This window comes from Drosophila innubila (genome assembly GCF_004354385.1).
Source record: "Drosophila innubila isolate TH190305 chromosome 2R unlocalized genomic scaffold, UK_Dinn_1.0 1_C_2R, whole genome shotgun sequence".
NCBI classification, from domain to species: Eukaryota; Metazoa; Arthropoda; class Insecta; order Diptera; family Drosophilidae; genus Drosophila; species Drosophila innubila.
Window position 1 is genome coordinate 15,706,624 of NW_022995374.1, and position 144,179 is coordinate 15,850,802.

The window sequence follows — 144,179 nt, forward strand, 5'->3', positions numbered from 1 at the left end:
GGGCCAAGGGGAGATCTGAAGAGATCTGGAGACTGGAGTCCAAGTGGCACTCGAGTAAAGTGAAGAAGCAGCGGCATGCAAAAAACTAAAAACGAAATGCGAAAAGCAATTAAGCTCGAGATTAATTTACGCGCGCTTGAAACATTTAACAAAAATATTAAGAAACACAAATAAACGGCAAGCGAAAATGGCCAGAAAGGAAGATGTGGCCCAGACAGATCCTAAACTAGCGCCCTCAAAAGCCAAAACAGTTCTTTTTTTTTTTGCTTCTCGTTTTTTATTTTTTTTATATTTTTTACTTTAGCTGCCAAGTCCACGTTGATTGAAAAAGATGAAAAGTGCATGAAATGCCATGCACTATTGGCAGCTGGACAGAGAGAGAGAGAGAGGGAGAGGGGAGAGATGGAGGGGGAGAGGGAGTGACTGAGGAACAGACGGACTCGAGGTAGGCAATATTTAAACTAAAATGAACAAAAGATGCAAAGCGAAGCCGACACAATCCCCCGAGTTCTCGAACTGTGTGTACTTTGCCTGTCGATGTTGATGACGAAGATGTTGTTGTACCTGTTGTTGTTGTTGGTGTAGTTGTTGTTATTGTTGTTGTGAGCACACTGACGCCAAGACATGAGTATGCGAATGCAACTGCAACTGCAACTGCAACTGAGAAATGGATGCCAGGTTTTTAGGAAGGCGTCGTACCGTAGCATGTTTACTTAACGAATGCGCGTCCAAGTTTCCCTCCACTCCACTTCCCTACACACCACTCCACTCCGCTCCTCTCCCATTTCTCTCTCTCTGTTCCATCAACTCGTTGGGAGACCCACATAAAAGCCACTTGAACGTTGGCCAAGCAACTGACCAGTGGCTGCTGCGCCTGCCAACTTCTGAGGTCAAGTGTAGGTTTTTAATTTTGTTTTATTTGCTGTTTTTTATTATTTTTTCTTTTTGTTTCAATATATGCAATCTACTAGATTGTTGTGTCCACATATTGAATTATGTGAGGAAGTTGTTCGAGTTGCCCTTGTTGTTGTTGCTGTTGTTGTCATTGCCTGAGGGGGTGATGTTGCTGATCCTAACTGCTTGAGATACTTAAGATTAGTTCAGATTGAGTTGAAGGACATAGTAAGCTTCTATTCTTAAAAGTAGTTCTTAAGGTATAAAATTGGAACCGTGAGAAACATTTAGTTTTCTAATCGTTTGTTTATTATTTCAAAAATTATAAAACAGATTTCGCGTAAGATTTGAAAAAATTATAAAAGTTTGAAGTTTTCGAAAAGCTACAAGGGAAAGAGAAGAGAGAAAAACAGATATCGATGTTAAAAAATTGAATTTTTCAATTTTGATGCAGAATCAAAATAGAGTCCAAATAATGATGAAATTGACTTTCCGCAAAGAAATCGCTTAAAATTTGACAAATTTATGGCAGCTTAAAGTTTTTGAAATAGAGAAATGGGAAATATATGGAAAAAATGGACAGTGAATGGAAAAAATTAAAATTTTATACAGAATCAATTTAGAGTTAAGTTGTCGATAAGTTGTCGATCTCTTATAAAAATCTAATAAATTAACTTAATTGATCATCTAAAAAGTTATCGAGTTAAAGTAGTTGAAAATCGTTTTCACAAAAGTCCAGTTTTCGATGTATTTTATCTATGGTCCTGAGGCTATGGGTTAGCCTTTAGTTTTAGCTATGATTTTGCCAGTCTAACAAAAACAATTTGGGGAGAATGCGTTACTCAAACTGTAGAATAAATCAAGTGTCGAGAAAAGCGCCGCTGTCAGTCTAAGGCAGACGGTATGGTCAACTGGTCAGCCAGTTTTGGCCTCCCCATTCCGTCTCAAGTCGAAGTTTGAGACGTGCATAAAAATCGCTTTCTCATAAAATAACAAAATTTCCGTCATGAAATATTGTGTTGTGGCAAAAGGTTCTAGACCTAAAAACGACACCTAACACACATCGAGACTCGCGTTAAAGTTGTTAAATAATTAAAATGCCTTAAAAAGTGTATATATACTTGTATATATACTCGTATTCTGCGTACTGAACATGAGCCTCAGCTCAGGGCTGGATTTCTAGGCTCCAACTCTGACTGCGACTCCGACTGCGACTCAGACTTAGACTCAGACACAGGTAAGAGAACAGGCAGCGACTCCCCAAAAGTCATGTTTGGAGGAGGCGAGTCCACAAGTCGCCGTCGCCGTCGCCGTCATCGTCAGGCGGCAATGCCAATAAACTGTTGTTTATTTTCGTTGGCGTCGCTGTTGACGTCGGCGTCGTCGTCGGCGTCAGCGTCGCTGCTTCGCACAAATGCATCCATCAGTTGGCCCCTGGAAATGCTGCAGTGCGTCAACTGCAATATTACAACTGCTGTAACAGCAAAAGCGTCGGCAATTTATCTTTGAAATCAGCGTCTGTCTCGTTTTTTTGTAATTAGATACGCGCTTCGAACCAAAGCAACCCACACAGCCCACAACAACTGCAACAACAATCACAACAACAATAAGAGTTCTACAGTTGAGTCAACTCGACTTTGTGATACCTGGCACACACTTCACAGCATTTACACAAGAACTACCAATATACTTTTATAACGTCATTCAGGTAATACTCTTGTAATTAAATTTTGATTATATGATCTTCGGTAAAAATTATTTTTTTAGACAAAATTCATTATTTAAGACCCTTCGCCTAAAATATATCTTCAAAAACAAGATTTAAAAAAAAAACATTTTTAATGCAAGACACTGATTTTTTCTTTTCTTGTATTCTTATTTGTATTTTCCTCTCAAATTTATCTTATATTCAAAATAAAATATTTGAGACAAATATTCTTGATTTTAGAAACCAATCTTTCTTATCAGTGTTTGGCTTAAAGATTTACAAATCCATATTTAAAGTCTTTAAGTTTGTATACTCTCTGAGAAAGACAGTTTATTCCGCTCATTACATAGTTTACCACAAAGCTAGAACACCCTTATTGACTTATGTACCGGGTATAACAAGCTGACATCGACTACAGGTGGAAACTCAGTGAAGCCTGGCAATCTCGTTTGTTTTGCTTCTTCTTGGTGGTGGGCGTGGCTGTGAGAGGCGCACAGAATTAAGTTATACACAAAACGCCAAGAATGCAACAACAACAAAATCGAGAACAACAGCAACAGCAACAACAACAACGAGAAGAGTCGGTGCCCACTTTCATTTTGGTTGCCGACTTCAGCTTCAACTGCGTTTGTGACTTTGCATGCGCAATCAGCACAATGCGCTTGTTGATGCCACACCCGACACCACCACCCCCTCCCCACACACACCCCACAGCTTCCCCCCACCCCTTGGAGTAGCCCGTTTGCCGAGGTGCTAAAATGCATATGCAAATAGTTGAACTCAGCATTGGGTACAACTGCAACATGTGGCAAGCTCTGCTTTTGCACTTGCTATTAGCTGGTCAAACCGTTTGACTTTACTGTGCACCTTGTTACACTGAAAAAATATGTATAACAACTCCATTTGAAAATAAATTTAAGTAAAACTAATAATTTTTTAAAGAATTAAAATATAATTGTATATTAAATTTATTTGTTTTTAAACAAATTTACCAATTTAGCTGCCAAATTTTTCTCTCAGTGTAATCTTTAATTATCAGGCTCTAAGAAACTTTGAAATACATTATTTCACCCAAATTTCCAACGAATTAAAGCGCTAATAAATATCTGAGATCATCTGCAGTAAGTCTTGAATTCGTTTGCATTTAGTCAATCAAGCAATATTTATTGAAAGTAAAAACTTGGACCCTTCAAAGTGCATTCCAGATAGGTCAAGAAAACCGTGCAAATAAAAACACAGTGATAAAAAATGAAATAAAAACAAACTGCAATGCAAATGATGATGAGACGAGTCAAAATATTTGATCAATTACCAATCAGAAAATATTTGCATGCTCATTGTTGACAGCTAGCTAAGCGCTATGAAACTCCGCAGCAGTAGACAGATGTTAAAAATGACAGACAACTATGGAAATACAACAACAATGCGAAAAAATCAAGTGTTAGAAAACAAAAGAAGGAAAAACTCATTAAATTATTTTTATTTTTTTTCACTAGAAAGATGCAACAGTAGTTGGCTAAAAGTTACCTCTATAGTTATCGCTGGTTATCGCACGGCTATCGGGGGGTTATCGAGGGGAGTGCTGTCAATTGAACGTGTAATGATAATGAAAATGTGACACAGGGTGGGGAACTTAGGGAAGGGGCGCTGTAATATCTATCTGAGGTCCGAAGGCCTCGTGCTTGGGTAGACTCGGGTGTCTGGTTTCGAGTCTCTCGGGCCATCTGCCAACTCGGATCTCGTCTCACAGTGACTGTCATGCGGCGCGTTGTTTACGCGGCATAATGAGTTATTAGAAAACGTTTAATAATTTGCATAAATCAACAGGCAATGCGATAAACTTGTACACAAAATACTATGAAAATCAACGAGCAGAAGAAATAAATATGCGCGGAATTTAACATGATATTGGCCGAGTATTCGGTATTTGTTGGTATTCTGTATTCGATATGTGGTATTCGGTATTTATTATGAACATCTTACCAGATCTCCAAGCGAAATGAATCTGTAGTGCTCCATGACATTTTCGTTACGCTCAATTGCAAAAATAAATTATTAATTTTAATGCGCGAATTTAATTTCATTTTATTTTTGGCTGACGCTTTGGGAATTTCTTGTGCAAATAAATAAAAGTAGAAATAATATTTTGAGGTGATGCAAAGTCATTGAATGCAAAGAATGTGAAATAAATGCAAATAAGTAAATATATTTGCGAAGATTAAAATGTATTCAGGTCTCGCATATTTGGAATACATTGAGTACTCAAATTACTCAGTTCATGCTGGAAATTCCACACTTCCACACTTTGAACTGTAGAGAAATAATTTTTAAAAAAATGTTCACATTTTATTTTCAAGAAAAAATACCTGTTTTTATTATTTTTTACTTTGTTATTTCTTATTTTAATTGAGTTTCTTATAGTTTTAAGAAGAAGTTAAGAAAGATAAACTGAGCTCCATTGGGTGGGTTTTTATTATACGATTAGAAAACAAATATGTTAGTTTAATTCTTCGCAAAAACAATTACTTGACATACTGATAATATAGATATGTTTTAAAATATATAAATATTTTGGCTAATAATTTAATTAAATACGAAATATTTATTTTTCTTATAAATTAAATGTATTCATTTTCTGCAATAAATTGCTTAAATATGTTTAATTAAGCTATAGAGTTATAACTACTTGTTAAATTGACGTTAAGGATTTTGTGGAATGTCAATCGTATTACATATATCTTACTGTCTCTCTCTCTCTCTCTCTCAGTCTCTCTTTCACTCTCTCTCTCTCTCTCGCTCTTTCTTGTCGTACACATCTTATAGGCAATGTGATTTTAACAAGGTGCGATAAACAACAAATTAATGTTCTGGCACGACGACAGCACCACAGCTGCGATAACCGCTGACTGTGTGTATCTCTGAGATACTCTGGTGATGCTGTGGTGTTGCTGTGGCTCATAGCGCACCAGCGGGCGCCGCTGGAGCCAAAGGGCTCTGGCCTGGGATCTCACATCCCTCTGCTTTGCTTGGCGAACAATTCATAATTGTCATTTATTTATTGCGCAGATATTGCGTGGTTCATTTTACGGGCGCTTATTAAAATGAATTTTTCAACACACAAGCAGCGGTGTCTCCCCTCTACCTTCCCCCCCCCCCCCTCTCTCTTCTGCTGCCCTTGCCCCTATTTAGGACCAGCTTCGGGCAATCTGATAGGCTATTTGATCGAAAGCTTCGATATGTGTTTGTCCGTCTGTCTGTCTGTCTGTCTGTCTGTTTGGCTGACTGTCTCTCTGTCTCTCTTTTATTACAAGGCAGCACCACCCGCTGCGCATGCGTGTAACTTTTTTTACGATGCGACTCTGACTCTGATGCATGCCGCATGTTGCATGCCGACGTCCCTTGTCCTTCGGCGGGTTCGATTCTTTTGTTTGGCGCGGGTGGTGCTTGAGCAGCTGTTGTTGTTGCTGCTGTTGCTGTTGTGGTTGTTGTTGTTTCGCAATTTGTTACTGCGTTCGTGTTCACACCATTAAGAGGCGCAACTTTTGTTTTGTGGCGTTCAAATTAATTGGATATGTTTCTAAAGGATCTATGATTAATGAATCTCAACTATCGCAGACTTAATGCTGTCAATATATCACAAAACAACACCTCAATAACTGATTACAGTTGCAATTGGCAGCGCCACAAAACCTTGCAACATTGCCACATTGTGCGTGTGCGGCCATCGCGTGTTTAATCAACATTCGAGCTGCCGTCGTTGTTGTTGTTGCTGTTGTCGTTGCTGTCGTTGTTGTTGATGATGATGATCCTGTCCTGACCAATGCCAATGCCAACTGACTAATGTTATTCAATAAGCTGCAACATGTTGCTCTGTCCATGCAACAGTCACACTCAAACTCAAACTCAAACTCAAACCTGTTGTTGCATGCAACCTTGCCATATAATGCACTTATCGCATGCGAGAGCGAGACACGAACTTAAATATTCAAGGGGTAAACAACAACCCTCACACAGAGAGTGAGAAAGAGAGGAATGTGAGAGAGAGGGAAAGCAAGTCATACAATTAGGGTGACCATAACCGTAGTTGGTATTGTAACGGATAAAGCTTTCAAATTTGACAGTGTTCACTGCCTATATAACACAGATCTATTTTTTTTTAATTAGTTGCCTGCTCTTCAGCTTTTAAAAATAACAGTAGTCACTGCCTACAATATACTATTAAAATTATGAGTTAAAAATGCCAATATATTCTATAGCTATAACCCTGCTTTAATTAAAAGTTCTGAATTATAGAATTTTCCATTACAACAAACAGTTTATATTTTCTCACCCTTAACATATTTTGTATTATTATGTCAATGACGGGTGAACTTAATGTGGTTTCACTGTAGCTCTGCTCATTCGCCCTAAGCATGGTCACCCCATTGGGCATTGCGACATGCGACTGTAAAAAGCAACCCCTATAAATTAATACGCTCCCCTCTTTAGCCCAATTCAACTGAACTCTTTGTGGTTGAACATCAAGAGAATTTCAATTTATCGCATGCAATATTATGTAAGACCGCATTGACCGTTAGGCAGTCATACTCTTCAGCACTGTCTTCTTCACTCTCCTACTCTCTCGTTTTTTCTATTTCGCGCTCTCTCTTTCTGTGTCTTGTCAGTCAACTTCCGCAAAATGTTAAAGAGACCTAATTTCGCTTGCTCTTCAAACTAATTGCGCTCTCTCGATTTCTCACTCTTTCTTCATCACACACTCACTCTCTCTCTCTCTCTGTGTCTGTCTCTCTCTCAGTGTGTGGCGCTACATCTGGTTGCAACTTCGCTCAGTTGATAGCGGCAATATGCGAAGCTTTCTCAACTTGAGCTCCTGGCACAAGTTCGGTTGCAATCAACTCGCTTGCTCTTGTTGTTCTTGTTGCTGTCGTTGTTGTTATTAGCCTCAAGTGGCGTGCACACACACACACACACATACTCACACACAGAGACAACGTCGTTGCTCCAGTAGACGCCCCAACCCCTCTCAGCACCCCGCCAGACCACATACAACCCGCTATATCCACTCACGCGACGCAACGCGACGCAGCTGACGCTGCCCGGTCTCCCCGCTTCCCCCCCTCCCCCTTTCTCAAGTCTGTGTGTGTGTGTGTGCGCCTCTGTCTCTGTTCCAATAAGAAACCATCGTCATTGCCCGGCTCTGCCTTGGTCGGCCAGTTTCGCATCGCATTTAGTTGGGTTCACAACAAAAACCGCAGCCGCGAGTCAAAGACGAGAGTCGGGAATCGAGAAGCGAGAAGCGAGAATCGAATGAGAATTGCGAATTGCGAATCAAACTCTCCCCCGTCGCGTCTTCGTATCGTTTAACACTCTAACAACAAATGTACTTATATCGTGGTCGAGTTTAATTAATTAACAACAATACGATTATAATAAGTGTTTAATTCGATTAAAGACAATGCAAATGCAGTTAATAATAAAACAATAACTATTACTCATTTGTGTATGTATTGTTGTGTGAGTGTGTGTGTGTGTATGTGTGTGTGTAGGCTTAACACCTGGCTGACCAGACATTTACTACTTATAAACAGTTTGTCTTATTTTACTTTACTTTCCGTTAAACACCAAACTACGCCCCTTGTTGTGCAGTGTGGAAGAAAAACGTTCGTTATTCACATCCAACTTGAGTTCACTTGAGCCTTTTAAGCCGTTTAGTCTTTTTAAAGGGGGTCCGTCAAAGGACTAGACGAAGCCGAACCCTTTTTTTTTTAGGATTTTCAGTGATTTTTCAGCATGGCAATGGCAAAAAGTTATGAGTGCTACAGTAAAATCTAGCTAAAAATAACAGCAAGGCAATATGAAATCGAATATCTAAAGAAAGCACATGTGTAACTCTATATATATATTAAATAAATATATATGTATATGAAATCGAGCTTGTCTGAGTATAATAATTTGCTGAAGAACTCACATAAATAAATAGTGTAAAACATATATGAATAGCAACGTTTTACAAAGCTCATGTGCAATTGACAAAGTTTTTTATAATATTTCTAAACGACACTCATTGCTCGTTATATTTATATTTAACGTCGCCAGTTGTAACATAAATATTTTTTATTTTTAATTTCTGTAAAGATTTATAATTTATACGTACATTCAATATGAAAGCACACACGTATTTCCAATTGGAAGGAATCATATAAGAAGGTAAAAAGCTTTCTAGCTGTAGTTAAGATCGGCTAAGCCACATCCCAAAAACTAGCTGATAGCTTTGAGTCTAAGCAAAAGCCTGTCGAGCTTTAAAGCTCTCTCCCGCTCACTCTCGCTAGCCTCGCTGCTCTTTCGCAGGACACACGTGCTTGGCGTAAGGAAAGAGACGCAATTGACGCGCAGCAGCACTGCTTACGCTCTCTCTGTCACACTCTCTCTCTTTCGCTGACGCTCTCTCGCTATGCACGTGTAGCAGCTGCTCTCTGCTCTCCGGCAGCGCTCTCTCAAGCGCAGCGCAGTGTTTCCATACGAATTTTGACACTTGTGACATTTTTGACACACAAATCAATTGTTACGTGAATTTTCAACGCGTCGTGCAGCAGCAGCAGCAGCAGCAACAGCAGCAGCAGCGACGGGTAAACGCTCAGTCTAAATTCAAATATTTTGCATTATTTTTTGTCAGTTAATTAAATTTATTTAAATTCATAATATGAGCAATTGCTGCAGTGTCGCTGAATTCGCATTTCATTAAAACATTTTACGGTCTAAAATTTAATTCGTTGCCTACTTTCGTGCGCTTCGCGTGTGACATAATTTCGGCGTGTGAATTTCGAACTTTTCGAAGCGCTTTCAACGAATCGAAGCAACTCACAAATATTGTTTATAACAATTAAATACGGGAGTTTTCTTCTTGCTGCAGTGCTTGCCTCTTCCTGTGTCTTTTTTTCTGCTGTTTGCTCATTGCACACCAACACACACACACACACAAACACATGCTCATTTCCACGCTTGGTGCAAATCGATTTCTGTTTCCGGCATTTTTCACGTGGTTGCTGCCCCCAACCCCTTTAGATGTCCGTCGTTTTGGGCCGTCCGTCTGTTTAGTTTTCCCCAACTCCTCCTCCTCTTTAGCTTTTACTATTCCGTCTTCTCTTTGCGTTCGTGCACTTTTGGCATTTGTTGTTGTTGTTGTTTTTTGTTGTGCTACTAACGATTTTTCACCACAACAAGAAATCAGGTGAGGGAAATAGATTAGGAAAACCCGTGGAATAGTTGAGAATTGGTTTCAGCAAAATGGCTGAAAGTAACAGTTAGCGAAACAGTTTAGCAGTCTATCGAAAATCAACGTTTGAACGTTTTTTGGCCTTTAGCCTTCTCGTATTTGCTTTGGTGTTTTTTGTGTGTCAGTTCAGTCAGAGTCCGACAGCGGCTGCTGGTGCCACGTGTCGTATGCGTAATATTTGGAAAATAAAACCATCTCAATCAATTTGCAGTTGCAACAATTGAAGCCTTTTACTTTTTAACAATTAATAAAGACTGTGCAAACAATATCAAAAGAGAATTAATGCAAAACACAAACAAATTCGATCGATAATTCAATTAAACATGTATTTAAAATAAATTTATAAATAAATAAATATATAGAAAAAGTGCTTGCTTAATTAACATAAAAATAAATATAAATGAAGTGCTTATAAAAGGTGTTCAAAATTCTAAAATCAATTAATATTACAAAAAATAAAGCTTATGACATTTAACTCACGCGATTAAATCAATTCAAAGCAATCATATCAAGAAACAGTATTTGTGAATCACTTAATCTTTTATAATTATGATATGAACAATTGTTATAAATAAACATCGCATCGAAAAGGAAATCCCATTAATTAATTAACACAACTCTTTTACGATTATCAAATGGTCGCTTGGATTGAATATAACAAAAAAGCGTAGCCGAAATACGAATGCAAATTAGATGCAAAATAAATGGGTAAAATGAGGTCAAGTAAATACGATGTAAGTATTCAAGAATTCTATACGCATACAAACTACTATTATTCATTGTCATATTCATGAATATGCCCATACTTGTTTAGTGCATAAATTTGAAGTTATATATTCTTTATATTTCATATTAACATTTATGTTAATTCTGGAATTTATAAATATTTATTTATGGATATTTTATATGGAATATAAGCAGCAGATTTATGTGTTAAAAAAATTATTATACATTTGAAAGTTACAAAGATAACTAAAAAAAAAACAAATTATAAAAGTATATAAATGTCATTAAATGAAGAGAGAAAATTCTTTTGATTGCTGTCAAGAAATTTAAAAAAATTTACTTAATTATTTCTCTTTCAAAAGTCTTTTTACCATATATTTTATTTAAATTACATTTCCTTTGCAATCTGTCTGTTGTCTTAAAGTTCTACTTTAAATTGCCAATCAATTTATGCCTTTCAAGTTGTTTACCAATATTTCTCTTTGTTCAATTGAAGGTTATACAATCTATCTAGAGCAAGAGTGAGAGGGAGGAAGTGAGAGCCAAATTTACATAATCACTTAACTCATGGCCCACATTTTAAGTGATTATCTGAGGCAAAAATGCAAAATGCCGTCAAGTGCACATAAATTACAACAAAGATTGAAAAGTAGAGGCCCAAAACCGTGGAACGTGGAACGTGTAGCGTGGACCGTGGAGTGTTCACTGTGCTTTGCCCTTAATCTTGAATTACAAATCGAGTGCAATTATCTGGCAACTGCAATGAGTTTCCTGTGTCCCTCCCCCTCCTTCAATCCTCCCGCTGCCTTCTACCATCTACAATTCGCAATTTGTTTTCACACTTTACGATTTGCATTGGGCAACGACGGAGCAATCAATGTTTTTCGATAAGCGCCGTCCGAGCAACATGCACAGGTCTAGGCCCTGGCCAGAACCAGGCTGAGTCTCCAATTGAGGCTAAGACTGAGGCCCAGAGGCTGCTTTGCGTGTTGCCGCTCGTTTATCTGTACTGGCAATGTACGAGGCTGTAGGTTGGCTTCACTTCATTCCGTATTGGCGCTACTGTGCGCCTTTAAATTTCACATTTAATTGATTTGTCAACACAAATGTCTGTCGCTGTTTCCTGGCTCTAAGCCGCTTACAAAGCCAGCAAGCGGACTCTGGACTTCAGTCTCCAGTCTACAGTCTCCAGACTCTCGACTCTCGTCTTGACTCTGGCAAGCGGCTTAGGCTTTGGGCCTACTTTGGCTAAACACACGAGTTATGCTGCATAAATTGTGGACTTTAGTTGGAAAACGAAAGTCGAGTGGGGGGCACAGTCAAAGGAAGTTTGTGCCACATCAAAGGCAACTGACAACAGCGAGTGCCACAATCATCAATCAAAGCGCCGCGTTGAAGTGGCAAAAACAAATTGAAAGGCTCCGCGCTTCTGACTGTCCCTCTTTTCACCTCCCTTTCCCTTTCCCTTCGCCAAGTCGACTCAATCGGCAGCGAAGCCACAAAGAAGAAGTTGCAAGCTCATTGGAACGCCTGGATTTCCATTGCCGTGGGCGAATCATATCAAGGCTCAAGTCCAGACTTAGATCCAGGCTCCCTAGTTCCCTAGTCCAAGCAATCCATCTCAGAACTATCCACGGTGTGTGGGCGCCTGCTTGGAATACGTGCACTGCTTTTCAGAATTCTCTTGCATTGTCCATTGTGCCCCAGAGCAGTTCGCACAGTGGTTGCAAGCTAATGGAAACTCGACACTTCTATGTCGATTATATGAAGTGGAAAATTTAGAATAATCTCTTCAATGATATTTTAGTAACTTTATGTAATAAATACATTTTCCTTACTTTCACAGAGCTTGCCAGTTGTTACAGCTAAACTTATAACAAATTAGCAAAATAAAAGTGCTTTTAAGGCCTATCTGCGGAAAATTCCTGCCAGGCATTTGATATTTATTTTTTGTGTGTGTGGAACATAACTAAAACAGTGTGACCATGTACCTAAAACGTGCATGGTCACTCTGATGATATTAAAGAATATATATAAATTATATTTCACTTTTGTAAAAACCCATTGATTTATAGAATTTGCCCCAATGTGCAAAAATGTCGCATAAATTTGATTGTCGAAAGTTAATAACTAACTTTCGTTATTGCCGACATATTTTCATACTGTCTAAAAAACTGGTTAGAATTTTGCATCTAATAAGTTAAAAATCTTAAGCAATAAATAAATAATTTATTTAGTTAAGTCTCATATTATCATTTAGTTTGCAACTTGTTAATTGATTCTTTCAAGCAAAAAACTTAACAATATATCATTAACTAGTATAATAAATAACTTTTGTGATTTCCTTATTTTCCCACTGTGTCGATTTGTAGAAATTCGCAACTAATTAGCTGATTAAATTTAGTTAGAAACCTTAGTTTAAATAGTAAACTATTTATTTAGTTAATTTTTAAGCTCTGTTTGACAATAGTAGAGACTTGCAACTATTAACTTGAATAAATTAAAGTTTGGAACTTATTTTGTAAATAATTAATAAAGGTAACTCTCACATTTTGATAGAGTTTGGCCCACTGTGACAGCCGCTGTTTGACAGTTTATTCACAGCGACATTTAGCTTCTTGGACTCTGTTTTTAGGTAGCTCCGGGGCCCGCCTGGAATTGGAATTATGTTGTCTCGTGTCTGTCGTGTCTCACTCTTGTCTCACTAGCTTTGTCTTTGCGAACACGCGCTGCCGCGCACGTGGGCTGTGGTTCGGTGGTGCGGTGCTGAGGTGGTTCGATAGTGCGGTGGTTCGCTGGTCGTGCAGGTCGTGTGGGCCTGACTTTATTAATTGTGTGCGAATGTTTGCACAATTTGTCAATATTATCGCGCAAACATGAACATTTGTAGGCCCATACCTGGAACCCAAGACCCAAATCCACGAATCCACAAATTCACATATTCACAAATTGAAACCGGCAGCCCGAGGTAGCCGAGGTACATTTACATCCATAACCACGTCCAGCACCACAATTCGAAAACTGTTTGCCTAAGTGATTTGTGATTTATGAATTCACTCGAATTTGCATGCACATTTTAATGCGATGTGGCGGGAATGGGAATGGGATTGGGAATGGGATTGAGGGAGCTCTGTAGCCAGCTCTCTCTATCTTTGTCTCTGTCTCTGCCTGGGGCTTGTCTATTTGCTAATTTTCTGGCATCACACGTCTCCTATGCTTTACGACTTTATAATGCCCTGTTAATTGGGTCAACCAACATGAATGAAGGTGATGGCGTTGGGGACGAAAGCGACGCATATTTCAAATGTTTGATAAACGCGTTGTGGCGTTGTCCACTGACACATCTCATACATATTAATGTCGGGTTGGGTTGTGGCTGCCACAGCCTGGCAGTCAATTGGGTGTTGCACTGTGCCTGGGCGAACTGTCTTGACGGGTTTTGGGTTACCGACCAACAGCAGCTGGCAGACATTGACAGTCAGTTAACATGATAAAGCGGGCCAAGATGATGCTCATGAGAACTTAATCATTAAATTAATTTACAGAAAATTAGAAGGGGTTTATAAGGATTATTAGGAGAAGTTATACGATTTTTGCAACATAAATATATCTAAGCTCTAATTAATTTATGACAGGACAAATAATTTTAAGTTACAGAAAGTTAGTAGAATAAAAAAGAAATGTTATAGTTGTCTTTTCAGTCTTTTATTAGCGTAATTAAGACAAGTAATGTTTTGTCCTACTCTCAAAAAATGGCAGCTAAAAATTTCCAAAAAATAAACCTCACTTTATTTGCAATAAAACTGCAGCGTAACAAATTGATTTTTTATAGCGCCCAAGCTAGTTAGGCTTAAAGTACTTTGTCCAAAGTTGAACTCGATTTTATACGCCATAAACGAAAAGGCATAAATCTGTATGGTAAAATCGACAAACATAAAAGAAAAACCTCCAACTATAACTTGAAGTGCTTGGTCCAAAGTCGAACTATCGCTGACATAAACCAATAGACAACTCCATCAGTGAAACCACAAGACAATAACTGCAAGCCCGATGATCGACCAAGTTAATAGAAAGCGAAAACCCGACAATTTTCACAACTTTGTTGGCTGCTAAGCCGCGAAAGTAAATAATCCAATTATCGCACACATGCGCCCATAGCATAAATAAAATCATATGATAAGACAAGAGAGTCCCACACACAAACACTAACACCAACAGCAACAACAACAGCAACACCAACCAGTCCAGTAGTCCAATCGTCCAGTTATTCAGTTGCTCAGTTGCCCAGTTGTTTAGCAAATTGCATAAACATGTTCCATAGAGAAGAGAAGAGAGAGAGAGAGGAGTGTAGAGGGAGTGGTTGGACCCACTGAGGAAGTCAGTCAGCCTGTGGGGCTGTGGGGACTCGAAGGCATTTGAAATATGCTGCATTAATATGCCGATAAATTTTTTTGTGCCAGCCGCTTCAGCCAACAACTCAATTAGGTGACAGGCCGCATCGAGTTGAAATTAAATGCTATAAAATATTTTCATGCCACAGACAGAGGCACAGAGACTCTGTCAACTTTGTTGCGACTCCTCTCAATTGTGTCTTCCTCAATCCTCACATTATGTCAATGTCAGCAAGTGCCTTTCTGTGACTCTGACTCTGACTCTGACGCTGACAGCGACTGCGTGCGTGTCAGCAATTTGACAGACATTCATCAACAAATTGCGAATGCTTCTTTTGCTTTTTCTACTTCTTTTTCTGCCTCTGCCTCTGCTTCTGCTTCTGCCGCCTGTCACAACTCGCCTGCCGCATACTCAATCATTATGGAGTTGCAGTTGGAGCTGGTGACGGTGTTGGAGTCAAAGTTGGAGTCGGAGTCGGCGTCCCATTCCAAGACAGAGTCGCACTCGCAGTTGCAGTTATCATTCATTGTTGATTGTATGCCTCGTGCGCATAATTGATTTTGCTATACCCGGTAATCAAAGGGTTGAAAGGGTGTGATAGCCTTAAAAAGTATATTTTAATGACAGAAGGAGGCATATTCTACACAGTAAATAAAATATTTGAAATATCTAGATCAGCATCAACTCTTTGATATTTTAATGACAGAAGGAGGCATATTCTACACAGTAAATAAAATATTTGAAATGTCTAGATCAGCATCAACTCTTTGATCACAGAGGCTAAGTTTACATTAAGATTATTTTGTCTTAGTCAATGAATTTTAATGCTCACTTTCATCAATTCGTACTTATGTCAAGTATTAATTTTAAAAATCGGAATAACCTAATTTTATATCATTCGAACCTTATTTGAACAATGGATTCTATGTCTATGAGTATATGTATATATATATTCTGCAAATTATCTTACATGCACAATTAGGCAGTATGTGTCCAATACCGGGTATCTCACAGTCGAGTACACCCGACTGTAACAATCGTATTTGTAATTTGTTCATGCTTGCAACTGCCGCTTGCCACAAAGAGTCAAACAGCTCCTTTGCTCAGCTCTTCTTTTGTTGTCATATTAATGTCAAAAGATTGCACTTGATCATGAATTGTGGAATTGTGGAATTGTGAAAATGTTCAACTGCATGTTTGCCACTTTACACATCGCACTTATCACTCACTCCTTTAAGCGCCTGTGGGCCGAGGCTCAAGAGTCGCCACAGTGTGGCACTACTGTGGGAAAGTTGCCACACTTGCCACACAGCCACTACAGCTGGGTGAAAGGATGGGGCATGAGTCGTCATCAACGTGTGGGTGTGCCCCAACAGTTGCCCAGTTCCTCTTCATTTGACGAACATGGGAAAATATTTCATATCTACGCTGCTTCTTCTGGCTCGACTGCAAATTCAAATGCAATGCCAACATCAACATCAACAACAACATCAACATCCCCATCAACGGAATATACCAAATGTGATTCTATGCAAATATTTTAATATCGGAACAACTTGTTGATTTACTCGTAATCAGTCAAAGCTATCGTCTGGCTTTTGGCTGTCTAAAAATAAAACGTGTGCCGAGAGTCCAAGGCACAAGTTTATCAGACACATAAAGGTATTACTGACCTAAGCTACTTTAATATTTATTGAGAACCAATAATACATTTAGAAATTCGCTTGAATTTAAATATAAATATTTGATAGTAGTATTGAAAACGATTCGCAGAATGCATACTATTTATAAGTTTGATTAATCGATTGTTATTTAGGAGAATTATAAAGCTCAGTTTGAAGAAAAGTTATAGATTTCATTCTCAACTCAGCTTTAATCAAATAAAATATATATAATTTAATGCGATCAGCTATAAATTGATTTTTCTTTGTTTTTGTATTTTTAGAAAAAAATCTTTAATGCATAATGAAGACTATTATTATTGCATGAATAATTTATAATTATTGTAACTTGAATTTAAACTGAAATTCAATAATAATAGCACAGATAAATGCACTTGTTTTTCTTTTTACCAAATCCCAACTTAAGTAATTTATCCATTACCAAGTCCTTAAAATCCAGTAAACAGTCAGATAAATTCTCATTTAATAAAGTGCTAAGAGCAGACTGTGGACTGTGGGGACTGAGACTCAGAATGAGACTCAGAATGAGACTGCGGATGGGACTGTTGATAGGGTATTCGGGGGAGGAAACTCAGCAAGTTTTACAGTTAGATGCGAGCTAATATTGATGCAATTCAATGTCAGGGCGACAATGGGCGGTAGGCGGGGGTGTTGGGTGTGTGTTGGGGTGTGTATTCAATGGCATTTCCTTGTGGCCGAGTTCATGACTTGGCTGGAAACTTGTTGGCATCGCACAATGATTGCATATAAATATCGAATAATTACAGGCGTCTAAATGTTGTTGCTGTAATTACATGCAACATGTGCGAGTTAAGCGCCCTTCAGCAAACTGTTGTTGTCGTTGTTGTTGTTGTTGTTGTTGCACAACTAAATGATGCAATTAAATGGCAATTTATTAGACAGTCGGTTGAACTTTGCGGGGTTAAGACATAAGAAGAGCTAAACTTGTAGACAGGCCAATTAAATTAAGATTGTGCAGAAAACTTAATTAAAGTTGGAAATTGTTATTGAATTAGAATAGCGACAGGAACTGTGATTAAAGACAGTGCATTCCATAAATTATTAAAGTCATTTATAATAACAACACCATAAATATTTCATTCATAGCATATTAAATTGTAAAGATAAGTCTCGGAAATACGGTATCTTAATAAGATGTAAATAATGTATTCGGAACATTTCTAAAGGAACACACAAAAAACACTGCGTGAGGTTCTATTCCTGTTCATTCTCAGTTAGCGCATAGAATATTCTTTTTTAATAACTCGTAATCTTATAAGGAATGTGTGATCTCAGATTTTAATCCTATTAGCAGATTCATTCTCAACTTAAAAACGATAGTAAACCACAGATATATAGTCTTAAGCTTACATTTTAAGACCAATAATTTGCAATCTTAAAGCTGAATTCAATTGAATACAAATTTGAGTCGAGAACCGGTTCGAATTTCCATATCTTAAGGCCTCAACCATACAACTGTCATGATGATGTACTATTTATATTCATTCTCGTTCGCAAACTTGTCATTATGTCAGTGGAGTTGAGCAATCTACTAAACTAAAGTAATGTTATAATTAGATAAGCAACAAATACAACAAAATGCAACATTATAATTACAATTACAATTACGTTTACACGGTTGTTGCCTCATAAAAATGGCAATCACATTTGCATTACATGATTTTCATACTCATTCACATGTACACGTACATTCACAATCTCAATCTCAATCACACTCACATTGACATTATCTCAACTAGTCACAGTCAATGCAAATTCAATAGAATAGTTCATTACATACTTACCTACTCAATATTACATACTGCGCATTTCCAATTCGAAGCGCGATCTCAGACGTCCAACACTTGTCGTAATTCCCTTTGATAGACTTCAGACCCTGCCTTGGGTGCGATCGGCCCTCGACCGTATCAACCAAGGGCCATCAAGCCGAAATGAATTATATTTTTAGGAAAATAACAAACAAACGTGCAGGCGTCATGATATATGCCTAAAACGCAGTTAACAAATGTCTGGCTAAAAATAACATACTCGAATTTATTCCAAATTGTCCGTGTTTTTATAATCAAAAGAAAACAAAATAATAGTAATAATAATAAAAATTAAAATAAGGTTCAAGCTAACTAACACTTGTCAATTACCCAATTGCTATTTTAATTTTTAGTATGGCCATTTCAAAGTTTTTTATGAAAATACTTTACATTTTTTAGATAAGAAAATAAATTGTAGTTCAGAAGTGCTCTAAACTTAGTTGGAAATATATTTTAGCTAATATCTTATAAGCAATCATTAGCTAGTCGAAAAGTCATTTTTAGGACAAGTAATTATTAAAAAGTTGTTCTAAAATCTAAATTCGCTTTATTCACTTAATTATTTTCAATCGTTTTTGCAACTCTGATTTATTAAATTCAATTTTATTTGCTATTTGAGCATTGATTTTTTCTCATATACTATTTTTTTTTACACTTGAGTGATTCTCAAAGAGAGAAGTATTTATTTTCTGTCGCAATGCGACAGTCGCATAAATTGCCAAAAGGAAGCACAAATATATTTCCGGTTTGCCGCAAAATTTGATTAATTTCCGAGTGGCTGTAACGTTTTATTGGCGGCCAAGGAAATTGAAAATAGATATATATCTACAAAGAAGTACTTATTTCTAGTGGGACTGCTCAAGAAAAGTTCAGGGGCTTACGTCACGATATACTTGGCTGATTTAAGTTACTTTAAGTAGCAACTGTCCAGTTGAGTTACCTTTTAAGTAGGCCAAATGATGAGGTAATGGGCAACAGCAAAAGTGAATCAGGTCAAAGTATGTTAGCAAAGGAAAATGTCTAAAATGAACTGGGTTAAAATGAAAACTAAGCCATTTCTTGTTTGTTATAAACTGGCGCGCCTTCTGGAAATTAATTAAAAGCCTTCAAGTCTTTGACATTTGCCGCTCAGCTGTTGTCCTGTTCATTGGTCAGACTCAGACTCAGACTCCGATTCAAACTCAGGCTTTAAGCAATTTATTGGCTACTGCCTGACATTGGCAATTAAGAAATTCCAGGCTGTAACTATCGACGCTTTATAATTTTTATCACATACATTTTTTATCGCAAATATCACAACTTCATCAGCAATCACAGCGTCAGCAGCAACAACAACAACAACAACAACAAGCAAGCGGACAATTAGCCATAAAATTAGCTGCACGTTGGCCAAAGGAATGTGCCGGCCAAGGCAAATTGAAAACAATTTTAGTTATTTGCATATAAATGCAACTTAAGACGCTGCAGAAACTGCAACAGCAACACAAACTGCAACAGCAGCAACATCTTAGAAGCAACAGCGGCAACTGCAACATATTGGCCATGTTAACGTGCTGCTGTTGCTGTTGGCCTCATAGAGCCTTCTCGGTGAGCCCAGTTGGTTAATTAGCAATGCACTTGGCCATATAAAACAAGAATATTCCTGTTGATAGTACGCGACTGGGGAATTACCCTGTATGTCACAGATCACGGATATTTATCAGAGTTAAATAAATATATGAAGACAATTGATTGCTTTTAAATAATAATTGTTCACCTATTATTTTCAGTATTCGATTGTATAGTCGATTCGTTGTATATATTAAAATGAGATGAACTACGAGTACTATGAACATTTTAGTATATATATTAAATGGCACAAAAATGAAAAAATCAAAATAATTTTCCAATCCAGAATATAGGTTTTGTATGGTTCCATTTGATATAAAAGAAACCTCTGATCATCCACACTCATTATGAACGCTTAAAGTTTCCCACTTTGAGGTTTTTAATGATTACAGGGTACAAAAATGGCGTGTTGCTACCGCCAATCGAGATAATGCTAACTGCATTGGCGTTTTATCAACCTAAGAATATCAATATTGATATCGCAGACGGCGCAAGAAACAAATAAACGCCCTGACAACAAACACACCCAGTGATATATCATTTATGATCTTAAAAACGAAGGCACGAAACAAAGCTAAAAGTCTTCAACAAAATGAATTTACATTTTTCACCTATAAAATGGCGCACGTGGCGCCAAGCAAAACACTTGCAAATATAACAAAAAAACAAAAAAAAAACGTGAAAAGTGAGAGAAATATTGGTTTTGTAGTTGTAAAAATATTTTAGCTAAAGTTCAAACTGCATTTCACGCCTAATTTCATTTGACAACAAACGAGAAAAAAAAACGGAAATTTTTTACACATTTCACATATTTTTCCCCTCTTTTTTAAGGCGGTTGCGGGCGCTGTTGTTAATTTCCGACATAATTGCAAAGCGACAAGGGGTTTGAGGGGCATCGAGAGGATGGGGGAACGGGACTGGTTATGACAGCAGCGGTAGGGGAAGCGGCAACAGCGGCACTGACAGCTGCAAAGTCGACGGCAACTGTGGAGCATTTGAATAATTTGCAATTAAACTGCAAAACTGCAAAACTGCAAAGCTAAAAAGAAAAAAAAATCACTCTGAATTCAGCTTGAATAAACTGTCGGGACATTTCTTTTAAAGTCGTACAGCGTGGCGTATGCGTAATATTGTATTTGATTATTTTGATCGAGTTTCGTATCGTTTCTTCTATTGCTCTTTTTTGTTTTGGCATTTTGAAACTGGTTTGCCAAAGTCGAGAATGAATCGAAATGTCCGCATCCATCAGCTGTCCACGCTTCAGGTTGTTGCCAGCTGATGAAGACAGCAGCTCGTGGCCAAAGATACCGGTCAAAACCAACACCCAACTGTGTTTCCAATTAAACGCCGCTTTGCCAAACAACGACAATGACAGCAACAAAAGCAACAACAGCAACAACAACAGTAAACTGAACATCAACGTCATTTGTATCTGTTAGATGCAACAACTTTCAGTTTGCTTTACGGTTAACTTGTCAGTCGCCGTGTCGTCGTGTCGTTTTGCCACTTGAGTCAAAGAGCCAAAGAAATTGAACTTGAATGTTTATGTGGCAGTCACTTTAAATCCACATGGGGGGTCCAACCAACCTGGTAATGTGTACTCCTTCTCCCTCTAACAGCCCCTGAATTGGCAGCTCATCAAATGCGAATTCAACTGTCAACATGTTGTCAATCAATTCGAGCTGTTGATCTGTTGATTAAAAGTGCTTGATTGATTGCTGGATTTACATTTTCGATCTAATGCTTAATTGTTTTCGCATAAAAGAAACAAGCTGCTCAAAATGTTAACATAGACTGTGAATCAGATTTAAAGATGTTACGAGTAGAGATAAAAACTTTAAATAGTTTATAGATATTCAAATATTTTTAATTGCTGTCTAGCTTAAATCACTACAGTGATTTGACAATGATTGTAAATGACTTAAAGTGATTTGTAGATTTCAAAGCTTTGTATTTCCAAATCCTACTCTATAATTATAAGATTTTTTTCAGCTGTCTAAGAATTTTAATGTGATCTCAAGTTGATCAACTAGTTGTTTTTGCAGTTCCATCCTACTTTCTAATTTTCAGCAGCTTATCTTAAATATATCCAGAGTTCTGAAGCTAAATCAAATTGGATTTTTAAGCTTAGTTTGATATAATATTCAATTTCGCATTGATTACTGTGTATAAATCACTTCTAAAAATAGCTAAAAAGAACATTACCAACTCAATCGTGCCAGACTAATGAGTTTGCTAGTAAACACAGTTCTGTCAATTTATGACATTCAAGTCACAAAGTCATGTTGCTACTCTTCGTTTACCTTGTTCTAAATCTGATACTTAATCAGGTGCAGACAGCTTCCAATCAGCCTTGTAAGTTCATATAAATATTTTAAAAGAATATACATATATATGCCACTTGAACACCTCTCACAGCATTACGTAGTAAATTTACAAAGATATCTGTTGATTCCGATGCCGATATCATCTCAAATCTCACGGGCTGGCTTTCTTCAGATGCAACTCTGTGTTTGGATGTATATGTGAAAAGGATAATAACGACAGCTCGTACAACCATAACCGTTAAATACAAGGTTGAGGACTCGGAGAATTACCTTACACTGTTAAACTATGATGTTGACACCTGTAAAACACTGAAAGATCTAATGCAAGTCGGTCTGACGAGCATTTGGTTTCGCAACGTGAGCAAATATGGAAATTTCAGCTCAAGTTGTCCGATTAAACCTGTATGTAGAACTGCCTTTGGTAATCTTTCAGTCCTAATCCACTTTCATTTTCTTAGGGTTACTATCACATGCGAAATTTTCAACTGGAGAGCAAAAGCATTCCGGTTTATCTAAGACCAGGCAACTATCGCATTAAGGTTTTCAACTATAATGGCAAACCGAATACCAATACCAAAGCCAATGCCAATACCACTTCGAGTAACAAGGCCAAGATGCGACGTCTGGTGACCTCTTTCACAGTGGACATGAAGTTGTCTTAAATTTTGATTCGAACAAAGCCTGGTTTATTCTGCTTGAACTTTTAGTCTGTTGGCCAAATGTGTCAGTGGTTTTTTCTTTGGGCATGGCTAACAAGTTTTTCAATTACATTTGCGAAAGTATTTTTCTTGGCTTTACAGATTTAGCGGAAAGTGAAAAGAAATGCTAAAAACAATTTATTTTACGACAAAATTGATACCTAATAAATTGTCTGTCTAGATTTTTAATGTATATAATTTGGCTAACTTTTCCGAGGTAGTACATGTTTACTTTCACTTTCCTGACCTTTTCCTTTAACAACTTTCCCTTGTTCTGTTGTGTTGCATAAGAATCTCAAGGCCTTTCCGTTACCCATTTGATAAGTCGACGTTTTGGCCAAACACAAGTTTTGCAAATTCTTCGTCGTCTTTCAGTTTGGCTTGGTTTCCGCTGACAGGAGCAGCTGGCGCTTGGCAATTAGTTAGGTTCCTTGTGCGCTGCTTGTTGGCGGTCAGTGTGAAATTTATGTACGCCTTTAACTAATTGCATAATAAATTCAAGCGAATTTATTGTTAAGAATTTATCTAAACGAATTGCAGTCCTTTGGCTGGCAAAACAAATGCGCCTATGCCACTTAATAAACGTCAAAGAGTCTGTCACAATAACTGACTTATAGTTTGGGGCGTGAAAAAGCGGAAAAAGTGAAAACCCGAAAACTCCAATGCTCACGTGTCTTGTGCTCTAATATATTGCCATAATTGTTGTAAGCTGTGGGTGTTTTTTTTTCACTCTTTTGAGCTATGCACATAAATTATGAGCTTCACTTACTCAGTAATCCAGCAAAATGCAATGGGGAAGTACCGACGAGATTTTAATATAGCTTAACTGAAAAGTAACGAAATAAATTAAATATTATTATGACCAGTTGTCTACTGGGAAACTTTTTACCCCCTATATCCATTAAAGTGATTTAAAAAGGTATATATAACATTAAGAAATACATTTAAGTGTATACTTGATCGAGAATAACGAACAACTCAATCACAGGAGAACATCCCCCAAGTTGACACAATCTAATAACATGTAAATTTTATTGAAAATCTCATTATATGATTGTATAATGAAAGCTTAGAGCTGGAACAGGGTAAAACTCAGTCAAGAACTCTAGTTTATAACCTTCTTAGTTACTTAGAAAATAGTTGACAGAATTGTTTATATGAGAATGGAGTATTAAGTTATTTAATCAATTTAAGGGGAACCCTCTTAAGAACTTTTTCAAGGATTTGAACTCAATTTATATTAATTAATGATTTACTTTTCAACTATTTACAGGTTACCACAGTTTACGGTCTATGCCAAGATTATTTACCTCCTGATGGTGAGTATTTATTAATGATTAAAAATACCAAAAATTAATAATAATAATAATAATACTAATGATATAATAATTATTTGTAAATATCAGTCAAGCGGAATACGAGTACTATCTAAATTACCTGCACAATTTGTACACTTGCTATTTGTTTGTGGCTGTTATTGAGGGCTTCATCAACTGTTTTTGTTTATAGATAAAAATCAAATAATATTTGAAGAATCCAACGTAATGTATACATTCCATAGTATCACATGTTACATCACGACAAGTTATATCATTGTAAACAAGCTTCTAAGGAGCAGTCAACCAAATATAACATCAATATTATGATGCCTAGCCCACTTCTCCATTGATAACCCATCAGAACTATGCCAAATATTTTATCTGCATTAATTGGCATTGCCCTACAAATCGATACAATAAATGTGAATATACGATATAGTCGGGCAATCGTCTACCGATAAATTGGCACTTGCACTGGCCCTGAACAAATATTTGCCAAATTTATCAGAAGACAAGCAAGAGTGAGACAGTGTTCGTAATGTTCGACTAGGAGCTACCCTATATCACAGAGCTGCGGCTAGATAAGAAACGAACGATAGCTTCGACATAATTAATCGATCATTAGTAGTTTCTCTGAAGGAACTAGGGAATAATCTGATAATGAATCAGATTATTTTCTAAAACAGACTTCAACTGGTACTAACTTAATATTGATTTTCATTTTTTTTTAATTGCTACAGGGTATAATTTGTGTAAGTTCAACAGAAATTTCAAGTAAATAATTATAAAATGCCAACAACTGTTCGCTAATTAAATTATACTGTTTTTGCCAAAGCTCTTTACATGTTCATTTTGTATTCGCATTTTTTTTATTATTATTTTTTCATTTTAATTTATTTTACAATCAATTTTAAGTGTGCCCCCGGGCGTGTACACACTGTAGATATTATATATTGGGTATTGGATGGGTTTGGGAGACTCTGGATGTCTCCGGTTGTTAATGTGCCGAAATAAATAACTGAAATGTCTGAAATTCCGCAAGCATGAAACAACTTGGCGACGTCTTTACAAGTTCCGTTTAACGTTATTTTTCACTCTTTGTGAATTTACACAATTTGCGAGTAATGTCCACAAACCAAACCAAGCGAGATAACTGTCTGACTCTTAACTCTTATTTATTTATTCTAAATGAACTTTTAACTTTTTTTTCTTGTTTTTCTTTTTGGCAAATTATTTTGGCATGTGCTGTTCAAAGGCTCTTCTCATTCGTTTCTCGAGCTGCTTGAATTGTTCAACACTTCAAGTGTTTTCTGTATATTTCAAGTATTTTCTGTATGGCCCCTCGAGGCATCTCTGAACGTGTGAGAAATGTTTGTGCCTCTTTTACTTGAACTTCTTCACATCGTCAGTTCAAATTGGTCAATTAAGCAGATGCCTTTCACCATTTTATTCAACGAGTATGGCTGTAATTACAGTTTTGGCAATAATAGATTTATTTTATATATTTAAGTAATTACATTTATTGAATCAATATCTGCTTATGGTAGTTTTGTTTAATTCTTTTAACTTTTAGATAAAAATTTAGTTGAAAAGAACACGGAAATTAGTTTATTTGATAAGGTAAAGCTCTGAATAATAAGATGCGTTTCATTCTATGCATTTAAAAGACTTTCGTAAATTCCGTATAACCTAAATTAGTTGAAAATCTAGAATTAATTGTTAAGTAGCAATTGGAAAATTCTTTTATATGGAAGTCTGACAGTAACTCAATTTATAATATTTTTTAAACTAGTTATCGTTATTGGTTTACTGCCCATGCCTGACAAATTTATTTGTTATTTAGATATTTTATGACTTACTTAATGCATATTTTATAGTTATGGCTTAAGAAGCGCAGAGCAATAAAATATAAATTATTTCATAAATTTCACTTTTATTGCACGCAGAATTTATTCAACAACTTGTAAGTCACAACTGAATATACTGGTCTATAAATTAAAACTCTGCAAGTGTTTTTCTCAGCTAATGATTGAAGAGACAGAGAAAGTCAGCGACTGGCAGAACTATCGATGGACTTAACTCTTATATTATCTATCCAGTAATACAGAAGTGCCACGGGCCACATTTAATAAAGCTAATGCAAAGGGGTTATTATTAATGCCAAGGGGCTAATATTGTGTGCTTGATGTACACAAAGACCCTGAACATTCGGTAATAAGCGTGAGCCGTGCAAATAACTGAACAATTAAGGGCCAAATTAGCGGCACTTTTTGTAGAGCTTAGCAGCATTTTGATAGCGTCAATGATTGGCGCCAGACACTTAACTCGATAATAGCCTGAGAGCAGTGAAAACCCCAACTCGGCGATGACTAAGTGCGAGCACAGCAAAACATTACTATCAACTGTTTTAATTAGATAGCGATAACAAACGTAGATCAAGACAATATGGAAATATTCTGAGAATTTTGAATTCTTCAATCATATGATAGACATCTGCGCTCTTGAATATGACTCAATCGACAGCATATTTTCTGAGAGAGTTGCTTCTTTCTATCCATAAACATATTATGATACTCGATTAATTTCACAATCTTGAAGGCGAATTTCATCATCCAACGAAATCAGAGCATTACAACTTGAATTATATGATTTGTTTATGTCATTTCTTAGATAAATAAATCGCTTGAACGTTTTCAATAACAGAAATTTCTATCCCATTTGTTGAAAACAATGTCACAAAGTTAATTCTTACAAAATTAACTGCAATTTTCTTGATGTTTCAGTGTTAACAGGTAAACAAGGAAAATAAAATATAGACATTTATTGCAGTATTATATTTAACATAATTTAAAATGTTTAACATAACAGTGTCACTTTAACAGAATTTACACAAATTTCATTTAGTTAATAAACAGAGGTGTTTTAAATATTATCTTATGACTTTATAAAAATGATAGTTGTGCTATTTAGAAACCTTTTAGCTCAGTTCTTTAAGAATTTATTAAAGCTCACCAACTTATCGCACTATTTGAAAGTAACTAACTTTCTCACAGCGAAACTGAAGTTTTTATAGCCCCTGATGATTGTAATGATATGATAAAAAGTGATTTACATAGGTAAATTGCATGGTGAGAAAGCTGCTGAAATTATGCAAATTGAGTTGAGGCAGTCCAACTGCTCACAAGCCATTCCAGACCAAAGGCTAACAGCACCAGGGCGTAACCCAAAATTGCAATTTGTGCACCCCAGATCAGGTCTCCAGATTGCATTGCATTTGGTCTCCACACTTTTACTGGGGAAATTCTAAGCCACTGCACTTGAGTGTAAATAATGCCCATTGTCGGGTATTTTGGACTATTGCAATTCTCGACTTCTGCTGCTCGACTTGTCTCACAGTTATCGGGGAACTGGGTGAGTGAGTGACCAGTCACAGTTGCACTCAGACAAGTTATTAGTAGTATAACTGTAATTGAGTTTAACATGGCGATTGGCATACAACACTCTTACTGAATCTCGCCTTGAATGTCCAGACATATTTATAGCCTTGCACATGTCGCACTAATTACAAATTACGCTCAATTAACATAATCCAAATTAATTAAAGGTACCCTGACCAAAATAAATATACGAATAGAATTTCCTGCTTACCGGGTTGCTTAATTTTAATTAGATGAATTGGCATAAAATACTGAAAAAGTAAATGTAATAAATCCGATAACTTTTTAATTGATATTAGAAACTCCCAAGCAGTCTTTTGATAGATTTTTCAACAAGTTTTCCTAATTACCAGAGGGCATTTACAGTGCGGTTTTTTCGGTTTTCAATTTGTTCGTTGTGCTCTTTATTAGCTTTTACAGGTTGTTATTAGGTGTTGTAGTTTCTTGCCGCTGTGGCATACCCGAAAAGGTACCCACAAACATCTTATCAACAAATTATTTCAAAACGTTAATTGAATTGTCAATAGATGGAGAACCGTTTTGGTGTCTGGGCATGTTGCCTTTGGCAACAAGCCAAATGATAGCCAACAACAACAGCAACAACAACGACAGCAATAATAACAATGGTAACAACAATCACAAATTTGTAGATATACCCATAAAATGTACATAGGTATATGTAGTACCTCTTCGTATTGCCACTATAAATTCCATGAGCTCTACTATATACTGATACTTTTGTATATGTATGTAAGTGTGCCGTGTATTTTACTCTTATTGCATTTGTCAGATAAGAACATTTTGAGCTCTTCGAGTTGCCAACCAGATCAGCTTTAGTTTTCGACTATTCATTCTGAGTCAAATGGTAATACTCATATGGTAATATCTATAGTTTCCGCAAAATCACAGCGAAGTTTCCAGTGTTTTGATCGGCACAAAACTGTTTTTTTTTTTTTTTATGTTGTTGTTTATTGGGGGCCTGTTTATAAACGTTGTTGCTTTCGATTATAAGCGGAAAGTTTTTGTTATTCATTTGTTGTCGCGTTTCAAAAACGTGCACGACGATAATACCAAAAAAAAAATATATAAAACGTGTTTTGTTTACGATCTTCATGACGGGCATTGATAAATGGTTGGTCAACGATACATTGATTATGGTTATAATTACCCCTCCAAGGGGGTAACATATAAGGGGGGTAATTCCGTAGTATCCTGCAATGTTTAAATGGGGCAGGCATTTGAGATTTCGAGGCGCCATGGCGACTTATCGACTGACCCACAGAACAACAACATGGCATATTTAGATACAGTTACAGTTGGACAGTCGCTGGGTCTTATCGTGATATGAGATATGATATGATCCCAGTGCTGTCACAATTACGGCGCTGGTCTGCCGGCTTCATTGGAATTTGAAATTGAAATCAACACAACACAAAAACAAAACCAAAACCAAACATAAACTTCGGAAAACTTAAGACCCAGCTGATGTCCAAGTATTTGATTTATGCGTCGCCACATTCGACTGTAGAATCACTACTTTTCGCCTTAAAAGGCTTTTGCTGTTGAATAGTTTTCCGGATTTCTTGCAATGGTTTCCGCTTACAACGAATTCCCTCCAACTATCATAGGCTCCCCTTTTCCCACCCCTTACCACCGCATCCTCAGACCCTGTGTGCTACTTCCAATATGCCGCTGTTGACTCTGCTAATGTCTGAGCATACATTGCACTTTTTTCCCCCTCTCTCTCTCTTTTCCACCCTCTCTTAATTTTCATTCTTTCTTTCCGACCGACAGGCAAACCGCCAACGCCGCACACTGGGGCAGGCGGCCGATATGCGTGGCAAAAATCATTTTTTTGACGAAAGCGTTTGTAAAAAGTAATAAAGGCATTCGATAGAGAAATCTCCAGAGATTACAAATCCAAAAGATTTTTGAAATCAGGTAAAAATTGTGGGCGTGACAGCCTCTCAAAGTTGACCCTTATTTCAGTGCGCGCACAAATGTGGATTTTTCCTAAAATGCAAACTTTAAAACTGATTTGATGACAAGTTATATGACCGATCTTTATGTTTTGGTTTCATCTGAAAAGTACATTCATTTTAATTAAATGCCGTAGAATTTTGTTTCTTCACTTGTTGACCTTTCATTCCAGCGATGTTTAAAAAAGCACTAAAATTAGGCTATTTTTTGACTTTGATGGAATAGAAAAAAATTGGACTCGAAGGACTCGATCCCACTACCACAGGAGTCTTCGTTAATCAATTCTCTAACGAAATAACCCCGGTCTTTCATGCGTCCAGCTGCGTCTGGGAGAGTTATAGGACGAAAACTGATGCAACCTCGCAAAAAAAATGGTGATAGAAGAGGAAGAGCGCAGTGCAATTTCATACGTTTTCGCTATGCCAGGCATCATACAAGATTTATCAAAAAACAAAATTTTTTTTTTTAAATAAGCGTAATAAAACTTTTTATATATTAAACAATGCTTTTTAAAGAATAAAATAGATTGAAATTTATATTTCGAACAAAAAATAAATAAATTTTTTTTTTAATTTTACATGTAAAATATGCACTGAAAATATTTTTCAACTTTGACGGAAAGCCCTGAATCAACCAGTGAGCCTATTACGCAGTTAAAGCACTGATTTTAAAGCTTATGAAGTTTTCTATCAAATGCTTTTTAAATTTTGAAAATATCTTCACTGGTTCAAAAGATATGATTTTTGCAACGCAAAATGAGGATCTGCCCCACTGTGCGCCGTCGCTTGATTGGTTACACAGGCAATCCGTCCGTCCGTGTTCTGAGGTTGATGGCTTGTCAGTGGTGCTGATAGTACAAACAACACTGCAGACACTATAATTGTTGCCATTATGTGCGAATATCATTGTCTTTCGCGCACTAATTCCATTAACTCTTGACGCTCATAGACAAAAACTTAATTTATTGCTTATCATTTTACTTAAAAAAAAATCAAAAATTTAATTTACAATTAATTAAAGCTTTTTTAACGTATTTAATATTTCACAAGAGCGATAGATGATTTCTTCACAAAAGATTTAACTATATTTCTAGAATAATGAATGCGCTAACTTTAAATATGCCAAAATGTCTACAATCAATATTCTTAAAATTAAACAATTACTCTAATTTATCTTTTTAATCACTACAAAAGTTAAAAAAATTAACATGAAATTTTCTAATACTTTAAAAATAAATATAATTTAACTCCTAATAATTTTTACCTATGTCAAAAATTCTTTAAACTTACTCAACTTGTATTCCCAATTCTCTATAAGTGTAAAATTTATCATATCTGTCTTGATTATCAAAATAATTATCATTTCCATTTATAGCTTTAACACACTTGCTGGCTTTCCTTCTTCTCTCGGTTCTCTCTTCTCTCCTACTCTCTATATGTCTCTTTCTCTTTAGTAAAATCAAGTAGAACATTGCCCATCCCATGCTATCATATCTGGAAGCTTATAAATGCCACAATAATTTGCCAATCATCAAGCTCATATAAATAAAATAAATTCCATTTCTTTTTTGTGAACGTGTAGACGACAATGGCTATTTGCGTGGCGTCTTATCGAGCAGATGTCTATTAATATAGTCGTATAGATAGATCTGATAAAAATAATAAAACTGAATTATATCTCTTACTTGTATCTGGGCCAGGAATTTTATCAAGGCAAAAAAAAAAAACAAAAAAACAATGAAAAGGTCGCTTGGATTTCGCATGCAAATGGAATTTTTGTGGAATGCTCTTGTCTGTCTGTCTGTCTTTCCAATGGGTCATTGCGATAAGAGTTACCTAAGGTCTGGGCCCTGTAAACATTATGGTAACTGCTACGGTAACTGCAAGTGTGTCGCCGCCTAACGGCTTTAGTCCGAAAGGTGTAAATTAAAAAAAAAATTGCGCATGTGTTCCAAAAGACATTTAGAGCGGCGACAACAATTACGATTTGCTTTAGTAAATATGTTCTATTATTATTTATATTTATTTGATACCCTGTACTTATTGTATAGACAAGTGAGAGTATGCACAAGCTAAGAAAATCTTAAAAGATATAAAATTAAAATACTTACTTTAAGAAAAAGATCAGACAATTTATTTATAATATTCAATTTTTTCTCCAAAAAGTTTTGATTGTAGAAAAAGAAACCTTGAATTTTCTTTAAATTTGGAAATGTTATTTACAGAAATGTTAACTTACAGGATATCTATATGTGAAATATGCTCATCTGCGGACATGCTCATTACTTTGAATAACAAATTGGGCTAACAAACGTTTTGGCCTGGTTTATGTAAATATTATGAACGTTGCAAATTGATGGTGGACACACAAATGAACTTCAGGTGTTAACTATTGGGGAATTTCAAGTTGAAATCGGCAATCTCAGTCTATTTTAGAGTGCAGAATGTTAAGCGATATTGATACTCGTATTTAATGCGAAATGCAGAGCGCAAATATGAATATTAATTATAATTAATACAATAATAAATGCTATGCAAACATTAGATTTATCAATTATTGCCAATGCGGTTGGAGCTGTCACTTTGGTATTTGCCGTTAACTGTTAACTGTTATCAGTCACCTCGATTGCCAAAAGCTGCCCAAATACTACTACGCCCAGATCTTTAGTAGTATAGTAAGTAGTAACAATTCCCCTCACCCGCACCTGAGCCCCTGCCCCTCTAAGGTATTAAGGCTTTGCAGATAGCAGACACGTTGTGAGTGTGTGTGTCTTGTAATCTTATCGAAAGCAACGCTGGTTGCTCTTATTGATTAATAATAAAAATAAAAAAAAAATAGAAAAGATACTGACACCCAATTGTGTGTATCTAAATGGGCGTAAACCCTGCAGACCCTGCAGTTGGACCCCCTTTACAGCACCTGTCAATTGAAGCTGGCGCCTGCCACTCACACACAATGCAAATAAAAAGAGAGGCAATTGTATTTATTTCATATTATTATTATGGATGTTGTTATTGTTATAATAGTGTGTAGCTATGCTTATAACTCACTGCTTTTCCAACAACGAGTATCTCTATCTGATACGTTCCCCATTCTTGATGTTGATAGAGTGGGTGGCATTGCATGACACCCACATCGAGTCGACTCGACATATCGACATATCGACAGGTCCAGCTGGCGACTCTTTACCACTGCACTGTGCGAAATTATGGACAATAGGTAAAATAAATACTAGATAGGGTATTCTACTCGTTTGTCAACTTTCTAGTCCACTTTTTTTGCTGCGCACTTTTGATAAGCGCCTTTTTGGTATGCCATCAATATCAAATGATAATAAAATTAAGGCTATATATGTACATATATAAACAGTATTTCTGGGGCTATCGAAATGTGCTCAGCCACGTGTTCTGAGCTTTGTTTTGATATAATGCAATTCAATTTGGGAGATCCATTTTAAAAAAGATGAAGGATTAACTAAATTTAATAACTTTTAAAAGAATGTTAAAACACAAAAAATATTTATATATAACATACCATATAATAAATTTGAATCTTTTTTTACGTTTTATTCGAAATAAATAAATTTCACAAGTAGAACCACTCAACCATAACTGAATAATGAAAAGTAACCACATACTCATATGTACATACAAATTCCATATAATACAAAAAAATGATGCAATGTCTAAATCATAACAAAAACTCCTTAACTTTCACTTTTGATGCACTAAGCAAAGAAACACACCCACCTGTCAGCGCAGAGCACCACTCACACCACACACACACCACAAACCACACAACACAAGCTTATGTCAGCTGCAGTGACCCACTTAAATCCCGACCCGGTCATAACTGTCAAAAGCACAACAGGATGGAGCTTTTGGCCCTGTTGCCTGATGTTTAAGCATGCTCCCATTTTATCAAAATTCAAACTTCCGCTCAGTGTATACACTGTGCACCACACACCCTACCCGGCACCACCTCAGCCTGGTGTGTGTGTGGTGTGTGTGGTGTGTGTGGTGTGTGTGTGGTGCGTCTGGAAAGCGCCAGGCGGCTTTCTTAGTTAGATTTTTGTTGACAAGTCAGAACCGGCTGTTTATAACGATGATTTCTGTTTCTGTCAGGCCATAAGATACATGTGTGTATCCGTAAGATACATTTGTATCTTTAGATGTTTTGAGTGTGGGTAGAAGCCGTTATAAACATCACCTTGCCAGTGGGCGATTATTGGAGCCGGCAACAATGCGAGTGCATAATTACTTATTGTTTATTTCCTGTAACATGCAACACAAATGCCGATGACGACGACGACGATGACGATGATGTTGACTTGTCTTAAACAAACAGAAAATGGGCCTAGAGTCTACCTCGCATTTTATATTACTTATGACTTACATATAAAATGTTCCGTTAACACACACAGTGACATATAGATACACAACATTGCAAAACGCATTTTGTGTTATCTCCGGGGGGGTTATGGGGTATGTGGATCGTTCTATCGTACCATGTGTGGTAACATTCGGCCGAAGAACATAATGAAAGGTTCACAAATCTATTGCGAAGTCTATTTTCCCCTACTTTAATGATTGCTTTTTATTTAAAGCAGATAATGTTTATTGTAAATTTGCTAGTTCAAAAACTGATCCAATTTTGACTTGTAAAAAGCCAAGTTTCTTTTATAATATCTTTTTGAAAACGATGCTGACATTTCTGAAATCACCACAGTGTAAATCAGCTGACTATTTATCGAGTCAATACATACTTATGTCTTCATATAGTAAACAGACTTTTTTTTGATAATAATATTTATATTTATTATGTAAATCCTACAAGAAAATGCGTGACTGGCAATTGTGTATTTACTGTATCATTTATCGGCTCATCAAAATAGCCGTGACTTAAATTATCGAACTACTTAAATGCTCCACTCACTATAAAAGTATTTCAGGAATTCGCATGGCAAGTATGCAAAAATGTTGCTTTTTTTAAATACCCTTGACAGGAGGGCATTTCAGCTACATCATGACTTTTGGTATCATATCAAAATTTAATAATCTGTTAATTTTTATAACTAAATTTATTGGTTTTGCAGCCCGATAATTTCTTGTGTCCTGGTTAATGGTAAAAAAAAAAAACTTCAAAGAACAGATTTTTTCTCGGTTTTAGAAAAGGTTATTTATATTAACTTATTTTCTAGTCAGGCTCTTTTACGTTAATCATTTTTTTTTTTAATCAAATAGCTGTACAACTTGTAGAAATTAATACGTAAAACATATAGGTGTAATATTTTCAACAAATAGAAATAACTACAATTAGTTTTTGTCGAAGTGTATAACAATTTTGTTGCATTTAAAAAGTATCTTCTAGTTTCCAATTTCGATTGAACAGTAAAATTTCACGAGAACGAAATCAATTAGCGTGCTTGTCAAATAATTTGTTTTATTTTGGATTAACAAACGTAACAATGTTTACGTTTTTGATAAAAAGCGCGCGAGTTGCTGGCAAAAAAAAATAAAATAAAATCATTCAACAATAATAAAAAAGAAATGAATAAAAAAAAACCCCCATGAACTCTAAGCACTGCCACACGCCATGCGATGTGAAACTATAATTATCTCGTCTAGTTTATGTAATTGAAACTGTTAATTTCCTGTCAGAGGCTTGTCACAACGCGTATCTGCCGCTTGATGGGCGCTTTGCGGATACAGATACAAATGCTTGCAGATACCGCCAGGTGGCGCCACAAAGAAGCGCCAATTTGAACGTTAACCGAAATTCCGTCCGAATTTGACCATTTCTATTTTAGCATACTCAGTCGATCAGTTCTATTTCGGTCCGTGTGGTATTAAAAACCCATTTGTTTAGCCTTAACATTTTCTACGAAAATCCACAAACTGTCAGCATGAATATTCATGTGTTACAGTAGAGGCTCTATGCAAAGTTCAGTTTGTCCACTCATTATCAGCTGCCTCTGATTCTGCCTCTGGCTTAGGTCAGTTAGAGTCTAAATTCGTGTTCTCTCACACGTCTCACTGGACTTACAATGTCGCAGGCTCAATTGTTGATGAAGATGTATGAGATAATATAGCGAACAAGTTTAAGTGATCAAATAAATACCTAATAAACTAGTTTAAAAAGCAATTTCCATTCCCTGTCAATTAAAAACGCATTTCATTTATCGATATATTGCTTCAAGGTTCAATAAACTGTATTAGTACAATCGAACACATGTTATAGATAATTTTTAAATCTATACATACGAGTTTAAAATTTTATTTCTTAATCTCTTGCTTTATTCATTTGTGTTTCTGTAATTAAAATCAACTGAAAATGTTATAACGCTTACTAATTACTGACGGCCACTTTGAACCCAAAGTGCCAATGAACCGAACCAGTTTATTGCATAAAGATTCCACCCTTTTGAGCATTTCCATTCCGATTATTTTTCATCTGATTCACAAATGCACGCCCAGGCGCCGCTCATATTTACACGACATGTTAACTCAATTAAAATTCCATTGGCGATAAATGAAGTGGCTGGTTGTAGGTACATTCCCGGTACCACAACAGAAAATACACATTGTGCGGCTTGTAAAAGCACTCAAAGATACTCCCCTCACACACACACACACTCACACATGGAAACACACACAATTTGCAGTGCCAAAAATGTTATCAATAGTTGGTTAGAACCACACACAATGCCAACGACCTTGTCTGTGTTGCAGCTGAAAGCAGTTCTTAGTACGAGTATCTTTAAATCTTATGCAACACCTTTGGTCAAATATTTTAGCCATGATGCGCTAACACTTGACTTGAACTAACCACAATCGATCATATTCTACGTCCCAAAATGTCCACAGAGCGGACTTAAATCCGAATGCTACTTGACGAAAGACCCTCGAATCAATTGTGAACTGATAAAATACCTTTCGGGGCATTCGAACTGTATTTATTATTATCATTTTGCCAATGCGATACATTTCATGACAATTTCTGCGCAATTACAATACTGAGAATTGTATGAAAAGTCTGTAAAAAATGTTAGAGCCCACAATATTGTTTGGACTTTGCCTTTTCAGTTGGCCACTTTGATATAGTCGGTTTTTGAAAAGCCTTACGGAACACAATTAATGAAAGCCCATGGAATTTCTTTGAAAAAAACTAAGACTGGTGTTTCATTATTATATTCTAGGGAATTTTTGCTTAATGGTTTATTAATCTGTGTACTGAGAATTTTGAGGGACTTTAAAGCTATAAAAGAACTATGAATCATAATATATTTCTATGCAATTTTTATAGTGAGAATTCTTAAAAACGACCTAATACAGGGGTGCCACTTAAAAACGAAACCAACCGACTTTCGGTTGGTTTCTCAACAAATTTTCCATTAAGAAAGTCTGATAGACGAAAGTTATCGAAACACTTACTAAATCTTAAAGAATAATTGATCATTCCTTTATGAATATTTGGTAATTAAATCCGAATTATGTGCTCAAGTGTTGAAAGATTAAAGTAAAGCGCAAAAAAGGGAAGAAATATATACAAAAAATGAAGAAAGATTTGACAGTCTTATTTGCAGTTGCAGCAGCGCCCTTATAAACAGGATTAAGCGATAATGAAACTGCACTTTTAAAATGCCGTCAAAAGCTGCGCTTAAGACTCATTAAAAATCCATTAAATTCGATAATAAAGAAACGCAGAGAGCATCAAGAGAAGCGCAGGAAAACAAAATGAAAACACAATTTCGTTAATAAGCTTTACACCAAAGTGCCCCGCCTGAGAATTGGAGCACTTGGCGACAGTTTGGTGGAACAACTTGCTGGAGAGGTCTCACCCCCCTTGAAGTTTGTGGAGGGGCAGTCGGAGAAGCAGCCAAACAAAAGCCAAAAAAAAATAAATGAAAAAAAAAATAAAATAAAATAAAAATGAAAATGAAATAACTCAGACAAGTCGAGTGCCGGCCACTTAAAAGTCGCCTCATTTTTTGGTGAGTCTGGTGAGTGCATTTCGATGTTGCATATGCAAATAAATCATTCGATTCCATACCAATCCCAAACAAAACGAAACGAATTCAGCCACATGTGATATGCAAAATGTTGAATGCAATTTTGTACTCAAGTTTGCAAAGCAAACAGAAATGAATACAACTCGTATGTGTGAATGAATGTGCATGTTACTCGTATTGTATGATAAGCTAATTATTGTAATAATGGAAAACTCTAGAAATGAGTGTTTGCTTATTGACTTGTCAAAGGATAAAAGCATTCATACTACATATGTATATGTGATTGAATCGAATGAATAAGAATTGTATGTTATTAAAAGTCTAATTAACTATTTAATATGAATAATATTATTTATGGATAATTATTATAATTAGTTAAAGTAAAGAAATAAATGTGGGATAAAATAATCTATAAAGTATTTATGAGTTCATACTATGCGTGATTAATTCCGATGAATATTATTTGTATACAACTTAAAATATTGTTATACACAATGTTCAATAATGTTTACATAAAAACTTTCGAAATGAGTGTTTAGTTTATCATTTATGAATAATATTATTTACCTTTAATTGTTATATTTAGTTTGTATGTGGTGTAATTTAATAAAATAATCCATATTTATAAAGAAAAAATTGTGAAATGGGTTAAAAATGAGTAAATAAAAATTCACTTTTCGAGTAATTAGTATGTGATTAAATTGAGTAAATGAATATTCACTATTCGAGTAATTAATATGTGTGTTTATATATTTTGCAATCTACATACATTTAATGTATATATAATTAAAGACAATAGTAATATGAGTACTCGAATATAGTTTACAAACTATTCATTTGTGACACATAATTTTGCCATTTTATCTGAACTGAATCGATTGATATCTTTGCACCTGCGCTGGCACTTTGTTATTTACCTTTTATTCATAATGCTTTGCCAGGCTGTGAGCAACTGAAGCATTTACTGCTTGTTCAAACAAAATGAATAGATGTCTGAGTGTTTTTTGAGTCTGTATGAGTGTTTGTCTCCCCGTGAGTGTGTGGACAAGCAAAGCTTAAACGGCTTGTACCGGGGCCGGTCATAAAACGTATTTACCAGATACAGATACTAACACACTCATACTCATACTCATACTCATACTCACTCGTATTCATACTGGCTGCTACTACTACTCAATTGCAATTGCCCGTTGTCGGGTTAATGACACGCTGAGTGTTCATGCGACAGGTGCGGTAGGTGGCAGCGAGGACGTACTGTAACTCAAATAAGCCACACACTGTGTCAAACATTTATCAGTCCATGCATCGATAACAGCAGCTACAAAGTTGCTACGTGCAACCCCCTGGGCATGGCCAAAGGGGCAACCGAGGGGGGGAGCAGACACCAAAAGCCGCAGCCACAGCCCCAATGAAGTTATCAAGCAGGTCGGCAAAGTGCTTCAACTTAAATACAAAACGTTTCAGTTTCACAACTTTGTTTAATGCAACGCATAAAATTCACTTTCCATTTATGAGCAGCGCCGCCTGCCGCGTATTTTATATGCCTCGGAATCTGTCCAAAGGATTCGTATGCCTGCCCCCCCCTGCCCTTCCTTGCAGAGAGGCTGTTCTTCTAGGCAGACCGCTAAATTTATGGTGCGCCATTAAGAAATGTCTATAAAAATGTGGGCTTAATTAAAATACTTCGTAACATGCGGTTCTTGTTGCATTTGTTGTGTTTGTTGTTATCACAGGCGGTCGACGGTCAGTGAGCTTTTCAATTTGGCTCAAATGCCGCCGCCAACAACAACAACAAAGGCATGCAAATTACTTGCATATAACCCATATTTATGGCCTAGGCAAAAAGGCATCGCCCATCGGCATCCTTTTTCCAGCCTTTAACTTAATGAGATTTTCCCCAAAACGCAACAATCATAATTTTCACGCGCAACGAAGCGCGCCAAATTGCCAGATATGGGGCGTGCCTCATGCCACAGTTCGGTCAAACTGTATTTATTTTTACTTTTTTCCTTTTTTTTTTATTTTTTTTATTTTACTTTTTTCGTTTTTTTGGAGCTGCTGCCAAGTCACACCCATCTTTCGGTCAGTGAGCGTAACTAGCACCCAGTTTGAGTTGCAGTTGCAGTTGCAAATTGCACGTTGTAACTTCCAGTTTAGCAACTAGTTGAGGCAATTGTGTGATAGATTAAATCAATAAATATATCAAGTCAAACGACTTAATCGAAGCTTTATTCTTAACGTTCTCACTCAACGATTGAAGTATAAAGGTCAATACATTAAATTCACAATTTTTTTAATTTTTAGGACTAATAATTGTAAGCTCCTTAATGAAAACTACTAGAAAAAGTTCCTCCAGAGATGTTAAGCTTGAATCCTTCTAAATATTAAATTTCTTTTAAGTTGTCTGCAAAAAATAAAAAATTTAATTGCCAATTCATACAAAAGCTGCTTAATCAGAAAAATCGAAATCAAAGCACCTTAACCTAGAAAATATCGCTCAACCTTTAGTTGACAGTTACATCGATGGTCGGTTAAACAATCATATTAAGCACAAAAGCTTCACAATGTCATTGATGAAATTGAAAAGCTTGCAGCGTTTTTATTTTTAACCAACAATTGACATGAAAATCTCTCACTCTCACTTTTCACATCAAAAGCTAAAAGTGACTGACAACATTGAGACACTGCTTAAAGCTGCCCACGACAATTTATGGGCGTTCAAACATCTTTTTCGACTTTAACAGAAAATATTGTGATAACCTTCTGAAAACGTGACGTCGCGTCATTGTGATATGGTAAAATCGCTAGCAGCTGCACAGAATTTTTGATAATGGTACAAAAATAATTTAAATTTATATTTGGTAATAAATTTGCTACAAATAAGTGATATGAGTATTTATAATAAGAACTTTAACCGACTTTTCCAGGGTTGAAATTATCATATACAGGGGTGCCACAGAAAGCAAAACCAACCGAAAATCTCTAAAAACTCAGAGTTTTTTAAATCTGAGAATTTTAAACCGTAGTACATGCTTATTACAAATTACAAAATCTACCTTTTGAAGCATACTTTTAGGAAAAATATGTAACTGACAGATATTTTAATTAGACTTCGGTTTTTACATTATTTTATTGTCTTATTATATTTATTTTAGACCTGTCAAGCAAAAATGTTTATTGAGGGATTAACCTCATCAATTTCAGCAGATTTCCTAGTCATCAGTAAGACATAGGCCAACTAATTGAAATGTCCTCCTCTCTCTCTTCCCCTTAACCACTCCTAACCCCCACTCTGATGTCCGCCCGATGCATCGGTCAATTTCAAGTGATTTTCCTTTGCCAATCGATTATAATGATTATAATGATAATTATGGTCATTTGTTTGGCGATAAATTTTGCTCAGCGCTTTGCTTCAAGTTGTGCAAATGTGCAGAGCATAAGGAAATATGAAAATATTAATAATACGCCACGTTGTGCCGCTTATGCAATGACCGGCAATAACATTATTTTTTTTGCCCTTTGCCCATTGAGTTGTGAGTAATGTGCGGCAATAAAAATCCATATTCGATACCTTGTATCGCTTGTTAAAATATTAAGTTTTCGCCACATTTAACAGGGGAAGGATTTGGCACCGACAGAGGCTTAAGGATATGACAGAACTGTAACACTCATCTGCATATCAATTTCAACCCCAGGCAACGTCTTGAGCCTCTTTTCACATAAGGCAAACATAATTCGCTTCCGTTTAGTGTGTGTGAGTGTGTGTGAGTGTGTGTGCTTTTTGGCAGGATAACAACAAAAATATGAAACGAAGTCGCAGGAGCAGCAGGAGCCAAGGGGTTGCCAGCCTTTTGACAGCTTCCTTTCTGCGGTCGTCCTTATGTCCTGTTGCCCATTTCTGTGTCACAGCGCTGCAAGTCAAAAGTCGCAAGTTGCGCGTCTTTCCGCTTCCGTTTGCAGGAGACAAAGTCAGAGACGGACTAGGAGGGCACGACACAGACGGAGACGAAATCCACCCGACGACCCCATAAATCCGCTGCCTGCTGTTTGTCTTGGATCATGTCGCCTCGCCTATGGCGCGTCCTCAACGTCGCCAGCACATTTATATAACGTACACATATTTATTTTCTTTTCAGAGTATGTGACTTTTTTTCTGTTTGATTTTATTGCATTTCTTGGTAGTTCAATGAACGCATTTGCCGGCGCCATTTACTCCCCTACCCCCCCCTTACCCCACCCACTGAGTGGTTACTTTTTTTTCCTTTCTTAAATATCAAATATTTTCAACTACACACACAATACACACACTCACATACGCTTCGCATACGGCACGCAAGCATTTTGGCGTACATTTCCGCTGGAAAATGGCAACTGAAAATGCCAAAAGGCCAAAAAAAAAAACAACAAAAAATAGATGAAGAAGGAAAGGAAAATTCTATGGGGAACCCTGCATCGTTAAGGTATGAGAAACATGCCACAGCACAACATGCAACTTGGGGGTGTGTGGCATGTCGAAATGGACACACGTTCCTCTGCGATTTTGGGGTACAGGTTGGAGGGCAGAGTTATGGCCAAAGGCACTACGAATAGCCACTGAAAAAATTGACTAAAATGCCAAATGTACAATGGGGCTAATGAGCTAAGCTGTGGATAAAACTGGAAATAAATGAAAATTTAATAATTTTCTTAACAAATATTAATTTATTAAAGTACATATTTTGTTCTTACAGTTCTTAAAATGTACAAACATAAATTAACTTTAAAGTATAATTTATTTTAGTGTCTGTAACAACTAGTAATTTTATTTTAAAATTTTTTTTTTTAAATAAAATATATATTTTTTAAAAAAAGTCAAGTTAAAGCTTACAAATTAAATAATAAATGTTAATTAAATAATTAAATATTTTCTTCATAATTAAAGCTCTGTTTGCCCACTGTATCGCTTAGCTAGAGTTGCACCCTCTTCAATTTTGAAGCATTATGTAATTACTTAAATAAGCAAATCAAAGCCCTTGACTTGCTTGGGTTTCCGTTCTATTGATTACTTTGTTACATTTGCATTTGCATTTTGCATGGCTCTACAAAATGTTGATTAACAAATGGAACTCCCCTCGCCTCGGACGACGTCGGTCTAAGCCAAGTGTAATTAACAAAATCGACGTGAAACAAGCGTTTAGATTTGCTTTAATCACTTTTATTACTTGTTAAACATGATTTGGCCGACGGCCACACGCCGAAATGCATACAGATACATTTGTGTGAATACAGACACAAAGATACTATGATACTAAGATACTAAGATACGAGACATGGCCCGAGGGGTATTTTGTTGACATTGCGGTTTTTGTGTTGACGCTCTGCGGCCAGACACAAATATTGTACTACCAATTTGCTTACATTTTTGTGGCTTGGCCGAAAAAAAAAGACAGCAAGGCAACAATAATAGATGTGGCCAAGAGGCGAACACGTGCCCAGGAAACCGCAGGATCCTGTCCGCAATGTATCATGGTTTGTTTTGTGTTGATCGAAATCGTATCGAACATAAATCAGCGACTCGTCAAGTGCTTTGGGCCGGCATTGTAGCATTTGAAATCAATTAATGCTCATTAGCTTGGCCATAGTCATGCCCCAAGGCCCGAAATAGCCAACTCAAGTGGGCCCATGAGCCGGCCCCTAATTCTTTGCCTGGCCAAAACGATAAGTGAGCTGTCCGGCGCTTTAGTAATATACGATGCCATATCAAAGTTCAATGCAAGTCGTTCTGGTTTTGGTTTTGGTTGAGGTTCTGGTTCTGGTTCTGGGTCTGGCTCTCTGGATGCCACATCAAACGTGGCCGATAGCTGGTATTGTCAAGTGCAAATGGCCAAATGGAATTTCGCCCAGTTTTTACAATAAATTCTAGTACTCCATATATTGTGGGTTCTTATAAGATTTCAGATTTATTTACGATTTGTTTTGATTTGTACGCCACAATCTTTACGATTTCAATTAGAGCACATTTCTGGCCATAAATCTCCAGAGAATTCGCACGTCACGGAATCAGTTAACAAAGTTACGATTATAAATTAGCATTTAGTCATTTCCATTTGATAAGGATGTGCAAACACCGACTTGGCTAGTTATGTTTCAATTAGACTTTGTATAGCATAAGATATCAATAAAAAGAAGTCAGCAAATCTTTTGACAACTAAAAATAATAAAAAGACAGTAAATAAAATAAATACCGTCTAGTCTATTATATGGGAGTGTAATATTATGTATTTATGATCCAATTTCCGGAGTGTCAGGCATTTTTACTGCAGCAAAATATACTTACCTCAAGAACTGCAAAGTTCAGCAATAAAAATATAAAGCACATAAATCTTAGATGGTTATCTGTTTACTCCAGTAAATACTTAAGATATAGTAAAATTTTAAAATAAAAATATTCTAAAAAAGAGAAAGAAAACAAAGTAGGATCCTGCCAACTTGTCCCCTTTTTGTCAAGTGTAGATCATTTGAAATACGCTTCAAAAATAATTTCGCTAATGCGTGTCAATTGGAAGGCCATCAACTAATCAATTTCACAATGATGACAATCATTTTTATGTTTTGTCCAATTATTAATCGACGTGGGGAGTCCAAAATCCAAGTTATGCGCCACACGCCACACGAAACAATGAGTAGCAACAATGCAATGATAGTAATCAGTCATTGATATTTTTCGACGCCACGGGTTAAGTGGGATTCAGTTCCGGAGATTAACGGTCATACGAGTACTTCCAGATCTAATCGATAGTCAGCTGTTGGAGCTACAAAGTTCAATTGATTAAATTCTTGTTTTTGCGCGGTGCTGCCAACTCGGTGTTCACAGGCCGAGATCAAACTGTCAACGATTTGTAATGTGGATAGGAATGTGGCTAAAGCGTAAACAATTTGGCCAGCGGAAAAGCCAAAATGGTCAAATTAAATTGTTAAGTTTATTAAACGACGTCGATAGCGCCAAGTCAAAAGGCCAATTGCTAAAAGCCGCCGTCAAAAAAGACTGCATATTTTTTTTCTCTCTTTTTTTCGGTTTTTGGGTTTGGCCAGCAGCTGTCGTTGTTAGTTGGAGAGGGAAGAGGTAAGGCAATTAGTCAGACAATAAGCTGCGTTTTTAATGTGCTATTTTTATTGTTGTTTATTGTAAGTCTCTGAAGCTGGCGGTTGGCAAATTAAGCAAACTAACCAAAACCATTGCAATGGCTCGTAAATCCGACCACCCACGTAACCAATTAGTTTAGTTGCAAGCCATTCGTTTCATTTGTTGGCTAATAACAGCACATTAAACAAATTTTTAGTCATATTGCTTTTTTGCAATTAAATTCACTTCTTTTTCGTTTACTTCTCTTAAGTACATATTACTCAGAAAGGAATTTAGTTTGCTCAATCACAATTTTGATACTTAGGGAAGATATCAAAAAAAAAAAAGTTATAATGAAATAAAGTAATTTAATAAGAAATATATCAATAAAAAAATATAATTAATTAAAATATGCATACATAATAATAACGAATTAAATTAATTTAAACTTAAGCGATAGATATATAACATAACATACAAACGTCTTTGGGAAAATGTTTTAAAATGTCAACTAGACATAGTTAGTGCCAAATTGCATTTATTTATACAAAGAGTACAAAGCCTTATTGCATTTCTTTTATTTTTTTTTTATAAAAATCAAAGTATTTCATATTTGACAAATCTGCTGCGGACTTTGATTCACAGTCCAAAGGTGTTGGCGAATTGCACTATAAGTCAGGGGAACTTTTAATAAGTTTACCTGGAAATATCTCTTATGCAAGGGGTGCACTCGAGAATGTGTGTCTAGTCATAGTATTTTGTAGGGTATAAATCTCTGAGAAGTCGTTTACTGGGTTAAATGGCACTTACCAGACAAAACAAGTATCTAATTGTATAAATCCCTAAGTACATATAGAATGTCTGAGAGGTCTGCGATAAGCAAGTGTAATTAAAAGGGCTGAGGACTAGACAAGATTCGATTTCAAGTATTTAGTTGACTGAACTTTGGAATACTTCGACTAAAATTAGCCAACAGAAGCGATAAGAACAAATCATGTGTCTATATAAACACATAAGAAGTGTATTTCTACCAGTTTCCTGACTTGTCACGAGGTTTCGCTTTTATATTGTTAACCCCCAGCACAGTCCAGAATCTCAAGCACTTGAGGGCGTGTGTTTTGGTCACGTCTATCTCTATCACCTAACATTTGGATGATTAATTTTGTTTTGTAAGTTTGTTTGGGATCACTTGAGTGCACATTCCAAAGGGACAGATATTTTTTGTTGTATTTCTATTTCGTATTTCGCCAATGAACAACACTCGACTGTCACTTGGCAACGTCGAAATCTGAAGAAGTCGAAAGCGATTCCAACATATATTCATATTGTTATATTTTGCAACAATCTAATCATTGAACGTACATTCTTGTGACGTCACTCCGATGATAAGGAAGGGGCAGGTGGAGGGATAAGGGGCGGGGCCATCATGACATTGGCAATAATGTTAAGGTTACGCACCTGGTAACAGTTTTAATGATTTGCAACTAACTGCTAAACGATATTATCAGAAGACGCCTGTAGATAGGCAATGTTAGGCATTCCTAGCATGACTCACAACTAATTGATGGATTACCGTTATCAGCTGGGTAGGTGACCCGCAATTCTAATTGGAGCTCGGACATGTGCCAATTGTGACAAAGACAAAATAGTGAAGCGTACGAAATCATGGAATAAATTGGGAAATTAATTATACGTTTATCTAGATTCAAGCATTACTCAGGCGAATATCTTTGGCGCCACTGTAGACACACTTATGGGGAGTACAACCTGTTAATATATGATGTAGCATTTGTAGCTGGAAGACAGTAGATTGAGACAAGTGCATTATTGATCGAATAATTTATTAAATTTTACATAATGTTGTCATTTATCGATAATTTGAGTAATTACGATAGCTGCGGTCAGTACAATAGATCGATTATATATGGGCACATCAATTAATATATCCAACGTATATACATGCATTGTGATATTTATGATAAATTGTAGTCAACAATATGAGTCCCTAGAAAAATAATTTTATAATTTTAGATGACTCTTTACTGTGAAATTGCCTCTTATTATAATATTAAATACAGGTTTTTAGCTATCGATCGATATCGAGCTATCGACTCTGGGTATGGAGTAAAATAGGTTTTTGGTTAGAATCACCATTATTCTGGACTTAACGGAGCATTTAGTCGCTTAACTAACTGATTGATCTCAGTGAATATAAAAGCTAGTATTATGAAAATTGGTATGTAGCTTCTTTTTGACATATATAGTATAGCTCATGTAAATATCAAAGCATCACTTACATTTTTCTTAAACGAATAGAAATTTAAAATGTTGGGCTTATTTTTAATCCAATATAGTGCCTGCAATCAGTCAATTTACAACGTCTTTAATACGCTCACAAGAGACTCTTTTTGCTTAATTGCTGCAGAAATGGGTAATCCAATACCAGAGTGCGTCACCAATCAACTAAGCAGGCAACCATCCGGACAAGAGTGAGAGCAAGTAGCTGTCATCGATGTTGTTGCTGTTGTCGTTGTTGTTATTGTTGTTGCTGTCGTTGTCGCTGTCAGTGCCGCCAGGCGTCAAGCATCAGTCGCGCTGACAATAGCCCATTATCGAGGATTACAAGGCCGAGGCGAGTAAAGAGATTGAGGAACACGGGAAACGGGGACGGAAGGAGCATAAATCGCCATTGTGCGATGAACAATGAAGATGGACGCATGTCCATGTCGATGAATTTAGTATCGATTGACAGTTGGCTGGCCACTCCCCCCCTCCTTCCCTTTCCACCACCTTCCCTTTTCCTCTGGCAATTGTCAATCAGTGTTCAATCAAACGCTTGCAGTTTTTCGGCAACTTCCGTGAGGGAGCCACCCACATGTCATGTCACAAAGTGGTTTGTGGCATTATCCAGACAAAACGGAAGTCTCTGCATGCGGGTCCTCTTTGAGCCCTTTAGCGTCCTCAGCGTCCTTTGCGTCCTTTGGGTCCGTTGTTGTGACCCTAATCGCTTTAAACTGTGCCACACTTAGGGGTTGCTCCCGTTTTTATTGCGTGGGCGTTAACCAGTTTTATGGACACCCGGAACTATTGCAATTTTCATTATTGAGCTCATTAATGGCCAGCGCGTGTCCAGCACGTAATGCCGACTCGTTTATTGGATTCCATTGCCAAGGCCTAAGACTACCGTAATGATGAGCCAAGGAAATGAACCGGAAAACTGAGAATATACGTATATTTGTTATATACACAATTTACAAAGAATTTCTTGCTTTACATTTGAATTCAAATTTCATTTCACTGCTTTCCGTTACATTTTACATTTTATCTAACAGCAAACAAAGCAACAGCAGCCGCAACAACAGCAACGACAGCTGCTTTAACAGATCATACAACAGGCTCGATTTGCAGCGCGGTTATTAACAGAGCACTGAGCACGCGCTGTCTCTGTTAACAGCATTTCTCGCATGCTATAAAAGCATAATGTAAACGAAACAAATGTAAACGCAAACTTTCGTGCATATTAACTAGATTTATTATTGAAGTTAAAGGATAGGAAGGGGATTAATTGCAATTACAGCTTGAAAGCTACACACTTAACTAAAATTATTCATTATTTAAAATAAATAAATATATTGTATAACATTTACATGATAATATTAAATAAAAGTAATTTTATAAATTTTATTATTCGTCTAATAAACAAAAATAAAAATTAATCAAATTTTAGCTAGCAAAAATTATTCTTTTTTACTCTTTAAATAACATTCTTTTTGTTATGTAATCTACCCAAAATCAATTTTATTATTATTTAACAAATTGTGCTGTATACGATTTTGCTTCAGAATATGCGACTATATTTTAGTATGCTGTCATGAAACTGTTTGTTCGACATGCAACATGTCTGCTGTGCAGCTCTGCTGCTGCTGCTGCTGCTGTCAATGTTGCCCGTATCCGTATCCAACAACAACGGCAACAGAAAAAGCCAAAGCAACAACAACAACAACGACAGCAGCAGCAACAGCAGCTAAGAGCAACAGCAACAGCAACAAAAAAATGTCGCACGTTTCGTTTCGGTTAGTCTCGATAATTCAATCGCCCTGCAAAGACGTTCAACTCTGCGGATTCAATTTCAACTGCAAAACTGTTATAATTTCATTTGACGTCTCGTTCTCACAGTTCCCGTTACGTTTACGCGACACTTTGCAAAATTTAATGGCAACGCTAACAAATAAGTAATAAATACAAAATATCTTGAAGAAAAAAAGGAGATTAAAATAATAACAAATCGCTCGCAGCTAGTGCAATAAGTACGTGTCAAGTGCTCAAATTATTGTTGCCATTATTGTTGTTGTCGTTGCTTTGCAAAACGGAAACGGAAGTGCCGACGCTAATCGCCAAATGTCAGTGCTACAAATGCTCTATGTGCCGGTGTGTGTGTGCTGTACCGCCAGCAACAACAATCATAATTATTAATAATAATAATAATAATATTTAACAACGAAATTGGTGCATATATATACGCTCAGTCACGCCCACAACGCCTACAAGTTCAATGTCAGCATTATCCAATCCCGATATCATCTTGCTAGACGTAGAAGGACAAACAATTGCAACAATTGCGACTAGAACCAAGCTGCAAGTTTAGTTTGCTGCTCGACTGGCAGTAAATGGGTTAAAATTATGTACATTAATCGCCGAATGAATGTCGAATCAGTTAAAAAGACTGCTCTTTTTTATTGTAAGTATAACGACAATAGCAACCAGCGATAGGCAATATCGAAAATTGCAAAAGCTCTGTAGATAAAAGGACAAATAAAATGTGTAGTTTTAAGATAAATATCCAAGCTTAAAGGATTTTTTAAAAATAAATGCAAATGAGATTAAAAAAATACAGTAGAATAAATAAAATAAAGACGAAGTTCAAATGGTCTTAATATTTGTTTACTAAAGAACATAATTTTTAGAATTTCATTTTTGATTTACATTACGTTAGTAAGAGACTTATATTAAATGATTACATTTCTACAGTTTCTGTACGGATATTATATAATAGTTCCATTTCTTAGAACTCTCAGTTCAAAAACCTTAGGCAATATGTATAGTACATTGCACTACAACTTTTTTTTTCGAAAATGTCAGGAATTTGCGTAAAAATTCGCATTAGACACAGTTGAAAGACCGAAGTAAAACAGCTAAAAGTAATAATAATATTGTGATTGAATTGTTAATATCCTAGAACTAGTTTAAAGTTTAATGCAGAAGCGGTTAGCTTAATTAGCTTATAGATACTCTGTAATAAAAAATATTATTATGAAAGTTCCGCAAATTTAACGCTGCAATTATTAAACAAATTTAAGTAAACAAAAATCTAGCTAATTTAAATTGTATAAAGCCAATATCTACATATATTTATAAACAAATTAAAATTAAGATTAATAAAAACAATTTTAGCAGTTACTGTTCGTTAAAGGCTATACATTTAATAGTGAAGATTTCAAGTAGTTTGTACTATAAGCTACAACAACATTGACAAACACTTGCTAACAACAACAACAACACTAACACACTTACACCTACACCCACCCACATACACACATACACACAAACCCATTCAAGTTGGTCGCATACCTTATCTTCATTCATAATTTCATCAACCCAAAAAGAAAAAAAAAGCGAAGAAGAAAAATTATAACCCAGTCAAAAGTGTTGTGCGGGGCCTTGCAACGTAGTTGTTGTTGTTGCTGTTGTTGTAGTGTTGTATATGTCTTGAGTTCATTTTATTTATTAGAACTCTGTCGATAATTACAAAATAATGCGTTTTACCAAACGAATCGACCGCCTCTCTGTCTCTCTCCCTCTCACATTTGTATCTTGAACTAAGTTGAAGTAGCGTTAACTACGCTTGGGAAAACTGTTAGTACGAAACGAGGTTATGCGGAGCATAAATTTCCAGCGAGGAGGGCTGATAGGAAGAGTAGGGTATAGGAAGGGTACGGCGATAGGCATTACAAAGTGTGTGTGATAAGATTTCGATGGGTTTTCAGTTTCGTTTTCAGTTTCATTTAACAGTTAACAGTTTTCCTATCACTATTTTGTAGGCCGAGTACTCGTGGTTCAGGAAGTTTGGCTAATTTGTGGCTGCTACTAGTGCCTGAGGCTGTGCCAGCTGGTTAGTTTCCAATCTCAAGAGGCCTTGGCTGGGACTGAAGTGCTCTTCGAGTGGGGGCTTCACTTGGGTGGTCTGCCAGGTTGAAGGGTTTTCCTTTTTTTTTTGTGTGGCGCCAAACAATTAACGGCAACTCTAAAGGGTGCAAAGGGTTTGATAAATGTGAATTTAATGTTATCGAAGACAAGACTAATGGGACAAGCTATGAGAAATAAATAAACAGTGAGGACAATAGACAGAATCTAGAGACTTCGAAAAATTTTTGAAGTAAGACTTAAATGAGGTTGATACTTTAAAGAAAGTAAAGGACAATGTTATAATAAATAATATACTTTAATTATAATATTAGAACTTGACTAGTCATAACAATTAAATAATATATAATTTATTATATATTATATTTTTAATATATATTTTTGTAATAAAGAGTTGTAAGGGTGAAATTACAATTTTTAAAGTGAATTAAGGAACTCCATATTAAAAACAAAAGAAAATCCTGAAAAATAAAAATACATTTTTAAAAAGTATAATATAATATATAGTATAAAAATAAATCTGAAATAACGCAAAAATAATTAAATTGTATATTGTGTATGGTATCCGTAATAAAACCCGATTGTCAAACCGACAAACTAACAATTTATTTGCGTAATTTGTAACGGGATTTAGCAAGGGGCCATAAACCACAGATAGATTCATGGTGACAGGTGGCAGCTTAACGGGTATAGCTCGATCAAGTTGCATTCTGATTTACAACCTGACCTGGCACAATAATAAAATATACCTAATGAAAGCCAACGGAACGTAATGAACGAGGCGAAACAATAAATACATTAAATCAAAGGCGCGATTATGAATTGATTGTAATAAAATATCAAAGAGACAACTAATCAAACATGATAAATTACAGTCCAAAGGGGACTACCGAACTACACAGGAGACAAGGGGAAAAGGGAAAGGGAGCGGACGAGGGGGTAATAAAAAAGGCGCGTTGTGTGTGACATGGTGTAAACACTGGTATGCAATTTAGGTTTTGTGTGTTGTATCTGTTAGATACAATAATGATTGCCCTGTTTATAGATACGCACGATAGCGATAAGTGCGCCAACGATAAAAATACACACATGCATGATCTCTCTCTCTATCTCTCTCTCTCTTTCACTCTTACTATATTAGTCTCTTTTTGTTTCAGGTGGTGATTTCAGGTGCATTATGTACAGTAGAAGATTACGTAATAATGTCACAGTGTGCACACAACAAAGCCATACACCTAGCTGCGGAAGGAACAGTCTCAGTGACAGACATTTCACAGATACGTAAGTATCCCATCTAAAATTTACACTCCACAACTTCCTCGAATCTTTCCCCAGAAACATCCAAGACTCAAGTAACCTCTCTCTCTCTCTTCCTCTTTTCTGTCGCACTCTCTGTCTTTGTTTATTAACACGTCTGCAGGAAATGCCTTCACATCTAATTGAACATTCCTTTTCTTTTACAAACAAAACTCCAAAAATACATGTTTATTAACATGACAATGAAGTAAGCCCCAATCCCATTTCAGACTCAACCTATTCCCATCCCATTCACTTAACTTGGCCAAAAACTCACGTTACATTCATAACAAGTGCAACTGTTCAATATTTGTCACTGTTATTAACAATGTTGCAAACGTGTTGGACTCTCATTTACATCTATCTCACATTCCCTTACTTACCTACATATAAGTATATCTATATCGAAGTCACAGACAGATCTCAGGCATTCCATGAACAGTCCCAACCAAAGCTGTCATTTATTCATATGAGTTATGAATGGATATAAGCCAAGTAGCTGACTGTCTCAATAGTTCGTACAGTAGCTGTCGTCTGAGTTATGAATTGGGGATTACGTTGGTTCTGAAAGCTTTAAATACCAAGTCGACAATCTTTTAAAATACTCCGTTACAAAAAGTACATTGAATTTGTTTCAGTTGCTTTACCAACTAAATAATTTTTGAATTAATTCCAAACATAATGGTGTATAATAACATATAAGCAACTATTAAAATAAAATTCTCTATTATTTCTCAATTACTTTACCCACTTTAACGTGGTTATAATCTATTTTTAGCTTAATTTATTTTAAATTGTGTATAAGCTTGACTTAAACAGTGTATTTAGATTGAAAAATTATTGAGTCAGTTTGAAATTATTAACCCACCTCACATAAAAACCACCTAACTATTTACAGAGATAAAATTTATATCAGTTTTTAACTATTAGAAGCTATTCTTTGAATTGTTTATAAAATTATTCTATAGAAAATCTTAGCATTGTAGTTGAAACACTTATTCACTTTTCATTCAAATCAGTTCACTCATTTTTTTTTTCATTTTAGGCGTCTTATTCTAAACTAAATTTCTGTTCTTTTGAAAATATGAAATCAAAACTAAGGTAAACCACTAAAAAATCCCGATTTTTTAGTTACTGTATTCAAGAAATTAATGTAATCAGTTTTTGTTTTTGTTATGCAACTGACCAAATTATAAACTCTTTTAACTTTATTCCAAACCATTTTTACACTACATTTTCAACCGGTTCGATGAGTTTCGCAAATGAACTCTACTTGCATTATAACTACTCTTGAAACATCAACCTAATGAACTCTAATGGTTCATATTCAGAATATGTATAAAATTTTCAGTCTAAATGCGAGAGTAGTTTCAAGTTTTTAGTCCAAGAGCCAAACATCTCTGAATTTGCGGCATAAAGTGCCAACTTTATGGTCGAGATTGTGAAGTAAAAATAATAAAATTTTGCAACGATTTGAGTTAACTTTCACTGGACTCTGTTGGCAGGCCACAAAATGCAACACAACCAGACTATTTCTGAGCCCGCACAACCCGCAGCAACAACAACAACAACAAAGAGACAGCAACAACAACAACTAGCAATGACCATGGCTAATTAGAGTCGCTGCTGTTGCTGCAGCTGTCTCCTGGTCCCTGGTTCGTACTACGTACCCTTACCTAACTCAACTCTAAGGGTCGCAGCACGAGCTATGTTGAACAGCACGACCCTAAAGATCCTAAAAATATTGCATTGTTGTTTGCTTAACATTTTCAAGCAGCACGAAAAATGCCAAACAACAGGTGCAAAATGCCGTTCCAGGTGGAAATGTAGAGAAAAGCCGTGGGCCACTTATAACTAATGTGCGAAAAGTTCTTTTGTCAATTTACACGTTCACAGTGCGACGCTGAGGGTGCGTTCCCGAAATCTTTTTCACAATTTCACCATTTCATTCATTTGCATTTGAGAGAATCTCGTGGAAGCTTCAGGTAGACATCGGGATTATCCTCTATGTTGGTTTCATGAATAAAATATGATGCCCAGCACTAAGCTGCCGGGTAAAACCCGAATTTACACTTGTTTATAGCTACTTTTTTCGGGTTTTCCCGCTGCTCAAGGCCCAAGGCTGAGCTCAGTTTAAAAAGATTTCAAATAAAGTAAAAGACATGAATAACACAAACTATAAGTTCTAAAGAAAACAAAGAACTTGTTAGTTTTAAAAGCAACCCGCCTGCATGCTGAACCGCTCCTGTGTTGCAAGCGCAACCAAGCGACTTGTGGCTAATGAATCTTGACATTTCAATCAATTGGTCGCCCCGCCCGCTTAATACCAGAGAAAAAAGTGGAAAAACAAATCAGAGGACCGCAACAAACGAGCACTTTTCACATTTTCCCCGAGCACAAATCCCCCGGAAAAACAGCAGCCCAATAAATCACATGATTTAATTTGAGGGAAACGTGAAAAATGCCAGCGACAGCCCTGCTCAAAGGCGAAAATTGTTGAGGTAAAAGTTCTTGTTGTGGCATGCCACATGCCACATTGCCACATTGCCGAAAGGGTAGTACAGCATCCAGAACTAGGGCCAGTTTTAGGGCTACAAGCTAGCAGCCCTAGGGCTATAAAACATTTTATAGCTCATCATGTGCGTTCATAAATTTAAGAACGCAATGATTTCTATCAACCCCACCCCTTCTACTTTCCCCTCCTTCCCAGCGATTGTCTGTGGCAACATCGAGTGGTGTCCAGGGCGTTGCCCAATCAACACCTCACCCTCAACAGACAAATCTATAAAGGAAGAGACGAATAGAAGAAGGGAGAGCTAGAGATACAAGTAACAAGTTCGAAGCTGTTAATTTCTTGTTCAAATATACAGGGCTTATCGAATAGTACCAGGTCCCAAGCGATCATTGTTTTATGTGATTCCTCTCTGCCTGTGGGATTTTCTTAGAGCGTAGTTGGCCAACCCATCTTCAGGTCTTCATAGGGCTCATTGTTTGTCTTGTAGTTCATTAAAAATGTTTAGCATTGTTGCGCATCGTTGAAGACGTCAGCGCCAGCGATCAATCAAAAGTTGAAGAAAATTACAATATCTAATTATTGTCCAGCCCCAAAACTTATATTTTAATGTGATACGATATGATAACTTACTAATGGGCTTGAAAACACCATATGTAAGTTTTCATTACCAATATGATTGTTATCTTCCACTTCAAAATCGTATTATCTCCCGTTTTTCTTAAGAAAAAACTGCATCCCAGATTCTTTCATTTTAAAAGCTTGGGAAGATCTGAAAATATTTCAAATTTATTAATATATTGTTCGTTTTTAAGATTATCTCAGCAATATTAGTTTTAGAATTTTGAAGCGTAAATAATGCTCTACATTTATTTAAATCACAAAACTCCGTATTAATTTCGTAATTTGATTTATTACAAACCGCACTTCTGGAGCCCAAGTTTTATTGTTTAGCTTTATAAAGTAGCTAGTTTATTTATGTAACTTGAGTAAATTGTATCTTAATTTCTTGTAATTCAAATCGAAGTTTTATTGTTTTCCCAGTTGTTGACCTTTGTTTACTATTTATATTTTATATTATTTACGTATTATAAATTCAAACTTTTTTATAGTTTCGATTTGTCAGATATACGCGAAGGTCCAGTAAAAGAAATAGCCTCAATGCCAACTGTTGAAGACTATAAACAAATAAATATCAGCTATCAGAATTATGCATCTTTTTCAAACTAACGACCTTAAAGGAAGCAACCAATATTTTACTCAATGGTTGGGAGGGTCAGTCGTGAGGTTCCATAGGTGATAATATAATGTGGGAAATATTTAGCACCATCATTACAAACATCATTAAAATTTAAATAGATGTGTTTAACATGAAATGCCGAAAAAAATATCGAAAAGAGAAGAAAAATACTTGTAGGAATTTCGACTGTTCGTAAGGAAATCATGCCGTGAAAATTCCAAGAAATAGCACATGCCCCGGGGTCGGGTATGAGGTGTTGGTAGGGGTATTCATTGAACCTGCTCTTGAGCAACGCTCCGCAGATTCATCAATTAACGCCCTGGCAGTGGCAAAGAGTCGACTCTTGGAGTGTCTTGCAACGGGGTGATGTGGCAGGCAGAGGGAGATGGGAGATGCAGAGAAAGAGAAAGAGTGGCGGTCACTTCATTAAACGCCGTCCAAGATGTGGACAAATAAATGCATTTCCGTTGCGCACAAACAAATTTCCAAGAGACGCCGACGACAACAACAAATGTCAGCAGAAAACAAAATTCTCAACCGATTTTCGTCTTCCTCTCCTCTGCCTCTCTTTCGCTCTCTTACCTACCGCACGTTCGTCTAGGCCAAAAAAAATACAGAAAAGGAGAACGGTGGTAAAAAATAAAAAAACATGGTCAACAACAAAGCTGAACAAGTGTACCGCTTGCCGATCGTCAGTCGTCTAACTCAGAGGCAGGTTCGACAGTTTTTGGTCAATTGCTTCACTCGATCTTTCTTTTTCTGGGGTCTCTTTTCGACACGATCCCCGCCAAGACGAGATCACCGCCATCGTCATCGTCATCGCCATTGATTTCCACTTAACGCTTCAAAACTCAAGTGGCCATTTCAAGTTTACAGTTTAAGTAAGAAGGTAAAAGCAAATGCGCTTTCTTGCTCGTCTTCTGCCTCTTCTGTTTCTCCTTCTTCAACTTCTTGTGCATCTTCTTTCGTTTTCAACTCTGTTTCAATATTATTGTTTCCCACAGTTGTGCTATGAAAATATTTAAGCGCCAATTTGATGTAGTTTTCCCATTCTCATTCCCACTACCGTTCCCCGTTTAAGTATCTCTCTCCCTCTTTCACACTCTCTCGCTTTCTCGCTCTGTCTCTTAAATTTGAATAACAATGGGCTGGTTTTTGGACTTCGGCGTTGCTTCAAAGCGCTTGTCCCCTGCTTTCATTCAATGGGTCCGATCTTTACTCGCATTTCTATTGGTAATGAGCGATTGAGTTTGTGATCTCCCATTCGATGTTACAATGGGAGAAGGAGGAGCAGGAGCTGCGCTGTCAGCAATTACGCACTTCACTCCAAAAGCACCTGACAAAGGAGTTGAAGTCTTTAGCTAGTCAATGCATTGAAATCAAAAGTTCTTAGAAATCATTTCTCTTGTTTTTCCCATTTTTCCCATATTTTGTCAGTCGTGAGAACGAATTTTGGAAGGTTGAGTCAAACAGAATGACATAGTTTAGGTGCTTTAACCGCATGGAAGTTCTACGAGTGTTAAAAAATCAATTCTTTAATCATTTACTACATTTTCCCTATTTTTTTTGTGCGAAATTGTTAGTTATTTCTAATATAAGAGTAAACTATATACTACTACTTTGTATACTATATGAGAGAATTTCTGCAATTTTTAACACTCAACTGTGTTCTTTTTAAAGAGAACTCTAGAAAATAGATTTATGAAAAAAAAGGCCTTGGCTAAAAGTAAAATTTTACCAAGTAAGCAAAAAAAAATAAATATAGGTAAAATTCAAAACAAGATTATTCTACTCACCTAGAATTTTAGTCAAATGATCCATTACAACTCTCATACTGTCACAGCTCGCTGAAACTCACATCTAATCAGTGTATATATTATTCAAAGGACTTTAAAGTGTCGAATGGGTTGCTAGGCATGAGGTCTTACACTGATAATAATGATGATAAATGCCGTGCTGGGAATTACGTTCAATTTAAAGGGTATTTAGGGATCAACAACAAGAGACAGACGCCAAATATCAAGATCAAGTCGAGACTGCTATCGATCGTTGAGAGAGAAATACCAAGAGAGAGAGAGAGAGAGAGAAAGACTAGGTAGGCAGGGAGGGGAAACGCTTAGAAATAAAAAAAAGGTACATTCCCTTTTGTTGTTGTTGGGAGTGACGAAAGATCATGTCCATTAGGTCGTCTGCAGCCAGTTAATGGCTCAAAAAAAAAGGTCCACAACGGTGGCTGCGATCGATTCCAACGATCGTCTGCTCTGTTCCACATGAGATTGATATGTTTTCCGGGGCCACAGCCGACGATCATATCGCACTGATTATAGTTTTGTGGTTTTAATATTCATGTCGATTATAACGCAAAGTCGACTTAACCTCAGCCACCGATATTTGTTTGATGAATTTATTGCGCCGTTGATCAGCATCGTTGTTCGATCGGCGGCGTTTTGTTTTATCTACCAACCATGAAAGCGGCATTTCTTTTATGGCAAACCCCCAGAGATCTCTACGGTCTGGTTCTGGTCTGGTCTGGTCTGGTTTGCTTAACTGCTTTCCCACTCGTAAAATGCACAATTTAATGGCATGGAGTGTGCTACAACGACTAGGCCTGATTATCTAACAGATTATCATTCATATGCCTCAGCAGTTGGTTGATTTTATTGATGGATCATAAAGCAGCTGCCACTAGTTTCTTGGAATAGTTTTAAGGGCTTTAGAGTTATTAGATATTTTTTCAACAGTTACAATTGATTTATATTAGATTAGTTAGAAGAAAAAGGATTTAAATTTTAATATGGACTATGCATTCTTAACAAATATTTGAAAAATATAGAAAATATTATGGAAATTTTTAATTAATGTTATTTCATGATAGTTTAAGGTTCACCTCGAATTCTTATTTATACCTTATTCTACCCTTTCCAATTTTCATCAGCAAAAATGTGCTAAGTTAAACTATTCGTATAATGCTTGATTAATAGTCTTGAGATGAAGAACAAATAATTTCCAAGAATTGGCCAAGAATAACTAAAAAGATTTGTAGTATACTTGTACAAAGGAAATGTTGCAACTGATGGCGCCTCGAAAAAGTTTAGGTATTTATTTATAGGCTTATAAAAAACTGGCCAACTTTGTTGTCGACCCTTGCGACAGCTGTCAACTGAGTTGGCAGCGCCGTTTATGGGCCAGAACGGAAATGCATTAATTTGTCAGTTGGCTTGTGCCAAGGGAATAAATCAATTCATTTACAAGGTGGCAGGTCGCTGTCCATTCCCCTCGACCCGCGACTTTCAAAATATGAAGATACATACGTTAATTTTGGGTATTTTCTGCTGCTGCTGCTGCCCCTGCTTCTTCTTTCTCTTTGGGGCAGGCACTTTCCAATTACATAAAGTCTGTGGCGGCATCGCGTGCAAAGTGCCAAGTTCTGAGTTTGAAGTTCTTGTACTCATAAGTTGAGCAGTTTATTCGTACTACGAGTATATGTATCCGATAAACGTGGGTACTACCGTATAATGAGCTAACCTGGCAACGTTTTGTTGCATGACTCGAACTTGGGCTCCGGTCTCGGTCTTGGCCGTCTTTTGGCCTGCTCCCCTTTTTTTTTTTGGCTCCATGCAAATGAAGCTTTTAATCATACGAAAATAAAAGCTGAAAAACTTGTGTATTTAGCCAGTTGTTAATGTGAAGAGGCGAACGTAGGGCGTCGGATCTTTTATTTAGTCTGTTTCTGTTTCTGTGTTTTTTTTTTTTTGTTTTTGTGTTGGTATTTCAGTACCGACTTTTTCGGTTAACAAAATTGCGTGTCTGTCGGTTGTATAAGCCACATTTTGTTCAACGCTGCACGCGACGCCTTCAAATATTGGTTAGATGTCTGCACCAGCTGCTGCTTTAGCTTGAGTTGCACTTGCAACAGTGTTGAGCAATGCCGTTCACAGTGATCACAGTCACATTTGTAAATAGTGAAAATATGGCATTTTATTATTGATTTCCTTTATAATTCCCAACTAGTTTTGGAGTTGACATGATGAAATATTTAACTATCTACTTAATATAATTGTTTCAGTGTTGAGCAATGCCAATAGAGTAAATAGTAATAAAGATACATATATCCTTAGAATTCTCAGCTAGTTTTAGCTCTAGCAAGCTGAAATAAAAGGTACAAATGTTTTTAAAACAACTTTAACTTATTTCTGGTAGTTTTCTTCACTCTGTGATATTAGTCACAGTCGCATTACTAATACTCATACCAATATTCGTACTCGTATTCACATTCGTGCTTGTACTCGTTATTGTATCTTGACTAAATGACAATGCGTGCCTGCCGACACCTTGCCGGCAACATTTGTAGCATTGGTAATTGCCCATTTGCTGGTCATTGGGGAGCTCGAACAGCTGGGAATTATCGGAGGGCAGGGAGCAATCCATTGAGCAGTCATTTGATGGCATACAATTGGCACATCATTTGTAACAGCTAACATGTAATTGGCAGCCAAACAACAGAATTACGTGACGTAACCAGGCAGACTATGAAAGGGAGACTTGATTAGGGCTTTACGTAAAGTCAGAGACCACCCAGTGGAGTGTGTCCTAAATGGTTTCCATAGAATGCCATTAAGCGATTTCCGCTGCCAGAAACCAATCAATGGCAATCGCGACTGCCATAAAATAATGCTTTCAATAATTTTTAATAGAGTTATTCCCAAATGGAGCTGCTCTGGTTGTCGTTGGCTGGCCCGAAAAAAAGCTACAAAAAAAAACAAAATAAAAGAAACGTAAAATGTTTTCTTATCTCATTATTAAAGGGAAGCAACAGCCGAAAGCCGACTGAAAGATTTGCAGGTAACAGGTAACAGTTCAGGCATTTTAGCCAAACATAAAACAAAATTCTGCTAAATAAGAAATATATATATTAAGGATAGGACATTGACCGACGAGTCTGGTAGGAGTTGCCCAAAAAGTCGAAAACCTGAGTAACGAGAAGTTCAGAGATTAGCGCAAATTATTAAAGCAGATGAAGCGCCAGGTCTAATGAAGGCAGAAGAGTTACAAAAAGAAAGAGAGAGAGAGAGAGAGAGAAGGAGCTAGTGGAATATTGAGAGAAGTGATGCAACTAAACCTTGGGTTAATTAAAAGCAAACAAATTTATAGAGTTTTCAATAATTAATGCAATGATATCGAATGCGCAATAAAATACTTATTATTAATTCCAATACAAATATTAATGTGAATTCAACAATAAATTATATACATATAAAAAATATTGTTATTTGTATTTCAAAAATTTTCTGTTAAAAATTTTAAATTTTAGTGGAGTTATTCAAGTTAGATACTTATCTTTTTATCATATGATATCCAATAAAAATTCTATAATTAATTTATGTCTAATACAAATTCTAATGTGAGTTTTAATTTACATTATTATAATTATTCAGTTAAATACATTATTTTTAATATAAAAAATTATTTATCTTAAAAATTGTAGCAATTTAAAATTTAAGTCCTATTTTGCCTGATCAAAAATTCTATTAAATATTAATGACAACACAATGCAGGTTTTCATAAGTTAAATTCGACTTTCTGGAAATATTTTTGTGGTTTTTGCTGATTAAAAGTTAACCACAGCAATATTCAAAGTTGCCACAACCAGCATATTCATCGTGCAACATCAGCGTTGCTGACGATGTTGTCAGTGCAACAATTCAAGTTTATTTTTCCAACGAATCGATTTGCAATATGTTCCAATGAGTCGAGGCCTGAGGGACATGACATGTGTGTGTGTGTGTGTGTGTGTGTAGTTGGTTGTGCGATGTGTGTGTTCGCATAATTTGCCATCGGACAGCGGCGCTCGCTCCATTTTATGAGCATTTTACACCTGAAGCCTTAATTAAGGTGAAGCTGAAGAGAACTGAGCAAATGCAATACTGAAGAAATGATATACTGAAATGGCAGGCAACATTGACAGTTGCACAGCAATGTCACTCAATGTCAGAGGCGGCTGGCAAAAGTAAACAAAGTATGGGCCCATCGACCCATAGAGCCTAGGAGCTGGTCCTGTCCTGAAAACAAACAACGTTAAAGTCGAAATAATGACGCGCGAAAAACAATAAAACACAAAGAATGAAGAGAAAAAAATTATGTTGGCTAGCAAAAATTACAGACAATAAAAGGCACACACAAAAACAGGCACAATAACACAAAAAACAGAAACAAAAACAAAAACAAAAATAAAAAAAATATCAGCCGGCCGCATTTAGCACCTTTTGGACCAGGTCCAATCCTGTTGGCATTGCTGTAGATTGGCCCACACACACAACTTGGCACACGGGCAGACAAGGACATGACGTTTTTATTATGCCCTCAACAATTCTATCCTCCTCACCCTCTCTCTGTCTCTCTCTCTCTCTCTCTCTGTGAGCCTCTTCTCTAGTTTGTCTGACGGTCAGCCGGCGCCCTGCCGTGTAACATGAGCCAGCCCAACGACATAGATCAGCCTGACTTTAGAGACTTGGCCAAAACCTAAAGAAGGTTCTAACTTTTGTTTTATGGCCCACGAGCGCTGCACGTAAATCAAAAGGTGTTACAACAGGCCAAAAAGGGTCTCTGCAGTCAGCCAACTGGGCCAACTGATCTCTACCTCCCTCCCTCGATCCCTATGCTTCCCCCGTTGCTCCTGCTGAGGCTGCAGCTTCTACTCCTGCACCTATTCCTCTGACTATACCCGGCGGGTGTTAAATTTGTATAGCATCTTTTTCTTATTGTTGGTAATTTTTGCTAATTAATGGCATCATTAAATCGCTCTCTTCTCTCAACCAGACATGTTAATAGTTTCCTCGCCCTTGCCTTGGAATCTTAAATAATTATGTTGTAAGTGCTCGGGTCACGCCCACCTTTTTTATGTTGCCATGGAGAATAGTTTTTACTCGATTTGAAAGTCTTTCAGGTGGTCCTAAATACTCTCAAGTGTTGCTTCTTAAGGACGAGAAGGAGCATAACAAATAAAGATACATTTTTGATTGGATTTACTTTATTTTTGGAGAAAACCATTGAAGAGAAAATTCATTATAATACTTAAATTTTTGAAGAGTATGAATTTGGACTAATTACAAATATATTGTTAGTTTTTTGAATGAAAGAATTTAGCAATTGAATTATAATAATATCAAAAAAAAAAACTTAGTAAAACTTTTTCAATATATTTGTAATAATTTGACGGATCTGTCATAATATGTTGTAATAATTAATCAAATGATATTAAACTGTATTCTATTAGTATTGAAATTAGATTTCCAATACCTTCGTAATAAATTAAGAATGTAATCGCTATAATAAATGCTATTTTCACTTAAGAAATATCGCAATAGTTCTACAATAGTGCGACATATATACGATATCTAATGCTGCCTTAATGGACTCCACGATAGTTTTGCACTTATGTTGAAATTCTATTTCACAATATTTTGAGTGAAATAATCCCACTCCAACACTCTTATTAAATGGCTATTGAAATTTGTGCATTCTGATAATAACTGTTGAGTGGCAACGCTGTAAATAAGTTTTTATCCTGCTCTAGAAATATTTTCCTTACAAAATCAATAGCTTTATGGAACCCTGTGGGAAACGAAAAAAAAATAAGCCTATACTCGTTTGTATGCAGTTATTTCGGCAACATTTATCTATGAATATAAATCTGGATTGCTGGTGTATTACACGGATCATAAAGTGCAGTTTATCTGTGTTACAAACATGAGTTGTTTGTGTTTCTGAGTGCTTTCAATTAGCGTTTTTTCCGCCAGATATCCAGACACCCACAACATGGAGACACATGGTTTCCTGCTGGCTTCAAAAATAATGGACACTTTTCATTAGTCAATCGATGACAATTAACACCTGTCCGCATAAATCAGTGCCAGGTATATCTTAATTTATGCTGACGTAATCAATGCTTCTGCGCATATCTGGGCAATAATTCAATACTTAATGACCACAGTACGGCAAACAATTAAAATTGTCACAATAACTCAGTGCATTATGAAGCAAAAAAAATGTAAACAAAACCAAAAATTGGGAGAAAAAAAAGTAAATAAAAATGTGTTTATTCAAAATAGTTGTCTGTTGCAATATGGCCAAAAAGTCGGAGCAAACAGTTAACTGTTAAGTGTAAATAAATGGCCCACCCCAGGCAAGTCCCCATCTCCCAATACCAAATTTTATGTGCCCGGTTGACACTTTGCAATTGCAAATTCGACTCCAACTTCAACTCGAAGCTGTAGTCTTGAGTCTTGAGTCTTGAGTTGGCGCATTAGCGGGGCCATTTCAAGTTGGCTAACACGCAGTTTAAACGGCTTGTAAGTGACTGCGTTTGCACTTAATTAATAAAATGCATGGCCTGTTGACTTTGTTGCAAGCAAATAGTAGTTACTGCTGCTCAGGTTGCAACTGCTATTGCTGCTGCTGTTGTTGCATGGTGCATGTTGCAACTTGGGCTGGGTCGTCGATTAAAGCGTCCTTGCGCTGATAAAGCTGCAATTAGTGCACTCACATGATATATTTGTATTTGCTTTAAATAAATTGCCAACGACTGATATTTAAAATTCCTACTGCTCCCCCTCACATGCTAAAACCCCTTTCATACTCACACTACCCGGCAGTTAACTTAATTAAATGCCAGTTTCAATTTATTTTTCATTTTGCTCGCCAAGTTGCAAACACAACAATGAAAGCGAAACCGCAGCGGCTAAATACGAGTAAATAAACAAAAAATTACTTAAAATACAAAAAAAACTTCCCCAAGCAATTTGTTGTAGTTGTTGTTGTTGTTGTTGCTGCTGCTGCTGCTGCTGTTGCTGTTGCTGTTGTCGTCTGATGCAACTATCAATGTAATTTTACATTTCGCTGCAGTCAGCAGCAATTAACTGTAAATAACATGCCGCCTGCGTGTGGTCTCCACATTTTTTCTCCCTCTCTCTTTCTCACTCTTTTTTCAATATCAACAAAAGGCGGCAGTTATTAAGTTTTATTATTCCTGCTGCTGTTGTTGTTGCTGTTACTGTTGATGTTGCTGTTGTCATCGATACCGTTCAGTCGGGCCATTGCTGTGATAAATGGCATGAGCTGCTTTTAATTGCACGCATATCTGCTGTGTATATCGATAACAGCGCTGCATGTATGCTTATCAACGGTGTATATCGATAACAACTGCAAACTAAGCTTATATTAAATCATTCTCAGCAATTATTATGCAATTCTTGGGATCTTTTAGGGGAAATAAACGTAAATCACTTGGAATTACTGATGAAATTTGCAATATACATTTTTCGGACTTATTAATCATTAATAATATAATTACTTAAATTAGATGTTGAAATATTTTAATATTACTTTAACATTTTTGTGTTGTTTTAACCTCAAAAACTGCTTTTTACTATTTAAAAAATTTAATTGCTGGTAAGACAACGGCCCAAATTAAATTTTTGCCTAGAAATATATTTTATGTGATTTTTACATTAATTTCTTTACGTCAAAATATTCTTCAGTTAGTTAAATAACCACTTCATTGGACATTTCAGAAATGGTCTTACGTGGACTTAATTTTAGCATAAGATTTTTGGTTTCAAAGTGTCCTCCAAATGCAAATTTTTCCGCATTTAAAAATTTCAATTTAAAAATTTTGTGCACTCGAAAAGTTTATACACAAATTTAAAAAAACCAAATGTGAGGTCAGGCATATTTTTGAAAGATTGCTTAAGTATATTAAAATTCCGAAATATTGGTCATAATGTGGACTAATAAAACATAAAATTCGCATAAAAGTTTATCAAAGGTTGGAAGATTACAATAAAATATTTAAATACTTGGATAAAACTGTCGCCGCATTTGGAATGTGACAACGAATGCGTTTTAGCAGTTTCCATTTTCATTTATATTTTATGATGTGCCTGCGCATTTTCAATCAATTTTTATCTGACTGAAAATAAACCAAAAAACAAAAAGAAACAACAAAAAAAATATAAATTTTTATCTAAATTTTTTTTCAATAATTTTAATTGCGCTTTTTGTGGACTACAAAATTCAATCAGCGCAACATAAATTATACAACAAAGAGCGGGAGAGAGAGAGGAGGAGGAGAGAGGGGAATAGAGACGGAGGGCAGATGCATTTGACCCACAAATGTGCGACGATGACTTTAATAAAAACAGATTTGATATTTTTTTTTTTTTTTTGGTACCCAAGTGTCAAACACACACACCCACACACAGACACTCACACACACTGTCAACATTTGGTAACTTTGGCCCTTGGTGGCCTGGTCTGCGGTCTCTATAGAGTCGGATCTCCAGACTGGGGTCTCTGTGGGGGCGACAAATCGTGCGCTAATTAACTCATTGACACTGTGGCCTCCGCCTGGGCCAATTTGAGTGGCGTCAGTGCAGGAATCGTGCGTAAAAGTCGAGTACGCTCCACATTAAATGGCGCTAATTGTGGCATTTGAGCTGCAGCTATCCCCTTCCCTCCCCTTCCCTCCCCCCACCAGCACCCTACCATAACCCTTCAGCCCGCAACTGCAAGTTCCTCTCTTCCCTGCGGGCGTGCCAATGCAATTAGCGCTGTTTTGAGTCTCCAGTGAGATATGCTTAGGGTTTCAACTTCAAACTCCAACTCGAGATGGGAGAAAGAGGAGCCAGAGGAGAAATAGGCGACTGCAGGGAGGTTGCAAGTGCAACGGCTTCAAGTTGAAGTTTGTTTTCCTTTTTTATTCCCCCCCTCATCTTGTTGCTGCTGTTGTTGTTGTTGTTGCTTTTGCAGTTTGTTTTGCTTTTGTGGCATCGGCTTACAAAACAAACCAAAGAGAGCGACGAGCAAATAAAACGGTTTTTTTCCAGGAAACGTGACAAAACGTCAATAACTGACGATGCGGAGTAGTTGGTGCAACAACAACAGCAACAACAACAGCAGCAACAGCAGCAACAACAACATGCAACCATCCACCCAATGGCGATTCCAATGGCGTTCGCAATGGCGACTAGTTGTGGCACCATGTGACAAATCGCAGCTGTATTTGTTGTTGTTGATGTTGTTGTTGTCGTTGTTGTTGCAAAAGCAATTACTTAGACCTCGCAGTCAAAATACGAACGTAATCTAAGACGTCGTCGACTGGTGACTGGTGACTAGTGACTGCAGTCTCTGCTCGGCCAGCATCAGCGAGAAAGTTCCGAGAATAGTAAGTATGGGAATGCGTCGCCAGACGCCTCAGACAACATTCCTGGAATAGGGCCAATGCACCATGCAACTAGCTTTCCAATACCAAGGATAAAGTTCAAGCAAACTCTCAACCTAAAACTACAATTTATCGGTAAACATAGTTATCGATAAGTGTATGTGCTGAGTAATCAAATTGGAGCACTTTATTCAAACAAGTAAACCAGTTTAAAATCTCAGAGAAATGCAACGATCTTTTATAATAAGTTAAACATATCGATATTTATTAATGCCCAAAATTTATCGTTATATATTTATCGATAGGCAAGACACAATAAGAATTGAAGAAGGCAAAATATGTAATATAATTTATTTATTTTATTTATCATTCTCTAAAAAAATATTGCAACTACAGTTGTTTATTATTACAAAGAAAGTGATCTTGGGCAAAAAAAAAATTATTATGTGATCATTTTAAATGATCATAAATTTCCATTAATAGATAAATCGAATGATCGAATTGATCGCTAAATCCAGTAATAACTCTTCTCAACCTGCAGTTTCTTGAGAGTCTCAGGGAGTGAGAGTGAAAGTATAACCAATTTGGGAGATATAATTTAGATTATAATAAATTTCATCATAGAGATCACTCCAAGTGATTTGCCGCTAGATCGATAAGCCGCAATTTATGCTTATCAAATGTTGCCCCGCTCGACGCCCACCATCATAATCTCAGTTGGATTCAATCAAATGCTGGCTGGAGGCTTTACGTGCGATCCATAACTCTGTTGGGATCGGATCACGGCATGGGGGCGATATTTGATTTGATGCTTGATGCTTATCACGCTGATGGAATGACAAAGTGACCAAACTGACCAACTGTATGTGTGAGTGTGTGTGTGTGTGTGTGTGTTTTTGTGACGTGCACATCGTATGGTCATTAAAATCCGTTGGCATTCCTTCAGCGTGCTCCTCCATGTGCCGCAATTAGGCGGCATTTTGACGCCCCAGCTTGTTGTCAGATTTGTGGAGCCCGATTCTGGCATTCCTCGATTCTTGGATTCTCGGATTCTCCAATATTTGAATTTTGTTCATGCTGTGCAGTTTAGCATTTTATGATTTTTTAATTTTATGCTGATGAGCCTCATTGCTTGCATATTTGATTAAACTGTTGTTTTTTCTCCCTCGCTTTTCCCCCTTCTGTCCCTTATTGCTGTTTTATTTTAGTTTTTTATTTTTATTATTTGTTTTGTTTTTGTTTTGATTTTTGTTGTCGCCGTTTGTTTTCCTGCATTTCGTTTTTTTTTATAATGATCTTTACAGATCTTATTTTGAAGTTTTGACATTATATGTCAAGATTTTTAGCGGCTTTGACGCAGCTGGTGTTCAAGCCTTAATGGAAACCAATTCAAAATGGTATTTAAGCTCAGTTTCAGCTCCATAAAGTTTAGTTTACAAGTGTGAAGAGCTTGTTTATTGTAATGTCTGATCTATAAACAAAGAATTTAAGTTGATATTTTATACAAGTACTTGTAATATATATTCATAATTTTTTGTTGTACTCAACGTCCAAAAATTAATATTTCTTTTAAAAAATTATATTTCTATATTATAAGATAGGATTATATTTACTCAAACAATAGTATTAATTATATTTAATAGTTTTAGCTATCTTATATAAGTCTGAGAACTTTGCTACAACTTTCCCTCTCTTTGAGACAAAAGAACTATGCCCAAAAAATAACAAAAAAAAAATAATACAGCCACCTTCAAAAAACGCCTACACACAGGCCATAACGATAACCATAACCATAACCTTAACGAGACTAAAATCAGTCTGAAGTGATAGTGATCTAACAATTAGAAGGCCCTTAGGTCTTTGGACCTAATGTTTTATTTTGCCATATTTATGGTGATGCATTTTAAGTGCACAGATCTGAATGTATCGATATCGATACACGTCGACGCCCATTCTAGAAAACAAAATCATAAATTGAAGACTCAGACTCAGCAAGTTTTAAACTCAACAAAATTCCACACTGTGACTAATAACTTAATTAGAAACTCGAAAAAAAAACAACAACAACAACAACTTTTAAATACTTAATAACTTGCGGCAAAAATGTGGCCCGATCGTAGCTTTTTATTGAGTGAAAAACAAACCGAACAGAAATCTTTAAAATATCTACGATCAATGGCCATAAAAATTCCAAGCATAAATGCATTTTATGTGAATTTGTCGTGAAAAACTTTGGAACCAAAAACAGCTACGTTTATTTCTGTAACAACGTGAGGTATTAAAAATAAACATTTGAATTTGTTTTTGTTTTTGTTTTGGAGAAGCTTTTGGACGTTTCTTTTTTTTTCAGATTCAGTTGAGGAATTACTAATCATTATTCTTGATCTTGGTTCAAGTAGAAGAAAAAATATACTGTGAAATTTAAAGTAATTAATTTTTAGTTAAGAATGGTTTTAAAAATTTCTCGAGAAAAAACAAAACAAAATTTTACTTTTATTCCACATCTTTCTTGTATCTCGTAATATTATATTAAATATAACCCATCATAACTTCAGTTTGACCATCAGTCACTTTTTTTATACACTTTTCACTCCTTTCTGTAAATCATGCCTTTTCTAAATGAAATTCTCAGCTCTCTTCGGCTTACTCACAGTTGTGAAATTCAGTTTAGAACAGCTTGAGCCCCCGAACCTTCTTTTCTTCTAGATATTGTATCTGGCACAATTGCTCATCAGCAAACCGAAGCTGGGGGGAATGTATTCACTGAAAACCCATTGAGAGCCCACTGGAAAAGCACAAGATAAACAATGCAAAATGGCTTGCTTAGAGTAGAGCAACAGAAGAGAGAGAGAGAGAGAGAGAGAGAGAGAGAGAGAGAGAGACAGAGAGAGAGAGTGTAAGCAATAGCAAGAACTCTATAGTCCATTCTCCATTGCAAGCAAAACAAACAAATAATGTTGGGATTGAAGGGAGGCAGGGAGGTAGGCGGGCAGGTGTGTGGCAAGCTGGTCGAGTGGCAAGTGCGAGGCATGCACTCACAAGTGCAAACTTCAGAGTACTCTCACATGTGTCACTAAACTAATGAAATCAATAAGTTATGCGAACGCGCCATGAATCACAACAATAACAACAAAAGGAGTTGACACAAGTGCCAACCAGCCAGCCAGCCTGCCACATTGCCACAACTTGCCACAGCTTGCCACTGACGGCCAAAGGTGTGAAGCACAAAACTCACTCAAGCGCATTGGCCCTGGGTTCGGTGCCGGCTTATGAAATATGAGAGCTGCCTAGAGTACCCCTCGTTCCCTCCCTTAGCCCCTATTCAATGCGTGGGTCTGCATCAACTTTTGCCAAGAATTTCTGTGCATAAATTTAATTACTGGCAGACGACTATGACGATGATGAGGAGGAGAAGAAGGAGAAGGAGGTCTGTCGAAGTCAGTCTGCGACTGAGGCTGAAGCTGAACCCAGAGTCACCTATCAATCTAACTCGAGTGGCTTTTCTCTTCAATGCTTCATTCTGCTTTTCTTTGGCTGCCCCTTTACCGCAGTCAAGTGCTTTACTTATTAGTGACTTTTGTGGCACTCTGCCACCAAACGTTGCCTGCCACATTGAAGTTCAATAGCCCTGACTCAACTACCGATGGCGGGGCGGGGCCAATAATACATTGTTAGTTTATAATTAATAGAGAGAGAGAGAGAACGAGAGAGAGAGAGAGAGAGAGAGAGCGAGAGAGCGAGAGACATAGGTTGTATCTTCACCTATTGGTACTTGAGTTTGGGTTTAATGCATTCCCCTTTCCTCTTTCCATCTTTACATAATCATGAGCTGCAGCTGCAACTGCAACTGCAACTGACGCTTTGGGCAGTATTTTAAAATTAGAACGCAGCACACCTTGAAGCGCCTTTAGAGTTTGTTAACTGTTAAACAAATATCAAACATGGCGCAGACGGCAAACAGAAGTCGAAACTCTTAGCAGACTTCCAACTAGTCACAGTGATTCCAGTACCATCAAAAAGTGCAGTTAGAAAAAGTCAAATTAAAAAAGTTTAAAAATTCAACTGAACAGAGCCAGTAAATGCAACTACCCAAACAATTTAAATTCAAAACAAAATTTTTTTACTAAAATGACAGTCAAAATTTTAAAGGAATTTTGATGCAGAATTAAATAAGAAGCGAAATAATAAAAATATTGACATTTCGCATTAAAATCGATTAAATTGTGGCTAAGTTATGACAGTTTGAAATTTTTGAAAAGGGTTTAAAGGCAAATAAAGTTCGGGAAAAAATGGCCAGTAATTCCACTGTGCCATTAACATTTGACACGTGTAAAGGGGCGTGGTGTTTACTGCTCATTGATTAAAGTACAAAAAATTAACTATTGGCTACTTATTAAGTACGTTCTTATTACATATTTAAATCAGTTTCCCGCCGCTTCGAGCTCCCCTCTGTCTCCTGATTGAATCTAATGATCGGCTTGCTTTGACACGCTTAATCACAACACATCCGTGTTTGCGTTTAATTAAAAATGTTTTTGCCAGCCAAATATTTACATCAATTAAAAGATCCACAAGCTTTAGATGATTTAACTGATGTTTGTTTTCTTTTTCTCCTATTTTTACAGAAAATATAACGATAGTCGGCCTCCCGGACTATGTGAACAACGAATTCAAAATAGCACTGTACGCAAAAGAAACGCAAAGATATTTGTGTTTCAACGACAACTGGAGATTAGTTGGCATGGTAAGTCTAACCTTCGATTCCAATCGCATAATTAAACGCATTTACTAAGCTAAACAAATACTAATTGCCTAAAGGCCGAAAATAGATCTTGGGCAATCTCATTAGGGAATTTACCATTTTCTGTGCTGCCAGACTTCTCTAAAAGAACCTCAAACTTTCTTAACTGACTTCCATTTAAATGCAGATGAGATTTTGAAATCAAAATTACTTTACATATTTGACTGTTCTAAAAAATGTATTACAAAGATAATGGAATTTAAACTGACAATGTCTCGGGGACTCCCGCTTTGATTATGCGCATAAGTTCGTATTAATTTGATAGGCTTTATGGCTTCCCATGCAATCGCAGTTCGCTGTACATGCATCTTTATTGCACCTTTAATAATGATATGTACTTAGGGCCAAGGCTCTCTCCCCCCGCCTTGTAAAGAGTGTGATTACATTGCATTACTGTGGATTGGGTATGACATGGGTTGGGATTAGATTGTATTGCATTGTACTTGAAACGCCGCCGCTTTATGCAAACTAACTGTACAAACACTATAATTTATGGCATGTAGCACATAATGGTTTTATGCAAACGAGCGATTATAACGACAATGGGCATGATACTTGAACGATTTGGCCAAATTGCATAAATTGCCTGCTAAGCGCCAGCTCAGACCGTACCACTAAATAAATTTTCATTTCTTAAATACCCTGTAAAAGATTTGTAGAATATCATATTTTTATCGAGTTTTTTTACGAAATCCCCAAATATTTAAAGTTCAATCGAAAACACAAAACATGGTTCTGATATTTTGTAAAGTTTAGAAAATTAAATAAATACTCTGATTGTTTCATGACTATCTTATGGTAAACACATAGGACCTATGCATACGCATGCTCAATGTTAGATACAGAGTATGTACTAGTTAATCACTATAGAAAATTTTTAGTTGTTTGTAAGTAAAGAAAACCTGTTGCAGTTGCACCAATTCTGTCATGAAAACGCGCGACAACAGAAAACAAAAATATTTATTACAATATTGAAATTTCATATGCAATTACAGCCACATAAACATAAATATATAATAACTGCTTATAACTGTGGGGCGAGACAACAAATTGCTCTTTATATGCGAGAAACTGGCACAGAATTTGCTACAGTTTTGTTACTTAGCTATTTTCGCTGTCTGTTAACGCGGCGTATGCGTGATATTTGCATTTAAAAAATCCACACATTTTGTAAGTTGTTGTGTGTATCCGTTGTCAGCTCCAAATTGCAACTGTTCTCAAATATCTGGAACTTGGGGGATTCCAGCCAATGTGCTTTTTTTTTTTTGAGACATTGTAACACTTTTCTAAGCAGATAATTTCAATGTCAGTCAAATAGTTAGTTGGAACTCTCAACATTGTAGAGTGGCTCGCATAAAAATCATTGACTGTTCAAACAAATAAAATACACACACTCATCAAGTCTCTATATCAGTTTTGATATATCTAATCAATCAATCAAATGACGCGACAATTCACAATGCTGTAATTGCAAAAATATTTCAATGTCCTTCCATACAGTTAGTTAGCTAAGTGTCAATCGAGCTGTGCAAACATCAACATTGAAATCTTACTACAATAGAACAGAGGTCAAAACTTGCACTTGTCATTTTACTGCTTTCGATTATGGCTGTAAATCCAACTTGAATTCATGTGCAAATATGAGTACTCATTCTCGCACTCGCACTGTGATTTTATTATTTTTTTATTATGTCTTATAAAGCATTTAAGTATTTACAGTTTCATTGAAGGTCAATATTTGTGACACATGATTGGGTTGAGGTTACAATACGTTAGCTAAACTTTAACTGAATCACTTCAACTACAAGTGGACCCAACATACCGCAATATGAGTGTGAGGTGCATTCCAATAAGTCACACTACATATTACTATATTTAGATCTTATTTAATGATCAATGATGTCATGAATAGAAGTTTTAAATAATTCGCTGATTTCTAAAATTTTTCTAGTATACTTTTGTGCCTCCTATGTATACTTTCAATCAATGTACGTGTAAAGTTGCTAGATCATAAATTGGATCAACTTCAAACTTTCATAACTTTGTCAAAACTTAACCAATTTTCATGCGAAATGTCATTTTGATTATTATTTGGCCTCCAAATTGATTCTGCATTTAAATTTTGTGGACCTAAAAAATTCAATTTTTTCGACCATAAACAGTCCCTAAATTTAATACCAACCCCTAAACATTTATTCGAAAATTTTGAACTCTAATAACTTTGTCAAAACTGCACCGATTTTCAAGCGGAATATCATTTTGATCATGGTTTGGTTTTTAATTTTATTCTGCATTCAAATTTTATTAAATTTGTTTATTACAAATTTTTTCAATCAGTCCAGTCATAATGCTGGTCTCTAAATATAATTAAATAATGCTTAGAACACACTTGACAGAAGAGAGAACCATACAACAGAAGCAAGTAGCGCCAATTGACATAAAAATAAATATTGTAATTGTTTGGCTATCGAAACAGACGCTTCACACAGACTCGGAGCTGAGAATTATGAAGTGCCCACTGAGAAGCTGTTCAAAAATAGCAATTAAAACCTATAAATAACGATACTGGCAAAAAAAATATTAAAAACAAAAGGGGGAAAAATAATAAGTGGCTTGACTAAATATGGCACAATTGCTAAATGTTGAATGAAATCTTTATCTGCGTCATCTGCAACACTTTAAATCAGAAATTAAATCGTAGCAACAGATTGGGCAACTGATAGCATTTCCACCTTTAACAGCAGCAGCAGCAATAACAGCAGCAACAACAGCAACAATCAAGCCGCGTTTCATTTGGGTTGTCGTTTTGGTATTTCAAGTGTTTTATAAATAAACACACTCCAGCTTCACAGTTGCTGTTGTTGTTGTTGTTGCTGTCAATGTTGCTGGTGTTATACGCTCTCACTTGTAAGCTGCTTGTCAAAATATTGTCGACAAGTCTCAGAGTTTTCACAGCGGAAATGCTGCTCATAAATTGCATTGTCAAGTCAACAATAAGTGAAGATTATATACATACAATACTCGATACTCGTACACGCTCTAATCCATTTGAAATTTGTATAATTGCAGAAGGAACTGCGCGCTACCTGCTACTTCAACGAGACCATCGTTCACGGTTATTTCGTGTTCCGTTCCGTTGTCGATCTACAGCGACGTGTCGGGTTCACGCATCGAGGTAAACCTGTCGGTCCCAAGAAGAGCGTCAACGATGCCTGCTACATGTTCAATAAGATCGATGCCGAGCAGTTTTTCCATCAGCACACGTTACCAAAATGGCGCGAGATGGCCGCATTGATGGCCAATAGCAACAGCAGCAGCAACAGCAGCAACAGCAGCGGCAACAGCGGCAACTATCGCAAAGTCTCGCGCAACAAAAACAATCGCCACAAATCGAATAACCAAAATCAAAAGTTGCGAGAGCAACATGCGCATCATGGCCATAATAGTAGTAGTAGTCTAAGTAGCACTAACAAAAAACAACAACAATTAGCATTAGTTCGAAAACAACAAAAGCAACAGCAACAGCAAGAGCAGCAACGCCAACGGCAGCAACATCAGGTGCGACATCATCACAATGATCCCTCAATGCTGGCGCGGCGACAGCAGCGACGCAAGCAACAGCAGCAGCAGCAACAGCAGCAACAGCAGCAACAGCAGCAACAACAACAACGAGTCACAGCTAGTCCAACGAAACAAATGACTGCCAAAAGTGCAACAACGATAACAACAACAACAGCAGCAGCAACCACAGCAACCGCAGCAACAACCAAAACGTCGACAACAACACTGGCCAGCAAACGCAAAGGCAGACGAAGAAAGGCGCGCAAGCAAAAGCAACAGCAGCAACAGCAATTGCAACAATTGCAGCTGCTATCCACGGCAGCAACAGTCGACACTAGCACGGACGATATGCTTGTCGGTAGCAGTAGCAGCAGCAGCAGCAGTTTTTCCACGGGCTATGACGATGCCTACAGCAGCAGCAACAGCTACAGCAGCAGCAGCAGCAGTGAGCCCTGGTCCACTTGGTTTGCCACGCCCACAGCAACAATTGATAACTTTACGCCAGATGTGAGCAGCGACAGCAGCAGCACAAGCGCCAGCAACATGTTGCTAGCAACAACAGCAGAAGACAGTATTAAACCGTACAGCAGCAGCAGCAGCAGCAACAACTATGATGCATGGTCCACGTTTATCACAGAGTTTGAAACCGAAGCATCAGCAACAACAACATTAGCAACAGCAACATCAAACAGCGGCAATGATACCGAATTGCTGCAGTACGAGGCGGATTTAATTGAGAACAACGATGCGATTGAGAATGAGTTGCTGACCACGGCACAGGCAATAGCCAACTACGAAACCAAAGCAACAGCAACAGTAATAGCAGCAAGGGCTAAAACTACCTCGACAACAGCAGCAACAACAGCAACAGCAACTGTAGCAACGACTGCAGCAACAGTTGCAACAGGCACACAGTTGGTGCTGGAACAGACGCCGCTGGCAGCAACACTGGCCACGCTAATGTACAACAAATGGCACACAACGCAGCAACATGAGGCAAGTGCTGAGACTAACACGACAGCAACAGCAGCAGCAACAGCACCAACGACGGCAGCAACAGCAAGCACGCATAAGCTCAGCAGGCATCGCAGCAGCAACAACAACAACAACAACAATGGCAACGGCAACGAAAGCCAGCAACAGTTGCTGCGGGACAGCAACAGCAAGCTAAACAAACTGTTGCGACCAATTGCAGCCAGAGTTAGCACGCGATTCCAGACTGTGCCCTCAGCAACACAACAGAAAAGTGCTGCAACAAGCACAGCCGCAGCAGTGGCAACAGTTGCTGTTGTTACTACACCACAGCAACATATTGCAGACAAGCTGTTCAGTGTTTACAAGAACATCAACAGCAATCTGAACAATACGCTGACCGAAACAACACTCACAGCAGCAGCCGAGACAGCAACAGCAGCAACTGTTACGGCAGCAACAACCACTAAGAAATCACTGAGAAAATCCACACAGAAGCTGATGGCGACACCCTATCATCAGTTGACATATGTGCGCAACGAGGCGGGTGACATTGACATTGATAATCTCGACAATATTAGCGTATATCCCGATGTCTTTGAGGATGTCGACAGCAGCAATGATAACGACAGCAGCAGCAGCGGCAATGGCAATGGCAATGGCAATGGCAACGGCAACGACAGCAGCAACAGCAGCAGCACCAGCAACAACAGTCGGCTCACCTTTGTCAGTGGCTTTCTGGCCACCTCGCCCACATCCGTGTTGCCCGAATCCATTCGCATAGCCAAGATTAAGATCAACAACGAGCGTCGACGATTGCAACAACATGGCCAACGGCGGCTTCGAAATTTTGCGTAGTAAACGAAGAGTTTTGACAGCAAGACAAGGGTATTAAAGGGGGTCGGTCAATCGGCAATCGGTAATTGGTTATCGGTTATCGATTTGTTGACGCATTAGTCGCCTATACTCAAGTACAGTTTTCAAAGCGCTTAAATTAATGGGCAAAGAATTTATACGACGTCAAATGATGTAAAGAAATAAAGCTAAAATTCAAGCAGAAAAAAAATAATTATGCAATTAATTATATAAATTTATAGATATACTATATAATGAACTGATACATATACATACTTGCATATATATATATGTACATATAGAAACTTATATATATATATATGGGGAGTTGCTTTGGCCACATGCAACAACTTTGGCTGCCTGATTGATGCCTCAATTCAGTCAGCACTTTGCAACACTTGGCTACACACACACACAAACACACACATGCAAAATATACGCCTATAAGCACAGAACTCAGGCCACATTTCATCTTCGAAGTACTCAAAGCTAAGGCATCAAATACCAACTGAAATACCAACAATTACTTTAGTAATTATGAAAACAATTCTTAATTGCAATTACTTAAGTAATGCTATTTTAATAATCTACAAATTGTATTTGCCATAACGTTAACATTTGCTTTGCATTTTAATAAAAATAAAAAAGGAAACTAGAAATTATAAATACACACTTTTCAATTACCATAACGTATTGTAATTGGGCAACTGTTTTCTTTCAATTACTAAAATAATTGACCCGGTTATATTAAAACTCTGCACTCGACAGGCCACTAAATACACTCAGCTCTTAAACACAATGTCAAGAAATCAGTTCCATGGACGAACTCGAAGAACTGCTACATAGTTATAAATGAAAGACAATAAGATTTTTATTTAAAACTAATAAAATAAAATGAAAAACAAAACGGAAATTGTTGCATAAATATAAAGAATAAAATGAATTAAATATAAACAATTTAAAAACGGTGTCAGCGAAAACTAAATGATATAATAAATGTTTAGATGCACTGATTGTAAAAAAAAATACGACAGCAAATTTTGGTTTACTAAAGCAATTAAATTTATTAGCAATGAGATTACAAAATATATTAAAAACTAATAAAAAAGAACAACAACAAAACTATATATACGCATATATTTTCAAAATTTTATAATGAATCGAAAACCAAAATGGCAAATTAGTAAACAAATTTAATGAGAATGTTTTTTAAATTCATACGCAAAACGAAAAAATAAAAGAAGTAAACAATACTAAAACAATTGACAACCAATTCGCACAGCAAACACTTCCAGAATATGAAAATCAAATTTAAACTAAAAACTTTAAATATTAAAAAGTAAAAAAAAATTTTAATAGACACAACTAAATGGAAATTGGAAATTATTCAGAGAGATAATTTAAAAAAATAAACCGAATTTTTAAACAGCATATTGTTAGGGTTGCGCAGCACTGTAACAACGAAAACAGTGCTGCAAAAGGTAACAAAAATATACGAAAAACATTGAAAGCATAGCACGAAATGGGCTAGAGAAAAACAATGCATGAATTGAAACTAAAAACAATTATGAAATTTTGAGATATTTGAAAAATTGAAAAGATTATGCAAAACTGAAAACTTAGAAAAATGCAAAGAAAACCTTTTAAATAAATGTACTAAAAGTAAAATGCTACAAATCAATAAGCATATATAAATCGTATATCGTATGTTATATACGGCGAAAACACCAAAATTCACACTGAATAAACGTTATATTTATTAATTAAATATGTAAAATCCAAAAAAAAAAAGAAGAAAATAAAAACCAACAGCTGCTTTTCTACATATATAGAAATAAATATATACATATGTGTATATGGATATATACTATATATTAATATAAACAACAATTGTTTCTCGTATATTTATATTAATATATATTAACGTAAAGAAATACAAAACGTAAATAGTTCAAACAAATTAGCAAACCAAATACATACAGAAAATTAAAAATAAAAAACAAAAAGAGAAAAACAAATATAAAAATAAAGAAATTGAAATCAATAATCGATTAACAAAATGCAATTGAAAAACTGAAGCGTCAAGTTTATATGTAGCAATATGTATGAATGTAAATTAAACAATAACAAAATGAAAATGAAAAAGTTAATGCAAAATGCTTAGGTGAAAATTTAATTAGTGTGTACTTAAGACAAAAACATTTAAACAATTGAACATTTATGATTACTTAACTAGACATTGAAGCAGCATTCAAATTGAACGACAACTACAAGTCACACACACACACACACACACACACAGTAAACAATTGAGAGAAAAATAAAATAAATAAAAAATTAAAAATGAAAGCGAAAAAGAAAAAGAAAAAAATACAAATTGAACTACTGTACTTATATGCGCGTTGCTGTAATATAACATTTTATGTTAACAAACAAACAAAACGAATATTATATAAAACAAAATGCTAAAATCAAATCTTTATTAATTATACGTGAATTTATTTATTTAATCCTAAGCCAAGTCGGAGCAATTATCCGGGACTTTGGCCGCTTCTCATTCGTCATTTGTAAATTCATTTGCACCAACTGTAATTTTTTTTATGTTCATTTTCAACTTATACTACTAATTAACTGATTAATTAATTTTACATTTAATTTTAATACATGTAATTTAGTTGACTTGTTTGCCGCCATTTTGCATTTCGCATTGTAAATTGTAATTTGTAATTATTTATGTATAAAACAAACTCACACACATACACTCACACATGTATAACTCAAGCACACTCACATCTACACACTGTCAAGCTATCTCTATCTCGTTCACTCTCTTTCAAGTATCTACCTAACTATCTCTATCTTTCTTTGTATTTAAACAAGTAACGCAAAATAATAAACTAATAATAAAATGCCTCAAAAATCGATTTAAAAACAAAATATATTAATTTTACTGGAATTTGGATCAGTTTCCGTTTTTGTTTTCAGTGAACTGAAAACATTTGCTAAATTTCTTGAATTAATTTATTGTTTGTAACATCTTTTTTGATTTTCAAACGTGTGCAGAGAAATCGTATAAATAAAAATTATATATAAATTTAAAAAATAATTACAATGTGTTTTTCCTTTTTGAACTGTGGAATTGGGGTAGGATACTTTTAAGTTTTCCTATATATCATTTAAAATGACAACCGATAGTATCTATAAAAATAATCATGTGCTTTTTCAATTCAAAGCTCTATCAAAGAGTAACTTTAGACTCTTAAGGGTGCACAATAAAGGGATAATATAATAATACAAATGATCCACAATTACAGCATTACAATGTCATTATCATCAACGATTTCTCAGACTTCACAGAGAAATATCGCATAGCAAAAGCCGCAGCACATTCCAAAGAGAACTCGTAGCCAAGAGATCTGTAAATAGCAGCTGAGCATGTAAACCAGTCAATTCTATGGCCTCTATGGAGTTGCCAGGTGGTCCAACCGGGCCAAAATACAAGTGACAAATGTTTGCCAGGCGACAAACTAAAGAAGTTGCACATCGAGTTGAAGTTGAAGTTGCAGCCTGTTTTGTGCCGCAATCCAAATGACAAATGACATGTGCCGACATTTGACATCGTCGCAGGATTAACATGTTATATGCTGTGGATCCTATATCGCCATGCCTGGACATACCCTTCACTTTATTCCTTTTAACTTGAATAGTGCTTAGCCTCAGCCAGGCCACAAAAGCAAACACAGTTATGGACGTCTCGTCTCTCTGGATGTTGCTGCAACTGCTGTTGTTGCTGTTGCTGCTGCTGCTGCTGCTGCTGCTGCTGCTGCTGCTGTTGCCAACAGACCGTGGAGTCGGACACCGAGTGGTGTGGCAGACCTTGAAGATGGACCACACAAGTGGTGCTGGTGACCAAAGTGGCCGTAGGGAAATCGGTGGCTGCTTTGCATAAATGTCCCAGTCACAGTCTTTCTGGCCCTCTGGCTGTCTGTCTGACTGCCACTCGTATCTGTTCCCCTTCCCCACCTCCTGATTTCCTCCCTTTCGACCATGGCCAGTTATCATTCTGTGTCTCCGTGTGCTGCTTGTTTAATTAAAAAATTAAGTTCCAAATCCCCAGCCCATTAAAAAGATTTTTATTTATACCTTTTAATTTCATCAATCGTTGCGACGGCAGGTGCCAGCTCCAGGTAACGTGCCCCATTGCCCCGTGTCTGCAGCCTGCCACGGTTGCCTCGCATATTTTTTACTTCTTGTTTTTTGTTTTGCTTAGCTTTTAACAGGAAACAATTTCATTTGCAAGCAAAAATTCTTTTCAAATCTGCCGCCGTTAAGCAAAAAGAAAACATGCCAGGAAATAATAATAATAAAAAAAAATAAAAGAAAAGAAAAAACTGCTCACTGACTGGGAAAAACCAATCGTTGTTGTAACAGCTCTGTAGCATAAGAGTATAATAACTTTAAAATAGAGCTTGTAACATTTTTCAGAAGCTATCTACTGAAACTCAATGATTCTGCCTTAATAAAACGTGTTTCAATTTAAATACATTTTAAAGGATATTTTCGATATTTTATTTGAAATATAACTAACTTAATGAGACTTAAAAAAATTAAGTTGTTTTGAAATCCCCATCATATGAATTTGATAAATTTACTGTAAGCGTATTAAAAATTCGTTGTAATTTCTTGGTGCTTATCGTTTTGTTTCCTTTTTGGCAGAACGTTTTGTTGGCCCCGTTGCATTGGACAAGTCTGCTGTCCAGCCCCAAAACCCATGAGTCCCGTTGCCCTCCTCCCCCTTATCTTACCCCCAGTGGCATCAGGTTCAGTGTGGTTCGGTTTTTAGTTTATGAATGTCGCCATGTTGCTCTTGTTGTTCTTGTTGTTATATGTTGTGCTGTGCTGTGTTGTTGTGTGTTGTTGTGTTGTCGCACATTCCACTTGGAGCGACAGGATGAAACTGTTGCCTGCATACGGCATGCATATTTCGTATTTTTAGTACAGCCATTTAACATCATCAACTTAAATATGCGTGCAAGATTTATGCCCACATCGTTGTTGGCCCCGCCAAAACAAGGGGAGAGTTGGGGCGGGGGGGACAGTCCTGGGTACGTTTAAAAACGAAGCCCATGACCGGCAAATGGGGCTAAAATTGGCATACAAATGTGGCCAACACAAACACATCGAACAACATGATATACAATACCAAAAACCCAGACATGGATGCCAAGTGCAATACTCCAGTAAATTTGGTATAGATTTATAGCTGAAGCGGAGCTTTGAACTTCTAAGACTAGCAAAAAGGCATGAGAATTATAAAAAGAAAGTAACAGACTTATTTTTTTTTTAATTTTACAGTACCAATTATAAATAAATATAGTTCAATATTGAATAGATTTTACGCTTGGGGTCTGCGCGCAAAAGTTTCTCTACTTTTCTCATAAAGGATATTTTCTACGTGTCAAAATTTTAATAATAACATAAAAAAAAAATGTTTAAATTTATTTAGCCTAACTTAAAAGGAACAGTAATAATCGGTTCATATTTTGTTGAAGCAGAATAGGAATAAATTGAAAAATATTAAAATTTTGTTATTATTATTACTACTATTGAAGAGGTCTTCAAGTTAATCATATTTATTCAAAATTTTACCACATTTAAGCAGTTTATTTGCACATGCCTCACAATTATAGGGTATTTAATATACAAAGCTAATATTTGATATTTAATGCACGACACGCGCTTAGTATTTTTTTAATTATAATTAAGCAGAGGCCATCGGTCCACAACGGCAACAGGTGACCAAAAAAACAGCAACAACTGCAATTGCACATGCAAATGAATGTGGCCGGTTGAAAATGGCCACGTTAAGAGTAAAGCGTTAATCGTTAGACAAATGCAATTGCTGATTTGCTTGATTTGGTTGATTTTCTTAGTTTTTGTTGCTCTGTAATTAGCAATGGTATTTGCCGATTTATCATATTTAAAGAAATATTTGGCGGCCATAAACAAAATGCGAGTTGGCGCCATACGCGAAGTTGGCTTTAAAATTGGCCACAATATTGAAACGTCAAGTTGGCCCCAAAGACGCAAAGCGACAGCGCAGCAGGTGAAGATGTTTGCCCAGTTATCCAGTATACAAATTCAGTTTTCAATTCAGATATTCGTATTCATATTCAGTTACAGATTCATATGGCAAATTCTCGTATTTGGATTCGGATTCAGATTCGGATTCGAATTGGCGTTGGTTGCTTTTGCCAAACGTTGCGCAAAATGCCGCCAGAAATCAATAAAGTATTTTTTCATTTATTTTTTTCGCCTGCCACTGCGGCTTGTGCAAGCTTTGTGGCAGTTGCAGTTGCCTCAAATGTCATTGCCTCTGACAGCTGCATAATGATTTTATTAAATTGCGCATAAGGTTTTGAATAAGTGCGGCGGCGTGAATTTTGTCTTAGTCAACTTGTCAAATGGCTTAACTGCCAGCTGTAAAAAAAAGTGAAGAATGCTCTAGTCGAGTGTGTGCGACTTGTAGATACCCTACGTATAAAATATATCTCCATATGTATACTTCAATTTAAATTGCAACTCATATTTGATCATTACAACATTTTAAGCTTAGAAAGATAACAAATTAATGAGCTAATGAATATTAAAAAATTAATATATATATTTTTTTATGTGTATGTATATTTTATAATATCATTTAACTATATTTTCTTAATTATTTATACATAACACAGTGGTAGATAATTGTGCTGTCTTTAAATATCCATTTGAAAATCATAAACATCTTCAATTGCCTATTAAGCTGCAGGGTATAAGCAGTGCTTATATTTATGCATTTTTAATAAATTTTTGAAACATTTTTAGGAGCCAAAAACAAATTAATGGCCATAACGGGCAGGCAGTGTGAACCATAATACACGAAACAACTTAAGTACTTTTATAATGGTTAATAATTTGTACCTTTCGATATTTATGGGCAGTAGTTAACGATATTCAACGAATTTATTTGCAATAATCTAACAATATATTTAAAATGGATGAAGTATATACAATGCTTACAATAATAATTTGGGTATTGAAATCTAACAAATAGGTTTTAAAAGTGACTTTAATAAGAGATAAATAAAGATTTGCGTGAGTAATATAAAGAATAATTTCAAATCGTTTATGTATATCAGTCAGACACAATAAATTTTTAAATAAGAGTTTAGGTTTTCTTAAGAGGAGAGAGAACTTAAGAGAAAACCTTTAGCTTAAAACTTATCAATAAAGCTGTTTTAATTTTGCAATGAACGATTGCACATAGTAATTAACCCAATTCCCTTGGGATAATTTAAACACAGCTTGCAACAAAATGTTTATTGATAAATAACTGTCATTAGGCAAGTGCGGAACAGTTTCTCATGGTTTTGGGTTGCAAAATCGCCCCAGAGATCTGAAATAAATGTATTTAAATAAATTTGCAATAATCTGTAGTTCGATTGATCACACACATACATATACATTTACGATATCAATGCCATTTCATTGCAATGTATCGACGCCTCCGACCACCGCGACCGCCGGCGGCGCCAACCATTTAGTAAAGTGTCTGTGAACAAGGTTAGGCATTCGGCATTAGAGGCGTCCCACGTCGCCGTCGGGTGGGTGGCTTATAATTAATTTGGTGCAACTTGTTGCACTCGCCCCAAAACTGGTATCCAACTAAGCCGAGCCGAGCAGAGCAGAGCCGTGCCGAGCCGAGCTGTGCCTAAGCCGCCCCAGGCATTCATCCAATACAAGTCCGTATGCAACTTGGTCAATGTGCGCATTTATCAAGACAATTGACTGATTGGCAGCTTGCATGCATTACGCAAAAAGCCAACTTGCGACTCGACTAGACTCCATTCCGATTGGGTCTTACATTCGCTCTTCGTCTTGCTTTTCACCTGGTCAGCTGTCAACGCTGTTGCCGCAGCTTATGATTAACTGTCAGCTGTAACTGGCTCTGATCGATTTATTGCTGTCAATTTGACAAATCAATGCATGTTGCTCAAGTCATTGCGAATCGAGTTTCGAGTTAATTGAAACGCAGATGAGCCGCTGCAACTTTGTGGCGCCTCCGTTGTCCTGTTACCAGTTATAACTACCATCTCACGGTGGGGTTTCAGACCCAAATGCGGTAGCCAAAAAAGATGACAGCATTTAGAGATTTTATATATTTTATTAAAATGTTTCAGAGTTATTTGAACAGGGGTAAATATCTAAAAATGTTGAAATAAAATTATTTATTTTACTTTGGCGATAATATTATAGATTCCAAGTTCAAAATTATTTTTTTACATCATTGACAAACTTTGGGATTCCAAAATTTTTGTAAATTTGTAATATTAAAAATAAAATAAATAAAGTTAAAAATCTAAGTGCTAGACACCATAATTATAATTATGTATACAATAAATAATGAATAATAGGGGTAAAGAACGTAATTATAATTTTATTTGTAAAACAAATAGTTATAAATGAAATTAATTTTGTTATATTATAAATATATATTTAAATTTTTTTTAATATTCATTATTATATTATAAATATACAGTGAGTATCATAAAAAAATTTAAAATATGTTACTGTCAACAACTGTATTCACTATGTATTTTCATAATATTGATCATTTTTTTGTCACATAAAATGACAAATGATCCCACCGTGCATCTGTCAAATGTTGGCAGGCAAATATTAATTTAGCATACGCATATATCTTGGCGGTGATTTTGTTTTGCTGCAGTTGGCTAATGAAATCGTAAGTGCTTTTATCTCATAAATACCTGCTAGCCGGGTTAACTCTAGTTACCACCGCTTATTGCTCCTTTTGGCCAACACTGGCTGTCGCTGTGGTTTGTGCAGTCTATTTCTTTACCGGTTTGCAATATTTGTGTGTTTAATGAGCCATACAGTGAGTTTAATATGTTTTACAATAAGTAAATACATATTTTTCGAACGGCTTACGAGGCGTATGTGTAACGCGTGCTTAAAGGCAAAGCAGATAAGTTAAATGACTGCCTGGCACATGCATTTAAATGGCCAAGTTTCACTTTGGGCCGCAGTTGCAGTCAGCAACAATGCTGATGAAAATTAAACTGACATCGCGCATGTGAAATATTTTAACGCCATTTATCAAAGTGCCAATGGTTGGTTGTTTGGTTGTTTGGTTGTTTGGTTGTTTGCTTGGTTGGCTGCTTGCCTGATCAGCGGCTACTTGGCGGCCTGTTTGAGCCTTGACTGACAGCTGCAGTTGGCTAAAACCGCCCAACTCCTCGTCACCATGTCAGCCAGCGTCAGGCTAGCGACTGAGTGACTGACATGCAAAATGCAGCCAAAATGAATTATACGCACTTCAAAAGTCTCAACACATTTCATAAAATACAATAGCAACGGCAGCCGAACCTCAAACACTAACGCCTCCTCGAGGGTCACTCCAACAATTCACAACGAATATTCAATACCCTTTGGCTAGAATGTAAATACGGTTCAATTAAAGATCTGTCCAAACACTTGACATGTTGTTGGATTCATTTGAAATACCAACATGAATTATTTGACCTTTTACATTAGCTTTAAATATACTAAATAGCAATGCCAGCTAAAACTAGAAAATATATGGTTGAAAACGAGAAAGGTATTTTTTGGATCCAATCAGCAACATTTTTGGAAAAGTTTCGAAATTTAGAGTTCTAGACAGAAAATACTATGATAAATCACACTTTGGTGAAACATAAAACTAGATAACTTTATTGTTATAAATTGTAAATTTTTATTCAATATTTATACCCCTTTATTTGAAAAAAAAACTATATTTATTTTCAATATTTATACCCCTTTATTTGAAAAAAAACTATAATAAATATGATTTTATGGAAAAAAAAATATATATTAAACAAATTATTAAATTAGCTAATCTATTAAATTATGATATATGTATTAGTTGTTAATAAAAATATTGAAAAAAATCTAAAACATAAAATACTGAGCCCTGTTAAACTTTATTAAATAAATGTATTAAATCTATTGTTAAAATTTAGCTAAAATTGAGAATTATTATTTTCGTTTAGTAATAGCCAATACTACCTATTAAGTAAGTGTATTTCCAATCAACTTGTTTCGAAGAGAGCGCAACTTTCGCCGAAAACTCACTAAATAATTTATGTGTTCGACATTTGGGGGCTTCACTGTGTCGTTTTATTTGTTTGTTATTTGGCTTTGAGTAGTTTCTGTTAGTCAAACTAAAGTTGATGTTGATGTCCCTGAATTATTAAGGTTGCATGTGGCATGTGGCAACTGGGTCAAATAATCCTGCTGGCTACAACTTGCGATTGTCGCCACATTTAGTGGCAGCAACAACAACAAATTACAGTAATTAACAAGTGCATTTTTTTTGCCTCTTTTTCTTTAGTTTTTTCTGTTTTTTTTTTTTTTGAGGTGTTTATCAGGCGGTCCGTTGCTTTTAGCCTCCCCTCTTTAACTTGATCTGTAATTATGGCACGTTTACGAGCATATGAGATGGCCAATGAGATGGCCTCGTATCCACCCCAAATGCCCCGCCCTCCTGCCGATCCCCATGTGTTGATTATGGACTTTTGGTTTGAGACAATTTGGTTGCAGGCTACTTTAAATTGATTTCGCTTTCGATCGCTGGCAACCCAACTGCTGTCAGCTAAAGTGGCATTTTAATTATACTCATACGAATACTCACACAAACACTCACACTCAAACTCCAACTCATACTCATACCCGCATGGGTACTCGTACGCATTCATAACAGGCTATTCGAAGTTAGCGCCATTCATTAAATGCACTCAGTTTTTCTCCTTACATTTGGCAGTGATAAGTGCGAGTGGCAAACATTTAATGGATCGCAGGATAGAAACAAGTCAACAAAACTGGTTAAGCCATTTAGTCTATTGTCAAAATATTGTAGAAAATTGTTATCAACCTTTTTACACATACATATATGGGTAATTAAGTTATATATATTTGATTAAAAAAAACTGGTTGAAAAACATGAAAACTGCATGACAAATCTAAGTTTTTATAATCCTGACAGAGTGTTTCCAGGTGCTTTCGAATGTTTATTTATATTATTAAATACCCTCTCTTTAATACGAATATTATGTTTATTTTCTATGTTTACAAAAATTATCTTACAATACAAAAAAATGTCTATTTTTTCAAAAATTTGCAGCGAAAAAGTGTGCTTAAATAAATATATTTAAATAATTTAATAATTCTTTTTATTACTGCGACTATTAATCGATGTATATTTGTATTATTATTTGTATCTATATTTACACCCATAGCTACACCTATGTCTACATCAATATCTTTATCTATACCCTCAGTAACCTTGTCCCCATCTTAATGCAATTTGCCAACACATCGCATGCGAAATTAAAACATTAACACTTTCAAGTGGGCAAAGAAACGATCTCAAAACTGAAAGACAGGTAACTGTCGATTGGCTAGTGACACACCTGGAAGTACGAGTAGACTGAAGACTGTAGACTGTAGACTGAAGAAGATATTAACTTAATAATTGATAATTGAAAGTAGTGCGTAGTCTCTCAGCAATTGAGATCGAGATGCAGCCCAGAAGCTGGAGACAAGAGGCTGTTATTGAGGCAACAGCCACGGACAGGCAGAGTCCAAAATGATTACATGGCCTGGGGGCATGCCTCATGTTACGCTTTGAGGTTGTTGCAACTTGCAACACTGGCAGAGGCACAAACTCTGTCTGCGGCACTGTGCACTTGCAAATGAGCTGCATTTTGAGACATTAAAGGGCACTTAGCATAATGATTTACAGCTTTAATTCACGCAATTAAATTGGAATTTTGTACGCTGTTCGATCGTCGCCAAAAGAAAAGGCAACCAATCAACCAGTGGACATTGCAGCACAGCAATCGTGTCACATAGAGATGGGTGAGTTGTCGTGACACGCACGATGTTGATATTAATCGATTGATGAGCAAAAAGTCAACAGCTGATCATATTTAGTGAACTGACATTCGGAAAATTAATGTGTAATTGATAGAAACTCTTAAAATAAACGCGGAAAAGTTACTATCTTATGGATATATCGATGTTTTTTTTTTTAATGACAAACTTTAAGAAAATCATTAAATGTATTCTATTTAATTATTTTAATTATGTCAAATAATTTCTCGCTGCCATCTCTAAGCTGGGAGTACCGCTAATAGGTACAATGTTATTGACACCAGGCGACAAGGTTTTGATTTCAGGCTCAGCACAGTTCAGTTGCCTTTTCGTCCCTTCAAATGATTGGCACTTTGGCTGACTGCATTCGATTGGCAGCATCTCATCCGATCTCGTCAGATCTCCAGTCAAGTGGAATGTGTGTAGGTGCGAAGATGAGCAACATAATTCCCAGCATGCCATAAATGGAGATCACTCAGAGTAGGTGAAGTGCCATTTCATTAGGCAAATGTCCAATAGATATGCTAGAGATTCCACTATTCCAAACTCCTCTTCATATTGTTGGCAAACATAAATCAGTTTAAAAATCAAGTGGCCATCACATTATCACAGCTGCGGGTCTTTATTTGTTTCTACGCTTCGATTTGGTATTTCGGTATTTGGGGATCCGGTCTCTGAGCTATGCGCCGTATGCTGCTTAGCGGAAATTGATCAATTACTGAGCACTTTGGAGTGCCGACCAGTTTTTCCCGTCCAGTTTGCCAACGAAAATTTGCATAAGTAAAAACAAAGCTCAGCTCCAGTTTTTGATTTTTATTTTCATTTTTGTTTTTCTGTTTCAGTTTTGGAGCTGCAATCTACAATTTCAAAGCTTAATCTCGTCGTCGCATGAAAAATGGGCGAAACGCCTTTAGTGTCAATTTTATGTTATCGTTTGATTTATAATAATGCTGATAGACGTCGATGTTTTAATTGATTGTGCTTGAATCTCAACTTGTCCGCTTTTCTTGGATTTTTCTCTTTTACGCTCATTTTGAAACTTGTTGCATATTTTTAGTGGTTTTTAAAAAATTGTGTTTCTTAAATACAATTCAAGTTGCATCACATGAAATATTTCTAAAAATCTGTAATTTTAAATAAGTATACCTATGTAGAACAATTCATTAAATTCTTAGCTTTTGATAAACACTTGTAGATATTTCTGTGAAAAAAAAATATATTAAAAGTATTGATCATCAATAAATTACAATATGTTGATAAGCAATTTGATTTAAAAATGATCTGAATTGTTATGTATTGAAGAAGTGCATTAAATTGATTAAATATATTAATTTTTATATTTTCCAATAATAATATATTCAAGTATTTGTTTCCAAAACTTGGCTCTTAAAAATTGTAAATAAATAATCAATAAATTCGTTTATAAGTTACAAAAAAAATTATTACATTTTTTTAGTGTTGGCTCTTTTGAAAAGTTAATATCTTTGGGCATGTTTAGATCAGGAAATATTTGTGAAGAAATCAAACATAAACTCTCCCAAAAACTATTCATGCAAGCCTTCATATGTCTGCCAATATTACAATATTACCATCAATTTTATAAGCTACAGCCATCGTTTTTTAACTGCATTGCATTGTTGCGGTCAAATCAAAATTCCAACACCTTCGCCATGCTTTGGATGTCCAGTTTTGTTCCCGGGAATGCGCAATTTGATTCATGAGCATTGCGAAATAATGCTATAAAAAACGTCAGGTACATAAAAACTCAACACTGAAGCACAGTGAGCGAGAGAGAAGACGTCGGACGGGCTTTAACATCCGTATACATGAGTTCGATGTGAGCTGGGAGTAGATGAGGTCCATTAAGGTAGCACATAAATATGTTGGGAGCTGGCCGAGGGCCATTTAATTTCTGGCTAATAATGACAACCATATAAAGTTATAGGTAGCAATACCGGGGCCAAGTCATTGTTTGTCGCGTGATAACTTCATTTTCATAGCCATTGGATACGCGGAACGAGCCCAGCGGGTTATCCCAGAGGTGAAGCTCCTTTCTGAGGTGGCGGCCTACACCAGAGGACCGCATTGTCAGCATATATCAAACTAAGCCTGATTAACTATCGAGCATTGCATATAGATATATATACATAGATATAGATATGGATATGTGTGCCAAAACACTTTGGTTATGTCTGGCAAGGAATTGGAATTCCTTAGAAAACCTGTAGACTGCAGAGTGTAGAGTGTAGACTGTAGACTGTAGACTGTAGAGTGTGAGCCTGACTCAAGGAATTGCAGATGCTCCAAAGCGATAGCGAAAATTTATGACTTCATTAAGGTAACAAGCTAATATGTTTTAAACATCTCGAACTGGAACTGAAACAGAAACAGAAACTGGGTTGGGTTTGAGTTCGCTTTGCTTATTTTACTTTTGGGTCATTCGAATCGTTTAAGGAGTTGATGTTGCAGTTGTTGTTGTAGTCGTTGACCCATTTCAAATGGATTACCCATATAGCCACATGCATAAATAGTTTCAGCCACTAAACGCCTCACCTCGGTTGTTGTGGCAAAAAGATTTATGGACTTCTTCCAAACAGTTCGTCAGTCCGTCCTTCCGTCAGTCCGTCTGTCTGTCCGTCTGTCCGTCTTTTTCTGCGCCAATAAAAACCGAAACGAAAACCAAATGAGCTGGCATAGTACTTCAGGCTTTAACCCTGTTTTACGATTCGCTTTGCCGTTAAAGGAACTCTTAGCCATGCTTTGCATCTTCTTCCTCAAGACTAGTGGGAATTCCGCTGAAAAAATGAGAGAGTTGTTAACTTGTTGCACCCCAATCAAATTACAATTAGAGCTAGTCAATGTCTCAAGGAATTTACAGAATTGTTTACCAAAAATATAATTTCTTGTTAAAAGTAGTTAGATTTTTAATTCGCATTTTTTTCGTCAAAAACCTTCTACTAAATCATTTGGCACTGAGACGCAACAGGAGTCTCAACCCATTTCTGTTGTTCTTGTTGTACAACAACGCAGGAAAAGCAACAAAAAATATACAAAAATAAAATCGGTAAAGCCACTTAAAACTGTCAACTTAGCATTGATTAACGAGCTTATAGCATGTTTATTTTGCGATCTTTTTGGCCACATAATTCTCCACGCTGTTCTTTATTTAGTTGTTGTTGTTGTTGCTGTTGGGTTTGTTACAGTCACCCAAAGTACAACTGACAAGTCTTTTTATGATCGTTGCCTTAACGTCTAGGCCGAGCAAGCTGGACGCTGTCAAGTCTATTTAAGCCAGGCGGCTTTGCAGTACGTTATGTTTTTAATAGTAGTGGCGCTTTCGTGAGCATTAAGTGATTTAATGATATTTCGCTATAAATATTTAAGACCGTTTTCTTGTGATAAAATTTGCGCTGGGCATGCATTATTTTGCGTTTTATTAGTTTCGATTGCCACACATTCAAACAAATGTTACGCGCTGAACTACGAGCGACATCTAGCGGTTAACACAAGCAGCTGTTAGTGGATTGTAGAGTACTGTGGACTGCATTTTGTATTGTGGTGGATATAAAATTTTAATATTAGGTCATGCAATTGCAAAATGCAATAGCTTTGCAGTAAATTTATATTTTGATAAAAATTTTAAATTCGAAAATAGATAAAATAAAGGTGTTAATATTGAGCAAGGTCTGAAGTTCGCCACACCTCGGGGAGAGAAGTGTAATTTATGTCTAAAAAGAATATCAAAAATATAGACAAAACTCTAACAGAACCTCTAAAAAAAATTTAAAGAACTACAGCTTCAAAATTAAGAAAATTTAAAAGAGATATTTATTTCCAAGTCCTTTTTAAGCCATTTTACCTAAAATGGTACGGCTTGCCAGACTGGAAAATTTTGTTGGGTGGCAGCCTTTTGGGCCAAACAGCAAACTTTGAAAACAGCCAGAACTAGCTATTAAATAGATAAGTTGGCAACTGTGCGCACTGTGCAACACGCTGTAGTTGTTCAGTTTAATTAAATTAATATTCTTGATAAAAATGGCTGTGTTACCACCAGATCCCGTGTTCAGTTTACGTTGCCCGGAAATGGGAGCCGTGAATTCACTGTGCTTCCATGAAAGCGAACGTCTGCTGGCCGGCACACTTAAGGGAAAAGTATTTCTTTGGGATCTACAGGTGAGCGAAAACAACAACAAAAACTAGATAAACAACTAAGTAATATGAAAATTGTTTTGCAGACAAACAGATCGGCACTGCACTTTGAAGTGGGCAGTGAGCCAATCACGAATTTACATCATACAAAAGAGCACCTGGTGACGCAGGAGAAGGGTGGCACCATCACCACGTATTCCATCAGCAACAGCAGCTATGTGAAGGAACGCAGCATTCCGGGAAATCATCTTGGCTATTGTCGCACTGCTCTCCACATCAATCCCAATAATACAAATGAGCAGTTGCTTTTCTATCCGTGTGAGGAGTCTTCAATTGGTGTATTGCACGTTACGGATCCAGCGGCACCAACACAGATGCTGGTGCCAGATGATCCACAGCTGCCGAAACTGGGCAGCGTCACCTGCTTTAAACCCTTCGAGTGCGCCTCGCAGCAGTTTCTGCTCGCCGGCTACGAGTCGGGACACTTTCTCACCTGGGATCTCAGCTCTGGCGATATGATAGACATTATGGAGCTGGCACCAGAGGCTATGACGGTGGACTATGATTCAATAACGAATCGCGGCATTGTTGGTGGCGCCAGTAAGAAAATATCTATATAATCTAAATTCAAATAATATAATTTTCACCTTTTCCTGCTTAGCCGACAAACTGACAACCTTTAGCTACCAACGACAGTCCATGCAGATGCAACGCGGCACGGAGCTGTGCATCAAGAATCCTGGAGTCAACTGCGTGCGCATACGTCCAGATCAAAAGGTCTTTGCCAGCGCCGGCTGGGACGGACGCATACGCATCTTCTCGTGGAAGAGTCTACGTCCATTGGCTGTGCTTACCCAGCACAAGCAGGGCGGCGTCATGGATTTGGCCTACTCCCCGCAACCGGTGTCCATGTGGCGAGCCCCTATCATGGCAGCAGCCGGCATGGATGCCCAGATCTCGCTGTGGGATCTCTACAACTAACCGATCGATCGATCGACCGACTGATCGCTTCGGTATCTGTTACTATTTTAAGTGTTACAGTTTGAGTTTTAACTTTCTGACTGAGAACTTCCCTTTAGGCAGCTTAATGATAGTTTATCCTTATAATTAATAATAAATAAAAATGAATTCTTATTTGAAATGAATTTATCCAATCACAAGCAAAAGTGATTATTAGTATTATTTCAATATTTGCCGTTTAAGTTTATCTATTCGGACTGACAATTCCATTTTAGACAACTGTATAATAGGTTTATCTTTTAATTAATTTGGAATTTATTTTTGATTGACATTTAAATGTTGTTTATACTTTCTAACTGAAATTAGACTTTTCCATATACAGTTTAATTTGTAATTAATAAATGAAGAATTCCTATTTGACATAAAATACATAATTAATTTACCATTTCAATTTAGTTCATATTCAAGTGTATCAGTTTTTTCTATCTGTTATTTCCTATAATTATTTTTTGTTAAAGTATATGATAAACTCGAAAATAAATACATAATTGATTTAGCATTTCATTTTTGTTCACATTTAATAGTGTCGTTAGTATATTTAATTGTTTTATAATGTTTAAGAGCAGCGCAGCGAGTGTGTAGTACAAAAATACATTTATGTATATAAACTATAACTATATAGATAGACAATAAGTTTTATTCTGGCCACTCTACTGACTCAACTCGTGCAGAATGTGGGAGAGGACCCCGCTGGCCTCCACATTGCTAAAGGCCACATTGGCCAAATGTGGCTCGTAGCGTTTAAGGCCACGTTTGGCTGTCGACGTGTAGTTGACCAGATTGCGAAGTATTAACGCGGCTGTTAGACGTATACTCTTTGTGACGGGTCCCTCGTTCTCGTCCATCAGTTCCTTCGAGTTGAGAAAGTCGGCTGAGTGACGTTTGATTGCCTGCAAGGCTGATGTGCCCACAGCAGTGGGCGTTGTTGTTGCTGCGGCAGCTGCTGTTGAAGCAGCATTTCCCGCATTCCTCACAATGGTCACCGTTGGCTGCGATGGCGCCACATTGTGTATGCCCGTTGCCAGGCGACGTTGCACGCTGGCACGCAGATCATCCAGCGCCAAATGGCGATCAACGAGATGCGTCATCAGCGAGTAACGCTTCCGCGCAATGTTGTCACACAGGCTGGGACCGCTGCCCCATTGGCAATAGATCTCGGCACCCGCATCCAAGTGATCCGGACAGTGGACATTGCACACGTGATGCTGCAGCTCGTTGAGAGATTTGAACTTGCGACGTGGACAATTGCGCCAATCGCAAATGAAAAGCCAATTGACATCGACGGGAACTGCGGACACGGCAGCAGTAGCAGCTGCAGTTGCTGCAGGATTAGCGCTGTTCACCACGCTGGTTGCAGTTGTTGTTGTTGTTGTTGCCGGCACAGCAGTCGGAGGTGGAGCAGAAGCGGTAACTGCTGCAGTTGCAATTTGTTCAACCGGTTTAGTTTCAGTTGTGGGTTTGCTCATGGATTCATTGCTGGCCACCGACTGCTGAGTTGACTTCAACGCGGGCAACTGTTGCTGTTGTGCTTGTTGCATTGGTGAGGGCGATGCCGGCAGCGGCAGCTGTTTCTTGGCAATGGGTAAAGCCGGTGGCGCCACTTTGGGTTTGCCTGCCTCCGTTAGCTGCGGAAAGGGAGGAAAACGTATTAGAGTTTGTTTTTAAATCAAAAATATCTCTAATTTGCTTATAATTTTCACTAAGACAAGGGAGATTCCCACTTCTCCCTACTCCTAAACTTAGTTTCACTCACCGAAATCTTTTGTTGTATGATGGATGGATGATGTTGTTGCTGCTGCTCGAGGACATTGCGTATGTGTTGCTGTTGCTGCTGCAAGGCGGCACCAACAACAGGCGGTTGTGTGGTTATGATAGTCTGCGAATTCAGTTGACTCTGTTGCAGAGGCGCCGCCGTTGTGGCAGTCTGTGTGATGAGTGTGGTCTCCTTAATGCCGCCCAAGAGGATCTGCCGCTTGTCAACAACTGCAGCTCCTGCAGTGGCCGGACCCGAGATTATGTGCTGCTGTATGATGGACTGATGCTGCTGCAGCTGAGGGATGGCAGCTGCTTTGGTGGCGACAATGCCAGCCCGCTGCAACTGTTGCTGCTGCTGTGGCGACTGCGCGGGTTGCGGTTGGTGCAGCTTAATTGTGGCCGGAATTTGATTGAGCTGCGACAGGAGTGAAGGCGACATTTGACCAGCTCCCAATGCAGCTGGCACCGCGCGTTGCGGATTTATAAAGATTTGTTGCTGTTGCTGCCCCTGTGCGGGGGTAAGGGGTCGTGGCTGTGCCGCCGCCGGAGCTGTGGTTGTGGTGACCAACACCTGTTGCCCCTGCGCCGTGGTCATGATTACTTTCTGGGTGCCTGGCACATTGGATGTGCTCACTCCCGGCGGCTGTTGCAGGATGATGATCGTCTTGGTCTGTTGATTGTGCTGCGGCTGCGTCTGGGTCACCAGCAGCGTGGGCGTGGCAGGTGCACTTGCCGGTGCTGCCACAGGCGCCGTTTGCTGTGCCACCAAGTAGGTTTGTCCCTGTTGATTGGTGGCCAGCACATATTGCGTCTGTGTCGGCTGCTGTTGCTGCTGCTCCGTCTTCTGCTGTAGTATAACCGGCACCGTTTGCAGTCCCTGATCCGTCTTAATGGTCGCCGTGGTGGCCAACTTGAGCTGAGGCGGCGGAGCAGGAGAATTGCCTGCTGGAAAGATCAATTGTCGCTGTGCCGGCTGCACTTTGGCCGGGATTAGTTGCAATTGTTGCTGCTGTCGTTGGGGTTGTTGTTGTTGCTGCTGCTGCTGTGGTTGCTGCTGTTCCTGATTGGACTGGGCTGCCAGGGGCGGCACATCATCCATATCCTCATCTTCCAGTATGGACGCAGCCAGATCCGCATAGAGATTCGCCGCATTCTTGGACGGAGTCACCTGAGGCTCCTCCTTGCCAGCGGCTGCATTGCTGCTGTTGTCCATCGCCAGGCGCTTGTTCTGCTCCTCATCGATGGTGAGCTTGCGTTTCGATTGTATGATTACGGTGCGTCCTTGGGCATCCTTGGTCAGCACATTGGCACCGCTCAACGGCGCCAATGGCGGTGGTGCTGAATCTGTCAGGGGTTTCTTCTCCAGCGCCAGCTGTGGATGCAAAGGCTTAATGGTGGTTTGACCCACCTTAACAGGCGTATGCTGCATCAGCGGATTGTTGACAAACGCACTAATCGCCGTGGATGTCACCTTGATGGGTTGACCAGCCGGAGACCCAGTTACTGAGGCGGTAGTGGCCACCAATGCAGGTGGTTGTGGTTGTGGCTGGGATTGTGCCTTCTGCTTCAACTGACGCTCGTTGACTTTGTTCGCCAGTAAGCTCTTGATCAAGGATGAGCTGGGTGTGGGCGTGGCAGCTGTTGCCTCCTCTGCTGCCTCTGGAGCAGCTGGCTCCGCTTTGTTTGCATCCTTTTTGACAGCTGCTGTTGTTGTTGAGGTTGTTGCTGCTGCTGCCTTGTGCTGTTGCATGGGCAGAGGCTGTGCCCGCATCCTGATGCCTATGTAGTGCGTGCCTGGAAGATCTGTGCCGTCCACCTGACGCACGATCGCTGGACCCACGCTGGGGTTGAAGATGAGGCGCACCAGTCGCGGGAATTGCAAGCGATTCACCACCGAATGTTTGCCTGCCTTCTGGCAATGCGATAGATAAATGGTGTATAGCTCCTGCTGCTCCACACGATAATCGTGTCCATTGCCGGCACGCTCGTAGGTAGCTCCCAGCCAGGCCAGGGCGTAGGTCTCATCGTCATGGGTGAAGCTCTGTGGTGCGGAGGGCGCAACAGGCAATGGAGCTGCCTGCACAACAGCAACGGGCGCAGGCACTGGAGCAGGAGAGGCTGTCACTGCTGGCGGAGGAGCTGGAGCTGGAGCTGGCAGCTGCACTTGCGGCAGGCTGGGCACGGGCAGATGCACCTGCGGCAGGCTGGGCACCGGCAGGGAGACCGCAACTGGCACAGGCGCTGGAGCAGGCACTGCAACAGGCAGAGAAATGGCCTCAACTTGGGGAGACAACACCTGGACCTGTGTGGGCGCAGGTGGAGGCAGTGCAGCAATTGCCGTCGCTTGCGGCTGCTTGACCGTCATCATTTGGGTCAACTGATTGCTGGGCATATTCTGCGCCAATGTGGGCAATATGTTGCCCGGCACCACCTCCACCACACGCATCAGAATGCAGCCAGCAGCGCCATAGGATTGCGCCTCCACGGTGAGCAAGGCAACCAGCTGATCCAACAGTCCACGCACCTGCATCAACATGGAACAGGGACGTGCTCCGAGACTACTCAGTGCATAGATCGCCTCCAGCGTGAAGATCAGCAGCATCACATCCGTTAGTGACAAGAGGAGCATCACACGCTGATAGAAATCCAAGCCCAGACAGCGATTAATATGCTGAGCGTTGCCCTCGCGTCCACACAGCTTGTAGAGTATCTCCAGGCAGCTGATGATCACAGCACGATCATTCGACTCGATTCCCTCGCACAGCGTGGCCAACAGATTGCGGGACAGCTCATCCGTCGCCGGATCCAACAGCTCAAACTGCTGTGCCAGATTCCCAGCTGTCTCCAGTGCCTGGATGTGTATGTTGCCTGCAAGTAGATAAGCCAGGAATAGTCACATATGGTTCTTCACGAAGCTGTCTTTTGATACTTACTCCAACGCACATTGGCGCCCATCACCAGATACCTCCACAGTGTGCGATTCGCAGCGAGCTGGGTTACGTTCTCCTGGTGGAAGCTTAAGCTGCGCAAGAGCTGCACAATCTGCAGGACCCGCTGCCCGATGCGCTCATCTGTGCCGTGACTGCGTCGCAGATTCAAAAAGTCCAGCTCAAAGTCGAGGTCATCGGACTGCAGATGCTGCTCAATGTTGTCGCCATCCTTGCTGATCAGTCCATTGTCCAGCCAGGCTTGTTCGTCCGTATACAGGTCCAGTATCTGTGGCTTATCGTAGAGCAGATCCCGCCAGAAGTTGAGCTTTGAATGGCGTCGCACCTGCACGCCGGACGTGTTGTGGCCGTGCTGGAACAGCTGACGCATTGTATAGTCCGCATAGACGCCCAGATGGGCCAGTAGCACATCCAATAGCTTGGGACACTCGCTCAGCTGCAGCGTTGGACGCGGTTCGTTGGCCATCAGCGTGCATACATTGATGGCAAAGTCCTGCTCATTGGGCAGCGGTGAGATTAGGGACAGCAGCAGCTTCTCATAGCTGCTGTGCTTGTGCAGCTGTGTGGACATTTTGTACTGCCTTCGGCGATCCGCATTAACCATATGCTGCCGCTGATTATACGCCATGGGCACGGCCGTCAGCGTGGAGTGAACGCTGCCAAAGATGCTGCCCAGTCCGCTGCCAGCAAGGCCAATACTACCGCCCCCGCCTCCGCCGGCCATGGCACGTGAGCGTGCCCGACTGGCGCTGCCGCCCAGTTCCGCACACTCAATGGCCGCCTCCAAGGCCTCCAGTTTGTCGGGATCCTCGCCAAAGAAATTAAGGCGCTCGTACTTGTCCAGGTAACGGCGATAGATGTGCTTAATGCCAGCGGTGCCATTGACACAACGCTCGCGCAGCGTGTCCAGCGCGCTGTACACCTCGTCCCACTCATCGCGCATGTTCACCTTGTTGAAGCCACCGCGCTCCGTCACCTCCTGGTAGAGTCTATACAGATCCACAGGCTGGCCACTGATCTTGGCCGCCTGTGTCAATGGTGTGCTATTCAAATAAATCATATGTATACAAAATATACTAAAGATTATAATTGTCAACTATTTACCCGCGCCGCTCGTGAAACTGATGCAGATCACGCCAAAATTCCTCCGGCGCCCTCAGCTGCTTGGCTCCACCGCCTGCCCCGCCACCCGACGACTTCTCTGGTGTGCCATACAACAGTTGTTGTTGCGCTTGTTGTTGCTGCTGCTGCTGCTGCAGCTGTAGCTGTGTGTTTCTCGCGCGCAATGGAGTTGCACCAGCGCCAAGTTTTGCCGGCGTCGACTCGTTTGGCTGTGCGTTGTTGTTGTTGCCGACAGAGGGAGACGCTGCTGGCAGCGACTGCAGCAGCACACGCACACTATCGATGGACGTCATTTTGTGCGCATTAACATCCAATTGTACATACTATTAACTAATTCCACGCACACATTCACTTATAGTAGTTAAAAAATAAAAACTCAACAATAAATAGAACTACAACGCGAAAACGACGCGCTTCCACTAAACAGGGTTGTAGTTAAATGTGGGCTAGAGTTGTATCGATTTCGAAACTATCGAATCGTTCGGAATAAGGTCTTTTGAACTAATCCCTAAAGTAAAGGAGCGAACTAAATCCCTGATTGTAGGTCATTTAGTTCAGTGAACAGATCCCAAGACAAATTTATGAAATAATGTTTATATTAGTGTTAAAAAAATGTAATTGGTTAAGGTATTTCTTAATTAACAAAGTATTAGTTATTTTTTCACTGTTGTTTCCTTCGATGGTCTGATCAGCATTTGCACAGACATCAGAGTTCGAAATTTTTTCCAATTATGCCAAAAAATGCCTTCCCATTTATCCAGTTCTCGTTCAAAGTAAAGTCCGTTAAGATTTCTAATTGAGATACACAATATACATTGTAATATTGTTGGTCTTATAAGAATATTTCACCACTTACGCCAAAGCACATTGGTTATACCACCATCCACCATTACGTTCTTTTGCGCAATTAGCATAATACTTGTCGTTATCCCGGTCGAAAGTAGTAAACTTCATATTTTTACTTAACTTCAAGGCGTCACCGGCGTCTCCAGAGAATTCCCCTAAGCCTTTAAGTTCATAAGCATCACTTTCACTTCCTATACTAAAATTATTGTAGTGAGCATAACGGATTTCATTATCAAAATTTTTAAGATAAATATATAGTTCATGTGGCTGCGAACTTGTCATCCGATAAATTTTTTCCAAGCCAATAAAGAAGTTTCTTTCAAGATCTCCAAAGCCATTCCGATATTCAGTCCAATTTCGGTTAAAGTTCTCGCTATTATCAACTCTTTGTTGAATTATTGTCCAGCCAGGACCAGCGATAGTTCCATTGCAGGGCACAGGAAATGGATCTAGTCCGGGAACTTGGATTTCCCTTATTTCCGAAAATTCTCCAATACTTAAACAACTTGTTTCAAAAATTTTAACCTGCTTTTCTGGTTTAATATCGTTTAGCAACATGGCTGCTGGAATTGATGTAAAATTTGAGTTGAAAGCCTCATTGATCTGCAATTTTGTCTGTAGTGATCTTATTAAATCATTCTTGTTTTCAATTATCCCCCTGTAATCTTCCATTTGTTTTAATAGTTCCTTAAGTTTTTGATCATCCTTTCTGGATTGAGCTGTCAAGTGTAACATCAGATTTTTAAGGGAGTTTACATCGGCATCAAGTTGTTCTTGGCTTTTACATTTCTCTTCTTTTTCCCTAATTGTCTTTTCGCAAATGTTCTCCTTTAATTTCAGAACTGCCAACTGACTTTGTAGAACCGTCATTTGCTTATTCTTTATCTCGCAAGCTTCCAACTTATTACTCATAATCTCTGTGTTTTGCAAGAATAAATTTAAGCAGTATGGCGCACAATTGATTTCCACGGAAGACTTTGATAAAATACAATTTTTTTTACTTAATATATAGGAAAACTAAATATGAATTCAACTCACTTGGTGATCATTTTGAAATTCAGATCTGGATGTTGAAAGAGCTTCGAAAAAGAATAGCAAAAAAATTACGAGGAAACGATTCATTTTAGCAGCGAATTTGCGATGTTCTAAATTGACTCGTTTATACAAACTGAGCGTAGCAATTTTCAAATTCTATTAAGCTTATGCTAAAATATAAATAATGATAAGGGATTTTTAATAGGGTCAAAAGTCAACAGTGATGCAATACCTTATCTCTATAATTTACATCTCATTCAGTAGGATTTAGAGATTGGTTATCAATTGTCAATTGAAAAATATGATTTTCGACTCGTTCACTTAGTAAAAAGGTAGACAATAAACAATAAAAATTACGATATACAAGCATAATGTTGCCGTTTTAAAATTTAAAATTCCGTTCTTGAGCACACACACAAGCAGTGCTGTAAATTGCGCTAAAAAAGGGTAATCGATTAAACGTTTATCGTTAATCGTACACATGTGCGCTCTGAGTTAAATAACACTTGGAAATTTAATTCAACAATTGTTTAAAAAGAAACAAAAGTTATATTTTGTAAATACGAACAAGATGAGCGTGCGTGCTATTGGTGGACTCCTCAAGGCCCGGCAACTGGGCAGTCGCCTGGGCAGCCTATGCCGGCAAACAAATCGCGCTGCAAGTTGGACTCTAGGAGCACCTCAATTTGTGCAACAGCCAAAGAGTGAGTTAACGAAGTAAACTTTGAATGAGATTTATATGTGTATTGGTTGCTTCTTCAGCATCACTCCCTGCACGTCGCTTTGCCACGGCTGCTCAGCAATCGACCGGCGTGGACAAGCATGAGTTTCAGGCGGAGACGCGACAATTGCTGGACATTGTGGCGCGTTCCCTTTACTCTGATCACGAGGTCTTCGTGCGTGAGTTGATATCAAATGCCAGCGATGCGCTGGAGAAGTTCCGCTACACTGCGCTGAGCACGACGGTGGAATCGGATCTGGCAGCCAAGGATCGTCCACTGGAGATCCGCATAACGACAGACAAACCGCAGATGCAGTTGACCATTCAGGACACGGGCATTGGCATGACACGGGAAGAGTTGATCAGCAATCTGGGCACCATTGCGCGCAGTGGCTCCAAGCAGTTCCTGGAGCAGCTGAAGCAGGATCAGAGCACGGCACAGGCCAGCTCCAATATAATTGGACAGTTTGGTGTGGGATTCTATTCGTCGTTTATTGTGGCCCAACGTGTGGAGGTCTACACACGTGCTGCTGATCCTAAAGCGCCCGGATTACGCTGGTCCACGGATGGCAGTGGCTCGTATGAGATCGAGGAGGTGGAGAATGTCGAGCACGGCACCAAGATCGTGCTGCACCTGAAGACCGAGTGCCGTGAATATGCTGATGAGGATCGCATACGTGCCGTCATCAAGAAGTACAGCAACTTTGTGGGTTCTCCCATTCTGTTGAATGGCAAGCAGGCGAATGAGATCAAGCCACTGTGGCTGATGGATCCCCAGAGCACCACGAAGGAGCAGCATCAGGATTTTTATCGCTTCATCAGCAACAGTTTCGATATGCCGCGTTTCACGCTCCATTACAACGCTGATGTTCCTTTAAGCATCCATGCGCTGCTCTATTTCCCCGAGGGAAAGCCAGGACTCTTTGAGATGTCACGGGATGGCAGCACGGGAGTCGCTCTGTATACCCGCAAGGTTCTGATTCAGTCAAAGACGGAGAACCTTTTGCCCAAGTGGCTGCGCTTTGTCAAGGGCGTCGTGGACTCGGAGGATATACCCCTGAATCTGAGTCGAGAGTTGCTGCAGAACAACAGTTTGATTCGTAAACTGTCCAGCGTAATCTCTAGTCGTGTCATACGCTTCCTGCAGGAGCGGGCCAAGAAACAGCCAGAGGAATACGAAGCATTCTACCGCGACTATGGACTATTTCTGAAAGAAGGCATTGTCACATCCACGGACAGCGCCGAGAAAGAGGAGATCGCCAAACTGTTGCGCTTTGAGTCATCCAAGTCGGAAACGGGACGCATGTCACTCGAGGAGTACTACAAGGAGGTCAGTGAGGAGCAGAAGGACATTTACTATCTAGCTGCTCCAAATCGCGTGCTGGCCGAAGCCTCTCCCTACTACGAGAACCTCAAGAAGCGCAACGAACTCGTGCTCTTCTGCTACGAACCCTACGATGAGCTGGTCCTCATGCAGCTGGGACAGTTCAAGAACAAGAAACTCGTGTCCGTGGAGAAGGAAATGCGCAATCAGTCAACGGATCCGGCTGCTCTCGAGGACTATGGCCAGGACAGCTTGTTGCGCTCTGAATTGGACGACTTATTACCCTGGTTGCAGGATCAACTCAAGGGTCAGGTGGCCAAGGTCAAGGCTACCACTCGCCTGGACTCGCATCCTTGTGTAGTCACCGTCGAGGAAATGGCAGCAGCTCGTCATTTTATACGCACCCAAAGCCATCAGTTGCCTGAGGAGAATCGTTTTGCTCTCCTGCAACCCGAACTGGAAATCAATCCCAAGTGAGTAAAGATTTCCCTCATATCCATCTTTAATCGCTAACATCTCCTTTTCCATAGGCATCCCATCATTAAGAAGTTGAACTCCTTGCGCGAGAGTGAACCCGAATTGGCCCTGTTGATCACCAAACAGTTATTCGCCAATGCCATGGTTGGAGCTGGTCTGGCGGAGGATCCGCGCATGTTGCTCACCAACATGAACACTCTGTTAACAAAAGCATTAGAGAAATATTAAACGCAGTCCATTAATTCCCAAATTTTAAATAATCAAACTATGCAATAATTCAATTAGTTCTTAAAATATAACAAATATACCAAATAAAAATAAATAAAATTGTATGTGTATATACTGTATAAATTAATTAACTTTCTCTTAAATTAGAACAATTTAAACCAAATTATAAGTACATTAGTTTAAAGTATTTAAATTGCCCGCCATAAATCAAATTCTGTCAGTAATGTCAGCCTGCGAGCAATGCCTGCGCTTTACCATATTTACCAACACAGTTACGGCGCTGCCACCGGTATTTACTTGAGCTGACTCAGTGCTGTAAAATATTGTCAAACATAAGTATCGATACCTATCGAACTGCAGCGTTGCGTTGTCTGACCCCGTGACTTCAGTTTATCGATAGTTTCTATTTAAATTTTAAGAAATTAATTACATTTTATATTCGAAATATGATAAAATAAAAGTATTTAATTTAAATCGGGAAAGAGAAGTTACAAACTTAATTCTAAAAATATATACCGGAAAACAAACAAAATACTAACAAAAATTCTGCAAACATTTAAAAAATTCCTGTTTCTAAATTAAGAAAAATTTAAAATAGGTATTTATTTTAGAAATGTTACTATTTTTAATTATTTTTTTCTAAAATAGTACGGCTTGCCAGATCGGCAAACTTCTTCTGGGAAAGGTGGCAGCCCTTCGGCTTAAGCAGCGCTGCCCCCGTGACTAAAGTTTATAAAAGAAAACGAAAACGCACCGTAGGAGTTCAGTGCCGTATTCAAAAGCAGAGCGTGCTTTAGTCGCCCAGCAGCAGCAGCCAGCAATAAACCCGAGAGGCCAGCCACAGAAGCGAGTTGCTTTAAATTAGATTTCTAATCACGTGAGTGAAAAAAAATCAGTAAAGTCATATGAGCCACAATCAAAATGATATAAACCAAAATGTAACATTACAACAACAATGCTGCTGCGACAACTTGCTACGAAATAAATACGAAAAGCAAACAAGAGGCCACGAGCAAAAACGTCCGTACCAAGAAATTTATTTGTACAATATTTTCTGCCACGACATACACACACACACATGCATAGTACAGTAATGGCAATGAGCGAACCATGTAGGTGTTTGTGTGAGTGAGCTGTGAGCGTAAATGTTGCTGCAAAATTGGCTCAGTAACTGTCAAAAAAAAAAACTACGAAAAACGCGCAAATTTTGCCAATTGTGTTCCAAAAAGAAGTTTTAAATAACTCATGTGCGTGTGCATGTGACTCTGTGTGTGTAATTTTCCAGCGCGTTGTCATTGCCAATTGGACTTTTTAAATGTGAGCTCATTCCGTCATGCGCTCATACACACACACACGCATACAGAGCCACATGACTTGAGCACACAAATACATTCATAAGGGCTCTCAGCGTCGCACTCAAAAACTCGAGATAAAATTCAATAATTTGAGGCAAGCGGCGAGTGCTTTTTGCTCTCGGGTCTCTCGCATCTCGCGCTCACTCACAAATCGTACGTCGTCGTAGCAGCATTGTGGTTCGAAAAGCAGCGCAAGATTTTTTACATACACACTACGTATATACATATATACACACACATATATTGTATATGTAATAAAAATACTTTGTTCCTTGCAAAGTAAAGCAAAGCAAATCGCGCCGATATAACATAAAAGAAATCAAAGTGCAATAAAGCGAAATATAAAACAAAACGAATTCAAATATCGATTTTCATTTTGTAGCCCAAAACACACACAAAAAAACAAAGCAAAATGTCTTCAGATGCGACAACCGACAACCCCATCTATGGCCCCTTCTTCGGTGTTATGGGCGCAGCGTCCGCCATTATCTTCTCAGGTGAGTTTATCTACATTTCTACTCCTTCAATTCGTCGTACACAATGTGAAAAAAGGGACACGCGTGAAAAATCGAACATTTTGTGGCGTAAAAGAAAGACATAAGAAGAAGAAGAAGCAGCAGAAGCAGAAAAGTACCCAAGTCTGTATATTGTGTGTAGATACGTTTGTAGGTGGAAGGCAACGGCAAGTGTACAATTATTCAATACACGCACAGTCCGACTCACATACACACACACGCTTGCACTTGAGCATGTGTTTGAGTTTGAGTCGATTCCAAATGCGCGTGACTAGCAAAAAAGAAGAAAAAAGGTTTCATGTTTTAGCCACAACAGTTAATATGAGCATATGAGCAGCACCCTTATTACATAAAATATATTCAATTATATTTCAATTTTGTATAGATATTTTGCGCATTCAATTGCTTTTATTGCAAACACAAAAATGGCAGCATCGAAATTAGAAATTTTGCTGCCTTTTTTTTCAACATGCTAAAAACGGCAATACTCATACACACACAACAGCAACTGAGCGGTAGATAAAAGGAGAGAGAGAGAGAGAGCGACAGAGATAGCGTTGCGCACACTCTTGTGTCAGGCATTGTTCTCTTATTGTATGTACGTACGAGCGAGTGGTTGAGAGAGAGCAGAGTTACGGTTTTTTTGAAGTTTATGACGCGAAGCTTGCTTTCCTTTTCACACAGTCACAAGACCAACTTTTTGGTGTTGCCATACTAAAAAGTATTTTTTTCTTCGTTTATCTTTTGATAAATAAATGTAGAGAGTAAGAATTAAGGCATATTTAGGGCTTCCATGCGGGTAGGAAAATGCAGTAAATGTTGATGCAATGTGTCATATTCATCAGAATTTTCTTCAGTCACGTGCGTCATTAGCATTAACATGTAAATATCAGTCAGCTGATAGGTTAGCCTATATATGTATAGGATTTCCAGTTAAAGGCCCATTGTTATCTGATCGTATTATTCTCCCAGCACTGTTTATACAAACACATGATTGTTCATTCCTCACACATTCTCACTCGAGTTTATCAAAAGAAGTTATCGTAATAATCGTAATCACATGCCCAATGTTAAATGTTACCTCAACGATCAATCGAGTCTTTAATCGAGTCACTACAATACAAGGTGGTATCACATGTCTACGTTTCTTTTATAATAGAGAGCTTATCAGAGGCCATACATTTATACTTAGGTATATTTACCTTAGCTGATAAGTGGTTCGGGATTATTTACCAATAACTTGACAGTGATAAGATACGTTGCCCGCTTTTTACGTTTTCCTTTCAACATTAAGAATATAAAGTAGCACGCGCTGCTTTTTGATTAAGATGAACACAACGTTGATTTTACTTTAAATGTTTATTTTTTGGGTATATTTAAAGGGACCTATTTGAAAATAAACAAATCAGTGATATAATTATTAAGTCATGCATCAATTTCAGTCTTATGATGGAAGCAAAATCAAATAAAACAAAGTTTGCCCTGGGTTTTAATATTTACTTTTCTAGTTAGCCGAGCTGTATCAAAATTTATAGATAGCGCTTTCAACGTCTTAACATGGCAACAATGATAGCGCACCTCTTATGTAATAAAATGTCAACAGCGTATTTCATTTTAAGACGTTTTCAAGTACGTTTTGTACCGTCAGCATTTGCATATAATGGAGGAGCCTACATATCTGTCTGGCAACGTCGTGATCATATTAACCACCATGAGAATGAGAAAGAGACAGACTGAAAGAGAGCATGTTAAGCTCGGGCTTGCAAATAACTCAAATCGCTCAAATGTTGCTGTTGTTTGTGACAGATTCTGACTCATTGGTTGTCGATATCGCTGCTGCTGTCGCTGTTGTTGCTGCTGCTGCTGCTGCACAATGGGCGTTGTTTTCAGTTTTATCAATTTGCCACTGGGTTTTTTTGTTCTCGCTATTAATGAATCTAGAAATCCTTCACACGCACACAAGATGAACATACACACACATAGACAAGTGAATATAGGTAACAATTTACTCCCACAAGCTGTGTTTGCCTGCGCAAACGCAGTGACAAAATAGTAGTAGATACATTTACATATAGAAATGATAGTAAAACCAATATCTATATATACAAACATACTATGTATGTATGTTGTTCAATTATGTACAAAATGTAAGCTAATGTCACGTGCTAGTTTTTGTTTATTCTTAACGATTCTCGATAGCATGCAAATAAAATAAAAAATTCCATAGACATTGTAAACAGCAGCAAAAGCAGCTGGAGACTGAGCGCTGTAACGACCCTGTTTTAGCCAATGTGTGTGAGCGAAAGAGAGAGATTGAGAGAGAGAGAGAGAGAGAGAGCGGGAGTGCAAAACGTGGCAGCTCAAAAGTCAGTGTGTGTGTGTGTGTGAGAGGGTGGGTGGGGAATTTACCTCTAAGCCCTTTATCTGATGCATTTGAGCTAATTAATAATAACTTGTAATTAATATGATTAATATGTAACAAACGCTCGTTCACATCCTGCGCACCAGCAAATTATCTAATCTAAAGCAACTGCTGAGTTTTTCTAATCGCAAACTGTTGTGTGAGAGTGAGATAATGAGATAAAAAAGCAGCGAAAAGCTAAAATGGATTTAAGATGCTTAAAAAATGTTGTGTAGATTGTGCATTCCAACGCCTTTGACTTTTCACTTGTACTTGTCTCAAACAAATGACAACGAACGACAACAACAAATTCCCCTTCCCATTGAGCAATGTTTGATAAGATGCTGCTCATCTCTTGCTTGCTCTCTCTCTCTTTTTTTGTCGCTCAAAGTTGCTCTCGGTTCTGCTGTGCGCACTCAACTGTGACGCTTCTATTTGTTGTTGTACACATACACACACTTGCATATGTGGTACATACACACATAGATTCTTATTCGTTTCGCTTGCTACTTTCACATATTCCTCACATTTATATTTATCTTAAAATGTACTGGTTGTTTGTTTTTGTTTCTATGCTCTCAGTCGTCGCTTCCTCTTCTAGCGGTTTGTGTATTGTTCACAACGCCCACGATATCGTCTGCCATGCGTCTGTCGCCTGCGATCCGATCAGTTAAAAGAGCGACAAACCTAACAAGTCATTGCCATATTTTATTTATTATTTAAATTATGCATTCATTAATAAATGAACAATTTGCACATTTAAATGCAGCACAATGTCCGCCGTCGCAGTCAAAGTCAAATTACAGGCGTGCTCTAAATTTTTAATATGTTGCGTGGTTTATTTTGTGTTTAGTAGCAGTGTGTAGACACTGACAGTCCTTTACAGTCAGTGGCCAAAATAATGATGCATATAACGGACTCAGCTGTTACTGTTAAAAGTAGTGATGTCTCTTATCGCACACGACAGATGAAGAGAGAGAGAAAGACAAGTACACGTACGCCAGTTTATTATCTTGAAGTTTTTATGGCTCTATTAAAAATTTCACCTGTTTAAGATCTTATGTAAAAGGAGAAAAAACCTTTTTTTTTTAGCTTAATATGAACTAAGTAATTGCCTGATCATGCAACTCACAACTTGTCAATTTGTATATGAATATTCTCAATGAAGATTGTTGATTAATTGCAATTGAATGTAAATTGATTTTTGTTATTAGGGGTCATACGTTTTGAGCAGACGCATTTTATTTAAATTTAAATTGATGTTTGGAAATCCCCGACACGATGATAATTAAAATTATCGTTTTTTTGGTTGGGATGCAACGACAGTTTTGAATGTGTGTTTTGTTTTTAGATTCAGCTTGTTTGATTGCGACAAGTGTATACATACATATATTTGTATCTTTCATTAGTCAGCTAAAAACTAGAAGAGAAGAATAAAAAATCAAGTACTTTCCGGTTTTTATGACGCTGTTTTGTGCGTATGACGTACATATTTATATGTGTGCGTGTGTGTTCCTAAGTATAATTTGTTGTTGCTGTGTGACTTTGATAAATAAACAGCAATAAAAAGATTTTCAAATTTATTGAATTCTTGATTGAAACTTGCACGACTTTTGCCACACGATTGTCGATTGTCGCTAGTTAAATTCACATGTATTTTGGCAAGCCCTTTCAATTCGCACCGTTAGAATAATAGATTATCAATTTGAGTGGGAAATATTGTTAATTAGCATTAAAAATCACATGACGTTGCCAATTGACGCTGGAAGCGACTGTAGCTGTTGCTCTCATTCCCGCTCCCTTGCTCTCTTCCTCTCTCACATCTGTCATAGCGTTAACTCTGAAACGGCAGTTGGACCCACACACACACACATACATACAGTGAATGCATTTGGTTTTAGTCTACCAGTACTTTACGAACGTTAACTGTATGTGTGTTTTAATTCGATTTATTAGCGCTCCACTCACACACATACTCACTCAAACATGAGATGTTTGAAAATTAATTTAACAAATACCATTGACCGTCATATGAAACTGGTTTTATATTTCAATATTGAGTGCGCGTGTACACACACAAACGTACATGTACGTGTCATCTATATATTATTTGGCAACTCTAGCAATTAAAGCTTCTTTACATTTAGTCAGTCGACCTTATCAAATAAATATCGTAATGAGAGCCACAAGAGCGAGCGAATATGAGAAGAGAGGCGAAGAAAACACTCAAAAACTCTGACTTTAGCTTATTGAGCAGTTATGTACACACACACACCGACATCCATATCCATATGCATGTGTATGTATGTACTGATTGTTAAGCGGCAAGTCATGTGACTTTGCAAATGTTACGTTAATTTAAAAAAAATTCACTTTACGCTGATATTTATAGTACACCAATTATTAGAATTTGAAAGTATTTTCCAGAATGATCAATTATATAACGTTTATGACCCCAAAAATAACGAATTACATGTAAATATGTTGATAGTTTCAAGGTGATTCCGGCAGTGTGACCCTATTAATCAACAGCTATGAAATTCAAATTGATCAGAAATGAGTGGGGGGAAACAGAAGAAATTACACATTTATTAATTTTACAAAATCCTTTTTTAAATCGTTTTTACAGCACTCGGCGCTGCTTATGGCACTGCTAAGTCTGGTACCGGTATTGCTGCCATGTCAGTGATGCGTCCTGAACTGATCATGAAATCCATCATTCCTGTGGTCATGGCGGGTATCATTGCCATTTACGGTCTGGTCGTCGCTGTCCTGATTGCCGGCCAACTGGATACGCCCGCAACTTATACCCTATACAAGTGAGTATATCGATAGACAGACAGAGAGAGAGTGAGTGAGTGAGTGAGAGATGAACTAATTTCAATATCTATCGTTCCTCCATAGGGGTTTCATTCATTTGGGCGCCGGTTTGTCTGTGGGCTTCTCGGGCCTGGCAGCCGGTTTCGCGATCGGCATCGTGGGAGACGCCGGTGTGCGGGGAACAGCACAGCAGCCTCGTCTGTTCGTCGGCATGATCCTGATTCTCATCTTCGCCGAAGTGTTGGGTCTCTACGGTTTGATTGTGGCCATTTACCTGTACACGAAATAAATCAATCAATTTAACACTTACACACACACAACAACAAGTAGACAGAACAGCCCAGCAATCAACAACAACAACAACCAGAACAACAACATCAAACATCAAGAAATGCAAGTAAAAAGTGTATCAAATAATAAAACCATCCAACAATAACAAACGACAACAACAAATGAAAATGAAAATAAAAATGAGAATGCGAATGCGAAAAACGTGGCAACTCTGGTCGCCGTTTGTATATAGCAAAAAACAAAGAAACAAAAACTAAATAACAATAACAACAACTGCAAATAGGAGTTGGGCGCCAGGGTTGTCAACAACATCATTTTTTATAATTTCCTTGTTATTGAAATATTTTACTTTGCAAATTTCGACTAAATTGCTGGTGCACTGTTTAGTTAAGTTTTATTTTTCCGTTCAAATCAATTTTGCAGTTAAGTTCATAAAGTTGTAATATCAAATTTGTCTCTTTCTTAAACTATAATTCTTTATTTTTTGCGCTCCACAAAACGTGTGCTCTTTGTTATTTGTTTTTTCCATTATTATTATTAAATAATGTTTAGTGTATATGTAAAATTCGTTAAAAACAAGTTTGTAATGAATAATAATAACAACAACAACAATTGTAAATTTGCATTCAGCTGCAACAAATTGAAAACAAATTTAGCGAAAAGGGCCAAAATAACAACAAATAAATGCAACCAACCAACAACAACAACTTGAAGTACGGCAATTGTTAAGAAGGGCAACACTGGCAGCAGCAGCAACAGCAGCAGCTGTTTAAGCGCGTGCGCGCATGCGTAGGGTTGCCACCTCGGCCAAACTTTTGTGCCCACAAAAGCTGAAGTCGGCAAAGCAAAAGTTGTTGTTGTTGGGGAAAACGGCAACAACAACATCATGAAAAACTACTTGGCAATACTTCAACAACAACTGCAACAAAACCAACTACATACAATCATAAAACAACACTCACACACACACACACATGCATACAAAAATGTAACTAAGTCCTATGTTTATTTTTAATTATTGTTCAATTCTAAGAATAATATATTAAAAATTAATAATAATAAATTATATATATATATATATAATTATGATTTTTTTGTGATAAGAAAATACATAAAAAATTGTAATACAAATACAAAACAAAAACAACAATTACGGTATTGATATACATAATATATATATATACATATATATTATACAACATGAGAATGATAAACAATTATACATATTAACATGAAAAAGTTGTTATAAACACAAAATACAAATCAAGCATGAAATCCCGAATGAAAAACTATATAAAAAATCACACACAATTTTTCCGCTGTTATTGTATAGTAAAGAAACAAATATTATATATAAAATATATATTATGTATAAAATATTAACATGAAAATGTAGTAGCAAAATTATAAAAACAACAAACACAGACACAACACAACAACATCAATAAGAAAAGTCGTGCAAACAAACAAAAAAAAACTCAATAACGTTGATAACAACAACTCGAAGATCGATCAACGTTGAAAAATGCAACAAAAAAATTGTAAAATCCCAACAAATTAGAAGTTATGCGAAGAAGAAGAGAAAACCTAAACAACAACAATAATTCGATTTGTATACAACTAGCAAATAACAACAACAATTTGTATAGTATATAACAAAAACAACAACAACAACAAGAGCGAGAAGAGGACAGCAAATTGCCAGCAATTGAGAACCGTTACCAACGATCGTCGTGGGCGTGGTCATCGAGAGGGGGGCGGGGGCAACACCTCCCTGCCCGTTGGCCGCCGATGCATTCGTGATGCTGAGAACGCGGAGGTGACCAACCTGTGCAGGGCGCCCCTTCACCCCCTTCCTTCGACAACCACGCCCCGCTGACAATCGCTGGTGTCGACTCTGTTCTTGCAATTTCTCCTCATTGAATGCTACAACAGAGACAACAACAAAACATGCACAAAAAAGACAACAGCTAAAGAGTAAATTGAATAAGATCCACACACGACATGTATTCCACACACATTAACAACATTTGTACAGAAATGCCTTGTTGCAAACCAAAATCCCCCCTCGACCCCCTTCTCAGCAGAGTTGCGACGCCCGTGTTGCGTTCGCTTTGTCGATGAGGGGGGGAAAGGAAATGGGGCATGGAGAGTGACAGGGCTAATTGTTTTGAGTGCAGAGTATGTGGCCGTCGGATTTGTTTTGATTTGTTTACGTTTAATGCGGAAAAATTGTCACGAATTTGTATTATTAACTGTGTAATTTGCGTTCTCTTGTTCACATACAATTCGATTTAAGGTTTAACTGTAACTGTGTATTCGATAAAAACAACATCAAAAGCAAAACAACAACAGACATTGTATGAAATAAATTGTAATTTCTAATTTCCAAAAAAAAAAACAAACTTGACTTTTCTTTTATTGGTTTACAGAGGTTTGGGAGAAGATATGATAAAAAGGAAAAGAACAACATTCAGTACACTCAAGAAACAATTTAAAAGGCACTTAAAAGAGATTTAAAACAGCCCAGAAACATATGAATCTTGATGGCTGTAAAGCTCAGGAGATGACTTGTATTTTGATAATACGAAAATCTTCATTGACCACTTTGAGTCATCCTTTGGTTTTTTTTAATGTTATTCAGGAATTGATTTGTTAATCCATACCGTGAGATCTATTAATTTAGAGTTTAAAATTTCTCAATCTCATTTTTTCGTCTGGAAAATTAAAGAACTACAATTTGACAACCGACCTTACCAGGTTCCACCAGCTATACTTACGTTTTTAAGATTCGATTGCCTTTCAAAATGAAAACATAACACAAAAAGTTTCAATAGTATTTCTTGCCTCTATATATTTTCATTTCTCAGTGTTTACATGTTTTTGTTACTGTCTGTTCCACTTGTACATACTAAATTGTGTATATGTCGAGTTAATATTATATATAATATATATTTCTATGAATATATATATATATAAATTTTATTTTCATTTTTGATTACATTAGTTACAATGTGCGGGCCGTTCGATCTAGTTTTGGGCCCCGAAACTGAATGTTTAATCAATTAGTTGCTTGGCGAGCTCTAAAATTATTCATAAGTTCTGGGAAAACTCCATGCTTTTTGTTTTTGTAGCTGATGTTGCTTTGCTAAATCGTTTATAGGTTTGTAATCATTATTTAATTATTAATATTATTTATTAAAGCGGTTTGCATTATTAGTAATTTAATTAATATCATGATATATATTCTTTTTCATAATAATCATTAACTATATACAAAATAATGAGGTTAAACAGAAGTAGAACAGAAAATCAAAGTCCAAATTTTCGAAATATTTCTATTGGATGTAAAAACTTTAGATGACGACAGGCAGTGTTGAAATATTGCAAATACATATATCTATGTTGAACTGTAGCTTATAATAGTTGTGTTATATAAGAAGTATGCAAAATATGTAGTTAACCTATTTACGAGTATTATCTCTGTATACATTCCCTTGTTCTGCGGTTCGACGACAGTTAACCATACAATTTAAAATATAGTCTCTATAATTTTTTTAGAAAACTTTTCTCGAAAAATTCCTATGTATTTTGTTATATTCATCTTTTTTGCAAAAATCTGAGGTAGATTATATTTTTATTTGAATTTTCTCTCATTACGTGTTCTTTTTTTATTTGTGTTCCGGTACAAAATATGGTTGAATCTCATTTTTAGGCATTCCAAATTGTTTTTTTTTTGTTCTTTATTATTTGTTTTGGTTTCGTTTTGATGAACTCAGAACTTCCAGGCGATTGTTAAAAGGTATTGCTTTCAATTTATATACGTATTTAGCCTATAACATTTACAAAATGCAACTTTGCCTCATCTATAAAAATGAAAAACAATTAAAAAGTACAAAGCTATATTCAAAACTTAAAGGCGTTTCTACATAAGTATTATATATAAGTATATATATATGCTTAAAACTATAGGCTGGCGGCAAGGGGGAAGGGTCTTGAGTATAGGCGCAGCTACAACACACAGATATAGTTTATATATATTATATATACTTATATGGGAAATACGATAAGCTTTGTGCGAAATAAGAATTACGAAAAAGATAATACATGTTTCTTTTATCTTCTATGATCTTGATTTAGTTTTGTTTTCTTTACATTTATCAGTCGTTCTTATAACTGTTGAACTGTATTTATCATCGTTATCATTTTGTGGTTGTTGTTATCCATAATCTTTTGTGGTGTATTCATTTCGCTTTGGCAGTGTTGAGTAATGGGTTCGTATAGTATTGATTTTCGTATCATCTTAATTTTTAAACACTTATAAATTCATTGGCGTAGAAAATTATATATAGTTATTTATTATTTAAGGCGAACTCTTTCTTTATGTTACTTAACCTTTGACATTGACTGTTGCTGTTGACATAATTTACAAAAATAAACAATTATAATTGCAAACTAAATATAATAAAAGAATAAACAAAATAAATTGTAAAAAAAACAGCTTGTAATTGTTATTTATTATTTTGATTTCTTTTTGTTGTTTTTTTTTTGTGGGTTTCTTTTCTAAATGAGAAATTGCTTAAGTGTATGCTTATAGAAGTGAATTATTGCTATCGCACTAAGAGCAAACAACTAATTATATATATAATATGTACAAAGCATAGCGACGACAATTATGTAAAAATTTGGACTACATTAATTTGTTTACATTTTAAATTTAATTATAATTATAATTAATTTTCATTTCTTGTTTTGTTGCTAACGAAAAATTGGAAAACTTAAAACTGTTTGCATTGCTCATTAAAACATTGAGTACATGAAAGTTTAATTAATTGTAATTATTAGTTAAAAATTAAAATTTTAGCGATAAATGCTTCAAGTCTTATTCTTGTTGTTTGTGCGATTTTCTCTCCATTTGCAAATCTTGTCAGTTTTTGTTATCTTTAAAATGGAAGTTTTGGAATACATTGAAACGATGGGAGGCATAGAGATGTAAGGGAAAAAGAATCGAAATGATAAATTACATTTAAATGATAACTAATTACAGATGAAACTACAATACGAACTAGGAATACGAAACATTGAACATGAATTGGGAACAAGTCTTGTCTGTGGCGCGTTTACTCACTTTACTCTTTTCTACTCTCGTTTAGGCAGTTCACAATTTACAGAATTTACTTAACAACTAATTAGGATTACGATTAAATAGCTAACATTATAAATAAGTATACAAGTTATTCAACTTTGTTCACGCCTTTTTGTTAAGTTTTCTTTTTTGTTTTTTTTTTTAAATTGTGTTTTTGGGATGATATTGAAGCGATTTCTATATACAGTTTGTGTTTGGGTTATGGGCTTGTAATTATTTATAGTATGTATATGCATGTGATACTTTTGGGGAAGTGGTGGGCTGTGGGATCTAGGGCCTTATAAAAACTATATGTATATATAAACTACTTGTCACTGTTTACTCGTTTGTCCTTTGTTGTGTGTGTGTTTTTTGGGGTGTATTTCATAATAATTACTTAAGCAAATACTTTCTAAATGGGCACCAGGGCATCTGTTGGCACAAGCTGCGGTTTGACTGCCGTTGTTGTTGTTGTTGTTGTCGTCGTCGCCTTGGGTGGCTTTCGTGGATGCTTGCCACGCTGTTGCATCTGCAGCTTGGCAATGCTGAGCACCTGCTGATAACTGGAGACTGTGCAGCTGCTTGAGCTTATTGTGCCCGAGACGCCATCATCTTCATCTTCATCCTCATCATCATCATCATCGTTATCGTCATCGTCGTCATCCTCATCTGCCTCGCTGGCAGCACACTCGCTGCCACTTAGATCATCTGCGTCCTGTTGCTGCAACTGCAGCGCATTCACATTGTAATCATCGGCAAAGAGTTGCGCATCGTAGCGCAGTCTGTAGGCGGTGCTCAGAAGACTGTCTACGCGTGTCTTCTCCGACGGACGCATGTGCTTAATGTGCAACACCTTCGTGTGCTGCTTGGTTCGATTCGGACACTCTGGCAGCCACTCATCCGAGATGCTACAAAGAGGGAAATGCAAATTAAAATATTGTCTCTAGTCTAATCAAATTTATTCAATTACATTTCACGTGGCGACCAGCGTACAAAGCACTCGTAGCTGCCTTGACTATTCCGGCGACGCATCAGACATTGACCCTGGAACGTGATCGCCTGTGCTCCGTTGGTGAGCGTACTGATCTGGCGCAGACGATGCTGCAGTCCCTCCATAATCCCCGTGTCAAAGAAATCAAACATGCGAGCTGCCAGAGAAAAGAAAATTATATTAAGATTTGTACAATATAATCATGTAAAAACCAGAGAATCAAACCGAAACAAATATAGTTTACGGTTTCGCTTCCCGTACGTCCCGAAATAACTATTTCGGTAAAAGGTTCTATTTCAGTTTTTTTTCTCTCGGTTCCGGCATAAGTAACGGTACGTAACGGTACAACAAATCAATTTTGAAATATTTTAAAATGTTAACATGTCGTTTTATAATAAATATGACATGAAAATAATAAGCTAGACCTAGAGGTCCAAAAAATATATATATTTTTTTATATGATAAAAATTTAAATGCAGAATCAATTTAGAGGCCAAATCATGATCAAAATGAAGTTCAAATTGAAAATCGGTTAAATTTTAATGAAGTTATGAGACATCAAAGTTGTTGAAATAATGTCAAGGCGTAAGTACAAAATTAAATGCACAATAAATTTAGCTGGCAAACCATGTTGAAAATGACATTCCGCTTGAAAATCGGTTCAGTTTTGAACAAGTTATGACTGTTGGAAGTTGGTCAACTCTTTGAGGTAGCAATTTTACCACAACCGAACCGGTACAAACGTTTCGGTATTCGGTATTCGGTTCTTGACAGAGATTTTATTACGGTAACAGTTTTAAGTTCCGACGGTAAAAATGAAACGGTTAGTTTCGATTAACGGTTCCGGTACCGGTTCCGGTGTTATTCCCTGTGTAAAAAAATCTTAGAAAACATACCATGAGTAAGTTAAGTTTTCATAAAGTTATGAGAAATTGAAGTTATCGATCAAGTGTAAAGGGGAAATGAGAGGAACAAATTTGGTTTAAGTGAACAGCATTTGTAATTTGACAGCGTTAAAGTATTATTTATATTTTCTGGCACTTCTTATCACAGTGAACCCACCTGAGAAGGGTTGTCGACGATAGCGCAACTTCTTGCCGTTCTTGCGCAGTTGCTTGGGCACGGGGGGATCGGAGGTGCGTTTGTTGGTGCTCTCCTTGGCATTGTCGGTGGCATTGAAGTGGTTGTTCACGTGCTTCTGCAGTGCCAGCTACACAAAGAGAAAGACATCGAGTTAGTAACGAGTCGGAGTATGATAGGGTTGTAACTGGATTGGATGAACTTACCTGAGAACCAAAGCGCAGGCCGCAGCCCTCGACAATACACTTGAATTGCTTGGAACCGCCGTGGGAGAGAACGTGTCGCTCGAGCCAACGGCGGGAGCAGGATTCCTTATTGTAGACCTTGCAGCCGACCCAGAGGCAGGCGAAGGGACCGGTTTGGGTGTTGACATGATGCGTCTGCATGTGATCCAAGAGCTTCGAGTTGCTCTCGTGCTTCTTGTTGCACTTGTCCCAATAGCAGACGCCATCATGCCGCTTTGCACCCTTGCCACCTGCCCCAGCGCCGGCCGGGAAGCGTATCGTCTTGGGTTGCGACAGGATCGGCGATATGGCACACTTGGGCAGCGATTTACTCGCGATCTCTGCCAGCGCCGTGTCCACCATGGTGCTCGGACAGGCGGGTGTTGCTGGTGCTGAACAGGAACCGGAAGCGGATGCGGAGCCGGAAACAGAAACCGAGCAATCATCATTGCTCGGCGAGGCGGGTGAGGGGGCGTTGCTGGCCATCGAGTTGCTGTCGGAGGCATTGCAACTGTTGCTGCTGTTGCTGGCCGACGAGGCGGGCGGACAAACTGACTTTGTCGAGCTGTGAGTGCGAAAGATTGGGAAAGCCATTAGTAAGTGCTTATTCTGGTATCTCAGACGAATTCCCAATATTTTGGTAAGTATTACAAAAACAATGAAGTAAAATTTGAAATTAAATTTTAGAGAACTAAAATAAAAAAGCATACATTTCAAAATGAAACACATTAAGAGATCAAAAATTGTCAAAAATTAATGGAAAAAGAAGCTTTGATTTGTTGAATTTTTTTTACTAAATTTTAATTCCCTAGCACTATTCGTAATATGGGGATTCAAATTTAATGCGGAATCGTATTATATTTCAAATACAAATTTATTTATATTTTTGACTTTCCAATTTTTGTCTTTTTAACTTGAATTTCTTGTTAAGAGTATCCCAATTGAAATTTCCTAATAACATTATTCTCAATATCTTTTACAAATTATTCGGATATGATATATTATACACTAGATGTTGCTGATGTGTTTTTACTTACATGGCATCTGCAATTGAGTTGCTGCTTTCGCTGTTGCTGAGGCTGCCGCCAATTCCGGACTCGGGCGTGAGTCGCTTGTGAGTTGCTGTCTCCGAGGATGCCACCGATTTGTCATCCTCCTCATCGTAGTTGCTGCTGCACAGAGATGTTGCTGTTGTCACAGCTGCAATAGCTGCGCTTGCTGCTACTTCAGATGTTGTTGTGGCTGCTGCTGCTGCTGTTGTCAGCGTTGGCAGCATTGCTGCTGTGTCTGTCTGGGAGCAATCCTCGGTGCCACTGGAGTTGCAGGACGAGGTGACCATCTCACTGAGCATATCCTGTTGACTGGCATTTCCCTCCGGCGATGACATGGGAACCGAACTCAGCGATGCTGGTGTCGATGCCTCCAGCGACAGATCCGCTGCAGAGCTGACCGAGTTGCTGTTGTTGCTGTAGTTGCTGCTGCAATTGGAGTTGCACTCCGTCAGCAACTCGTGCTTCACATTGCTCTCTCGCCGTGTGCTCGGCAATTGCCCGGCAAAGCTCTGTGGCTTCAGGGAGAGTGAGAGGGCAGGTGTTGTTGCTGGTGATGCTGATGATGATGATGATGTTGTTGTCGCTGCTGCCGACAGAGTTTCCTCCATGGGCTCCGCTTTGATGGCCACCAACGATTTGCCAAATGCCGACAATGTGCTCGACGAGTGAGCGGAGAGTGTCGAGTTGTTGCTGTTGCTGCAACTGTTGCTGCTGCTCGGCGAGCCGTAGGGCAACGCCGTCAGCGAGGAGGAGGGGGAGGAGCAGCATGTTGTCGACTTGCCCACAATGCTAATGGCACCATTTGAGTTCTTGACCAGATCAAACAGATCGGCAGTGCTTGAGATCTTAGCAACTGTTGCTGTTGTCGCAGCTGGCGACAACTGTTGCTGCTGCTTAGCAATGCTGAGTGTTGGCGTCAATTTGGCAGGTGCAATGCTCACCAGTGGTGGCGTGGGCGTTGTTGTGGGCGTGGCACTCTTACGCAACTGCTGCAACTCCTTGGCAGCAACTGTTGCTGCTGGCGTGCTGGTTGGCACCAAAGGCGGCGGCGTTGTGGGCGTGGCAATTGCTGTGTATTTGCATTTGCCCATTTGTTGTTGCTGCTGTTGTTGTTGTTGCTGCTGCTGCTGCTGATGTTGCTGGGGGGAGGCACGCTTTTGATAGGGTTTGGCGAGGGCGGCTGGCAATGTGCGAGATTTGGCGGCAACATTGCTAAGGGAGGAGGTGGAGGAGATGGTTACCAGAGGGGGAGGTCCCTTGATGATGGCACGTTGTTGTTGCTGTTGTTGTTGTTGTTGCTGATGTTGCTGTTGTGGCAGCAGGGCAGTGTTGTTGCTTAAATTATTCGAGGCATTGCTGTTGTTGTTGCTGGCAGTGTTGCTGTTGCTGCTGCTGTTTGCTGCAGTCAACGGCGGTGGCTGTGTGGCAGTGATAAGTTGCTGTTGTTGCTGATGCTGCTGCTGTTGATGTTGCTGCTGCTGTTGTTGTTGCTGATGTGAGAGCAGCAGTTGCGCCAGTTGCTGCTGCTGCAGCTGCAACTGTTGCTGCTGCTCTGTGGCTGGCTCAAAGATGGAACTCAAGGCGGGAATCGGTTGCAACGCCGGCAATGTCTGTTGTTGTTGTTGCTGCTGCTGCTGGTGTTGCTGCTGCTGTTGTTGTTGCAGCGCCACGGCAGCAGCTACTTTCTGCTGCTGTTGCTGCTGACTGTTGGCGGCAATTGCTGCTGCTGCCTGCGCCAACATGGCCGGCAACGTGGCCGCATTCAGCAGCAATCCCGCCGGTGTTGCCATGAACACAGGTTGTGCTGCTGCTGCTGCGGCGCCAAGACGTTGCAACTGTTGCTGCTGCTGCTGTTGTTGTTGTTGTTGTTGGTGCTGATGCTGCTGTTGTTGTTGCTGCTGTTGCTGTTGTTGTGCTGCAATGGCAGCTGCAATCTGTTGCTGAAACAATTCCTGAAAATTGGCAGCACCATTTGCAGTGGGCGTGGCAGCAACTGCTGCTGCTGCCGCGGCCTTAACAGCCGCCGCCTGTTGCAGCTGCAATTGTTGCTGCTGCTGTTGGTGTTGCTGCTGTTGCTGTTGTTTGAGCAACAGTTCCTGCAACTCATTGGCGCTGAGCAGACCAAAGGGATTGACGCCACCAGCAGTTGCTGCTGCCGCCGTGGCAGTGGTTGCCGTCGTCGTTGTTGCCGTTGTCACTTGTTGCAACTTAAAGACGGTGCCGTTGAGGAAATACTGTGCGGCTGCTGCTTGTGCTGCCTGCGCAGAGGCAGCTGCTGCTGCTGCATTGTTGCTGGCGGCAGCAGCAACTGCTGCCTTTGCCACATTGTTCAGTTGCATGATGTTGGCGGCGGCGGCAAGTTGCGGCGGCAATTGCACCAGATTCGGCAACTGCACCGGCAGCTGATACAACGTGGGATTGGGCGTGGCAGGGGCGGCGGACAGTTGCAGCTTTTGGCAAGGCTTGGCAGCAACTGTTGTTGTTGCTGTGGCGGTGCTGCTGCTGCTGCTGCAGATGTTGTTGCTGCTAATGCTGCTGCTGTTGCGGTACGCGGTTGCTGCCAGCAATGTTTTGGTTGCCTGCAGCTGCAACTGTTGCTGCTGTTGCTGCTTCATTTCCGGCGTACGCGGTGCAATTGCCACATGCTTCTTGGCCGGCGATTTGCCCGTGCTCGAGTTGCCGCCCCCGTGCGAGTGGTGGGCGTGGCTGTTGCTGCTGGGCGTTTTACGCAAATTCGGCGCCACTTGAGCAATTTTAGCTGGTTGCTTGCTGCTGCGCTCGATCTTCTTCAAGGCAGGCACCGGCAATGTGGCAGCTGCAACACTAGTGGCAGCAACAGTTGTTGTCTTTTGCTGTAGCTGTGGTTGCTGCTGTTGCTGCTGTGGTTGTTGTTGTGATTGTTGTTGCTGTTGCTGCGGCTTTGGCTCATTCAGCTGCGAGAGTATATTAAAGTATTTATTCAGCGATGCTGTTGTTGCTGGCGTGCTCATTGTCAGCGTGCTGGGCGTGGCAGTTGCTGTGGTTGTTATTGCTGTTGCTGTTGTCGCTGGCGGTGGCGATGGTGTTGCCAGTTTCCCTGGCGTCGCCTTCATTTGGGACTTGAAGAAACCCGTGATCTTTGTCTGCGATTCCTCCAAGGCGGCGGCTTTCAGTCTTTTATCGCTGCTGCTGTTGTGATTGTTGCTGTGGTTGCTGCTGTGATTGTTGCTGCTGTGCAAATCAGCACGTGACTTTTTTGCTGCAACAGCAATGCTGGCAGTGTTGCTGCTGTCGCTGTGACTGCTGGCAACAGCAGCGCGTTTCTTTGTGGTTGCAGCGAGCGGGGAGGAGTGCGAGTGGGCGTGGCTGGGGGAGGCGGGTACAGCAGTTGAGGTGCTGCCGAGACTTGTGTTCCAAGGCCATTGCAGCGTGGGCAGCGTTGTTGTTGCTGCTGATGTGTTGTTGTTGCTGTTGCTGCTGCGTTGAACGTTTGTTATTGTTGTTGTTGTGATTTTGGCAGTGTTGTTGCTGTTTATGTTGTTGGCTCTCGTTGCAATTTGGTTGATGTTGTTGTTGCTGTTGCTGCTGTTGGCAACTGTTGCCGTTGCAGTGTTGTTGCTGCCACTGGAGGAGGAGGCAGCGGCAGCGGCCGCTGCGGCAGCAGCGCTGAGTATTTGTGGCGGCATTTTAAGCAGCTCGTCGCTCAATAGCGAGTGCGCACTGTACGGTGAACCTGGCTCGGATGCATCCTCACTGGAGCCAGTGCTGGAATCGGCGCAGCTCAACGAGGTGGCAACGCCGCTGCAAAAGAGAACAACATAGCAAACAATTAATAAACAATATTCATATATTAAACATTAACCCTTAATTTATAATGCAGTTAACACAAACAAACAACATTTTGTTAGCCACACCTTTGAGACTTTTGTGGGGCACAACTCGTGTTGCTTCCTCTTCCCCGTTTGTTGCTCATGTGGCACGCATTTTAGTTGCACTTTTAATTCATGTTGCCTTTTAATTGTCTGTTGCTTAGTTAGATAAAAACATAATTCACACCAATAACAATAACAATTTGTTTTGTTTTTTCTCTTATTTTCTACTTGTTTTTTTTTATTGCCTGTTAACTAACACAATGTTAGTTAACACTGACACTGTTAACGCACACAATGGCCACACAACAGCTGTGAAATTTCCCAAACAATCGAAACCGCGTGCAGAGCGTTAACAGAAGCACGCTTTAAAGCTGCTTGCTATAAACTGCTCAACTCACGGCGCTAGCATTTAAATGTTAAGAGGAATGCTAACGAGCATATTAAAATTGGGAAAATAAATGAAATCCCAATTAAATTAAATAAGCTGTTTAAAGGTACATATTTATATAATTTAATTTAAGTAACAAAAGAAATCTTTTATAATTACAAAAATAAAAGGCAAGCAAACGAGAAAGAGATACAAAAGCATGCAATCTGCTATTATGCTGCTGCGAGAGCGGCGCACGCAAAAAAAAGAGAGCGAAAGAGAGCAAAAGAAACGCATATGTAGCACACAAAAACACACAAAACCAAAAACGGGTCGATAAACGAAAGCATAAGGTAAACAAAAAAAATAATACTACACAGCAAGAAGCAGCAGCCGAAAAGGAAGAAGAAATAAAATCAACTCCCATTCCATGCCCTTTTGCCCGCGTATTTTTTTTCCTCTCTTCGTTTTCTTTCGTTTTGTTGTTTCGTTCTGCATTGTCCGTCTGTGTTTCTCTGTCTATCCTCTGATTGTCTGTCGTCCGCATGCAACATAACCAACCAACCAACAACAACAACAGCAAAACGGAGCGCAGGCATTCTAATGCGGGAAAATTTCAGTTTCAGGTAGCAGAGGCCGCGACAGAGGCAGAAGCAGCGGCAGCAAGGCAGGCAGAGAACCGTTTTGGACTGGAGGGGGAACAAAATGGGAAATGGACTGCGACTTGCACGTAGGCAGAGCGGCTTGCCCCCCTTCCCATACCAATACGTTTGATGTTTGTTTGAAATTCTTGTTTTTTTTTTTGGTGTGTGTGCATATTTAACAGAATTAATAAAAAGCGTTGAGCGTGAGTCTTTTTCACACACTCAAATGCACGCACAAGCACACACACACATTTACATAAATACATGTGTGTGTGCTTAGTCTGTGTTTTTTATTTGCTTTAATTTTCGTTTTGTATGCAGTTGTTTTTGTTGTTGTCACTGCTGATTGCACTTGATTTTGAATTCTCATGTAATATTTTGTTTGGTCTTTTTATAACTTTTGTAAATTATTTTCTTTTTTATGTTCACAGAATATTCTTCTAGGTCTAATTTGGACATTTTAAGGTTTATGGAGCGAATTGACAATCCACCTGTCTCTGCCTCTCTATCACGCTCTCTTCCTCTGCCTGTGACAACATTCCTGTTCAACGCATCGTTAAATGTGAGGATTAATGTTAAGCCGCAGTTGGTCGGGTTAACAGCAACGACAACAACAATAACAACTCGGACATCGGTTCTACTTTGATGAGGTTTCTTTTGTTCATGTCGCCCTCAATGTTCAGATAACAAAATAAGCTACGTCAGTGTTGCCACCTTAGCTTATTTAATGATAAATTTAAACAATAAAACAAAAAAATGTTTTTTCTGTACATGTTAGGACATTCTTTTTACAAATATATATTTTTTAATTTTCTACATTCATTCTTTTTTAATTTTAAATTTCGTGCCTTTTCTAGAATCCGTTGTGTTTTCTTTTATAATTTATATTTTGACTTAAGATGTTTTCCACTTTTATTTTGATAGAATCCTAAGAATGTTATGAATTTTGTTGGCTTTTATAGATGACAACGAATCTGTCTTTCACAGTCAGTTAATTATTTTATTTTACAAGAAAAGTATTTACAGAAGTACAGAATTCAGTTTTCTTTAATTTTCTGAGAAGTTTATTAAATTTTATATTCAATCATATAATTTTCCGGTGTTTTCCAAGAAATTTTATCACAATCACTCCAGTTAATTTCCAATAACTAAACCATTTTAACATTGTTTTATTCCCAATTAGGCTAAATTTAACTCCGTAATAATACATCATTATAAAATTAGTATAAGTTTTTTATTGTTCATTTTAGCAAAAACCTTAAAGACTTTCTTCATTTTGTGTTGCATTTTAAAAAAATATGCATAACTTAAATTTTATTAAATTTTCACTTACAATTACTGTTTTTTGTTTAATTACATTTTGTTTTAAATTGTTGGCTACATTTGTATTGTTGAAAGAATTTGTAAATGTTGCATCACAACATAAAAAATAAACTGTTTACTGTTGAAATATTTATATATTTTGTTTAAGTTTCATAGTTTACATTTATTTAAATAGTGATCATAATTTATTTCCACACCTTTGAAGTTTTCACATTTTTTTTGTTTTAGCGACGCCATTTTTCAATTGAATAAATCACATGTGAAACATATATCACTTTATTTCTACAGTTTTGTAAAAAGTATTTATTTATGTTATGCCGAAAGTTAATTTCTTTTTCTGCGTAAGATTTATAAGTTTTGTAATTTGTGTTAAGTTGTAAATTAATTGCACAATCAACACTTCATTTATTTAACTGAACTTTTGGCTTTGTAAATTATGCACTCGTATTTAATTCCATCATTGTTGTTGGCCAATTTTCACACACTTCATATTAAATTCATTGAAGGCGCGCAGCAAAAACGGCAACAATTTAAATTTTATTAGAAAATCCCATTAGATACACACACACACACACAAGTACTCACAGATAAAAGACTTACACATACAGAACGACTTCCACTTCCGCTTGTAAGACGCCTGTATATTTGCATTTGAGTGTGTGTGTATCCACCACCCAACAGAGATTCCAACCCCAACCCACTGTTACAGTGCTGCCACCCACCACCCACCCAACACACACCCGCACTCACACTAGTGCCATGCCGCACCACACAATTGAGCACGCTTCATTTGCAAGGTATGAATGAAAAAGAGAAAGGGAGAGAGAGCAAACGCGAGAGAGGTGGGCGGAGGGGGGAGGCAAAAAGCGCAGCGCAACGCGACATAAAAATCATTGCATATTTGCGTGGGCAAACAAAAACAAATGACAGACAGAGCGACAGGCAGAGCTCAATGTTAACAGTTTATTTAACATATGATGTAAATGTAAGCGCTGCTGTAATAGTTTGACAAAATTGAAGCAGACATGCATGCATACATATGTATGTATTACACTTCACTACACACTACTACAACTACAAACACATGCGCAGCAGCTGAGAGGGAGCAATGCACGCGACGACAACGGCAACGACGACGACGGCAGCGTCAGCGGCGACGTAATCGCTGCCCCCTTTTGATTACTTTTATTTTTAACACACAGTCAGGCAGGCAGGCAGTCAGTCAGTCCGACGTCCGTCGCATCTTTGCAGACGTTTCGTTCTTTTTGTTTTTGTTGTTGAATGTACATATTTAGATATACTTGTGTTGGTATACTAACATTTAATGTTAGACAGCAGCTCCAAATGCTGGCGGCGTTGAAAGCAGCAGCGACAGCGACGACGACGATGGATATCCAAAGCGCAGCAACAAACGCACGCTGTTAGCACTTTAAGCTTAAATGTTATTCACACACACACTCACACTCATGTACACAATCACAGCTAGCGCACGCACGTTTGTTTGCTTCATATGCTTCTGCTTCTTATTCTTGCTTAATATACATACACTTGGTGCATTTTGTTATTGCATTTTCATGTGACTTTTTAGCACTTAATGGTTGTTTGCATTATATATCGTACACTAAACACACACACACATAAGAACATTGTTTTAATTAATCCGACATCGAAAAAAACCAAATTCCCAAGCGTTGTTCGTGCACTCGGTGCCCGTTGCCCGTTTCGTTCGTCCGTTTGCAAGCTGCAGACGCGTCCGTCGCGTCAAAGAGAAAATGGCTGAATGATGTGAAAGAGAAAATGAAAGACTGATTTATAGAATTCGTCGACAAAAGGCCAGGCAGCAAGAAATTCCCTGTTTTTGCTGCCTTTTTCAACTCACTCAGAGAGAAGTCGTCGCACCGCATCGCTTCGTCTGTGTTTTGTTTGTTCGCTCTTGTTCTCGTTCGTTCGTTCGCTTGCTCGCTCTCTCTCTCTATTTCTCTCTTGCTCCCGTTGTCTATCTCTCTTGCGCGATCAGAGAATTTCCCTGTATAAAAAAGGGCCTGTGGGATATTCTAACGGCAACTTTGGGCGCTGAGCGGTTAGAGAGAGAGCATTAGCTGAGCCCCGAGTGTGTCGAGGACTACAGCAATGCCACAGCTTCGGCTTGACGTCGACTTCGGTTTCGGCACACGACCACTGCACACACACCCACACGCTTGCATTTCGAAATGTGCGCTCTCTTGCACTCTCTCGCTCTCACTCCGAATGCTTCTCACGTTGGCTCTCTCTGAGTGCAGGGCCAGCAACCCTCGCGACTCTCTCTTGACTCTTGCAACACGTTCTGTTCCCTACGTTTCTGCCCATTATTATTATTATTTTTATTTATATTTCACTTTTTGTTGCTGTTGCAAGCACGTTAAATATTTCCTGTTTGTTTGTATGTCGTCGTCGCCGTCTCACCACTTTGAACCCGCAAATTGTATATATGTATACATATATATAAATATTGTGTGTATGTGTGTATGCGGGGGGCAGTTCATGTTATGGTCACGTACTCTCCGGCCTCTGCCTCTCCCCGCTGTGGCGCTCCTGCTCTCAACAAACATCAACTGGCAGTCCCAGCATTGCCGTTATGCGTCTACTGCCGTCGCGTGTTCTTCTTCCTCTTCCTCATCTACTTCTCTTCTACTTGTGCTTGTCACTATAGTGTAAGGTTGTCGTCTTTTTACTTTTCTTTTCTTTGCTTGGCTTAAATGTTTATCTAATTATTTAGACGTTTTCCCGTCAGCTTCATCCGTCAATTGTCCGACACTTTCGTTAAAAAAAATTATTCAATTTACCGGAGAAATCGAAAAGAACGAAAATAAATCTGTTAACTAACTTCTTGTGTCCTGTTATTTACATAGATTACATAGTTGAAATGTTAATGGATTGGAGAAGATTGTCAACAGTTGGGCTGGGCTTTAGGTACAAAGATTTCTCGGGAAATTTACATACGGGAACTTACATCGGAAAAACGTATCCTGGAACGTTTTTACGTAAATTGCCTCAGCTTCCGTTGGCGCTTATTGCTATCCATAAATTAGAATCCTTCGCAAAGGGAATTACCCCATAGAGTACAGAGTGCCAAAAGCAAACGTCTAGACCCAAAACGAACTCTTATTTCTTCCATCTTTCTTTTTTTTCCTTTGATCACAGCTTCTTAATATGCACAAGATTTTCAATACAAAAAAAAAAAGAAAAAAATATGACGTTAGACCCCAACCCCTATGTATAAGCATATTTGTTTACGCGTCAATTTTGATTTATGTGCGGCATAATTCTAGGCGTTATAAACTGTTTCTGACAACCTCTTTCGATTTGCATTCTCCTCCCCCGCCTTCTGTGCTCCTCCCTCATATCCCTTTTAACAATCCTGTCAAATAGCATGATTTTAAGTTGAGGTTCTATTTCGTGTTCGTATTCGGGTTTGGGTTCGTATATGTAAATGAATTATGGATAGTACGTGTTGTGTATGCCTATTACTTAACATTTGACGTGGGTCTCCTTCATTTACTTATGCTAATTAGCTTTAACTAACCGAGAAATCTGTTGCCCGGTTTTTCATTAAACCTATCCTTAAACCAATTAAATAAGAATATATTATATTTAATTAAATTAACAGCTAAGATGTCTAAAGTTAAAGAATAAACTGAAGAAATCAGGCAATAACAATTTTTTGAATGAAAATTTAAGCTTAGTTCCTAATTTACGTAAGCAATTCGTAGTCCTTAAGAACTCTTTCCAAATTAAGCTAAATTTTTGAATAGTATAGTTTTAACAAAAAAATAATTTTATTTTATTATTAAATTTGCTATTGTACCCATATCTATATTTTTTCCAACAATTTAGACTTGAAAAGCTGTCAGTAGGTAAAACTATTATTTTCTTTTATAAGTTATATAATCTTAAATTTATTTTTTAAAAATATAGCTCCAGGTTATCAGATTTTAATTACAGCTAAGGACGTTGAAGTATGTTTTATGGGCTGTTGTCTCAATTTTATCACATGATATTTTCCTCAGTGAACGCACAAGCAATAGAAAATGTGGCATCGTGTGTGGCAACGATGACAACAAAAGATACACCCAAGATATACAAAGATACAATATTTGAAAACCCTTATCAATCGCAATTGCCTCACTGTCTGCAGATGCTGTACTTGTTGTTGTTGTTGTTGGCTTTGAAAAAAAACGAAAAAGACGAAAGAAAGAGAAAAAAAGGAAAAATCGAATTGCATTTTCGCATTTGTATTTGTAGTTTTTCCCCTAACGTATTTATAGTTGCAGTGAAAAGCGTTCAACATAAAATGAAAACGGGAAAATTCTTGTCAGAATTACTTCGACTTAAGCCCAGAAATATTTGGCTATTATTAGAAGCGTTTTCTATTTACTTCAATGAACGAATAAAAGTCGTTTTTCCTAAAGTTATAGCGTCGATATTGAAGCAATAAGATGCAGTTGTATTTTCAATACATCATTTCTGAATATTAAATTTTGATTAAAGATCAATTCTATCCTGTTTTCTGTATAATCCATCTCAAATATGATTTCTAGAATCTTTCCGTTCAATAACATCCGATTTCTCAGGTTATATCTATTTTTATTTAATAGTTCTTGCTTGCGATCTCTGAATAAAAAGAACACAGGATCGAAATAATACTCTTGATAGTTAAGAAGAAAAACTTTAACAATCCAATTTCCAATTCTGCCGTTCGCTTTCAACAATTGAACCAAAATGTTGACAAGTGCATTGAAACTGCTTTTTTGTCTGCTTTTTCTTCTTCTTCCTCCTTTTTTTTAAAGCACTTTACTAAAAGTTGACAAAAAAATGTGTCGCGCACTTTGGCGAAAAAATAGAAAAACTTGAAACTAATTTCAAAAACTTTACGCTTGGAGGCTGGAAACGGAAAAAAAGCGCAGCGAACAACAAACAAGCTACAAAAAATTGATTGCTGGACAGATCGACTGACTGACTGACTGACTGACGAACTGACAGAGTGAAGGACGGACTTGCAACGCATTGGGGAGCAATGTCAAAACAAATGTTACACCAAAGACGCTGAAAGAGAGAAAGAGATGGAGAGTGAGAGGCATAGAAAGGGGGAGAGAGAGTGAGAGGCAGACGCGACGGCGGCGCTTTTTTATGTTGCAAGAGCCGACGCCCGCTTGCCTGCAGCTGTGATTTGCAGTTGTTGCTGTTGTTCCAAGTATTTGTTCCCAGCAAATAAAGCGTCGCTCTCGCTCTCGCTCCCACTCTTGCACTGTTGCTCTTCTGTTTGCCTCTCTTTCACTCTCTCTTTGATTTACACAAGCAAACGGTGTTGTTGTTGCCGTCGCTGTGTGCGGCACATGTTGCCTGCGGTTTGTGTGCGTGTGTGTGAGTTAATGGAATACTCCATTGAACATAATGCGTAACAACAACAACAAGTACAACTGCAGCTACAACATGTAAGAGTTCGTGTTGCTTTCGTGTTGTGTCTCGTGCCGTGATTAAAGTCTAAGCCTGCAGTAGAAACAAAAATTGCAATCGAGAGCACTAAAATAATTTTTGGTAGATCGCTCGAGATCGACATCTGTGAGCTCGAATGCCTGTGCGCCTCTCTGGCGCCTTAGCGCAAAGAGCACTGGAAGCAGCGGTAGCAAATTCTAAGCTTCATCTTACAAATAAATTGGCAGGTTACTTTTTAATTTCGCCTGTTTCCCCTGTCTATTGCTACTGGTGATAATCCACTCACCCCCATTTAACCAATCTCCTTCCCCCTTTTAACAGTGGGCAAACAGACAGTAGAAGAAGAAGCGGCAGCAGCAAAGCTCAAAACTGCAGCTTCATTAGCGAGGGTTGCTCTTTGCCTTGCACACATGTGTTTATGTATTGTGTCTGTCTGTCTATGTGTGTGTGCACTAGATTTTTATTATTATTTTCTTTATTGTTTAGCGCGTTATAATTGGGGTGCTAAGGGGTTCCCCTCTGACAGGACTCACAATGCATGCACTCGCCTGGAAGACCTAAATTCTTTCATTTTCTTTCCTTTTTTTTTCTCCCTTGTTGTTGTTGCAACGGCAGAGCCCTTATGCATGTGTGTATGTGTGTGGGATCAGAAGAGCTTAGCTGTTATCATGCGAGGTGAACAAGTACATATTTCAGACAGGCTGGCCAACTTTTAAACACTCGTGTGGGGAAAGTAGAGCAGAGAAGACAGATAATTTATAAAAATATACCAATTAGCATTAAGAATTAGTTGCTAAGCGTAATATAGCCAAAATATAAATACAGGTATTAATCACGAAATATTATATCTATTATCAGGGACTAACACCGGAACTGGTTCCGGAACCGTCAATCGAAACTAATCGTTTCATTTTTACTATCGGAACTAAAACCGTTACCGAAATAGAATCTCTGTCAAGAACCGAATACCGGTTGTGGTAAATTTGCTACCTCAAAGAGTTGACCAACTTCCAACAGTCATAACTTGTTCAAAACTGAGCCGATTTTCAAGCGGAATGTCATTTTAAACATGGTTTGGCATCTTAATTTACTGTGCATTTAAATTTTTATCATCCAGCAAATTTGATATTTTTTTGATACTAAGCTTCTATCATCTAATTTTCCATACTTACCCCTTGACATTTTTTCTAAAATTTTGATTTCTCATAACTTTATCAAAAATAAACCGATTTTCAAGCGGAATGTCATCTTGATCATGATTTGGCCTCTAAATTGATTCTGCATTTAAATTTTTATCATTTAGAATATTTGATATTTTTTCGATTCTAAGCCACCTTTTATTCAGTTTTTAATGCATACCCTTTGACATTTTTTTTCGAAAACTTTGATCTCTCATAACATTATCAAAACTTAACCGATTCTCAAGCGGAATATCACTTTGATCATGATTTGGCCCCCAAATAGATTCTGCATTTAAATATTAATCATCTAGAAAATTTGATATTTTTTGGACCCTATGCCCAATTTTTCATACGTTCAAAACATTTTTTTGCTCTAGGTCTAGCTATTTATTTCGATGTCATATTTATTTTTAAACGATATCTTAACATTTTAAAATGTTTCAAAATTGATTTGTTGTACCGTTACGTACCGGTACTGATACCGGAACCGAGACAAAAAAACTGAAATAAAACCTTTTACAGAAATAGTTATTTCGGGATGTACCGGAACCTAAACCGTAACCTATATTTGTTTCGATATGATTCTCTGATTGTTATTATTTTATTAAATAATTCTATCTATCTACTTATCTGTCTATCTATATAGGCTCACATGTTTTATTAAACGGCATAATAATGCTATTACTGTTTTTTCTTCCTGTATTATTACGAACTCACTTTACATACAAATCCCTTAGGCAATAATGGGAAACACCTGAGGAACTCTTTACTTATTTTTATATTTAAAGATCCGAAGCAAAACACATTCCAACTTTTCCAACTCCTTGGTTAATGTGTTTCTTCTGCTAAGTCTTCTTCTATTTGTTGCTGGTTAAACATTAGGCTTAAGCTTTAATTGTGCAGCGTTGCCAGCTGTTTGAAAACTTACGTTGCTGAGGGAGAGGTGGGAGGTGCAAAAGTTTCACCGTCTGGCCACATTGTGCAGCATTTTATTTGTAGCAAGCACGCCTTGGGGCACAATAAAATGTTTAATAAATTGCAAAGTGCGCCGAAAGTGGCAACAACGAAAGAAGTAGCTAAAGGAAGAGACAGCAAAGAATGCCGCAGAATGGGGCAAGTTGGAGTTGTTCTCTGAATACACACACACACATACACACACACACACACACACACAAGCACATATTCTAATGAAGTTTAAGTGGAAAAGCATACAAATACGCATGGTAGGCGTTGGCGAATGTGGGCGTGGCACTCATTGGCATGCGACGCACGTAAAATGTATTGAATAATTACATTGGGCCGCCTAACGGCATACGAAATGAAGCCGACAAGTGCCTGGCCGTACCGGACATTGGCCAAAGGTTGCCCCACCACCGTACCACCGTTCCAACTGCCACGCCCCCTCCGAATGAGCCATAATGAGCGCCAGTTTGTTGCCGCAGGCATTGAAAATTTGTGCGCCGCAGGAAGTTTTTTGTATGTGCCCCCATCGATGGATGAGATTGATGTATATTTACAAAAGGCCCCCCCAAAAATGCATTTCTACTGAAAATTGAAATTCGCTAGAACAACAAGAAAAACAACAGCAACAACAACAACAATATAATCACGATGTTAATCATGATGAGCATTGAAATCGAAATTCAATTGGTGTCCGGTGTTGAGGGTGAGGGTGAGGGTGAATCGGTGTCGTCTCTACGGATCCTACGGGCAACGAAGGCCGTTGGCCTCGTAAGTAGTGATAAAGTATCAATCAAAATGCGTGCGGTCATAATCATAAAATTACAATGAAATTTACGAATGCAACTGCTCAGGTTTAGGTTCAGGTAGAGGTAGAGGTAGTGGTAAGAAAGAGCCATCAGGCAACAGGCGGCAGGCAGCAGGCAGCGTGCAACATGCGGCAGGCAACAGCTGCCATTGGCGGCGGCGTCGACTGTTCTGAAGAGGCGTTGAAGATGGGAAACGGTTACCAGAAACACCAGAAAAAAATATAAAAATACAAAAGATGATTTATCAATGCTAGTGAAGGAGCGGGACAGAGGGGATGCTGGATAGGAAGTGCGGTAGAGAAAGAGAGACAGAGAGAGAGAGAGAGGAAAGGGGGGCCCCATACAAATTGGATAACTTGAAGCGATTACAAATCTTGAACATTGGTCACATTCACTGATGCCCCATACAGAGAATGAAATGTGAATGTGAATTTGGAGAAACAAAAAAAAAAAGAGAGAGAAAGAGAGAAATATCTACAAAGAGAAAACGAGTCTAGGGATTTAAAAATACATCGAAAAATCAACAAGTTTAAATTCAAATCGATAATACTTTCTACGATTAATCGAGATATTTAAATCGATTTTCATGAAAAATCGATAAATATTATAAATATTTTTCATTTAAATTTCAAACTGTCTAACTTTCTTAAATCTTCGCCTAAATGAAAATTTTATCATTAATTGGCTTCTATTTTTATTCTGCATAATTTCTTTTCGCCACTTTTTCAAGAAAAGTGTAACTCGATGTATTATTTACCGATTGATCGACAGTTCGATTCATAAAAATCATGTTAAGATGTAAATTAAAGCTTAAACTTAAATAGGGAATATATATACATAGATAGATAAAGGGTTAAAAATGAAAGTTTAACTAAAATTTAAATTATTTAAAGAATTATTTAGAATTATTAAATAGTTTAAGCACAGAATGTGAGGTTTGTGTTTGCTCCAGTATAAATACTTAAATCTGAAGAGAAGTCTATTAAGTTGTTTGATTTGCTGTTGTTATTGTTATATCTATAAGATAATCAATTTATTAGTATTTCTTTAATCTAGACAAAGGTAAAACACTAAAAGAAATGTTATTTAAATATTTAAATGGTCTGCTCCCATTTGACCATTGTTCATGCAAAATTGATCAAAATTCACTTCGAATTTTTGACAAATTTGACACATATTGCAGTATGAAGAGGGTTAAGAAGAGCGTGTGGCTGGGGGAGAGCACCTGTTTAGCACCTGCGTCCAGAGAACACTGTCAATATTTAACTTTTAATTTATTTAAAATCAATTTTGCAAAATTGAAGCGTAGCCAAGGAAGGAAAAGGATAAACAAAATCTTCAAAGTGAAAAATCCTGCATAATTTAATTGTCTTGTTGTCGGTGTTAGTTAATCTGTCTGTTTGTCTGACTGACAGTATGTCTGTCTGCCTTGTTGATTGTCTGTCTGTCCGTCTGTCTTGTATCTGGCATCTTGTTCTTGTAGATACATTTCATTTGTTCATGCTCATGGTGCAACTTTAGCTGTTTGTACTTTCTAGTCCTGCCCCACGGCAATGCTGCAACTCGTCTTTAATCCACATGCTATTGCCACAGACAGGTGCCCTTGGCTGCCATCTGACAATGGATTGCTCCATACATATAAATGCATTTATATATGTATATATATTTATTTCGGAGTCTGGTTGGAGTTTTGCGGTTCATGTTCATCGTTTGCCAACCACAATTACAGTGTTTGCTTAAAGTTTTATTACTGCTGGTCTTCTGGTGTTCATGGTATTCTGGTGTTCTGGTGTTGAGCACCGTAACCGTGACAGTTATTCCATGTTTTGACTACTTTATTGAAATCACTTCAAGTTGCGAGTAGTATCTTAAAGTTTCGTTTAAAGTTGTATTTAAATTGAACGAATATGAAATTCAACTAACTATAAATTACCTCAATTTTGTAATTGTTATAAATAAAATTATTCAGAGTTATTGAAAGCATATACCCAATATTAAATGTAAATTCTACATTGTAGAAGAACAGCAGAAATAGCCACAATTATAGATTCATGTGTTGCTCTATATTTGAAAATATGTGTCTTAAAGTTAACATAAATAAATAAATTAGAAAACTTAAGTAGTGACAAATTATAATATAGGATAGAAACTGGATAGGAACATACAAATGAGCTCAAAATAAAATTAAGAGATTTAAGATGGAAAGAAGAAGATAAATACTGTCTGAAATCAACCCTTCTATTTACCCCTTTATAAATCAATTGAATAAAAATGTTCTTCGGCCAAGCGAGTTAAAATTTTGTATTTATAGATTTTATTGTAAATTTATGTGTTATTTAAGGCATTCACAATTGAAGCCATTACATTGTAAGATTTGAAAACTATTCAATACAAATTGACGACTGTCTGGAGACATGATTGAGGATTGTGGAGATTTCAGGCCGGTGTGGGGGTGGGGGACCCCTGCCGAAAACCCATTTGAGAAAAAGAAACTTTATACACAAATCCATTAACATTAGATCGAATGCGGCACATTAAATGGTAATAAAGTCGAACTTGAAAAAAAAAATAAATAGAGAGGAGAGTTCTTGGAGAGGGAGTAATTTGAATTTACAATGATCCAAATGAACCAGAGTTCTGTTGAGATCTACGAAAATGTCTCAAGATGGAACCTCAACGACACATGCGATGGCTACAGCTGATAAATTCATTAAAACCGGACCGAAAGTACGACGACTTGAGGGATAGCTGAAAGGGGAGGGAGGGACGGTTAGGGGGCGGGGAAACCGGACCGAAAGATATCAACTGAAATTCAATACCTTCAACGGGGGATGTTGCATTGTAATTTCTTTCCCTCTTCCTCCCTTTTTTTATCTCTATCTCTCTCACATGGTAGTTGCTATTATTGATGTTGCCTAGTGTCACTAATGTTGTTGTTTTCGTTGTTGTTGGTGTTATTGTCGTTGTTGTTGTTGTCATGCGGGGTTTCAGTTGCAGCTCTCGAAACTTATCACATACTCGCAGCTCAAATGATGTTTTTTTTTTACCCCTACTCCTCTTAACAACTACTATAATCATTTTTTTTTTCTTTCATACCCTGTAATCTTTGAGTTTTGAAAATTGGTATACATATAGTTTTATATGCAGTTCAACTATACTGAAAGTTTTAACATGATCGATTTTTAAATAAAGAATTTATTTAATAAACCAATTTACTTCATGAAGATCAGAAAAAAACAGTTTTAACGCCATCTACCGTGATTTCCTATAATTGTGATAATAAAATATGTACTTAAGCGCAATTATTTTTAAAAGGTATCTCAGCTCAAACTACAGGGCATCTCACTGTCGGTCAATTTTGACTTTAACGTATTCACGTTTTTTTTTTTGGCTTCAACATTGATACAATCTGAGAATGTAGCTTCTATGGCCTGCCATGTGTGTGTGTGTCTATAGAGTTTATTCTAACAATTTTCCGTTAATGCACAGCAACGGGTGTCGTTAGTTTCCCCTGAGGGGGGGGGGGGGTTGGGTGGAGGAGGGGGGGCTGGGCAACAGGACACACGGTCGAAGGGCAAAGGCTGTGGACTGTGGCCAATTGTTGTTTGGCTTCTTTGACCAACAAAAATTGACTCTGGTCGCAATCGTTAGAATGCTTTCCTTCATCTCCAATGCCAAGTTAATAAATTCAAATTCACTTGAAAATTTCATTTACGAATATTAAATTTCAAAAGGGGCCTTAGTCAAAAGAAATGCCATAGATTGAATAGAATGCAGAAGAGTAGAGACTAGAGGGGGAGTGGGAGGAGCAGGGGGAAGTACATGAGCTTGGTGGGCGTGTGCCAAGCGGTTGCTCCCTTCTCTCTCTCTCTCTCACTTTCTGAGTCTCAACAGGAGCATTTACATATGAATAGCTGCTGCAAATCGAATGAAAAGCGAAGAGCCGTAGACCGTGCCGTATTTCGAGCCGGAGTCGGAGTCGGAGTCCACATGACGTGTGTGTGTGTGTGTTCCATAGGAGCACTCATAGAACCTTCGCTTTCTCTGTCTTCCCCTTCCTCTCTCGCTCTGCAATTGCCAGTGAAGTATTAATGGCAGCATTTGAATAACAATGCAGCAGCCACCAATGTCGTTGGCGCCGGGATACCGACAACAACAACAACAACAAGAACGAAAGCAACAACGGCAAAGTTTTCAGTCAGAGCTACACCTCCAGCTATGGGACAAGTGCTGAAAGACAGAGGGGAACAGGGAGTGGGGGAATTGAGGCGGGGTGACAACTGCCAGCGACAAGTGGCCCAAAGTGCAAAGGCCAATTTGTGATGCATTTGGTCAGGTGTCAGGTGGCGCCACCAAGCGGACATTATTTTAAATTGCTTGGTAGCTATCTAGCTTTACTCAGTTTTCAGTATGTCAAGGCTTGGTTCCAAATAAAAGTAGATAGTTGGACTGTTCAACTAAATTTCCAGATTCATTAAAATCTCAAAAAATCTTAGGCATGTTCTTAAACAAAGATGATTAATTTAAATTGAACGGATCTTTGGAAATCTGCATAGGCAAAATTCAAGGATGATTTATAAAACTAGTACATATAACACAGGTCTAAGAAATATACTTTAAATTTAAGATAAATATATGTATGTGTAAAGATTTAAACAGATCGTTTAATCGACTTGCAGACTTTAAAGATAATGTAATAAACAAAAAACAATAATATAAAAATGTTATGGTCTTAAAATCTTCAGCTAAGCACCTAAAGCTCAAAATAAAAAAATACAAAATCAACTCTAATAGGTAAGATTCCAAGTCAAACTTATTTAATTATCTTGAGATCTGTGATAAAACCTGTGTTAATGCATTTAATTTCCAATTGGACGCTTGTGTTATTAGTGTCTCTTCACATTGCCACATTCAACAGACGCCGCAGAAAGATCAACAAAAATATATGAAGAGAAATAAACTCTCAAGACTTGCAGGTTGGGTCAGTTGATTTCTCGGAACATTCGGGCGTTATAATGAGCATTGAAAATTCAACAGAATTTTGTTGGTCAAAGAAGGAAGAAGCTCGTATTCTTTGTGGACTCTAAGGAGATAAACTGAACTCAACTGAAATATGCAAACGTCATTCGGATGCCGTTAATTATGGTTGTTCCTGATTGGAAGAACACCAACCGGGTTATTCCTTTGGATTCGTCTCCGTAAAACGAGTCAACCCGTTGAAATTTGTCAAAAGATTGTTATACAATAGTTTCTACATTATTATGGAAAATATCACACGATCTGATGGAAAATTAAAGTCATTATTACATTCAAGGTGGCTGGGATTGTAGAAAAGTAAAGAAGGTTACGATTTTGATCCATTATTTGCAAAACTTTAGCGTATTTTCGATATGTGTCAGAACACAAAAAAATTATCGAGCATTCATGCTAAAACTTGAAATTGTAAAATTCTAATTACGATGTTGCAGTTTCCGGGAATTATTTTAGCATCGATTGTCATATTACTGCCTGGTAAATATTATCCCTATTTCATTGTAATTCATAAATTCTGAGTATATGCGTCATTCTGATAGGATTGAAGAGTCAGTGTGTTGACTGCAATTATCTTTGGAATGGCAAATGTGATACAAATGAAACGGGATATTTTTGTGCAATGGGCGCCAGTATAAATGAGAAAATTTTAAAACCGGAGGATTATTTGACCAGTACACCAGATCCCTTCAATCTATACTCCGAGTGTGTGCCCTATCCTTACGAGCTAAGTAAGAAAAGTAATAACTGAAAAATCTCATATTATTAAAGGATTTTTATCAAGCTTATGTACAGGATTATTGTTGTTTCTGGTCACAGAAAGTTGGCTGTCGGCTGACGTTACACCCTGATAAGTTTCAATTTGGTAATCCAACAAGACACTGTAAAAAGTGTAGGAGTAGATGTCCATGTGACAGTCGCGGTGAATCCCTACAACCCCTGACCTGGTGTACACTATGTATTCTTTCGATTATGTTAGTGCGATTTTTTTGAAGAAAATTTTATTGTAATTTAAAGTATTTTTTCCAGAGTTATTGTCCAGTAATGTTTGTCGCGTAGCTTTGAAATGTGTTTAACCCAGAACTGTAACTATAAAAATATTATATTAAAATATATATTTTCGCCATTTTATTCGATTTGAGTTAAGAGTTTTTTTTTTAGGACAGCGTGAAATGAAACACTATGTGGGATTTTCAGTGAACTTGAACCGAAAACAATAAACGGAAATGAGAATTGTGTGTGAGAAATGGAATACGAATAGTGGAGGCAAAAAATTTAAATTCTATTGTATTTTTTTTTCGTTCTCAGTTATTTGTTTATGTTCTGTTATAGTCCGTGGTCAGTTTTTCAGTTTTATGGACTGTTTATTTTGACAGTGCTGAGAAACCAGCTGAAAAATTGCAGTTTATTGAAAAGTAGTTAAAGGGATTGAAAGGGAATGAAATACAACTATATAGTATTATTTATGCATGAAACTTGTTGAGTGAAACAGAAGGGATGAAAATTCAATAAAACATTTATAACGTCTTTGTTTAAGTAAATATTCAACTGTTTAAGCAATTTTTTTGTAATATTAAAATTTCCAATTTAAATTGAAATAGATAAAAACGAAGAAAAATGCATCTAAACTTTATGGTGGAATTCCAGCTGGAGTTTACTTTATTAAACTGAAGAGTATCTTTCAGTAAAGCAAACTTAAACAGATCTTAGATATATAGCATAGAAAATAACCGTTTAAGGATGACAACTTAAGTATTGTTAAAAATCAAATGTTACACATATATGACAGCAAGGCTGATGGATTATTCACCCCAGAGAATTCATTTGATAAATGTTTCTTTTTATCGTACAGATATTAATGTTTTAATAGTTTATTGAATTTTTCTAATTTATAGAGTGTTTATTTTCCCGGACTGACAACTGTCATCCAAGTGAAGTACCGCAAATCGTTACACTCTCAACATCAGCTCGATGCTTCAACTCGAGTTGCTGTCTTAGACTTAAACGCAATCTAAGGACCAAGTCCAATAATATGTCAATCTCGAACATTGGCTAAATGGCACTACACATTGTACTTTCTGTTGTTGTTGTTATTGGGGGACATCTAATGAAATTAAATGTATCAAAGACAGACAACCAACAAATGCAACAGAAGCTGTGAGTTCTCAGTTGGAGTTGAAGCTTGAAATTGTGAACTGACCAATACACTTGAGTGATTGAACATCAGGAGAGAAGTTCAGAGGCTGGGATGGGAGAAAGGAAAGAAGGAAAGAAGGAAAGGAGGAGGCAGTGGGGCAGTAAGTGAGAGAATGTCCCAAGACTGTAAGGTACGTGACTAGGAACATTATTGTTTGCTTATCTACACTTAATTGCTTCTGGCTACACTTAATAATATGGTATTGCACACATTCTTACAAACACACACACACACACACACACACACACACACACACACACACACACACATACACACAAGAGGCACAACGTCATCGTCATCGTCTTCGACTCATTGTGGTGGCCGTGGCAAAGTTCTCTGTCCGCCTCCTGCTACAACTTGTCGTCGTCGTTGTCAAGGGGGAGGTAGCTAGGTAGTTAGAGCAGATAGAGAGAGAGAGAAAAAAAGAGAGAGGGGGAACAGGGGGGCATGTGCAGAGCCGCCTTGGCCGCATTGTTTGTTCGAGTTTTTCACTCAGCGTTGGTCGTCGTCATCATCAGCAATTCTTTCCTCTTCTTCTTTCATTTTATTCAACTCGAGATTTGTTGCACCATAAAAAGGGCTTCTCGGAGATTTCATGTTGTGGCTACCACATCCATGCCCCATTCCCAGACAAGTCATGACAGCAACGAGCTGGACTATTTGATGTCCGTTCTTCGTCTTCTTCTTTTTTTTCTCTTCTCTTCTCTTCTTTTCTTTCAATTTTGTAGCATGAAAAATTTCATTGGAATTGGTTTTTATTGTGGGCTTGTTTTGATGGATTTTTCGGTAGGTACAAATTGTATGCCGCTAATGGAGTATGTGGCACTTGTCCGTGTCTCTCTGTCTCTGTCTCTGTCTTTGTGTGGGTAGCTGAGTAGATTTTGTGGGGTTTCGATTTCGTTATTCTTTTCCGACAAGGATCATTAACTCAAAAAAAAAAAATCCAAAAAGAGGTGTCAGTTACTCTAAGGCAACATATAAAAAGGTTATACTAGAAGGAAAGTCTATAAATTGGCCTATATGAATAGTGGAAGTAATGAGAAATTTGCTTCTTTTTATTAAGGTCGCCATATTATATGAATCTCTTGATCCGCACACAGGGGCGTATTTAGAAAAATTAATTTATTTAACTTAATGCACAATTTGAGAAAAATATAAATAATGCAATATCTTAATGATTGCATAATTTAATTATTGTGAAGTGGTTATCGCAAAAAATACCTGTTTTTCCGGTGTTTGAATTTAAT

At 37.8% G+C, this 144,179-nt stretch overlaps 9 protein-coding genes across 12 annotated transcripts in view; 6 read left to right on the plus strand and 3 right to left on the minus strand.

The window, feature by feature from the left end:
* The first annotated feature begins 10,511 nt into the window (after positions 1 to 10,511).
* Positions 10,512 to 79,137, plus strand: LOC117784899 (serine-rich adhesin for platelets). 2 transcript variants are annotated; one of them, XM_034622752.1, is made up of 5 exons: positions 10,512 to 10,609; positions 24,411 to 24,456; positions 52,345 to 52,468; positions 72,079 to 72,197; positions 75,324 to 79,137. In XM_034622752.1, coding segments are annotated over exons 1-5 (2,613 nt in total). In that variant the 5' UTR covers positions 10,512 to 10,607; the 3' UTR covers positions 77,646 to 79,137. The 2 variants fall into 2 exon arrangements, with proteins under 2 accessions (XP_034478643.1, XP_034478644.1); XM_034622753.1 differs by lacking the exons at positions 10,512 to 10,609; positions 24,411 to 24,456 and adding an exon at positions 49,628 to 49,724.
* On the plus strand, positions 22,395 to 23,020 carry LOC117785758 (the record flags this gene model as incomplete). Its single annotated transcript, XM_034623975.1, has 3 exons — positions 22,395 to 22,467; positions 22,531 to 22,841; positions 22,898 to 23,020. Coding segments are annotated over exons 1-3 (507 nt in total), but the record flags the coding sequence as incomplete, so codon positions are not given.
* Positions 79,138 to 93,585: 14,448 nt separating the features above from the next.
* LOC117783091 (guanine nucleotide-binding protein subunit beta-like protein 1) lies at positions 93,586 to 94,912 on the plus strand. The gene is made up of 3 exons (XM_034620270.1): positions 93,586 to 93,791; positions 93,854 to 94,367; positions 94,429 to 94,912. The coding sequence occupies exons 1-3, from the start codon at positions 93,654 to 93,656 to the stop codon at positions 94,746 to 94,748; spliced, it is 972 nt and encodes a 323-aa protein (XP_034476161.1). The 5' UTR covers positions 93,586 to 93,653; the 3' UTR covers positions 94,749 to 94,912.
* Positions 94,913 to 95,279: 367 nt separating this feature from the next.
* LOC117783088 (AT-rich interactive domain-containing protein 2) lies at positions 95,280 to 101,011 on the minus strand. Its single transcript, XM_034620267.1, has 4 exons — positions 100,595 to 101,011; positions 99,476 to 100,533; positions 96,541 to 99,410; positions 95,280 to 96,412 (listed from the first exon to the last, which is right to left on the minus strand). The coding sequence occupies exons 1-4, from the start codon at positions 100,903 to 100,905 to the stop codon at positions 95,438 to 95,440; spliced, it is 5,214 nt and encodes a 1,737-aa protein (XP_034476158.1). The 5' UTR covers positions 100,906 to 101,011; the 3' UTR covers positions 95,280 to 95,437.
* Positions 101,012 to 101,190: 179 nt separating this feature from the next.
* On the minus strand, positions 101,191 to 102,388 carry LOC117783090 (fibrinogen-like protein 1). The gene is made up of 2 exons (XM_034620269.1): positions 101,469 to 102,388; positions 101,191 to 101,404 (listed from the first exon to the last, which is right to left on the minus strand). Exons 1-2 carry the CDS (start codon positions 102,368 to 102,370, stop codon positions 101,266 to 101,268), a joined length of 1,041 nt encoding a protein of 346 aa, XP_034476160.1. The 5' UTR covers positions 102,371 to 102,388; the 3' UTR covers positions 101,191 to 101,265.
* A 573-nt stretch (positions 102,389 to 102,961) lies between these two features.
* On the plus strand, positions 102,962 to 105,280 carry LOC117783089 (heat shock protein 75 kDa, mitochondrial). Its single transcript, XM_034620268.1, has 3 exons — positions 102,962 to 103,197; positions 103,256 to 105,011; positions 105,069 to 105,280. Exons 1-3 carry the CDS (start codon positions 103,065 to 103,067, stop codon positions 105,241 to 105,243), a joined length of 2,064 nt encoding a protein of 687 aa, XP_034476159.1. The 5' UTR covers positions 102,962 to 103,064; the 3' UTR covers positions 105,244 to 105,280.
* A 685-nt stretch (positions 105,281 to 105,965) lies between these two features.
* Positions 105,966 to 113,075, plus strand: LOC117785698 (V-type proton ATPase 16 kDa proteolipid subunit). Its single transcript, XM_034623883.1, has 4 exons — positions 105,966 to 106,120; positions 106,981 to 107,095; positions 112,144 to 112,333; positions 112,419 to 113,075. Exons 2-4 carry the CDS (start codon positions 107,011 to 107,013, stop codon positions 112,621 to 112,623), a joined length of 480 nt encoding a protein of 159 aa, XP_034479774.1. The 5' UTR covers positions 105,966 to 106,120; positions 106,981 to 107,010; the 3' UTR covers positions 112,624 to 113,075.
* A 4,464-nt stretch (positions 113,076 to 117,539) lies between these two features.
* Positions 117,540 to 144,179, minus strand: part of LOC117783021 (zinc finger protein jing) — a 158,781-nt gene continuing 132,141 nt past the window's right edge. The window contains exons 2-7 of the mRNA XM_034620172.1: positions 123,161 to 124,877; positions 121,083 to 122,773; positions 120,028 to 120,610; positions 119,804 to 119,951; positions 118,721 to 118,898; positions 117,540 to 118,658 (exon numbers count right to left, since the gene is read on the minus strand). Of these exons, the coding sequence (XP_034476063.1) occupies positions 118,163 to 118,658; positions 118,721 to 118,898; positions 119,804 to 119,951; positions 120,028 to 120,610; positions 121,083 to 122,773; positions 123,161 to 124,877 (4,813 nt within the window). The 3' untranslated portion in view covers positions 117,540 to 118,162. The remainder of the gene's footprint in view (positions 118,659 to 118,720; positions 118,899 to 119,803; positions 119,952 to 120,027; positions 120,611 to 121,082; positions 122,774 to 123,160; positions 124,878 to 144,179) is intronic.
* On the plus strand, positions 140,976 to 141,866 carry LOC117785699. Of its 3 annotated transcripts, none has more exons than XM_034623887.1 (3): positions 140,976 to 141,215; positions 141,278 to 141,466; positions 141,531 to 141,615. In XM_034623887.1, the coding sequence occupies exons 1-3, from the start codon at positions 141,164 to 141,166 to the stop codon at positions 141,584 to 141,586; spliced, it is 297 nt and encodes a 98-aa protein (XP_034479778.1). In that variant the 5' UTR covers positions 140,976 to 141,163; the 3' UTR covers positions 141,587 to 141,615. The 3 variants fall into 3 exon arrangements, with proteins under 3 accessions (XP_034479778.1, XP_034479777.1, XP_034479776.1); XM_034623886.1 differs by having other exon boundaries at positions 141,278 to 141,475; positions 141,531 to 141,608; XM_034623885.1 differs by having other exon boundaries at positions 140,992 to 141,215; positions 141,520 to 141,866.

What these genes read in the sequence shown, in the direction of transcription:
- LOC117784899 (XM_034622752.1), top strand. An exon ending in AGATTATTTACCTCCTGATG is followed by an intron (nt 24,457 to 52,344) that starts GTGAGTATTTAT and finishes TTTTTGTTTCAG; the next exon opens with GTGGTGATTTCAGGTGCATT. An exon ending in GACAGACATTTCACAGATAC is followed by an intron (nt 52,469 to 72,078) that starts GTAAGTATCCCA and finishes CTATTTTTACAG; the next exon opens with AAAATATAACGATAGTCGGC.
- LOC117783091 (XM_034620270.1), top strand. Translation starts at nt 93,654, where the DNA reads ATGGCTGTGTTACCACCAGATCCCGTGTTCAGTTTACGTTGCCCGGAA. An exon ending in TATTTCTTTGGGATCTACAG is followed by an intron (nt 93,792 to 93,853) that starts GTGAGCGAAAAC and finishes ATTGTTTTGCAG; the next exon opens with ACAAACAGATCGGCACTGCA. An exon ending in CGGCATTGTTGGTGGCGCCA is followed by an intron (nt 94,368 to 94,428) that starts GTAAGAAAATAT and finishes TTTCCTGCTTAG; the next exon opens with CCGACAAACTGACAACCTTT.
- LOC117783088 (XM_034620267.1), bottom strand. Translation starts at nt 100,905, where the DNA reads ATGACGTCCATCGATAGTGTGCGTGTGCTGCTGCAGTCGCTGCCAGCA. An exon ending in CAGTTTCACGAGCGGCGCGG is followed by an intron (nt 100,534 to 100,594) that starts GTAAATAGTTGA and finishes TTATTTGAATAG; the next exon opens with CACACCATTGACACAGGCGG. An exon ending in TCATACAACAAAAGATTTCG is followed by an intron (nt 96,413 to 96,540) that starts GTGAGTGAAACT and finishes CCCTTTCCGCAG; the next exon opens with CTAACGGAGGCAGGCAAACC.
- LOC117783090 (XM_034620269.1), bottom strand. Translation starts at nt 102,370, where the DNA reads ATGAGTAATAAGTTGGAAGCTTGCGAGATAAAGAATAAGCAAATGACG. An exon ending in TATAACCAATGTGCTTTGGC is followed by an intron (nt 101,405 to 101,468) that starts GTAAGTGGTGAA and finishes TATCTCAATTAG; the next exon opens with AAATCTTAACGGACTTTACT.
- LOC117783089 (XM_034620268.1), top strand. Translation starts at nt 103,065, where the DNA reads ATGAGCGTGCGTGCTATTGGTGGACTCCTCAAGGCCCGGCAACTGGGC. An exon ending in ATTTGTGCAACAGCCAAAGA is followed by an intron (nt 103,198 to 103,255) that starts GTGAGTTAACGA and finishes TTGCTTCTTCAG; the next exon opens with CATCACTCCCTGCACGTCGC. An exon ending in GAACTGGAAATCAATCCCAA is followed by an intron (nt 105,012 to 105,068) that starts GTGAGTAAAGAT and finishes CCTTTTCCATAG; the next exon opens with GCATCCCATCATTAAGAAGT.
- LOC117785698 (XM_034623883.1), top strand. Translation starts at nt 107,011, where the DNA reads ATGTCTTCAGATGCGACAACCGACAACCCCATCTATGGCCCCTTCTTC. An exon ending in GTCCGCCATTATCTTCTCAG is followed by an intron (nt 107,096 to 112,143) that starts GTGAGTTTATCT and finishes TCGTTTTTACAG; the next exon opens with CACTCGGCGCTGCTTATGGC. An exon ending in GCAACTTATACCCTATACAA is followed by an intron (nt 112,334 to 112,418) that starts GTGAGTATATCG and finishes GTTCCTCCATAG; the next exon opens with GGGTTTCATTCATTTGGGCG.
- LOC117785699 (XM_034623885.1), top strand. Translation starts at nt 141,164, where the DNA reads ATGTTGCAGTTTCCGGGAATTATTTTAGCATCGATTGTCATATTACTG. An exon ending in GATTGTCATATTACTGCCTG is followed by an intron (nt 141,216 to 141,277) that starts GTAAATATTATC and finishes TCATTCTGATAG; the next exon opens with GATTGAAGAGTCAGTGTGTT. An exon ending in GCCCTATCCTTACGAGCTAA is followed by an intron (nt 141,467 to 141,519) that starts GTAAGAAAAGTA and finishes ATTTTTATCAAG; the next exon opens with CTTATGTACAGGATTATTGT.